This window comes from Triturus cristatus, chromosome 10, assembly GCF_964204655.1.
Source record: "Triturus cristatus chromosome 10, aTriCri1.1, whole genome shotgun sequence".
Classification (NCBI taxonomy): Eukaryota; Metazoa; Chordata; class Amphibia; order Caudata; family Salamandridae; genus Triturus; species Triturus cristatus.
The window spans coordinates 1,047,905,681-1,048,023,539 of NC_140593.1; the positions used below are offsets into that span (position 1 = coordinate 1,047,905,681).

At 45.7% G+C, this 117,859-nt stretch overlaps 1 protein-coding gene across 2 annotated transcripts; it reads left to right on the forward strand.

Moving 5' to 3' along the window:
• The first annotated feature begins 4,701 nt into the window (after positions 1-4,701).
• On the forward strand, positions 4,702-99,703 carry LOC146796529 (actin, cytoplasmic 1-like). 2 transcript variants are annotated; one of them, XM_085629145.1, is made up of 6 exons: positions 4,702-4,948; positions 45,869-45,997; positions 58,615-58,830; positions 77,666-78,104; positions 78,218-78,399; positions 97,152-99,703. In XM_085629145.1, the coding sequence occupies exons 2-6, from the start codon at positions 45,875-45,877 to the stop codon at positions 97,161-97,163; spliced, it is 972 nt and encodes a 323-aa protein (XP_085485271.1). In that variant the 5' UTR covers positions 4,702-4,948; positions 45,869-45,874; the 3' UTR covers positions 97,164-99,703. The 2 variants fall into 2 exon arrangements, with proteins under 2 accessions (XP_085485271.1, XP_085485270.1); XM_085629144.1 differs by lacking the exon at positions 97,152-99,703 and adding an exon at positions 94,728-95,202.
• The last annotated feature ends 18,156 nt before the right edge of the window (positions 99,704-117,859 follow it).

The window sequence follows — 117,859 nt, forward strand, 5'->3', positions numbered from 1 at the left end:
TGCAAAGTGGATTTGGAGGATATGGCATGAAAAACACGGCTTTATGGTGCATACATCATGACACACTGAGCGATCTCTATTGCAGCTCACAGTAGGATAAAATGGCCGATGCCTTTGGGCATACAGAGGAAGCGTTTAACTCATACCCCCTCTCCTATATCCTCTGTCCCTAAGCAGCAAGCGCTTCCAACCAACACAAAAGATCACGTCACTGGAAACTATCATTATTGTGTCCAACTGTGCAGCACAACCGAGTGCGGTTGATGAATTGCAGAGGATTTTATCGACATTGGGAGGTTGATGGTGGGCCAAGTGAACCCACACAGATCCGAGCCTGTGACCTGGGGGTCAAACAGATCCCTGCAGTGGCTACATGCATTAGTTCGCTGAGCCATCAAACCCACAGGAAGTGGAAGGAAGCAAAACGGTTGACAGGAGGAAGGGTGGATCGAGTAAGAAGGGAGTGAAGCAGCAGAAAAAGATGGGGCTACCAACAGCAGACGGTTGTGCAGAGGAACGAGAGACGGAAGGGAGGGCCTGACCTTCGGCCACTAGTCCCACATGCAGTAGAAATGATGACACAGACCCATAATTGTAGTGACTGGAACTGGCCCAGGGCACTTGCGCCCGGACCCTTTTATTAGCAGGGTCACCTGACTGGTGACACCTGTGATGGGTGGGTGTAAAGTGTATTACATCACACTCCGCAACACTAGAACGTGTCCAGCAGGACTCTTCAGGGAGGAGAGGTGAAAGAGGCGCTGCATTGGAAGGAAGCAAGATGAGGGATAGTTATTAGCCAGGGTGGGAATGATGGGGCACAAGAGAGGTTGGAGGGGGAGGGAGTTATATTAAGGTTTGAAGGTGAGGAGTGGCTGCCCTGGCATGAGAGGAGTAGTTTTAAACCCAGATCACAAATATAGCTCCCAGGTTGGCCGGTATTCATTTAGTCCATGCGTCTTGCACTGTGCCGCGTGCCACCTCACGACCACTTCACAGTACTTCATTTCTGTTTGTTTTGCTGGATGAAAATTTATGGCGCGCAGAGGTACCACTTCTTAAAAGCATAGCAACAGCAGCTTCTATGAGATATAAAAGTTCAGCGGGAGGTTTTCAAAAGAGTAACACAGAGGAGGGGGAAGTGGTAGGAAGAGGTTCAAGACTTAGCAGCCGCATCCACTTCTGAAAATGCATCACATCCTTCTTTTCTCGTATCATGCAGCTTTTCTGGTGGTGTTTGTAACTCCTCCCTGCACCATCCTGTGTATTTCTCCCTCAATGTGCCATCCTGTAACTTTCACCCAGTGGTCGAAGTGGGCGGGATCGGAAGGGCATGGCGTGCCCCTACTTCTTTAATTCCAAGGATTCCGTTCCCCTACTTGTTTATTTTGAAGATGCGTCCCAGGACGCAAGAAATCACCATCACCTATAAATAAAGCTTGGCGTTCCTGGCGTTCGTGTCGGGCGGGCGGCAGAGAAGTAAGAGGAATCTGTCTTTTCCTTCTTGTTCAGAGAAGACAAAGACAGTGTCCACTTCTGCTCTGCCGTTTCAGCTCCCCCCCCCACACTCTTTCCTTCTTCCCTCTCTGTCTGTCTAGCAGTTCTTCTCTTACTGAAAACTGTGACTTCAAGACGGAGTTCTCACTCGCTTTCCTCTCCTTTCTTTTATTTGTTCCCCTGTGAAATGGATCCAAAAAAGAAAACTTTTTTTGCAGGAAATGTATTTTTCTGACATTTTAATTCCAAAGTGCAGCATCGGTAATAAAAGATTAAAAATATGAAAAATAACTAAATAAAGTAAGACCAAGTGGTAGCAAACTGGCCAGATTGATTTTATTCACACCCAAACATTTTTACAGAGTTTGCCAGTGAAGCCTATTTTTGTTTTCTTGTCTTTGTTTACACTGGGCTTGGAAGTAGTGCACCAATCCTGGAGGTACTGCAATGCATGGATTGGAAAACAAAATGTGTACTGCGGCTCTGGGTTCAGGGATGTGGACTTTTTACCATACGATTTGTAAGGATATAAGCAATAGACATTGAAATGCATCCATTCAGGGCCCTGTAGTCATGTCTTTAACTTTTCAGGCAAAAGCACTCACTGATTTCTGAATAGTGAGTGTAAAAGAGTTAAGGTAACCATGTTGTTCCTGCTTACATTTCACATGGTTTGCTAAATTTTGCATTCCCTAGGAGTGTTTGCTTTCTCCAGGATGTTGTTACTTTTTTTTTGTAGGCCACAAATTGCTCTTGTCTAGTGCGTAATTTAAATTGAACCGCATCCAGGTGTTTATAGCTGGCAACAATTGGGTTGTAGTTGAAGGCAGTGTGAGTGGGGCAGTATGGTGTTCAGTGGGGGAGAGGATGTGGCACTATGCCCAGAGCTGCCGAATTTGGAACTGTGGAACCAGGTTCAGCCTTAATGACCAGTCCACCAACCACTCTCCTAAGTGAACACAATCCCATGCTAGACCTAAGAAGGCTTCGTAAGACCTTAAAAGCCCTGGTGTCCTAGCACCAGCAGGTGGACCCTAGCAGTAGCAAGTGTGGGTTAACTTTCAAGGCTTGTTCACCACAATCCATATTGAAGTTCACCTCCAGTCTTGCGGGCAGGCCTATGAAGCAGCACACACTAGAACAGCAGTGACTCTGTCACTGAGGTCACAGGACACTTGAGAAGGGCCAGCTGTAGGGCGGTGCAAATGGTGTGACCGCACCGGGTGCTGACTTTGGGTGGAGGCATTATGTTTGCAAGTATATTATGGTTAAAAGCGCTTGCTGCCTCCTTCCTGGCCTCCAGCAATTTTCTGCAACAATAAAAATGTTATGATGACTCTGGTGATTAATGTTCTTCCTAGAGAGAGATCGAAATTTTGTCTAGTGGAAGTTTTGACTCATGGAAAGGTAACTCAGAGGGTTAATGTGCCTGCTGCAAAGAACATGTACCATGCATATCACAAAGTGCACATAATGTAAATAGGTCAGTGTGTTACTGCTTCTTTCAGAGAGATCCTTTTGTTACTTGCAGTTTATAAGTTAAAATACTAACATAGAACAGTGAGCTATTAACTGTCATCTAAGAGCTGCATACAAACTGCAAGGTATAAATGAGTGTGTTATGTTTTTCCCCCCAGTTTTTGATTATCCTAATGTTGCAAAAAGTGTTCTTTTGGACAGCAATCAAAGCTGATTATTAAAGAGAACCCCCAACCATGGTATTACGTTTTAAATTCTGAGTTTGTGTTTCTCAAGACCAGTCACTATTAAACTACACGGCCTACTAGTATGCGTGTCATGTGACTCCTACACCTTGTAGTCCTTATTCCTATGTAACATTTTCTATACAGTGATTTACACACATATTGATTGTCTCTGAGTAATGTGTGTGATGTAAAGTGTTGTGACACCCCACACTGGAATGAGTGGCGCTGTAAATCAAATTAAATGCATCTGAGAGAGAGTGTGGTTATGGAGACTTGAGGGGCACTGTTAAAGGGTGGTAGTGAGGGAATCCATGGCAGAGGTGGTCACTGGGGGGCACTAACAAACATTAATGCACAGGGCACCACTAGTGCTAAGGCCGTAAACTTCACAGTCCCTCTGCTTCATTAATTAATTATGCAGCAAAGGAGGACACAATTATGCAGCAGTGTTGACTAAATTATGCATTAAAAAAAGGCTGCAGCGTAATGCAGTATATTTTCTGATATTTTATTATTTTGACATGTGTACACATACTAACAGTCTCTGGAAAGATGTTGCCTTATTAGTACCAGTGTAAAATACAAATGCAGCAGTGAGAAAGGGGATCAGTCAACCTTTGCAATAGGCCATCCACTCTGCAGCAACACAAGTCAAATTTTTTATTAACTTTTAATACGTTTGAGCTACAAACAATTTATTAGTTTAAAAGGTCAGATCATGCTGCAGATCTTGCATTATGAGGCAAATGTGGCAGAGCCATAATTATATAGAATACATTTGCAAACTAGGATATTTTGCCATTCATGTTTGAACTGCTGTTGTGAAAAAAGGGAGAAGTGCTGATGACAAACTCCATGGCTCGGCGACAAATGGCTTGTGCTTCCTCATTTTATCCTATTTGGGACATTCTGTGCTTAGAAGCATATCCCACTTTGTGAATGTATTTTAATGTTGATAACTCATTATAACCTTAAATAATGATGTGCAATTCATTGGTTGATTAAACTGGGCAGTGAAATGCCAAACAGATACTAAAAATTGGGATGTTTGCGCATTCTGGCCACACCTCCGGCTCCGCCCACTGAGCCAATCCTTGGATTATTCCAGCCCTCTGATACTCCGCCCACAGTTCGCCTACTTTTCTCCCCCCACTTCGACCACTACTTTCACCCCAGTGCCCCCTTCTATCGCACAATTTCTTTCTACTAGACCTGTAGCGATGCTGTATAATGTCCCTAGCCTTCCATACCCTGTTTGTTGGTATATTTTGAAACATGTTGAAAGCACACAACATGGCACAAAAGGAGTGTTCTTTTAAAACAGTAGTGCATACAAATTTAGAATGAATGAATAAAACAAATACATATGTCTGTGGTGTTTCCAATCAATAGCTGGCAGTGTCTGCTTTAATTCCCAAAGATAAACCCCTAAACATAATAAACCTTGGCTTAGGCAATTTTGTGCACTGTGTTGTTGGTAGAGACCGAGTTGCGAAACAGGAAGCAGTGTGAAAATTGAAGCAGGAAGATGAGGTAATGAACTGTGGTGAAAACTCAAAATAGAGAAGATGAGCCTCCATGGCACTGTTGGACGGCAGTGGGGTTGTGATCGCTGGTAAGGTGCCACCGAGCTGAACTTCACAACCCCCGGGGTCTCCACCGGCTGCATTCTCTGCACAGCAGCAGCGGGACGGCCCCTGGCTCCATGCTCCGCCCCTCGGCTCTGCTCAGCCTCCTCTCCCGAGGTATGGGGTCATCGGGTCTACCTGTCCTCGCTCCCCTGGGGTCCTTAATGTGTCGAGGGGCGGGGCAAGCTGTATTTTATGTTACACAGCCAATGTCAGTCGTATTTTAGAGTGCCCAAAAGGGCGCTCAGTAAAATCAGAGGTATAACTTCGAAAACCCCAACTGGAATCCGCTGCATCACTAGTAGGGGAGTCTATGAATTTAGGGCCGAATTTATAAGATTGCATGACGTCATTCACCCAAAAACACGTACTTGTTCCTTTGACCTCTCCTTCATTTTGCCTCCCTGCGCCCACGCACATAATAGGAGTCCAACCTGGTCTCTGTGACGAGCACATTAATACAGAGGTGGGTGGGGCTGGTGCCCTCCACGGGACAGGAATGCGGATGGCGTGAGGCAGCACGAATAGTTGGGGGGAGGGGGATGTCTAGTTTGTGTCAAAAAATAAACTTTATTAAAAGCCAAACAGACATATATAAAAACTAAGTGTAGGACGCAAAAACTGAATAAATTGTTCAGCCAGCTCCCTCAAGGGATGGTCAACATGTTTCTGCCTATGTGTTAATTTAAAACTGGCATTCGCCAGGACCAAAGAAGGGCGTGAGAACCTCGGCGGTATGGGCGCGCTAAGGTCCACCCTAACCTGAGGCTATAAGTGGGAAAAAAAGAAAACATTTTCATATTTAAAAATTATTAAGGTGACTCCCACAATGAAGAGGAACCGAGTTTATTCTGGGTGAGAGTATCAAGTACACAGACAAACAAAGAGAGAGACAAACAAGGGATGATTAGATATAGTCATGTGGGTTTGTCATCATAGGACATACAAATGATTGTGCTCTGCGTGGTGCACTTAAGCAGTAACGCTGACCATCTGTGCTGCTGTGAGGACAGAAGAAATGCAAACCACACAACAAATGCGATCCCTAAACACAAAAATAGATAAAGGTTATAGAAGGCCCCGGACGGTCATTAGTGTTAACCACTAGCCTATGTGGTGAAAACACTATACGCTGTAAAAACATAGTGTTGCGGGCACTGAATACATAAATGAAAATAGGGTCTCACATGGGGTGTAGTCAGGATCTACACCATGGGTCACGGGAGGGGGGTGGAAGCTACTTTGCCACACCCTAGAGATAGAAAAAGCAGAAGGAACAAGCATTTACAATGCAACGGTCTCGGCATTGTTAAAGTTAGAGCTATTGGCATTGCTCATGACATTATTTTTGTTTATGTTTTTGTTTTTAAAACATTTAAAGAAACGGCATTGTTATTTACAATGTCAATAGCTTAATCACTCTCAAATGCGAGACCTATTGCATTTGCACCCACACACACAAAGCCACCCACACACACAAAGCCACCCACACACAGAGCCACCCACAAAGCCACTCACATAGAGCAACCCACACACAAATAGAGCCACCTACACACACACACGCAGTTGCCCACTGACCTATTTACATTATGTGCACTTTGTGATCTGCATGGTACATGTTCTTTGCTGCAGGCACATTAACCCTATGTGCTACCTTTCCAGGAGTCAAAACTTCCACTAGACAAAACTCCGATCTCTCTCTAGAAAGAACATTAAACATCAATCATAAGTATACAGTTTTAGAAAAATACACTTAGTGATCCTCCTAGGTAATAAAGGCCACGCGAAAACAACTGAAACATTGTGCACAAGTCTGTTGTGAGAGACGCTGCAATGTTTATTCTGCCAGAGGCAAAACATGCCTCTTGGATTTTACAAAAATATAGTAATATCGGAATGTGGACCACGAAGAATAAAGCCATACTATCTTCTCCTGAGACTACAGGGTTTGTAACTGGCAAGTTCAGGTTTTGCTGAAGGCAAAGTAGTTGTATTTTGCTGGGAGAGAGGATGCAAGCACAAGTGTAAAAGTTGGGAGAGAGACATATCGATAACAAATTTCAGCAGCACTATTTATGAGATGACAGCTTAGCCGGCTCCAGCCTCAGCAGGGCGTGGACTAGTACACGTAAAATAGTTGGCTTTTAACCCAGCCGCTCACCTGTGGAATGGTACGCGGGTGACCCCAGGAGGTTGGGTGCATGTACAGGACCACAGGCACCCTCTCACCACCCCCTGAAACCCGGCTCTGGCGCACACTGAACAAGCAAGCAATACCTTCCGCCATGATGGGTCCGGGCTGATCTCGCGAGAGCTGTGCGGGCAGCGACAGGAAGAGCGGTTCTCGCGAGATGCGTTGACGGGTTGCAGTGTAAACTCGCATCCGGACCAGGGCTGCTATGGGTGGCACGAGTGCAACAACAGCTCCACGACACAAGCTAGTGAGTGCTCTTCGATTCAGGATTAAATATTTTGCAAACTGGAACATGAAATGTGCCAGACTCACAAATGTGTGTATTGCACCACCCGGTGGCCGAGCAGAAATTAGCATCTTATTTCCCACCTTATTAAGTAATGCTGACAGCATCTCATTCAGCCAATATGTTATTCGCAGGCTGACGTTTGCATGTTATTTGGCGAGCATCTTTTTCGCATTCAACATTCTAGAACAACTTTCATGATCTAAATATTAATTAAATACAACTGCAGTTAACTGGACTTTGAATCGGGCAAGACGACGCACTATTATAGCGGTAAAAGGCCGCGTTAATAGAATAGGCATGGAAAAACCCGAAACATCACAAATTCCCTAAGCTAAGCCATGAACACTGCTGCCTTTCTCCGAGATCAAGCAGAAATGCCTCGGAGAAACGCAGCGGCGTTTTCGGATTCGGGGTGTGTTTTTCTTTCTCTCCTCTTGCCATTGGCTGGAATGTTTACATTCCAGAGGACCGAAAGAATCGAAAAAACACGCCCCGAATCTGAAAAAGGCGGGGCTTGTTTGGAGAGACAAAGCTCTTCCCCAATGGCTGACCAGCATTTAAGAGGCCAGCCAATGGAGAAGAGGGAAAAAAAAGGGGCGGGTTAAAGCCCCGCTCCTAAAACATTAAATCTCGCGAGCGAGACTGCGCAAGCGCAGCCTTCGCTAGCCGAGACCTAAAAAGGGGGGGGGAAGGGGTAAGAGGGAAGAAATCGAAAATTGAAAGGAACAGCGAAATTAGCCAAACAACTTATCTTTAGTGTGTGGGCATCGGACTCACGCCCGCTCAGCTAGGCACCCGCTCGGCACCTATATGATCCCTCGGTAACCGGACCCGATGGTGAGTGAGAGAGGGGAGCCGGCATGTTTATAAAGGAAAGTAAAGAAAAAAACGCGAGCGAGGCAGAAGGGGGCGTTGCCTCACGTGATGCGCGATGACGTTCCAGGACACCCCCAATCGGTTATCCGGAATCGCGCTGTCTGACCAAACACGCTTGGGCGCTCTATTCTCAATCAGGGATAGGGACCCAAAAGGGCTCGTTGTCATGGATACGGAATGCTTAGCACAGAGAGCCAAATACTACGTAAACCCCTATCTGTAGAAAAAGGGGTTCGCCCGTTAAAATGAAGGAGCGCATGGAGCCGATGAAAGTGCCAATCTGAGCTGATTGGTGGAAAGGCTCCACTAAGTGGTTGCACAAAAGGAATGGGTGAGGCTAATATTCTGAACACGGACGAGGGTTACGTGTTCGAACTGGGGGCAGCAAAGTGCACTTCACACCAGTGAAAATATCAGGTGCGAGGGAAACTAAAGAAACAGGGCTGCTGAAGCAGCCTGAGCGCCCCTCAATAAAATGAAACATTCGGAACCTCTGCAGTCACTAATACGAAGTGTGAACCCTTAACCCCAAGTAGGGGGAATGGTGGAGTCTAACCCAAAAATAGGGATAAAAACTACGAAAGATTCCGGAAGGGTCTTATAGTGCAAGGGAAAAAGGGTCACAGTCCTAGTATAGAGACTGAAGGGACAAGGAGAGGGAAACTAGTTAGAAGAAAAAGGGGACCAAGGATAAGTGTCCATATAGTTAAGTTGGCATTGAATGCTAGGCATCGCTTGATGGTATTAAGGAGAGGTAGAGGGGAGACAAACTGAAGGAACGCATTCCCAGTCAGTAATTAGTGTTGCAAGACTGATGCCCAGGGGATATTATCATTTAGACCAAAGTGGTGGGTGTCCAGCCGGTACACCCACCTTGGTTCTTTCTCAAAGAGGATTCCCTGAGTGTTACATTCTAATTGTACATGCTCAATTATTGTCCACCTGAGGTCATTTGGGGTGTGATTGTGTTGTTTGAAGTGGTCACTTAGCTTGATAGTGACCCGACCACAGCGGATATTGCTCCGGTGCTCACCTACACGCAGTTTCACTTTGCGTGTGGTCATGCCCACATAGCGTAGTCCACTCGGACAAGTAATCAAGTAAACAACGTTTGTAGAATTGCAATTGGTGTGGACCCGCTGAGTCCAAATCTTTCCTTGTTCAAGGTTGAGGGTTTTCGTGTGTTTGGTTAGATGGCAGACACTGCAGGCAGCGCAGGGGTAATGACCTGTAACCTTGGCTAAACCCCACGCTTCGGTGATCGTAAGATCTCTCACCGGATTGTTTAATGGACGTGTATGTACTAGGTTGTCTTTGAGACTCCGTCCCCTTTTGAAAGAAAACAGGGGTTTCTCCCACTTGTGGTTGTTACTGGTCAGAATGTTCCAATGTTTGTTAACAATTTTCTTAACAGAGTTAGACGCACTGCTTAAGGTTGTTACACATGTCAGTGGTAGTTCTTGTTTTTCTTTTGGGTATTCCTCTAGTAGGGCTTCTCTGGGTTGGTTCCGCGCTCTTTTGTAGCCTTTGTTGAGGATGTTATCCGGATAACCCCTATGTTTCAGTTTGGTGGTTAAATCGGATGCTTGTTTGCGGAAATCAACCAGGTTGCTGCAATTTCTTCTTACCATGTTGACCATAAGGTAGATTTTCTTTTAGGGACCTCGGGTGAAAGCTTGAAAACTCTAAGAGGTTGTTCCTAGCTGTAGGTTTGTAGTGAGTCTTAGTGGTAAGACAACCATTAGATAGCGAGATAACCACATCCAGAAACACTACTGATTGTGGACTACAGGTGTAGGTGAATTTCAAGTTTAGGTCCAAAGTATTGATCCATTCCAGGAAGGCCATGAGGTCATTTTCAGTGCCCTGCCATATAAGGAGAACGTCATCTATATACCTCTTCCAAAAACTAATGGAAGAGGAAAAAGGGTTGTTAGCGCCTAGGATATGTCTATGTTCAAAGTCATGGACGTAGAGGCCCGCCACACTAGGGGCAAAGGTGCTGCCCATCGAAGTACCCGTTGTTTGTAAGAAGATGTTCCCTTGGTATTCGAAAAAATTGCATTTTAATGCTACAGTGGCACATTCAAGGATAAAGGATTTGGGTGTTTGGTAATCCCAGTTGATGTGGTCCAAGGCCTCACCCAGAACTCTGATGGTGTCATCCTGGGGTATACTCGTATACAGACTTTCTATCTCTAGAGTCACGAGTATAGTAGAATCAGTATCCAGGTGTAGTTCTTGTAGTAGATTGAGAAGGTGTTTGGTGTCCCTGAGATAGGTAGGGGTTTGTTGGATCAGGGGTTTTAAGAAGTGGTCGCAAAAACGCGACAGGGGTTCCAGTAGGGAACCAATGCCAGACACGATGGGTCGTCCAGGCGGGGGAGTTCTGTCTTTATGGATTTTGGGCAGCGGGTAAAAATAGGGCACCACACACTCCCCTGTAGTCAGAAAATTTGCCTCGTGTCTCGTGATATGACCATTGGTCTCTGCCTCTCTCACAAGGTTGTGAATGTGAGTTTTGAGCTCTCCTGAAGGATCCATGGTGAGCAGTTGGTAGTTTTTCCTATTGCTCAGGAGCCGTTTGCATTCACTGTCATAATCCACTGTGTTTAGTATCACAACACCCCCGCCTTTGTCGGCGGGTTTTATAGTGATAGAGGAATTAGGTCTGAGATTGTCAAGAGCCTTGAACTCCAAGGCACTTAGATTTTTAAATTGTTTCAGTTCACCCAGGTTCTCTATTTCTCGAGAGACCGCCTGCTCAAAGGCAGTGATTTCTGCCGGTATGTCATGCGGAGGAGGTGTGAACGTAGATTTGTTCCTAAAGTCAGTGTCTTCTTTGTTTATGCTTAGCGCAGTTTCTTCTTTTCCTTCAAAAAAAGCCTTTAGTTTTAGTTTTCTGAAGAAGCTTGCAAGCTCGCAATGGAGACGGAATTTGTCCAGACGGGCAGTGGGTACAAAAATCAGACCTTTTTCCAGGACTTGGGTCTCAAGGGGGGATAGTGGGACATTGGAGAGATTAATAATTAGACTCCCTGGGCGCTCGTGCTCGCTTGTTGTGACTTGCTGCGAGTATTGTTGCCCACTCGGTCGTCCTGTTCCCAACAAACTTGATTCTGCTCTCTCCTTCTTCCCCTTCCTCTCCAGCCCCTTTCTAAAAAAGGTGGGCGGTAGGAGTTGTGTTGGTAATGGGGTGCTTGCATAAGACCTGGGTTCCATCCCATCATGGGGAACTGGGGGTGTTGGAAGTTCATTGGGTGTATCCCTCCTCCTGGCATTGAGTAGGGATGCCACATTGGTGGTGGGAACAGTGGTCGTGCTGTACCTCTAGTTCCCCCTCTTTGTCTCTGTTTAAAACTACTATTACTGGAGCCACTTGACGTGGAAGAATTGTCGTCGGACAAGTCTGTGTTGGAAATATTTGTATTGGGTGGAATGTAAGTGGGGTCTGCGTAAGCGTAGGCTTTATTGAAAGAGAACTTCTTAGGTCTTTCTGGAACTTTGTTATTTTGGCCTGTGTCAGGTTGTCTTTGTACTCAGTGATGTCTTTATTAATTTCGTCGAGTTTCTTTTTGTATCCTGTTAAAGTTGTTTTGAATTGATTTTCTGTCTGTTTGATCTCAATCATAAGTGTTTCTGAAAGTCTTACTGCTGTTTTAATTATTAGCACCAGCCAGTCGCGTGTGCAGTGCCAGGCATTCATCGCCCAGCCTTTCCTAAAGGTAGCGTCCTCTAGGAAGATACGTGGGGTATTTGTTACTAGCAAGACCTTTGGCGCGGTGTTAGTGCGCAGATATTCCGTCAAAATTGTCCCATGCAAAATCGTTCTTATTCTATTCCTCTTCAAATCAGATAGTTTTTCCCATTCGCTAGTATGGGTGATAGCCTGTGAAATGGCAGGATCTGCAAAGAGGGAAGGACGTGCCAAAATTGCGTCCACCTTGGAATCAGAGTAGATGAGACCCAAATTGTCCATGATAAAAAGAGGTGAAGTCACTTAATCTCAAGGGAAGATAGAAACTGTTAGGTAAACATCCAACAGTTGGGAAAAGAGAGCGAGATAGGACTCTCACAGCTGTGCGCTGCTAAATATGCTGAAAACAACGAGAGAGTGAGGGAAAAAACAGCGATATGGGCCACTCTTAGTCCCCCAAAATCATTATAATCAAAACAACGAAAGAGTGTGCCTCGAAATCATTGGTAGAGCACAAAAGCAGAAACCAAATAGGTTTCTAAGTAAAGCCGTCACTCACCAACCTGGTTGGTGACATGCTTCATCATTGGGCCCCACCGGGAGAGGCCGAGTGCCACCCCGGTGTGCTTCGACGCCAGAATTACTGTGTAGCTGGTTGTGTATATAGTGAAAGGTGGAAGTGATTGTTAAAAATGTCTAGTTTGTGTCAAAAAATTAACTTTATTAAAAGCCAAACAGACATATATAAAAACAAAGTGTAGGACGCAAAAACTGAATAATTTGTTCAGCCAGGTCCCTCAAGGGATGGTTAACATGTTTCTGCCTATGTGTTAATTTAAAACTGGCATTCGTCAGGACCAAAGAAGGGCATGAGAACCTCGGAGGCATGGGCGCGCTAAGGCCCACCCTAACCTAAGGCTATAAGTGTGAAAAAAACAAAACAATTATATTTAAAAATTATTAAGGTGACTCCCACAATGGAGAGGAACCGAGTTTATTCTGGGTGAGAGTATCAAAAACACAGACAAACAAAGAGAGAGACAAACAAGGGATGATTAGATATAGTCATGTGGGTTTGTCATCATAGGACATACAAATGATTGTGCTCTGCGTGGTGCACTTAAGCGGTAATGGTAAAAAAGGGGGAAGAGGGAAGAAATCGAAAATAAAAATTGAAAGGAACAGCGAAATTAGCCAAACAACTTATCTTTAGTGTGTGGGCGTCGGACTCACGCCCGCTCAGCTAGGCACCCGCTCGGCACCTATATGATCCCTCGGTAACCGGACCCCGATGGTGAGTGAGAGAGGGGAGCAGGTGTGTTTATAAAGGAAAGTAAAGAAAAAAACACGCACGAGGAGCGAGGCAGAAGGGGGTAGAGTTGCCTCACATGATGCGCGATGACGTTCCAGGACACCTCCAATTGGTGATCCGGAATCGCGCTGTCTGACCAAACACGCTTGGGCGTTCTATTCCCAATCATGGATAGGGACCCAAAAGGGCTCGTTGTCATGGATACAGAATGCTTAGCACCGAGCGCCACATACTACGCAAACCCCTATCTGTAGAAAAAGGGATTCGCCCGTTAAAATGAAGGAGCGCATGGAGCCGATAAAAGTGCCAATCTGAGCTGATTGGTGGAAAGGCTCCACTAAGTGGTTGCGCAAAAGAAATGGGTGAGGCTAATATTCTGAACATGGACGAGGGTTACGTGTTCGAGGCTGGGGGCAGCAAAGTGCACTTCACACCAGTGAAAATATCAGGTGCGAGGGAAACTAAAGAAACAGTGCTGCTGAAGCAGCCTGAACGCCCCTCAATAAAATGAAACATTCGGAACCTCTGCAGTCACTAATACGAAGTGTGAACCCTTAACCCCAAGTAGGGGGAAGGGTGGAGTCTAACCCCAAAATAGGGATAAAAACTATGAAAGATTCGGGAAGGGTCTTATAGTGCAAGGGAAAAAGGGTCACAGTCCTAGTATCGAGACTGAAGGGACAAGGAGAGGGAAACTAGTTAGAAGAAAAAGGGGACCAAGGATAAGTGTCCATATAGTTAAGTTGGCATTGAATGCTAGGCATCGCTTGATGGTATTAAGGAGGGGTAGAGGGGAGACAAACTGAAGGAACGCACTCCCAGTCAGGGATTTGGGCTGATGGTAATTAGTGTTGCAAGACTGATGCCCAGGGGATATTATCATTTAGACCAAAGTGGTGGGTGTCCAGCCGGTACACCCACCTCTGTTCTTTCTCAAAGAGGATTCTCTGAGTGTTACGTTCTGATTTTACATGCTCAATTATTGTCCACCTGAGGTCATTTGGGGTGTGATTGTGTTGTTTGAAGTGGTCACTTAGTTTGGTAGTGACCCGACCATAGTGGATATTGCTCCGGTGCTCACCTACACGCAGTTTCACTTTGCGTGTGGTCATGCCCACATAGCGTAGTCCACACGGACAAGTAATCAAGTAAACTACATTTGTAGAATTGCAATTGGTGTGGGCCCGCTGAGTTCAAAGCTTTCCTTGTTCAAGGTTGAGGGTTTTCGTGTGTTTGGTTAGATGGCAGACACTGCAGGCAGCGCAGGGGTAATGACCTGTAACCTTGGGTAAACCCCACGCTTCGGTGATCGTAAGATCTCTCACCAGATTGTTTAATGGACGTGTATGTACTAGGTTGTCATTGAGACTCCGTCCCCTTTTGAAAGAAAACAGGGGTTTCTCCCACTTGTGGTTGTTACTGGTCAGAATGTTCCAATGTTTGTTAACAATTTTCTTAACAGAGTTAGACGCACTGCTGAAGGCTGTTACACATGTCAGTGGTAGTTCTTGTTTTTCTTTTGGGTACTCCTCTAGTAGGGCTTCTCTGGGTTGGTTCCGCGCTCTTTTGTAGCCTTTGTTGAGGATGTTATCCGGATAACCCCTATGTTTCAGTTTGGTGGTTAAATTGGATGCTTGTTTGCGGAAATCAACCAAGTTGCTGCAATTTCTTCTCACTCGGAGACATTGACCGTAAGGTAGATTTTCTTTTAGGGACCTCGGGTGAAAGCTTGAAAACTCTAAGAGGTTGTTCCTAGCTGTAGGTTTGTAGTGAGTCTTAGTGGTAAGACAACCATTAGATATCGAGATAACCACATCCAGAAACACTACTGATTGTGGACTACAGGTGTAGGTGAATTTCAAGTTTAGGTCCAAAGTATTGATCCATTCCAGGAAGGCCATGAGGTCATTTTCAGTGCCCTGCCATATAAGGAGAACGTCATCTATATACCTCTTCCAAAAACTAATGGAAGAGGAAAAAGGGTTGTTAGCGCCTAGGATATGTCTATGTTCAAAGTCATGGACGTAGAGGCCCGCCACACTAGGGGCAAAGGTGCTGCCCATCGAAGTACCCGTTGTTTGTAAGAAGATGTTCCCTTGGTATTCGAAAAAATTGCATTTTAATGCTACAGTGGCACATTCAAGGATAAAGGATTTGGGTGTTTGGTAATCCCAGTTGATGTGGTCCAAGGCCTCACCCAGAACTCTGATGGTGTCATCCTGGGGTATACTCGTATACAGACTTTCTATCTCTAGAGTCACGAGTATAGTAGAATCAGTATCCAGGTGTAGTTCTTGTAGTAGATTGAGAAGGTGTTTGGTGTCCCTGAGATAGGTAGGGGTTTGTTGGATCAGGGGTTTTAAGAAGTGGTCGCAAAAACGCGACATGGGTTCCAGTAGGGAACCAATGCCAGACACGATGGGTCGTCCAGGCGGGGGAGTTCTGTCTTTATGGATTTTGGGCAGCGGGTAAAAATAGGGCACCACACACTCCCCTGTAGTCAGAAAATTTGCCTCGTGTCTCGTGATATGACCATTGGTCTCTGCCTCTCTCACAAGGTTGTGAATGTGAGTTTTGAGCTCTCCTGAAGGATCCATGGTGAGCAGTTGGTAGTTTTTCCTATTGCTCAGGAGCCGTTTGCATTCACTGTCATAATCCACTGTGTTTAGTATCACAACACCCCCGCCTTTGTCGGCGGGTTTTATAGTGATAGAGGAATTAGGTCTGAGATTGTCAAGAGCCTTGAACTCCAAGGCACTTAGATTTTTAAATTGTTTCAGTTCACCCAGGTTCTCTATTTCTCGAGAGACCGCCTGCTCAAAGGCAGTGATTTCTGCCGGTATGGCATGCGGAGGAGGTGTGAAAGTATATTTGTTCCTAAAGTCAGTGTCTCCTTTGTTTATGCTTAGCGCAGTTTCTTCTTTTCCTTCAAAAAAAGCCTTTAGTTTTAGTTTTCTGAAGAAGCTCGCAATGGAGACGGAATTTGTCCAGACAGGCAGTGGGTACAAAACCCAGACCTTTTTCCAGGACTTGGGTCTCAAGGGGGGATAGTGGGACATCAGAGAGATTAATAATTAGACTCCCTGGGCGCTCGTGCTCGCTTGTTGTGACTTGCTGCGAGTATTGTTGCCCACTCGGTCGTCCTGTTCCCAACGAACTTGATTCTGCCCTCTCCTTCTTCCCCTTCCTCTCCAGCCTCTTTCTAAAAAATGCGGGCGGTAGGAGTTGTGTTGATATTGGGGTGCTTGCATAAGACCTGGGTTCCATCCCATCATGGGGAACTGGGTGTGTTGGAAGTTCATTGGTGTATCCCTCCTCCTGGCATTGAGTAGGGATGCCACATTGATGGTGGGAACAGTGGTCGTGCTGTACCTCTAGTTCCCCCTCTTTGTCTCTGTTTAAAACTACTATTACTGGAGCCACTTGACGTGGAAGAATTGTCGTCGGACAAGTCTGTGTTGGAAATATTTTTATTGGGTGGAATGTAAGTGGGGTCAGCGTAAGCGTAGGCTTTATTGAAAGAGAACTTCTGTGTCAGGTTGTCTTTGTACTCAGTGATGTCTTTATTAATTTCGTCGAGTTTCTTTTTGTATCCTGTTAAAAGTGTTTTGAATTGATTTTCTGTCTGTTTGATCTCAATCATAAGTGTTTCTGAAAGTCTTACTGCTGTTTTAATTATTAGCACCAGCCAGTCGAGTGTGCAGTGCCAGGCAATCATCGCCCACTCTTTCCTAAAGGTAGCGTCCTCTAGGAAGATACGTGGGGCAGTTGTTACTAGCAAGCCCTTTGGCGCGGTGTTAGTGCGCAGATATTCCGTCAAAATTGTCCCATGCAAAATCGTTCTTATTCTATTCCTCTTCAAATCAGATAGTTTTTCCCATTCGCTAGTATGGGTGATAGCCTGTGAAATGGCAGGATCTGCAAAGAGGGAAGGACGTGCCAAAATTGCGTCCACCTCTGAATCAGAGTAGATGAGACCCAAATTGTCCATGATAAAAGAGGTGAAGTCACTTAATCTCAAGGGAAGATGGAAACTGTTAGGTAAACATCCAACAGTTGGGAAAAGAGAGCGAGATAGGACTCTCACAGCTGTGCGCCGCTAAATATGCTGAAAACAACGAGAGCGTGAGGGAAAAAACTGTGATATGGGCCACTCTTAGTCCCCCAAAATCATTATAATCAAAACAACGAAAGAGTGTGCCTCGAAATCATTGGTAGAGCACAAAAGCAGAAACCAAATAGGTTTCTAAATAAAGCCGTCACTCACCAACCTGGTTGGTGACATGCTTCATCATTGGGCCCCACCGGGAGAGGCCGAGTGCCACCCCGGTGTGCTTCGACGCCAGAATTACTGTGTAGCTGGTTGTGTATATAGTGAAAGGTGGAAGTGACTGTTAAAAATGTCTAGTTTGTGTCAAAAAATAAACTTTATTAAAAGCCAAACAGACATATATAAAAACAAAGTGTAGGATGCAAAAACTGAATAATTTGTTCAGCCAGGTCCCTCAAGGGATGGTCAACATGTTTCTGCCTATGTGTCAATTTAAAACTGGCATTCGTCAGGACCAAAGAAGGGCATGAGAACCTCGGAGGTATGGGCGCGCTAAGGCCCACCCTAACCTAAGGCTATAAGTGTGAAAAAAAAACAATTATATTTAAAAATTATTAAAGTGACTCCCACAATGGAGAGGAACCGAGTTTATTCTGGGTGAGAGTATCAAAAACACAGACAAACAAAGAGAGAGACAATCAAGGGATGATTAGATATAGTCATGTGGGTTTGTCATCATAGGACATACAAATGATTGTGCTCTGCGTGGTGCACTTAAGCGGTAACGGTAAAAAAGGGGGAAGAGGGAAGAAATCGAAAATTAAAAATTGAAAGGAACAGCGAAATTAGCCAAACAATTTATCTTTAGTGTGTGGGCGTCGGACTCACGCCCTCTCAGCTAGGCACCCGCTCGGCACCTATATGATCCCTCGGTAACCGGACCCCGATGGTGAGTGAGAGACGGGAGCCGGCGTGTTTATAAAGGAAAGTAAAGAAAAAAACGCGCTCGAGGAGCGAGGCAGAAGGGGGCGTTGCCTCAAGAGATGCACGATGACGTTCCAGGATACCTCCAATCGGTGATCCGGAATGGAGACGGAATTTGTCCAGACGGGCAGTGGGTACAAAACCCAGACCTTTTTCCAGGACTTGGGTCTCAAGGGGGGATAGTGGGACATCGGAGAGAGTAATAATTAGACTCGTGCGTGTATATGCATCTGTCCATCTATTTTTCTGTCTGCGTGTATGCCCCTCTATCTCTCTGTATCTTCACCTGTCTTTGTGCGTATCTATTTATCTTTCTGTCTCTCGGTTTATGTGTATGTGCCGCTGTTAATGTTTCTACCTGTCTGTCCGAGTGTACGCGCACGTGTCTGTCTGTCCGGCCACCGGTGCCCTCTCCCCCGAGGGCACATAGAGCTGCCCCCTCTGGTCGGTAATGTCTCTTCCACCACGAAGCTGCCTCCCAAGGATCTTCGTGGTTTTACTCCTTCCAAATACACATTTGTTGGTCAATGACAGATAAATACGGAGCATTGTAAATGTCACGTGTGGTTCTCCAAAGGACTTGCTTTCCCCGTCCTCTCATGCGAGACGGGATGCTGTCTTTCTTTGCCATAAATTAACATTTTTATAATCCCAAAAAGAGTAATGAACTTTTCCAGGAATTCATGGTCGGATTTCAGGACCTGAGTAGGTTAAGGGCGATCTCTCTACGTCCAAGGAGCATAAACCCAGGGGTGCCCTGCTGATGCCAGCTCTAGTGGCGTTGCTGGATAGGGGGAAGGGGGTATGGGTCTGGTGGTCCACCTGTAAATGTCCTCCCCCCACTTCTGCCCCACACAGGGACAGCTGCGGCCATCTACAACAGACCCTGCCCCCTCAGCGGGGACAGCCATGTGGTCCCTATTTACAGATGACGCTTTACTCACTCTTGCATCCCTGAAAGCATGTTCTTTTCAGAGGGCCATAGAAGTCAGAGTCTCTTTCGGTCTCACAGACACCCAAAGAGTTGTAATGAGGAACATTGGGAAGGTTTGGCATTGGTAAAAATAGCATTGGGCGGGATAGATTGTGTACAGTGATCAGTCCAGCGCCATTTCTGCACGCATCCCTTCTGTGCAGGACACCGTAGAAACCATAGTTATCCCACAGGGAAAGATGTACAACTCTGTGACGCACTGGAGAAAAACTCCCAGAAAGTCAGAGGCATTATGTATGTTAATGTGAATTCATGGAAAAAAAAGCAAACAGTACCTTCATGAGTACAAAAAATATCGAGGCATCGTCTGTACTGACTCATGTCGTCTCAGCGAAGAACATTCGCCCGGCGTCACAGGGAAGAACACTGTTCGTGACGTCCTGCCTTCGGGAGTGCAGCTCACCTCCCTCAGGTGCGGTCCCACCCTCGCAATTCTAGCAGCGCAAGGATTGGATGAGAGTTGGGGGCTGCAGCAGCATTTCCCGGGTCTCCTACACTGCAGAGCCTGGCAGGGTTCATGTGCGCATGTCGGGCTGGTCGGAACACGGCACCTGTCCAACCCGACATGGACACTTAACCCCTAAGGAGGCCCAGCACCTGCCAATCAACAAACAGGCTCGGTGCAGGGGCTCCGTCTCCCTCTTGTAAAACTTCTTTACCCAGGTCATGACGTGGCGCGCACTGCGGAAAACAAAAAAGTTGGTATCAAAAGTGTTAATTTAACATTTTTAATATGGCAAACAAACGGGGGCGACGCAAGCTCCCCCCATAAAGAAACCGGCACGGTGCTCGCGCATGCCATGTGTGCCTCCGACAAAGTACAGAATTGACGCTTGGCATATGTGGAGTCAAAGTGCAACTCCAGCCAGTGTGAAGTATTTGAAGAGTATGAGAGCTTTGCAAAAAAGTCTACACATCGCTGGCCAAGAACCTTTTGGTAAGGCTGTAAAGATGTACTGCATTACTAAGCAATATAGAGCTATACATCATACGGAGTGATCGCGCCGAAGGCGGATACAACCAGGTTTTGAAAGAGCAGCAAATAGCGACAGCAAATTGCAAGATTTCGCTGCGATCAGAAGTGCTGCAAGGCAGAGATCAACTAGGTATGGAACGTGCAACGAGTGGTAGCAGCCAGGTGCAAGAAAACATTGTGGTTAGGAGCAGATAGACGCAGATAAACCAGGTGTATGCTTGTGCAAAGAGGCATCCTAAAGCAAAGCGATTCAGATTCTACAAATGGTCATCTGCTTACCAGAACCATCTAACATCAGCATCAGACTTTGCAACCCAAGAAGAAGCACAGGGAATGTACATACAAGGCTGGTGAATTCTGTTGGACCGACTGAAATGCCATGAGAGGCGGTTGGTATAGTGATAGTCTGATTCTCCAATGGCTACCATGAAAGAGGCCACAAGTTCGCAAACTGTCCAGAATGATCCAGAGGCCAGCACATCACAAGGCCTTAGAGATGGCATGTGTGTAGCAGATCCTAACGAACAACAAACAATATCGGAGAGAACTCCACTCTCAGTGTCAGCAAATTGCATGAATGGTTACAAAGCCATTGCCTTCCTGAAACCACCACCATTCGAAACCGCCAAAAAGCAGAATATTGGTGACAGAGGAACTGCTTGGATAAAGACATCTGATGAATTAATTGATGCACTAGAAGAAACAGATAACAAGAAGATTCTAAAATACCTTAAATATCTTGCTGGTGAAGGTGTAAATCAAGTTATAAACAAATGCAGCGAGCTGAAGAAGTTACATACTGTCAGATCACAGATGCCTTGAAACTCAAGTTTAATCTAATGCTGAATGTAGATTGCCTAAGGTACATTTTCAGTCAACGCGAGCAGAAAGTTGGTGAAACCTCCAACAAATTTGTTGAGAAATTGGATACACTCATCAAACACTGTAAGTTCAATGGATTTAATGATAAGGACGCAATATGTCTCATAGTTATTGATGGATGCCTGTCAGATTCATCCAGACGACGAATGCTGAGAGAAACTCTTAGTCTGGAGTGAGTTCTCGTGGCTGCTCGAGCTGAGGAGGTTGCCAATCGACAAGCTGCTGACGTGGAAGCCAGGGGACAACACTAGTTGAGACAAATTGACACCAAACGAAGTCGATCATCATCTAAGTCATCATCAACACGTTTGTCAGTATCACTATTAAATGAAAACAAAGAAGATGGTTATGCAATGTCGATGTTTACCTCAGAAAAATGTGTGCATGTTGGACTGGCCACATGTAAAGAAAAACACCAGTCAAAGAAAAAATGACATGAAAAATGCACCAAAGTCATTTACACATTGTCCGAAGATTACACATAAAGTAAACGGTTGTTCAATACCTTTCATTATTGATAATGTTGGGTGGATAAACATTATGCCAGAAGAAAAATACAATGAACTGTCTCCATTGTCATGACTTACACCCTCGAAAACTAAAATGTATACATGGGCTGCATCGACTCCATTAAAAAGTCAAGGTTTATTCGTAGTGATGATAAAACACAAGAAAACAAAAGTACACGCAATCATTCATGTGCTTCAAGGTACAGCGTCAAGTGCCTGTTTACACTGTTTCCACACATCTGCTGATATGGGACTGATATCTGTGAACTACAACATGAATGCTCACCATGAAGTAGTCAGTCAGTTCCCTTTGTTGTTTTTTGGGTTAAGAGAACTTAGACTATGAAAGTAGAATTGCATATAAATGAGGACGTCCGTCATGTTGCTCAAAGACACAGACAAATTGCATTTCATTTACAATAAGCTGTTGAAAAGGACCTTGAATCATTACTAAAACATTATATCATTGAGCGTTCTACTGGTCCAACGCCATGGTTTCTCCCATAGTGGTAGTACCAAAAAAGGACAGTGAATGAGCTGTACGCATCTGTGTTAATATGCGCCAAGCGAACAAGGCAACTGAACGAGAACGACATCCAGGTCCGCACATTACTGACATGATAACCCAACTGAACGGTGCGAAGGTCTTCTCTCACCTTAATTTAAATAAAGGATATCATCAGGTGGAACTCGAGGAGAATTGCAAGTACATTTCAACCTTTTCTACACATATTGGTCTGTTCCAACACAAAAGACTACGTTTTGGTATGTCATCAGCCGCAGAGCTTTTTTAAGATGTCATTCAACTTATCATACAGCCTATCATGAATGCTTTCAATGATAGTGGTTACATATTGGTTTTCAGAGCTACACGGAAGGAGCATGATAAAGCTCTCAAGCAAGTGTGTTGTTTACTTGCTGGTGCAGGTTTAACTTTGAATGCTAAGAAATGTGAATTCCTTAAGAGCAAACGCAAATTCTTTGCCTATATCTTTTCTGATGGGGAAATGGCATACTTTGATCCAAAGCTTCATACAGAGCTTGTTGAAACTAGCCCAGTCGGGTTAGGCGCAATCCTAGCACAGCACAGCGGACACCAAGATGCTTGAAGTCATGTTGTGGCCCATACAAGCAGAATTTTGTCCCAAATAGAACATGCTTATTCACAATCTGAGAAAGAGAGTTTAGCAGTGATGTTGGCTTGTGAACATTTTCATGTATTCTTATATGAAAAGCCATTTACGCTTGTAACAGCTCATCAAGCATTATTGACCATCTTTGGCAATCCACAGGCCAAGATGCCTCCTCACATTGAACTTTGGGGACTATGACTGCAAGAATACAATTACACAATCGTGCACCGTCCGGTGAAAGATCAAAACCCTGCCAACTACTTCTCAAGAGTGCTGATACAAGGTCATGGTACCCCTTCCAAGATGGATGAAGCCTACATACATTTTATTGTGAAATCAAATACACCAGCTACCATGTCATTAAAACAAATAGTCACTGCTAGGGGTCAAGATAGTGACATGTTACATTTAAGGGATATTATCACACATCAGTCTTGGAACTATTATGCTCGACCTCTTGCCAGTGACAGTGACTACCAGGAGTTTAAAAATGTCAAAGATTGTTGGAAGGCGGACCCCGAGGAGTCGGTGCGACCACCAAGGGGGGGCCCTCACACTGTGACAGTTGGGGGTCCCATCGATACTGTCCTCCGCCGGGGGCGATGAATGGTTCCTACGGCACCCCCTGGCTAGTTCGTGGTGCCTCGACGTCGGGGCTTCGCTGGGGTCGAGGCCGGGTTGAGCGGGGTCGCGCCGGCTGGTGCACGGTGTGACGTGGATGCCAACAAGATGGCGGAGCCACGAGGAGTATGCGTCCACGTGCAGCTCCGGGTGAAGGGCCTTGGTGCAGTTCAGACGGGTGGCCCGTGACGGCCGGGGCGGGGAACGGGCACAATCCAGGGGGTTAAGGACCACGCCACGAGGCCGGGTCCAACAGGCGTCCCCCCCAGCCGAAGGCATGGAGAGTCACCCATCTCCTTGGGGATTCTCCTCGTCAAGGCGGAAGAAGCGGGACAGGCCGTCGGCGTTGGCGTGGTCATTGCCGGGCCGGTGTTCGACGTCAAAGTCCATCCCTTGTAGCGAGATGGACCACCGCAGCAGCTTGGGGTTCTCGCCCCGCATTTGCATTAGCCATTGCAAGGGCCGGTGGTCGGTCTGGACCCGGAAGTGGGTGCCAAAGAGGTAGGGCCGGAGCTTCTTGAGGGCCCACACCACAGCGAAGGCCTCACGCTCAATAGTGCTCCAGCGTTGCTCTCGGGGCAGTAGTCGTCGGCTGATGAAGGCCACTGGTCGGTCGAGCCCCTTTTCGTCGGCTTGGGATAGGACGGCCCCGATCCCATACTCGGAGGCGTCCGTCTGTACCACGAACTCCTTCTGGTAGTCCGGGGCCTGCAGCACCGGAGCAGTACACATGGCTGTCTTTAGGGTGTCGAAGGCTGTTTGGCAGCGGGGTGTCCAGTGTACCTTCTTGGGCTGCTTTTTGGACGTTAACTCTGTGAGGGGGCCAACAATGCTCCCATAGTCCCGGATAAACCGCCGGTAGTATCCGGTGAGGCCCAGGAAGGCCCGGACAGCGGTCTGGGTAGTGGGGGGTTCCCAGGTCTGGATGGCATCTATCTTTGCTTGGAGGGGGGCCACCTGCCCGCTCCCCACTTGATGGCCCAGGTAGGTCACGGATCCGTGGCCGATTTGGCATTTGCTGGCCTTGATTGTGAGCCCGGCCCGCTGAAGGGCGGCCAGGACGGCCTTCAGGTGGAGAAGGTGCTCGGCCCAGTGGTTGCTGTACACGGCAATGTCATCTAAGTAGGCCGCGCTGAAGGCCTCAAGCCCGGCCAAAACCTTGTTCACCAGTCTTTGGAAGGTGGCCGGGGCGTTCTTCATTCCGAAGGGCATCACCCGAAAGTGGTAATGCCCATCCGGGGTCGAAAAGGCGGATCTTTCTTGGGCGCCGGGGGTGAGCTGGATCTGCCAGTACCCGGCGGTGAGGTCCAGCGTGCTCAAGTAGCGAGCGGCCCCTAGGCGGTCGATGAGTTCGTCGGCCCGGGGTATCGGGTGTGCGTCTGTCTTGGTTACTGCATTCAGGGCTCGGTAGTCCACGCAGAATCGCAACTCCGGGGGGTGACCGGGAGCTGCGGCCTTGGGCACCAGGACGACAGGGCTGGCCCACGGGCTGTCGGAAGGCTCGATGACCCCCAGGGCCAGCATCTTCGCTACTTCGGCCTGGATGCAGGCCCGCACTCGGTCAGGCACCCGGTAGGCTCTGTGTCGTGTGGGGGGGCTCTCCCCGGTGTCGACATCGTGGACGCACCAGTGGGTCACCCCCGGGGTGAGAGAGAAGAGGGCTGCGTAGTCCCGCAGTAATTGCTGGCAGTCGTTGCGCTGTTCCGGGGTCAGGGACGAGGCGAGTTGGACCCCTTCGATCGATCCATCGTGAATGTCGGATTGCAAGAGGTCGGGCAAGGGCTCGGAGTCGTCCTCGCCCCCTTCGTCAGTCGCCAGCAGCAGGCTCAGTTCGGTCCGGGCGAAGTGGGGTTTTAGCCTGTTAGCATGTAGGACCCGGAGGGGGTTCCGGGGGGACTCCAGATCGACCAGGTAGGTGACGGGACTTTTCTTCTCCACCACCTTGAAGGGCCCGGTCCACTTGTCCTGGAGGGCGCCGGGTTCGACCGGGGCCATGACCCATACTTTCTGTCCTGGCTCGAATTCTATAGTAGAGGTGTTGCGATCGTACCACCGCTTCATGTCCTCCTGGCTGGCCTCGAGGTTGGCTTCGGCCATGGCTCGGAACCTGCGGGTCTGGTTTCGGAGGGTCAGGAGGTATCGGTAGACGTCAGGAGGGGCTCCTCGGGGCTTCATCTCCCAGCCCTCCTTGACCAGGCTGAGCGGTCCGCGGACCGGGTGTCCATACAATAGTTCAAACGGGCTGAACCCCAGGGACTTCTGCGGGACCTCCCGATAGGCAAACAGGAGGCAGGGCAGCAGGACATCCCATTTCCGCCTGAGGGGTTCTTCCAGGCCCTGGATCATCCCTTTTAATGTTCGGTTGAACCGCTCAACCAGTCCGTTCCCCTGAGGGTGATAGGGGGTCGTGAACTTGTATGTGACCCCGCACTGTTGCCACAGAGACCGCATGTACCTGGAGATAAAGTTCGTGCCGCGGTCGCTCACCACTTCGCTGGGGAATCCCACTCGGGAGAAGATCCCCATCAAGGCCCGGCCTACCACAGGGGCCGTTATAGTTCTTAGCGGGACCGCCTCCGGGTACCTGGTGGCGTGGTCCACGAGGACCAGGATGAAGCGGTGGCCCAGGGCGGTTTGGGGGTCCAGGGGTCCCACAATATCGATTCCGACCCGTTCGAACGGGGTGCTGACGGCTGGAAAGGGCTGGAGGGGGGCCTTGACCCGACCCCCCGTCTTTCCGCTGGCTTGGCAGGTCTGGCAGGACCGGCAGTGGTTGTCCACATCTCTCCGCATCCGGGGCCAGTAGAAGTGGGTCACCAGACGACTGTACGTTTTGTCTTGCCCCAAGTGTCCGGCGAGGGGCACATCATGGGCCAGGTGGAGGAGGAACTCCCGGAAGCGGAGGGGGACCACCAACACGCGGCTGGCCCCGAGTTCTGCTACTTTCTGTTCACTGTACAACAGGCCCTCGGTCCAGTAGATCCAGTGGGTGCCGGTCTGGTCACCGTTGGCTTGCGTGGTCGCCTGTTGTCGGACCCCTTCGAGAGAGGGACAGGACTGTTGTTCTTGCTGGAACTGCTCTCGGGTGGGGCCCCCTTCGTGTCGCCATTGTGTCAGCTCTGGGAGGGCGCTCGGAGAAGCCATCTCTTCGGGGGAGGATTCGCTGGGTCCAGGGTCGGTGTCCGCCTCCTCCTCGCTGCTGGTGGGAGGGGGTGTGAGCCCCTCGGGCTGGGCGGTCCCGGAGGTCGAGGATGAGCGGGGGGCCTGGGCGGTCATGGACCGGGTGATGGCGCAGGCCCAATCAGCCAGTCCCAACATTCGGAGGTGCTCTCGTCGCTCTACTTGAGCCCAGGGGGAACTTTCCAAGTCGTTCCCCAGGAGGCAGTCGACCGGGGCGTCGTCGCGCACTGTCACCTTCAGCAGGCCCGTCACCCCTCCCCACTCGAAGGGGACCAGGGCCATCTGGCATAGGCTTTCACTGTTGTCGGCCGTCCGTACGGGGCACAGCACATTCGGTAGAATCTGCCCAGGGGTCACCAGGTGGCAGCGGACAGCGGTGATACTGGCGCCTGTGTCACGAAGGGCTTCGGCCCGTTGTCCATTGACCGTGACCTGCTGCCGGTACTTCTGGGTGTTGGTTGGGATGGGGGTGCAGGGTACCATCTCTCGGCTACCCAGGCAGACCAGGGACATGGCTGCCGGCTCCCACTCAGTGTTCTCTCGGTCGAGGGCCTCCTCTTCCTCTTCTCCTCCCCCCAAGGCGGCGGCTGTCAGCTGCCGGGGCGGGTGCCCGCCGGCCCCGTTTCTTCGGTTCAGAGGGCAGGCCGGATCGCTGGCAAAGTGTCCTGTTTGTTGGCAGCCGTAGCAGGTCACTGGCGGCCGTGGTCCGGGTCGGGCCGGGCCCACCTTTCGGGCTAGGCTCGGGGAGAGATGTGGCTGCGGTGGCCCTCGAGGGGGGCTCCTGGGGGCCCCGGCGGGAGGGTCTCGGTTCCTGTTCGGCCCTCCCCCCCCACCGCGCTGGCGGGGGGGTCCGTTGGGGTTCCTCTGGTACTCCCCCATTGAGTTCCGGGGGACCCGGGAGTTGACCCATCGATCGGCCTCGACGGCAAGTTTTCGCGGGTCGGTCATTTTGCTGTCGAGGAGGTGCTGTCTCAGTTCCACGAAGCAATTGTTGGAAAGGTGTTCTCACACGATGAGGTCGACCAGCTGCCCGTAGGTGGTGACTTTGCTCCCTTTGATCCACCCTTCTAGGGCCCGACTGAAAAAGTCCACATATTCCACCCATGTGGTACCCGGGATTTTCTTGCAGTCTCTGAACCGCTGGCGGTACATTTCCGCTGTTAGCCCGTAGCGGGTGAGCAGGGCCTCCTTCATGTGATCGTAGGAGGTCATCACCTCCTCCGGTAGCTGGAGCAGCGTGTCCCGCCCCTCACTCAGGAACCGCCCCCACAGGCCCGCGCCCCAGTCCTTTCGGGGCACCCGATGAGAGGTCATGGCCACCTCGTAGGCCTTGAACCATTGTTGGATGTCGTCATTCTTGTAATACTCCTTGACGACTTCTTTCGGGATATGTACCTTGGCCTCGGAAGGCGGTAGAGTGTCTCTAGTACTGGGGGTGTCAGTCCCTCCGTTCTTGGCCTTGATCTCGAGCTCCTTGAGACTGCGCTCGTGCTCAAGAGTTAGTTTCTTTTCCTCCAACTCCCGGTGTCGTCTCTTCTCCTCTATCTCTTCTTGAAGGCGCAGCTGCTCTAGGGCCAGTTTCTTTTCTGCCAGCTGGAGTTCACCGTCCAGCCGCAGTCGGGCGAGCTCTAGCTCGTGGCTCCGGACCTTTTCCCGCTCTCGTATTTCTTCTTCGGAGAGGCCGGTTTCTAGGCTCTTTCTTCCTCCGGTTGCCGGAGTCCGTGCGGTTGCTGCGGTCTCAGTCAGGGGCAAGGGCCCTTCTTCCTGGGAGGGGCCTGCCCCGGCCTCCAACCATGCCCTCAGAGCTTTCTGCATCTCCTCTTTGGTACCTAGGCTGGTGGTTGCAATGCCTTTGTCTTTGCAGAACTGTTTCAATTCTTTGTGCGTATATTCTTCCAGCCGTTCGGGCTGGAACTCCATTGTCGCGTTGTTTTCCTGGCTGCTCATGATGCTGTTCGTTTGGATGGGTAGCTAGTGGGTACTGGCTGGTACGTACTGCGTTCGGCTCGGATCCCGTCGCTGGCCACCAAATGTTGGAAGGCGGACCCCGAGGAGTCGGTGCGACCACCAAGGGGGGGCCCTCACACTGCACGAAGTAGCCGAGCGCTGCCGAGAAGTCTCCTGAGAGATCCTTCTCCTATCACGTACTAGCACAGTAACACCACCACACAGGACTCAAGGAGGTTGTCTTGTGACAAGCAATTCTTTATCAGCAATAAAAAGGTTACGAGGTCAATATTTACACGAAGGGATCGAGGGATCCACCAAAAGTCTCAGTGTCTCTTTGGAAGGGTCGGGGTAGCGGGACAGTCTTTGGCAGGAATGCGGTACGAGGGTACCTGGGGCCCAGTGCTTATCCTCAAGCTGGAGGACCTCCGGATCTCGGAGGGGTTGAGCCGCGACGGCGTCAGCAGGGCTCTGGTGTACAGTTCGTGGAGAGCCGCGATCCAATCAGCAGGGCTCTCAAGATGGTTTCTGCTCAGCTCGAGCCGCGACGTCGTCAGCAGGGCTCCGAGGGAGGTTTCAGCGAGGTTGGGCCGCGACGGCGTCAGCAGGGCTCCGATGTTCCAGGTGGTTCAGAAAGGGTTCACAGGAAGGAGCCGCGACGCAGTCAGCAGGGCTCGTGATGGTTCCGACAAGAGTTCTTCTCCGTAGGGTCAGCCGCGATTCAATCAGCAGGGCTCTCGACTCCGGGATACAACTGCCGAGCTGTGGTGGGGTCGCCCCAGATATAGGTCTGGAGCCCTTTGATGTCCGGACCTATGCGCCCGAGGGGGCGGAGTGGCCGGGTGGAGGTGGCCAGACGCCCAGCAGGAGAGGCGCCAGGCCCATGGGAGTTGCAGGGCGATCACACCTCGAGAGGGGAGGACAGTTGGGGGTCCCATCGATACTGTCCTCCGCCGGGGGCGATGAATGGTTCCTGCGGCACCCCCTGGCTAGTTCGTGGTGCCTCGACGTCGGGGCTTCGCTGGGGTCGAGGCCGGGTTGAGCGGGGTCGCGCCGGCTGGTGCACGGTGTGACGTGGATGCCAACAAGATGGCGGAGCCACGAGGAGTATGCGTCCACGTGCAGCTCCGGGTGAAGGGCCTTGGTGCAGTTCAGACGGGTGGCCCGTGACGGCCGGGGCGGGGAACGGGCACAATCCAGGGGGTTAAGGACCACGCCACGAGGCCGGGTCCAACAAAGATTAACTGACTTACTAAAGAAGGCATTATCTAGAGATGTTCAAGAATTGTCATTCCGGAAAGCTTACGACAACAGATAATGGAAGTGGCCCATTAGGAACCTCGTGGAATAGTTGCCACAAAACAAGCTCTCCAAGATAGGCTCTGGTTCCTCATCTGGATGAGGGAGTTGAAAGAGAGTTGAAGGTCTGTCACCCATGCAACTGCCTTTAAACAAAAACGACTCAACACACCTTGAACATGTCAGAGATACCAAAGTACGCATGGGAAAGAATTGCCATTGGCTTCTTCTGTCCTCTTGACAATGGACATCACCTGATGGTGATTGTTGATGAATATTCCCATTTTACTTTGATAGAAGATCTCTCGTCTGTCACTCACAAAAGAATCATTGAGAGATTAGATGGAATGCAAAAAGGGGTGCTCCTGTGATTTAAAATCTGACAATGGCCCACCTTTCAACAGTCGAGAATTCAGAGACTTTATCAATCATCTTATTGTGAAGCATCAGCAAAGCCCACCTCTGTGGCCAAAGGCCTTGTCAAACATTTCATGTGTAGATTAAAAAATAGGTGTTCAGCGTGCTATGTTAGAAAAGCTCAAGCTTAAACCTGTGTTGAATTCTACCTTGCAAGCTTACCATTCGACCCCTCACTTGACCACAGGGGAAGGTCTTGCAACCTTGATGTTCGGGAAAGCAATGACGACCAAGTTACCTCAATGGGGCAACAGAATAGCAAATACTGAGGAGGAAACCCCTACAAAAGACTTAGTTCATAAAAAGAAAATGATGGCCTATGCAGACAAGTGATGTCATGCAAAAGACATTGTTTTCAATAGAGGAGATCGAGTGCTTGTTCAGCAGTCGAGAAAACGAATGTCTGATGCTTGATGCTGAGTCATTCCACGTCGTGTCCACCAAAGGACACATGGTGACTGGCCATAGTCCTGGGAAGGCAATTACGTAAGATTCCTCGCATTTCCAACATGTGGCTCTTCAGATTCTACTGTCAAAGTAGAGACTGGTTATGAAAGGACAACTGAAGACTCCCTGACTGCTGTTGCTCCTGCATCGCCAAAGCAGATCATAGACAATTCTACTGTCAAATCCCAGTTTCTGAAGGCCCGATCAGGATGAGTCATCAGAGTGCCACAAAGGCTAGTTGAAGAGCTCTTATTGTGTAAATATTTGTAAAAGATTGCAATATTTTATATTTAACAGAAGTGAGATGTAGTGGCATGTAAGTTAGCAATGATGGAACCCATTGGCACCTGATAGACTTTGTAGAACTGTAACGTGAGTGTTAGAGCTTAGTTAAGTGAATGCAGGGTTAGAAGGTTGAGTTCACAGTTACGCACAGATGAATAAAGATGTGTAATACAAAGCTCCGTGTGTGCATAATAATTGGCAGGTACCCAGTCTGAAAAGGACTCTACACCTTGTCTCTGTAAGGACATTGCCTCATGAAATTGAGGTTAGCACTGTCCCCGGTCCACCCAACTCCTGGAAGTTCTATTGAGCTGTAAGATCTTAAAGGTACAGCACACCCACACTGTCATCCACGTTGCTTTTGTTAATGCAGTCAAGGTCTCAGTTAATGTTAAGTTCGAGGCAGGGTGCAAGAAACAGACTCAAAGACAAGGTCAGCTAACGCTAGGGAGTTGACTAGAAAAGATTTAAATCTACTCCATGCATTTAATGCCATGTAAACAAGTATCATCTCTTGTAGGAAGAAATAAAACCCAGAAAATAAAAGGCATAAATGATCCCTCTCACCCAGGCGTTTTCACGAAAACGAAATCCTTAAAAGGAGGTACCACAGTTTCCCTCCAGCAGTGTTCCACACCCCCATACCCTCCAAGGCCTAACCAAACCATTAGTTAGAGCATCATTTACACCAGTGGGGGTAATAACTGATGCACTAACTGATGCGCCACCGCTGCCTCCTGGGAGATGTAGTGCCGGAGGTACTGCAGCAGGACGAATGTCCCTCAGTGAGTGAATCCGAGCACCTGCTCGATCTTAACTCACCCTTGTTGTACTGTGTCTTTTACTTGTCTGGTGTCATGCCGCTCTTGTGCTTCTAGATGTTATTACGTATTTTTTTGGAGTAAAAAGTTCCCAGAAGTTTTCAGTAACTCTGTTGGTTGTGTGAAGTATTACGTTCAATCTATTGTTTTAAAAAAAAACTCCATACCGGTGTCTCACAAGGCTCGTCCTGTTCCTTTGAATATTAGAGATGAACTTAAATCTCTGCTTGATCAGATGATCTCTGAGGGTATAGTTAAGAAAACTGAGGCATCTGAATGGGTCCAATTGCAGTTACGGCTGGCATGATTCACGGGTTGGAGGGTGGGGGATCACGCAGGGGGGGCAAATGGGGAGGGGGTCGCGCGGGGGATGTTTAATTTAATTTAAAATAAAATAGAAGTTAACTTTCCTTTGCCAGTCCGGTCCTGCGTCCTCGGTCCTGCGTCGTCTTCTCTGCAACAGGAAGCAGCCGCAGGCAGCTTCCCTCCCCTAAGCCAATCACATCGCTGCAATGGCAGCGTTGTGTTTGGTCGGGACGCCGACCACACAGGCGTCTATGGAGAGGCCATTTTCTCCATGTAGGCTGCATGCGACTCTCAATTAATGCAGGCTGGTGCTAGGTTGGTGACAAGATAGTGAGATCTTAGAAATCTCCCTTGACTTGAATTGAACTTAGCTGTTGCACACACTCCAACTTAGATCGGTACCAATCAGTAGGCACTAGGAGTTTTGCAGAAACTCTCTGGCTGCAATGGTGTGGGTCTGACTTTTGAGACTGGTGTGACTCTGTTCTAAGGCCAGGCTATATGTGTACCACCCCGCCCCCACCTCCCCCGAGTAGTTCATGCAGTTCTAATTACGTCATTGCATTATTGTACCTCAAGTCAGAGCACATCACATTTGTGCACGTCCCCACTGCTTTAATGGGGAGACCATGATGGTTGGTCATTTAATGTCATCTGTAGATGATGGATCTCCGATTAGTGTCATGTATGTGCATGTTTGCATTGTGCTGAGGGAATTACCAGGTAATCGTTCACGCAGCTCTCTGATGGATGTCACATGTGGTTTTTCTGAGTCTCCAGATAGATCATGCAGTCTGTGTGTTCTCCTTTGTACTGCCGATCAGCGGCGTATTCAACTGTGCACCCTTGGACCGTGTCATGTATGTGCATGTAACTTGCATGATCGAGATAACTATTAGTGGCGATACTACGTGTCTCTTGGACCTGTGTCAAGTGCTCGCCGTCCTTTTTCCCCAGCACCCCTCTCCTCCCCCCCCCTGCCCCCCCAGGGGCGGCAACCTGAGGGATAGCCCCGGGCGCTACAAGCTCTAGCCACGCCTCTGGTAATTCTTGTCTTTCAGGTTCTTTTGCCACCCCGGGGGATCATGAGTTCACTTCTGAGGTAGAGAACTCTGTTCCCTATGTTCCTGATGTAAGTAGTAATGGTACTATCACTGGTTCCAAAGCACAGTGAAAAGAACATCGCAATGTGGGAATGCCATCAAAGTACAAAGACTTTTATATGAACTGACAATTTACAATATACATGCACTTTTTGGTATGACATCCTTCCTCTTCATTCTGTTTGTTTGGGAAGGGGAAGGTGTTGTACTGTACCTTTTACTTGTCTGGTGTCATGCCGCTCTTGTGCTTCTAGATGTTATTTGGCGCAAGCGCGGCATTCTATGAACGCTTCCTTGTTTTGCCTTAAGAATGCAGGTGCGCGCAGATTGTTATTGTTCATTGGGATTTCTAGAGCGCGTAATCACCAACTGGTCTCTAAGCGCTATGAGAGAGAGCCCCACCTCAGCACATCTACAGGAGTGTGCGTCCAACATTGCCTAATATGTGCCCCAGGCTTCAGTAAAAAGGAGTGTTTTTAGTTTTTTCCTAAATGGGAGGAGGACAGGTTCTTTACGCAGGTCTGGGGGCAGCTTATTTCAAAGTTGCGGAATGGTTGTAGAGAAGGCTCTGCCGCCTTTGGAGGTGATGTTGAAGTGGGGGCAGGCCAGCAAGCCCGAATCCGAGGACCGAAGGGAGCGCCCTGGCACGTAATTTACCAGGCGTTCCTTAATATATGCTGGGGCCAGACCGTGGATGGCTTTGTGAGCAATGCATAGCCCTTTAAATCTGGTTCTCTGCTTGAACGGGAGCCAGTGAAGCTGCTGCAGTAGGGGGGTGGCATGAGCTTGCCTTGGGAGCCTGAAAATCAGTCGTGCAGCATCATTCATGATTACCTGGAGCTTTATTAGCAAGTTCTCCGGGAGGCCACAATATTTTACCCAAGTCCAACACGTGGTCGGCCAGTTGGATCCTTTGAGATCGGCCTGATAGGAAGGATGCAAGCCATTGTAATGCTAGCCCCTGGATGCCTAGCTCCCTGATCCGCGACAGGAGTTGGTCATAGCAGACTGTTGAATGCCGCGGACAGGTCTAGCAGGACCAGGGCGCATGACTTCTTGTTGTCGGCCATCAGCCGCACTCTACGCACAGATTCATGTTTGCCTTTGAAATATTTAGGATTTTTATAATATATATCAGAGTGCACAGCAGTTGGGTCAGTTGATATTCCTGCCGCGAGTTGTGCGTCATGCTGGCGTGGACTCCGTGTAATGTATGTACTTCAAAATATGTACATACCAATGTACCTGCTATCTTCTTGGTTCATGTTCTTCGGTGAATTACAATTTAGTGTAAAAGAACCCACCACATCCCTGTCTAACAATCACCAGGCAAATGAATAGAGCTAACCAGTGCTTAATTTGTAAAAAATTAAGGGGCTTATTTACAAGCCCTTTGCGCCGCCCGTGCGTCACTTTTAATATGGGAAAAAGTGTGACGCACTGATTGTAAATGAGCCCCCAAGTTCCAGGGGCCTCATCAGGAGGCCACTGCAGCCTACATCACCCATTGCCCTGCCAGCACTCTCAATGGCAGTACCAAACCAGCTACTAACCATCACACTCCCACAAGTGTGACAACTCAGACAATATTCCAGGCCCCCAAACCTATAAGATTACGCTGGGCAGCAGGTAATAGTCATTTTTAATGTATATTGAATTAGTAATCAACTGTTGTTGTACTCACTCTAAATCAGAAATGCAGCCCACCATGTGGCAGACTGTCAATAAGTGCCGGTGCTGCCAATTAAGTGCGGTGTCAATCACCGGAAACCACCGGCTCAAATTAAGCTCTGGAGCTAGCAAAAGAAACCGATAAAAGAATGTAGCGCTAGAGTTCCGGTTAAACCTTTGGCGCCTTCCTGATATATTTTTTTTTTTTTATGCAAAAGACATTTTAATACACAGAGAAAAAAAAATCCAAATACAATTTAATACAACTAATCCAAGAGAGACTGCGGCCTCAAACCCGCAAGTTCAGAGTGTAGGTTCGAAATGGGGCCCTAGAATTTGGGCCTAATGCAAACGCATGTGCGCAGGGACGGGAATGTAACCCTTAACTTGCAATGAGGCCCTACAATTAGAGTTTCTGTCGGCTTTCATGTTTACTTGCACTGACGCTTGGCTTGATAATATTGACATACGTTGAGGAATTCTTTAGTCTGACAGCAAAAAATTATATAAATATACACAAGAAGATATTGGCCTTATTTGACACAGAGCAAGTCAAGAGTGACGTTGCCAGTGTGACACGGTGTGGGTGGGCAGTTTAGAGCATTCACCAGCTGAGGAATGCAGGTGTCGTCATCACATCACAGGTTTCTAAACTAACACATACGATGTAAATATATTTTATTTACTATAGGTAGGGCAGCAATAAACGCGTTAAGCTGGTGTACCCAAAAAAAGTCGCGCCATAAACATGGGACCTCGTAAAGCGTCTACGGAAGGGACCCATCCCCGGAGACGATGATCAGTCAACTCCAGCACCCGCCACACTTTAAACCGCAGAGCTGCAGCTGGTCGGTCGTCTGTCAGTCTGAGGTAAACTCCCCGAGGTGTGCAGCCTCTCTACAGCGCCTGCCGCTCCCCTTCGCTCACGTCAGACGTGAAGTACTCAGCGCACGTGGAGGGATTTCATAAGGAGGTGAGAACAAAACCCCTAACACTGCTACACCGGGGTCAGGCAAATAGGCCTGGGCACCAGTATAAAAGTGGCACCTTTACTCGAACAGGTGGTAAACAAGCATTGGCAAAGCCAATAGGTCTCGCCTATGGGCGTGCTATTGGCTATGGCAATCGGGTGGGGGCGGGTGACAGTGGATAACTGGGTGGTTGGGAGAAGCAGAAACAGGTACGGGTGGGGAGAAGGTAAATAAGTGCTGTGGTGGGCTAGCATTGACTGTGTCAGAGTGCTTTAAAAAATATATATATATTACCTGAATCACAGTGTGAGCAGCGGATTGCCAGCGGAGGGACACTAATCAAATTTAATTAATCTGCGCTTGGTCCCTGCGCCACAGAAAGAAAAGAAAGTGACACACGACATGTGCTGCCCAATTAAAAGACAACAAATTAGAGTCACAATGATGCCAACGAATGAAGTAAAGGGAGGGTTCCAAGCCCATTATTAAATACACAAGTCTATCAAGCAAGAGCGCAAGCTCAAGCAGGCTCGGCCTAAAAAGGGGCCCTCATTTGCAAATTGTGGCAGCTTGGAACACTGGGCCAGATGTACAAAAATGGGCAATAGCGATTTCCTGCTTATCGAATAACATAACTGAAACTGAAACTGAAATTCCTAATGTTCCAAAGAATTTATTTTAAAATAGAGATTCCTACTTTGGTCGCAAATTGACTTACCTCTTTAATATTAATGAGGTGGTCGAAATTTGTGAACAACTATGAAGCACACCAATCACAGAGATGGTGGCCAGCAGGGGTCAGCAGACCACCATGTCTGTGATCACTTTTTAATAAAGCACACTTTTTTTCCTTTGGAAGGCAGCCCATTTTCCTTAAAGGAAGACAAGATGCTTTTTAAAAGATAAATTAGACTTTTACATTTAATTTTTTAAGAGAAGGCAATAGTTCTTGGGACCCTGCTTTCTCTCTTGACCACTCCCTGCTCATAAAAAATATATATTTTGAATTCTCAAAGGAGTCCTCCATATGACTCCTCATTTGAAAATGGTGACCCTTATCTTACAGCAGTCAGTAAAAAATGAATGCTTTGCAACTGTAATTCGGCTGCAAAACATTAATACACACCACTATGAATTGGGATTTGAAAGGGATGCCTTAAACATGCCCCTTTCAAATACTGAATTGCAATTTGGCTTTTGTACATTTTAATAAATGTTTTTTTGCCATCGTAAATGGCCCAATTTCTGCGAATTGGGCTGTTTGCATCTTTCAAAAAAGCTTGTACATATGGGATCAGCTGTACGACTGTTTTTTGCAGTTGCAAAAAAGAAATCAACTTCAAGTAGGTGGTAAACCACTCGCAAACAGGAAGAGTCCCAAGGGGACCCCCTCCCCTTTGTGAATGAGTGCGAAAATATTATTTTAGAGCAAGCAGTGGTCCCAGGGACTTACTGCCTGCCCTTAAAAAAATGAAACTGAAAAGTTTCATTTTTCTTTTTTAAATGCATGCCACGGGCTGCATTAAAAAAACACACAGCTTTATTGAAAAAGCAGTCACATAGATTGTGGTCTCATGACCCCAGCAGGCCACCATCCCTGTGAGTGCTAGCCCTTCCCAATGGGGTCGCAAATTGAGCTTGCCTCAAGAAAATTGATGAGGCATGCAATTTGCGACCCCATTGTGAATCGCAAACAGTGTCTGAGACACTGTTGTACATTCAGTTTAGCGAGTTGCAATTCTGCACAATTTGCAACTCGCAAAACTGATTGGCCATACATCTGGCTCATGGTCTTTTGTGACATGCAGTATGGATCTCCCCTGAGGATTGTGCGACCACTGACATTTATGATTCCTGCTGGCAGTAATTGTGGCAATATTGGGAAATGCTATAGTGGAATTTATTATCCTCCCTACTTCTTTCTACATCACGTTGTTGCTCGGTCATCGCCGACTATGATGAGATACTCACATCCGCCAATCACCTTCCTGATTCCTTCAATCTTCACTCCTCCTTTTCTCCCTCTTAGTCCCACATTTAAACCACAGTTGTTGGGGTCACCTATCTGAGGGGGCTTGGCGAAGGTGACTCAAAACGAATACAGAATTGTTTTAAAAACATTTGTTATCTTTGGGGAATTACAAGTAAATCATGTTCAGAAAAAATATAAAAATCTGCACTCGTAAGGTGCATAAAAATACAAGCTATATTTGTTTTTGTAGGGACCTTGGGAGTCTGGCCTGACTAATTTGGTACTTTTACTTTGCATTAAGCCGAATTTAGAACTTTGTTTAGAATCTATTACAAATTAAAAACAATAAAAAGCAATTGGACTGTGATTGGGAATAGAAAACGAGACAGTCAGAAAGAGAAGAGAGGTAAACTTAAGTCTCTTCTTGGGTTGATGGTGTTGGCATTAGTGTGAATAGGGTAGTAAATGAAACGGAGTGAGGACTTTGGGCGGAAGGTACCATACAAGGGGAATCCAAATTGTTGGTAGCGTCCTTTATCCTTGCACTGGGCTATGGAGTTGTTTTCTCCATAAATTCCTTGCCAACCGAAAAGTATTTGGTGCACCTTTCTTACAAGTGCCCAAAGCAAATGGCATGTTTCCTGTGGCTTCTGATTCATTGGTCAGCAATGAGATATCTTGGTGGCCATGCCCCTGCCCTTGAAGACAGACAGGGAAACATGGAAAGTGATTGGGAAGAAAGAAAGAAACATGTTCAAGATTTACTTTCTTGAATGGGTGTGCGCTTTTATGTGCTTTTCGGTAGGGCTTCTGGTGGGGGAGGGGAGGGGTCTTCTTTCTCTGGAAGTCACTATCTCCTGGTCCACTCTGCTCTTTCCGAAGTACAATCCAGAGCCCACTTTTCTGTGAGTATTTGTAGTTAGGGATTTTAGTTTTGCTTATTTCTCATCATAGTTCCCGATTTTTTGTTTGCCGAGCCGTCGTTTCCTTTCTTTTTTGCTAGACTGAAGACTTCGGTACCTTTGGCTGTTACTGCACTGGAAACATTTCTGACCTGAGAGGCGGCTATATATAGCTTTTGATCCCTGACATTATGTGAGTTTGGAAGAGGATGTTGTCTGGACCACTGGCAGAAGAAGGTAACATGGTAGTGGTTTTCTCAGCCACATAGATCAGGGGTGCTGCTATCAACAGTGCAGCAGGTGCAGTGGCACTGGCGCCCAGGGGTGTGAAGGAACTCTATACTACAATTATGGCTGTATTTTACTACCTAACCATGAGGAAGGGGGCTCAATTTTCTTTCTTGTATTAGTGCCTTTGCTACGAAATTGGCTTAGACTTTACTAAGCCCCCCATACGCTTCTGCCACCCTTAGCTCAAGCTGATTTCTTCTTTCTGGGTAGAATAATCAGCATTGCCCCTAATTGTTTAGAACCTATATTTGTGATTGGGCATGAAAGGATGGTATGTTTATTGCCTTCCATGGCAGTTGCTGTAATCTCTCTGTCTTTGTTTCCCAGGTTTTTTCTGCCATTCACTATATGTCTGCTTCCATATTTTTAGTCTTGGAAGGAATCTCTGTCCAGTTTTAGTTCCTACAAAGAGCTCTTTTAGAATTGTCCACTTGTAGCATTTCTTTGCAATCCTTTTCTTACGCGGGGATCAGCCAGAACCAGTTCGAACTGGCATTCGTCATATACCTGGTTTGTTCCAAGTCAGCTTCTGGCTGCACATCTCATTGGTGTATTCCAGCATGTGGGATCCAGAGATAGAATACCACAATCCGCTTCTAAAGGAGTGCTTTTCACTGCCCACGGGAACCTCTAGAGCGGTTTTCCAAAACTTCCCAGGCGACGCACCCCCTCTTCCAACTCGTGTTTGGGGGGGGGGGGTTGTTGTAAATCATACACTTGGCTCCATTGGGCAATGCAATCCACGCCTTGGATTCTATGATCTCCGGGATATGGTGTAGGGACTCATGCTTCATACACTTTCCCAAATCTTGCCACGGCCGGTGCTGTTCTTACTCCTCTCTGGGGCGCAAAAGCCCATATGAACATGTGTCAGTTCTATGCAGGCACTAGTCTATCATTGCACTAACACTGGCTCTTTATGTACCACACACAGCCAATTGAATTACTTTTGGAACATGATTATGTGTTAATTCCTCTGCAACCTAATGATACTTTTTATCCATCTCAAAAAATGAACTTTTCAATCAGCCTGGTAAGGATTCAAATGTTTTCCTTGCTGGTTCAACACAACTGTTGTGGCACCCATCTAGCCCAGAGAACGAACACCACAAGGGGGAGAACTTGTAGCTTGTTTCATTGCACAAGGATCCCTGCAAAATATTGAACTGTTCTGCTCTGTCTAATTAGAATTCAAACCTCTTGGTTATACACAAGCCTTTGCAGCAGGCACATTAACCTTAAAATATATTTCATGATTATTCAAACCTGCGACCAGTATATTATATGTAGATCACACCAGCAAGTGCATTTTCACCCCTAGCCCCTTTGACAGGATTATATCGAGAGTTCTAAATGCACACAGATCTCTGCAGTAGGTGAAACACATCGGTGATCAATGTCTCTATTGGGTAAACCAAGAACTGATTGATACTTCTAACCGCAGATTCTTGACCCTTAGAATATCCCCAGGTGCCAGACTGGATATGGAAGATTTTCCAGCAAAGCACCTGCGTACCAGTAGTTGGGGTGATGCAGCTCCACGTCGACTCTGCCCCTCCCTGGCAGTAACATTTAGAGCCGCATGTAGGTGCCACCCAGCATGCTCATATCAGTTCCTTTTTAGGTTTCGCCTGCACAGCGCTTGCGCTGTGCTTGAGAAATCTATTGTTTTTAATATAAACCTAAAAGGGATTTACATCCTGCTTCCTCTCTTTCCTGAAGTCTTATTGGTTCCTGTGTGTGTCACTTACCTTTCCTCCATTTCTATTGTTTGTAGCATATTTTCCTGCATTTACCAATGCTTGTTCCTCTCTGCTTCTCCTATCAGTTTCCCAGCCGCCGAAATACTGTTAACATCCACTTTGGTGGAAGTACATTTTCAGAAAGTTTTGCCTTTTTCTCTTGCAGCATATTTATATAACAATTTATCACCCTGAGAGATTAAGTGATTTGCATAGAATCACAGGATGTTGCACGACGGCGCCACCGAGAGTCTAACCAGGATCCCAAGCTCTGCAGCTCTGCCTGCTGCGCCACATCCTCTCCACTCCCGTGTTATCTGTCAGGGAGCTTAATTAAAAATTGTAGGTGGAATAGCCTTTACCAGTTCATAAAAACCAATTAATAGAATTCCTTCTTTTTCTCTAGAATTCCCTTTTGCATTTTGTAAGTTCTAAAAGCAATGGTTGCTGGTCTTACTTTCAGAAACGTTTTTGTAAGAGGTAAACATTTCAGTTTTTTACTTCAGGAGGAAATATTTTGGATTTATGCCTTACATTGTCAAACATTTACTACCAGTGCTTTTAATTTGCTGATCTCTCACAGTTCCTAAACAGCATCCATTCCTGACGCTGACACAACCTCTAAACACAATCCACCCCTGGCCCCTAGAAACCCCTCACCAAACCTATACTACACCCATCCCTGAACCCTAAAAGACCTTTCTACTCCTAAATTCCACCAATCCCTGTGCCCAAAAAATGTCTCAGGACACCTAAACTACACCCATCCTGACGCTAAATTCATCCCATTCCTGAATCCCAAAAGACCTTTCTCCGCCTACACCCCAAGCATCCCTGACCCCTTAAAACCACTTACCACCCTTAAACTCCACCCATCCCTGAACCGTAAAATCCCCCTCACTGCCCTGAACTCCACCCATTCCTGAACCATACACTCTTTCTGCCTGTAAACTTCCCCCATTTCTCTCTCCTTAAGCCCCTCACCGCCCCAAAACTCGACCCATTTCTGAGGCCTAAAACACTTCACTACCCTTAAACTCTACCCATCACTGAACCTTAAAAACCCTTATCAGCCCTACACTTTAGCCATCTGTGAACCCAAACAAATCTTCGAGACCCCTACACTCCACCCACCCCTAGACCCTAAAACCCCCTCACCAGCCCTCAATTCCACTCATCGGTGAACCACTAAATACCACCCATTCTTAATTCCTAATAAACCTCTCCATTCCTGAACTCTAAAACTTCCTTTCTATGACTAAACTCCACCCATCCCTGACACCTACAGACCCTTCATCTCTTCCTAAACATCACCCAGACCGAACTCCCCCTAAATCTACCAAATTTTATTATAATATTTTACTTTTCCTTAAAATGATCTTTCCTTCAAATTGTAATCTTTAATTTTCAATTTATTAGTATTTGCTTAAAATTGGTTTCTCAAAATTTGGTTTCCTGCAATGTGCTTTCTCAGTTTTCATTAAGTCACATACATCACCCTGTCCACCCACCTGCGCTATAAATACCGTGCTGCTGTAGACAGTGCATCCTCATGAAACTAAGGGATCACATTTACAATATAAGTCCATCCACAACCACAAAACAGGTCCACGCACAGCCACAAAACTGTCTCAAGCACTGCCACTCAAAAGCTATGCCACTGCATCATCTTCTGTATCTCAGTAAGGGTAACCATCTCTAGGGGCCAAACACTGGGTCCGAGATACTACAACATTAACCTACTCTCTATCTCGGCTCTTAGCGGCGGTATCCCACTCCCGCCCACCACTATGAATAACACTCTTGACCTCAACGAGCACTATATAAATTCCATGTTCAAAATCATGGACACCCTTGCACCTACACAACTAAAAGGAATCCTGACCAAACAAACCAACCCCTGGTTCAACTGTGACCTTAACGAGGAACGTCGTCACCTCAGACTTGCAGAAAGAGCTTGAAGACATTTCCCCTCCTTGTCCAACCTCAAACTCCTATGACAAAAATAGCATTTACAATAGGCACATCAGGAACTCTAAAGCAACCTACTTCCAAAATCAAATCGACCAAAAAAGCTGTTCCAAATTATCCAAAACCAGACGAAACGTAAGAGCGAACCCCCCCTTCCTCAGCCAACAAAACACTACCTAACTGTGCACCCTTTGCGACCTTCTTTTTTTAGAAAACCACGCTACTCTCCAGCGAAATACAGAATGCTATGCACCTCATACCCCACATGATTAGGAAGGCTGCTCGAGAAACCCCTCCATGCTCACCCAAAAATAATGCCAGCTGGTCTAGCTTCAAAACCTTCGAAGAAAATTACATCCTAAACATTTTGTCATCTCTTAAATACTTCAACCACTTCAACCACTTTAATGTCCCTCTCCCCTCTAAATTCCTCAACTAGTCCATCCACCTCCTACTCCCATTAGGGACCACGATAATCAATGCCTCACTCACTCAAAGCAACCTACCTGATTGCCTCAAAAAGCAGGTAGGTCACTTGTATGCTAAAAAAAACAACTCCGACCAGTCTGATCCCAATTATTACCGCCCTTTCTCCAACATCCCTACTTTAGCCAAACTCTTAGAATAATGTGTACACTTACAGCTTTGTGATCACATTGAGCATTTCCAACTGCTCGACCAATGTCAGTCTGGCTTCCGACAGGGTCATAGGACCAAAATGGCCTTGGTCCACATTATCGATCATGCCCTCTTCTCTCTCGACCAGAATGAATCTTGCTTACTTATTCTTCTAGACCTGTCAATCATGATAACCATTTGAACCTTCTAGAACACAGGATAGGTCTCTCCGGCACTGTACTAAAATGGTTCTCTTCTTTTCTCCACAACAGATCTCAGTGCATCCTAATGAACTATGCTCTCTCTGGCCGGTCACCAGTGTCGTTGGGCATAGCCCACGGCTCTACTCTCTCCCCGACACTGTTTAGCTTGTATATGGAGCCCCTAACTGAAATCCTCAAACTCGAACACATTTCCTACCACATGTACGCAGACGATACCCAACTGTATCTGAAAATCTCTTCTCATCAATATCCTCAAAAACACCCTGACACAAACACAATATTGGCTGACCCATCATCACCCCAAACTCAATGCCCTCAATACAGAATTCGTACTGATCTCACAAACCACCATTGCCCCCATTATCAAAGACTGGCTCCCTCATTTTACTGCCTTGAATTGTATCCCACATATCATTGATTTTGCTAAGTCCCTAGGTATAACCTTAGACAAAGCTCTCTCCATGCAATACATTATTTATGCCACAAGAGGAGCTAACCATCAATTACATATCCTAAGGAAACGTAAACCTCTCCTCCCCTTGGCAGACATACAAACAGCGGTTCAAGCTCTTGTGCTATCGAGATTAGACTATGGTAGTGCCACCCTTGTGGGCCTTCCGGAAATTGAGCCTGCACCCCTAAAAGCTACCCTAAATGCAGCTGCTAGGATCATCACTGGCTCAAAAAACGTGATCACATCACTCTCGACCTGCAATCCCTGAAATTGCTACCCTATGGGGCCAGGCTCTACCTCAAAATTGCTTGTATGACACACAAAGTGCTGCACCACAATACTCCCTCCTATCTGACACAGATATTGACATTATTGGGTGGGAACAGAACCTCTAGAAGCACAAGCTCCTTACTACTCAAACCACAAAAAATCAAAAAACAAAACCTACAAGCAAATGAAATTGCCCCCACAATTTGAAACTAGTCTCCTCCCGAGCTCAGATGCAGCCCATTAACCTCCATCTTCAGGAAAGTAGTAAAAACACTACTTTCCAACAAATTCCTATCAAAATGAGGTTCTTACCTCCTTATCCTCATGAGCGACCAATTTTTTGCTACTCCTATCATTTATATTTATATTTGTAAATATTGTTCTTTGTGATCAATATCATGTCTGTACATTATCACCATTTGTAGCACATTGTACCCATGTTCCTACTTGTAAAGTGCTCTGTCACCCGTAAGGGTCTTATTAGCGCTACATAAAACTCAATAAATAAAATAAAATAAATAAGTCTGGCTTTGAGAGGACCTTAATGCACCTGACTGAAAGGCAGAGCATGTGGTATTTTACCTTTTTCATGCATTAAATTCTCTTCCTGAAACACTTTCCTATGGCTAATGGCATTTCCTATTACTGTTGAGTGGCTGTGCTCCACTGCACTCAGCAAAATATTGACACCTTTCTGTTAGGTTTACACTATGTAGTCAAATAGGTTTGTAAATGAATGGATAAATAATTACCTTGGGGTGACTTTGGCCATTCACCTCGGTCCCTTCCCTCGTGCGTTCTTGGACAAGGCTTTACTGAATATCTCAGTAGCCTTTCAGGATGGAAAAGGAAGGGAGGAAGTGGAGAACTGCAACAGAAGTAACTTTGGAAAATTATAAATGATGATGCAGGTGGAGGTACACGTACGCCCAAGATAAGTATTCATGAGAGTCACAAACAAGCGTCTATGAAGTGAACTCACTACCAGGATCAAGCACGCCTAAGAAACCACAAAGGGGCTGGTGGTGCAAGGACAGTGAGTTATCCAGAAACTGAGATGAGTCCATAATGTTGCCTTGATGTTGTGATGGGAGCCTCTGTCAGGCAGATACCACCCTAGGGGGCAGCAGAGCTTGGGCACACGTGGCAAGGACATTTGAGGGAGGAAGGCAGCAAGATTGCTTCATGCAGCTAAATACTGCCAAAGTCTTCTATTAGATCAATAGTTTCAGAGTTCAGAATACTTTTGGGTTTTCTGTTTCACTTCTTTACAGACACCACTTAGTCTGTCCCAATTGTATATCACATTATCATTGAAGATATAGATATGGATCTGGCGACACAGAAAGAAGGAATACAAGCAAATGTACCTAAATCAAAAGTTTTAATTTAGACTAGAAAGCCTCATCCCAAGGAGCAAAATAGTTTCTCCTAATATTGAACACACTGGAAGAATCGTATATTTTAGCATCTGTACTTGCTTTTGATTCCAATGACAATATTTCTGTAGGTAATATGGGGCAGAATGAGTGACACATGTTTGAACATTACATTGCACGCCCCAGTTTCCCATGTCCATTATATGTGCATGCTGCTAACAATACCAGTGACTTTTGGCCCATCCACAGATCACTATGAAGGATGATATTGGCACACTGGTCATTGACAATGGAACCCACATGTGCAAAGCCGGATTCGCAGGAGATGATGCTCCAAGTGTTGCCTTTCCAACCATTGTCGGACGCCCAAAACAGCAAGTATGTGCTCTTCATTTGCATTGAGCGAATGGTCTAGGTTGGCTGTTTGTTTTATTTTCTGAGTGCACTGGTTAACAAATATGACAAACTACAGCAGCACTAGGCCATAGCGTTTCTCTATCACATAAATGATGATAAAATGCATCTCTGGCCCCATTGAAACATTTCCCCAAAAATTGACTGGTACAGGCAAATTCTTTATAGGCAGTCAAAATTAGGGAGATTGGCTTTTATCTTTGAAGATTTATGTATCATTTGTTATTTTATTTATTCTAACTTATGAACCTCAATTCGTCTGTGCTCCATGCTTGAGCTGAACGCCATATTCATTGTGAAAAGGATCCATACCCCACCAGTCTGAAGTGGTTCAAACTCTGAGCCAGTTTCCCATCAGTCCCTAATTTTGCCGTTAATTATGAAGGCACGGGGTGAGTTGCAATAGGTGTTACGATGAATTTGTACTTAATGTTATGCTCCTCAACGGAACTCGTTCTCTGCTGAAGGGGGAGGGAATGGTAGTTGTTGGTATTCCATTTCTGCTATGAAAACATTACATTTCATATCTTTCTGAACTCCTGGTAGTTCACTTGAAAACTTAAACTCTGGTTGTATTGCTTCCCTGTGCTCAGACCAGTTCTGCTTTTTTCCTTTTCTCCTCGTGCTGATCACTTTGTGCAGAATAATTAGATCTAAGGGTTCAGCTGGGTAAGTATATATTTTTTTTTTTGTCTTTTTTTTTTTGTCCTCATCTCACCTTTAAACCTAGGCAGATTTTACAAGCCGAGAATTGAAAAACTGGGCGCCCTTTGACTCACTGCCTTAGTCGCTGCCCCCTTGGGCTTCCCCACGCTGTTGAGGATAGGTGTAATCATTGGACCAGGATTCAGCCTTCATGGCACTAGCGATTAATCAGTTGCAAACGACCTCCCCACACTAATAGGGGGGACCAGATGTTTCCGTCTACTTCTGTCTTGTCTTCCTGGTTCAAACATGCCATATTCAGCGCGGCTTTTACCCAGTCTTCTCTATTGGGAGGAGTCGGGTCCTTCCACCTTAGACATATCTCTCTCCTAGCCAAAATAATTAGATATAATAGTAATCCCTTTTCTAATTGGGACAATGCTTCCTTTATAGAGTCGTTTGAACCAAAGAATACAAGGTTTACATCAACTTCCAATTCTATATCAAAAATAAGAGTCAAGATATCCCCCACATTCCTCCAAAATGAACACAGTTCTATACAATCAAAAAACATATGTATATCATCCGCTTTGTCATATTTACATCTGGGGCATTGTGGAGTCGGGACCGGGGCAAACCTAGCAATTCTGGCAGGAGTATAATAAAGCCTATTCAGCACAAAGAAATGGTTTTTTTCAGCCTAGCAGGCCTTATATATCTATAGAGTAACTTAAAGGAAGATTCATAACCTGCTTCGATGGGGTGGGCTTGAGGGAGAGGGCTCCACACCGATGCTTGAGGCGGGATCTCTCTATCCTCCGCCTCGAGCAGATTTGTATACCATAGGGATATTTCTTTTTTCCTTACGTGTGGATCCTGAAATAGATGCTCCATGTCCCAATTCCCTTTGATTTCACTCACTTCTGCCTCATGCCATGATCTTAACTGAAGGTATTTGAACCTCGAAAGGGTGGGGCCAATCTTGGCCTCTAACAGCTCCCATGGGAGTACCCCCTCTGAGTCTACCAGGTCGGACCATCTCCCCAAACCCGCCTTTCTTATAGGGATAGCAAGGCCGTCCTTCAGACACTCTGGGGTCCCTGGTGAATCCCATATTGGAGCAAAGTGGGAGTAATAGCCTATACCCAGAGTTCGCCTTATTTTGTACCAGTTTAATAAAGCAGTTTTCAGAACTTTGAGGCGTACACGTTTAAAGAATCTGGGGGCCCCAAATTTATACAGAAACCCACTTTGTCCAAAATCCACCTCTGCTGAAATCATTTCCCCCAACAGCCTGCCCCATCTAGATTCTACCAGAGTTGTTAATAGCATCCTGGTGCCCTTGAACTGGAATGCCATTAGATACCAATTAATATCTGGTAGGGCCAGGCCGCCCTTCAGAAGCTTTCTTCTTAGTTTTTTCCATGAAAGTCTTGCACTCTTCTGCGCCCATATAAAACTTCCTATTTTGCCCTGAATTTTACTAATAATTTTTGGTGGAGAAGTGAGGGGGATCGTATTGAAGAGGTATGTCAATTTTGGAAGAACCGACATCTTTACTAGGTTTACTCTTCCATATATCGTCATAGGAAGGTTCTTCCACCTAGCAAAGAGATAATCTATGTCCTTTTCGATTTTGGCTATATTTAGGAGAGGTATTTTCTTCAGGTCATTCACTATTTTTATTCCGAGATATTTAAACTCCCCACTCTCAGAACCTAAGCTATATGTAGTGTTCCAACACATAATTTCTGTTTTATCCGGGTTTGCTAGGTATCCTGACAATGCACCGAACTCTTGCAGCAATATCTCAATCCGGGGAATCGCTGTATTGGGGTCACTGGTGTAGATAATAATATCATCGGCGTAAAGTGCAATTTTACTATCATAGTCCTGTGATACAAATGGACTTATATCTTTATCCAGCCTAATCATTTGCGCCAAAGGTTCAATATATATATTGAACAAGAGAGGGGACAAAGGACATCCCTGCCTTGTTCCTCTCCTTATTTCAAAGCTGGGGATCAGAGAACCATTTAGTAGAATTTTCGCCGATGCCCCAGCATAGCAATTTTTTAGGGTCTGAATAAATATCGGGCCTATACCTGCTGTCTCTAACGCTTCCCATAGGAAGCTCCAACATACTCGATCAAAGGCCTTAGCGGCATCTAAGGCCACTAAAGCCAAGTGGTCACCTCTGATCTCTGCCAAGTCAATATTCCCAATCAAGATTTGGGTTTGTTCCTGGATAGATCTCCCGACCATGAAACCCTTCTGATCTATATTTATTAGATTTGGTGCCAGTTTTGCCAATCTCTCTGCTAAAATGCCCACAAAGATTTTATAGTCCGCATTTAGCAGAGAGATTGGACGATAAGAGTCTGCCACCAGAGGATTCTTTCCTGGTTTCAATATTAAAACTATTATGGCTTCTTTCCATGATCTGGGGACCACCCCGGAGGTACTGTAAACTGCGTTAAAGAGTGTATGGAGAATTGGCAGGAGTTCTTCTACTAACAATTTATAGACCTCATTAGGGAGAGAATCAAGACCTGCCGCTTTCTTATTTTTTGCCCTCTTAATTTGGGCTCTTATCTCCTCAATAGAGATAGGTGCTTCTAACTGACCTTTGGCGGCTTCAGTTAACAGGGGGAGGGAATGGAAACTTTGTGTAGTTGTTGGTACTCCATTTCTGGTATGAATACAGTGAATTTCATATTTTTCGAAACTCCTGGTAGATCACTTGAAAACTTAAACTCTGGTTGTATTGCTTTCCTGTGCTCAGACCAGTTCTGCTTTTTTTCCTTTTCTCCTCGTGCTGGTCAATTTGTGCAGAATACTTAGATCTAAGGGTTCAGCTGGGTAAGTATTGGTTGGACAGTCTCTGTAGAAAGGTTAAAATGCTCTGCAAGCACTAAGTCAAGACTAACTATTACCAAACTTATTAGAGGGGCGTTGACAAACTCATGAAACCTTAGTATTTTGTGGGCAGAGGGGAGGTTACTGTGCAGGGTACCACTCATGGGAGGCTCTTGGCCACCGTTGACTGGTTTGCCAGGGGATGGTGGTATCTAATCCTATATGTGTGTAAGGAGATCCCGAAGCTGCTTGAGTGAGGTCTGAATATGATTTGGCGCCTTGCTTTTCACCTAGTCTCACAATTGACTTTGTTACCTTAACTCACGATGCTTATGGGACACTGGGCAGCTGTGCATGGAGTCCTCCTTACGGGCATTATCATTTCAATGGGAAATGTGAACCTTGATAGGAGTGTGATATCTTGAGTGTCCATTTCCCCTATTTGTTTGTGTTGGCTAGAATAGGAGATTAATTAGTAAAATACCTGACTCTATAGTGAATACTTGACTCGGGATTATCTGTGAGGACCTCTATTTAAATGTCTTTGTGCTATTATTTGACAAGTCATTTAAAAAGAATAATAACAAATCCCTGGCACAACAATATAAACCCCAAAGACCAAATGTGAATATTAAAATAAGATCAGTAAATAAATAATTACCCCAGGCGCTTGTCTTTGATGTCAGCAGGCAGCGCCGGGGGAGCATAAAAACGCTCCTGGTGCCCCGCAGCGCGGGACGCGCGCGGGCAAAGCCCGGGACAAGGGCGGGGCCGTTTGTGGCCGGAGGAAGCTGGGCTGGGCCACCTTATTTACCTCGTCTCTTCTGTGATCTGTTGGCACATGAGGTAGGAGTGGTTCAGATCTGTATTTATTCTGTCCTATCCCCTGCTGCACTAGGTGCACTGTGGGTTGCATAGCACCTTATAATGAATAAATGAAAAACGGGCGACAGGGTGGTTGGCACCTTGGACACTTTTTTAAAAAGAGCGGAATCTGTTTTAATCCACGAAATAGAGGCTACCGAACGATGACTTTCATTAGACCCTAGGATATTAGGGGGGGTGCTACGTCATGTCCACTTTTACATACTACCCGGTCATCACCTGAAGTAGTTGCTTCGACCACTTGTCCTCGGTCTAGGCTGCCTAGTCCATCTATTACGAACTTTGAGCACCACTCGTCACCTTCACCCAGTCTCTCGTGCCTCCCCGCTGGAGTAACAACAAGAGGGATGAAAGTGGTGGGTAGATCTAATAAAGCGCCACAGAAAAAAGCAAGGAAGGGGCGTTGTACCACAAAACCTAAACCTCTTTTTCCTCCTACTGCCACGAACGTGGTATTTGTTTTTGGTGGCTCAAGTACTGTATCCACTGACATTTCTTCTAAAGTTTTTACAGACCATAACCACCTCACGAGTGGTAATGACTTTCCTTCTGTTCTTAAGGAGCAATTAGCCATTTTATTTGAGCCACTCATCAAAAGACTGGATTCTGTCGACCATAGGCTAGCTAGGATTGAGGATGCCTTGGCACGTCTACCTCAAGAGGACCAGGGCCTGTATTCCAGGGTAGTCACTACTGGTAACATTTTGGCTTCAGTGGGGGATATTCATAAGGACCTGAGTGGTGCTAAGGTACAAGCCAAAATACATGTGGCTGGGGTAGATATAGCCGGTAGTGAAAGGATCATCCAGCCAACTGGGCCAAGTATTGTCGAGACAATCTGTAACCAAGTTCCATCTGTGCCAATGAGCCCTCGGGGGTCGAATAATATCAGTGATGTTGGTCGTAAATCGAGGCATCCCCACCTTCACTTGCCCCCTGAAGCGATCCCCTATACGATTATCCTGGTGAATGTTCCCCCCCTTCCTCTGGGCACACAAGAACACTGGTCCTCTCTTAAAAATAAGGCCCTACATCACCTGAATAAAGTGACAGACATTGGGGTTGGTTTATTCGAGGAATTTAAAATGGCTAGACGGATTGAATGGGTTGGCCAATCTGCTAAAACCTTGAAAGAGGATTGTGTAGTTTTGAGTTTCAGGCCCCCGGGTTTGGTCCGTCATATTTTAGAGACGGCCGGTCATGCGCCAGTTGTAGGGGCCTCTATTGGCATACTCCCCCTTTGTTTATTTTACCGACAGTACTCGCTCCAGAGAAACAGGGATGCCCGTCCAGTCAAACGTAATCACCTTAGGCCAGTCACCTCTTTTCAGTTTAATAATCGTTTTGATGCCATCTCTTCACTTGAAGAAATAGATTGACAGTGGGTGGGTGCCTTCGGGGGAGCAGTGATAGGAGGTCCTGAGATAGGAGGAGTATTACCCACTACCAGTCATTTTAACCCAGTAGACCTTAGGGACCAAACCTTGGCTCCCACCACTGCCCTAATGACTCCGGTTAGTCGCTCTTTGGCCCCTGATGTTGCCACTGGGTGCCAGCTCCCTATCCCGCAGAAAGAAATTATGATTATTTCTTCGTGGAATATAGCGGGTCTGGAATCAAAAATTGGGTCAGTAGATTGGTCATTCTTTATTAATGGAGTGGACATATGGGCGTTTCAAGAAACCTGGTCAGTGGACAATGTGTTTCATGCTGGTTACCTAACTTTTTCGAAACCGGCAAATAAGGGTTTGAGGGGGAGGCCTAACATGTTGGGTTAGGCAATACGAGGGGATAACTGTGGACGAGATTCCCTTTGACAATCCCGATATTCTCGCTATAAGAGTAAGATCTTCAGGAGGCCTTGATCTACTCCTGTTTAACGTTTACGCTAGAGGTCAACCGGGGGGCAGGAGTTCTCCGGTTATTGCAGCCCTTGAGACCCTCTTAGCGGAGGGTGTTTATAAAATCAACTTGATCATCACTGGAGATTTTAACACATGCTTCGAGCCGTTGGATTTTGATGATGGTAGGCTTAGTGAGGAGGTGGATTGTCTTTGGGGGGTGCCACAGCTGGACCTCCAACCTATTAAAAAATGGACCGAGGCTGCACTCCAGGTTAAAGGGTTGTGCCTGGAATGGGGTTTTAGGGCAGCCAATGGTAGGACTAAGTCTGACGCACTGGGAGGGGCAACCTTTGACAACGGCCGCCACAAAAGCAGGATAGACTATAGCCTAGTAAAAGTGGAATTTTGGCACCATGTCTTAGACATGGAAATACAACCCCGCCCTGAAAGCGACCATGATCCCTTGGTACTCACACTAAAAAGTTTGAGCTTTGGCCCTACAGCCACTCTGGAGTTTGACAGCAGCTCTAACCACGTAATACTGGGAAACGATCTGAGAAGGGTCCTTTGGGACAAGGTGGCCCTTGATGAAAAAAGTGTGTTAGAAGTTAGGGCATTAGTGACAGGATCATTGGGGAAAATGAATGACTGTGGCTCACAGGAGACACTTAAAGCTAACTTGCCAACAATCCATAACGAGCTTTTTAGTAGTCTGAAAAAGTACTTTGTAAACACCAAGCCATTAAGAGCGAATCGTAAGCTGGAACCCACCTCTTGGTATAATGATCTTTGCAGGTCCACCCACAAAGTTCTTGTTAATGCCATTAAATCTAGGAACCACGCTTCCATCCAACAATCTAGGGCACTTTATAAATCCACCTTAAGAATTGCAAAAAGAGACTGGGATAAGGAGCGATGGAAGTAGCTGCTGCAGGCATGTAAAGGGAGGAATATGACCCAGTTCTGGGATTTAATAAAATGGGGGAATGGGCAAAGGCTGATCACTCCTAACAATAACGTGGATCCACACCATTGGGTTGCCTTTTTTGAAGCTCAATATCGCCAGGGTACGGAGAGGGAAAGCACCTCTCCATCTATAAGTATAGATACCCCCTTGACGTTCAGCACCAAGGAGGTTGAGGTGGTATTAAAGAACATTCCAAGCGGCAAGGCACCTGGGCCCGACTGCATTCCCCCAGACTTATTTAAACAGAATAGTGATCTTTGGGTTCCCTATATCACAACCTTGATTAATTCTTTGGCGGGGGGAATTCCATTTCCACCCTCTTGGTCCGGGGCGGAAATTATCCCGATTTACAAGAAGGGGGACCGTTCCGCTCCGGCCAACTATAGGCCCATTAGCCTTATCGATGCCCTACAAAAAGCCACAGCTCGGGTCCTTCTGGGCAGGATCCAAAGCTGGATGACTAATGAAAACATTTTATCTCCCTTACAAGTAGGGTTTCGGGCTCACATGGGGACATTAGATCAAGTCTTCAGATTTGTTATGCTCTATTGGAAGGAGGTCCTTTTGGGTAAAGGCCTGATTTTTGCAGCATTCATAGATTTAAAATCTGCGTTCTAAATTGTGGGCAGTTTTGTTGGGACTAGGGATGCCCAAGGAATTGGTGGATTTTGTGGTTAAACTCCACAATTCTAATTATGCACAGGTTCGGTAGGGGGAAACCAGGTGAGGTCACTGAGAAATTTAGTGTGGGGAAGGGCGTTCGTCAGGGGTGCGTCCTGGCCCCAACACTTTTCTCACTATTTATTAATGGGGTGGTACAGTACTTTGATAACTTTCCCACAGATGCGCCCATGTTGGATAGACAAAGGGTACCTTTGCTCATGTTCGCCGACGACACTCTGATTCTATCGAAAACAAGGCAGGGCCTTCAGCTGGCACTGTCCCGTTTTGAGGAGTTCTGTAGCGATCATGAGCTAGTGATTAATGTGGGAAAGACCAAATTTATGGTACTCCATTGGGGAAAGGTCTGTTTCTGCAAGAGTCTACATGAGTGGGAAGCCCCTGGAACAGGCCAACGTATTCACCTATCTGGGTATCACCATAGGAGAAAAATTGAGTTGGTCCCCCCAGGTGAAGTTACTTGCATTGAAACATTCCCAGTTAGCTGGGGCGTTGTTAAAGGAACATAGGCTCTCCCAGACCAAGCCAATAGCTCCAGTTGTAAAATTGTACACCCTGAAAATCATACCACCCATACTCTATGGCGCTGAGATTTGGGGTTGTAGCAATTTAACTGACTTAACATTGGCCCAAAACAAGTTTTTAAGATCTATTTTGGGCCTCCCCAGATCGACCCCCCGTATTCCCCTCCTTCTTGACCTGGGATGCAATGCAATCGAGGACATTGTTCATTTTAGAATGCTGGCTTTTTGGAGAAGGCTCTGGACTGTCCCAGAATTACTTCCATTTGCTAATGCTTTATTTGAAATAAGGGGTCTGGATCGTTCAAATAAGATTTTATGGCTCTCTAGAATTAAAACTCTACTTATTGAGATGGGGATGAGGGACTTATGGGTGTCCCCTGAATCGGCTGTATTCCCAATGAAAGTATCATATAAAGCAGCATTTTTGGACTTAATTAAAAACTGGAGGCATTCCTTCATGGGTGGTTCCTCACTGACAAGAGCTTTTTTGGACTTCAAAGATGACCCCCGGATGGAAGGCTACTGGGATTTAATTACGAAACCTAGAGATCGCAGGTTGTTTCACCAGTTTCAAGTAGAAACTCTCCCCCTTAGGAAATTCACCCGCAACTAGACAATTGGCAAGGGAGACAAGTGTCCATTTTGCCCAGATTTAGTTGAAAATATTGACCATCATTTATATGTTGTCCCTGCTTACCGTTTACCCAGAAGCGAGTGGCTTAAACCCCTGTGCAGAAATTTGGGGTACGAACTCTGCAATGATAGCTAAAAGTCTTCTGAAAAATGGCGGCGACTCCATCACCATAATAGGGGTCGCCAAGTTTCTGAGTTGGTCCTGGGCAATCCGCGAAAGAGAAGGAGGGTGATGATTGTCAGTCAAGGACGCTTTTACGATTGTTTTATCATGAGCCAAAAACTAGATGTATGTATACATGTAAAGTCCCTGTGATTGTTATATTTAATACTGTTCTTAAAGGCTTTCTTTTCGCTAAAGTAAGGCCGCCCTTACTGTATTTCATCGTACTCTCAATTTTTTTTAATTTTTTTTTTTTTATTAGTTGGAGCCATCAGGTGTAGGAAAAAGTTGGCTTCCAATTATTCATTATGTTTTGATTTTTACTTCTCTATGTTTTTATCTTTAGGCCCATTATGATTTATAATGTGGGATTACAATACCTGTATGAGTTCACTTTCTTTAACTTTGCATTTTATACATTGTCATGCACTATATGCACTTTAGATCGTGGCCTTCTGGCCCGATATTGGGAATGTTATCATTAGGGATTCTTTGAATCCGTCTCAGTTGCTTATCGTGCCTTATACTTCATAAAAAGGTTGGCACCTTATTTTATATCAGGTCTTGGCTTCCGGTTTGACATTAGACATATTCATACCGGAACCCTCTAGGAATTTGTCTGTGCAGGCTTTCTTGTACTTGATTTTTATATAATACTTATGGTGGATTTTAGGAAAAAATAAGGACCATTTGTATTTGAATGAACTTGCTCATTTGCACATTGTATTTCATAATGTTCCGTTTATATTGTATTTTTAGGTCACGGTTATAGCGCTTGATATCAGGAATACTTTAGTTTTTTTTTACTGTGTAAATGAAATGTATTGTTGTACGATCTGTTCACTTTCAAGGCATTAAGTTGTCAAATAAAGTATTCTGATGATGATACATAATTAGGCAGAAAGTAAAGGGCAGAACTATCATTCACAAATTTAATAATTTTTTAAAGAAGAAAAAGGCAAATAAAATAAAAAAAGTGTTTTAGAGTCTGACCATGGGTGAGTATGTTATTACAAAGATAACACGTTCCCCTAGCAAGAATTTTAGAACTGAAGAGGAGATTGTGAAACAAACAAGTGGTTTGAAAACGTAATTTTTGTAACTTGGGGAAGTCCAAATATAAAAGCTCCTCGCAATAGTTTACGGCAGAGCCCCCCCCCCCCCCCCCCTTTCACCCATGTACATGTTTTTGCGCTAGCAAGAAGATAAGGAAGTTAAATTTCATCCCAGAACTGCATACACACTGCAAAGTATACATTATTAGAACATTGATTAATGTTGCAAAAAGGGTTAATTTGGCTAGAAATCGATTCTTATTATTAAAGAAAACTCCCAACTATGCTGTTTCTTTTTCCACTCCGAGTTTGTGCTTCTCCACACCAAGCACTCTTAAACTATAATGCCTACCAGTATGGATGACATGTGAATCCTACACTTTCAGTCCTTTGGCTTATGTAACATTTCCTACACACTGATTTACACACGTATGATTGATTGTCTCTGTGTAATGTGTGTGTGATGCAAAGTGCTCGGACACCCTACACTGGTATGAGTGGCGCTATATAACTAATTCAATGCATCTGAGAGTGTGGTTATGGAGACTTGGTCACTGTTAAAGGGTGCTAGTGAGAGAACCCGTGGTGGAGATGGTCATTGGGGGGGCCCAACAAACATTGTCACACAGGGCGCCACCAGCACTAAAGCCGGCCCTGTAAATAGCTTTGTGTGCAATGCAATTTGAACGGAATCCTAGATTCTAGTTAGCAAGTACAAAGACAGGGATGAAAATAGGACATGTATACGTAGAAAATCCTAAAGCTTGCCTGTGCTTGCTTAGCTATTCACTAGTTTTATATAGCTATAGGCAGAAGGCTAGTTTAAAAATTCAGTGTTAATTAGCAAGGCATTCATCTGGCAAGAAGTCCTACTAAACCTAGACTGTGTGTTATACGATTTTTATCTTATTTCACTTTTTAATGCGGTTTGGACTCAACAAAGGAGACGGGCACTTTAATTATTCATTTTTAAAAACAGAAAGTTCCTCTGGGGAAAATGTTCAGTGGGGTTGTGTAGAGGGCCAAATGTAGCCATTCACCAGCCATGGTTTAAGATCTTAAGTTGTCTTTAGGGTAATAACTATTAACCGCAAAAATGTTCATAGCTTTGTGGGAATTAGAGTAGACAATTTAAGCTTACTCTAAATGTTCACCTCAATTCAGACACGTCTCAGAAGAGGAACCCTGTTTCTTAAGGTTGTGTGTGTTTGTTCTTCAATTCAAACAGTGGTTAGTTTGTAAAAAAGAAACATAAGTGCCAGGACCCTCGTTAGGAGGTCACTGCCGCTTGCACCACCCATTGCCAATGACAGCACAAACACAACTACTAACCATCACACACCTACTATTGTGACTATTCATCCTATGCCAGGCCCCCAAAGATGTAAGAATAGCCTGGGCGGCAGGTGGTAGTCATTTTTTTAATGTATATTGAATTAATAAACAACTGTTGTTGTGCTGATCTCTAAATTAAAGGCAAGCGGACTGTGAACGTGGGAGCCACTGCAGCTTGAATTCATTCCATAGACGATTCACTCGTAATTCGCATTCTATGAATTAGTCACTGTAGATATCGAGGCGTGCTCAAAGAGACTGGATTATTGGATAAAAAGAGAAGTGTTGGAAACTAAGCAACGCTGTGTCCTGAGGATGGTCTTATGGATCGGACTGACCAACTAAAGACCGAAACGTCGACTTTCTTACACCCGTCTTGTAAATGTTTGTCAGATTTTGCGTGACATGCACATCTATATAATTGTCATACCTATGCTAAGGTGTTGAGTGACAAATACTTGCAAATTGTGACTCAGCTATGGTTGCAAGAGGGTGTCGCACTGCTAATGGAAATGTAAAAGAATTTTAGTAGTGACAGTGTTGCTAGGTAGTTGTTTTGATTGAAATTCATTCTACAAATACAACATTTATGAATTTGTCCCTGTGTTGATATGTTTCATTGTTCATTTCTATGACTTATTAAAACATTGAATGTTAGGTTGAATAAACCCTTAAGGTACATATGCATAGATGATATTAATCATACCCAGTCCCTTGAGGTATATTGGGTTGCCCTGTAGTTTGTTAGATCTCTAAATTAGAAAAACAGTGCCACCATGTGGCAGAATGTCATAAGTGCCAGTGCTGGTAATTAAGTGCTGGTGCCGAGCACAGGAAACCACAGCTCAAACTAAGCACTGAATTCAAATGAGACGTATTGTGCACATTTTTCAAACGTTTTTAACTATTTATGAAAATTTGAGTAATGATTCCTTTCTGCGCATTTCTCCTGTCCATTTTTCTTCGGGCATGATGGTTGACATGGGGTAGAAAGACAGCTACGTTGGTGATGAAGCTCAGAGCAAGCGTGGTATCCTGACCCTTAGGTACCCAATTCAACACGGCATTGTCACTCACTGGGATGATATGGAGAAGGTCTGGCACCACACCTTCTACAATGAGCTCTGTGTTGCCCCGGAAGAACATCCTGTACTTCTAACAGAGGCCCCCCTGAACCCCAAGGCCAACAGAGAGAAGATGACACAGGTGCTTGCTCCAACCTGCTTTGAAGATTTTACTATTCTGTCTGTTTTCCAACATGTTTTGCTTTCCATTTACTCTAGTTTGCTGTTCACAGGTTTCCTTTCCATGACCTGAGTCTTCCTTGCAGGAATTCTGACAGGTTGTCTTTATTGAAATGTCTTTTCTGGACTTACTAACTGCTTCAATAATTCACCTTTCTCTAGTTAGCAAAAATAGTTACAGAATGGTATGTGCACTTTTGTTGTTTGGTTGGGTGTAGTTAGCCACCCTATCCAGAGTTCGCTTTCCCTGACTGGCATTTTGGGAGTACTTCTTAGGAGCCCACATTGTCAGATTAAGCACCAAACCTTTTACAACGAGCTGCATCTTGCCCCTGAGGAATACCCTGCTCTCAGAAGTACTAATGAACCCCAGACCCAAAAGAGAAAATATGAAGCATGTGTTAACCGACAACCATACCTTAAGAGATCACAACCTTTTGAAAATGTATATTTCCTCCTTAGCTTCATTTATTTTCTTTATCTAGTTTTCACAAAAATATTCTTTCAGTTGTCTACACTCCCTTGCAAATGTATTTTCATACAGAAAATCACTTTCTGACCTTAAATTCGACTGATTGAAGGAGTGGTTCAAGAAGTTAGGAAATCTACTTCTTCCATAAGTAGCTTCCTAGAGAAACAAGCACTAGCAAAGTCAATAGTTCTCGCCTTTGGGGCCTATTGGCTTTGTCAGTGATTTTTAGGTATGTTGTACAGCATCCATAATGCTATGCAGCATCACTATATAAAAAAAGCCTATCATGTCTTTTTCTAGACTCATGCACCACGCATGTGCACGCCTACAAAATGATATAGCTGAGTTTTTTTTTATTTGCTGACCCAAATCAGATTAGCAAATAAAAAGAAAACAATCAGTGAAATTGGGTTTGTTTGTTGTGGGAAAGTAGGTGGGCGGGGTAGCGGAAGCAACATGGATGTAAATTGGGTGGAGGAACAACAAAAGCGAGGGCGCATGTGTTGTGAAGCATCATGGGGGTTTCAAAGCAACACGGAGGAAGTGGGTGGGAGGAAGCAATACATAGGGTTCAGGAGGGTGCAAATGAACAAGAAGGAGCGCAATGTAGAGTGCAAAGGCCCCGGGGAGCAAAGCAAATGCGCGTGAATACAGAGCAAGCAAGAGAGGCACACTAGGGAGAAAGATGGAAAATACTTGTACTCTCATAGAGTGCTTAAACAAAAAGTAAAAAGTAGTGTCTGAAAAAGCAAGCAGTGTAAGGACACAGTATTGTGTTCATGTTCCAGGTGAGGGACAAACACAGAAGATGAAGGAAGGCCCACATACGCCATGAATAAGAAGGAACTAAATGAGAGAAACATTAAAGCCATCCAATGGTAAGCAATGAGTTGGATCTGAGCCCACTGTAAGCTGACAATACATCTCGCAACAGACATAGCATGTGGTATCTAATAGGCGAGACCTAGTAAAGGACCATCTTATTCACGTTGTAAGGAGTTTTGATGAACACCGTGATACGGCCTCCAACTCTTAGTCTGAATTTCAGTAAAATGCATGAATTGTTGCACAGAAAAGATTAGACTTGCAAAAGCTTTGGTTTGGCTATCTGGTAATTGTATAAATACATTTGCACACTAAAACTATTACTTTATTGATTCATTGGCAAAAATTACTAGGAGGAAATCAAAATAGTTAACAACTTAATCTTAATATTGCTCAAGAGTTCTAAATTTGCTACCATCCCTCTTTCCAGTAAAACAATGTTTTATCATTATTCACCATACTTTATCAGATTTGACAATAGCACAAAACTGTCATTTCTTCTAATGCTGCAAATCAAGCCAGAGCAATCTTTGAGCAAAAAAAAAAAACACATGCATCTACGAATTGCATTGACTTTCCAAGTGGCGTCGATCGAAGCACAGCGATAGCAGCATCAAAGCGAACTGCTCATCCAAATACTGTCACAATATGTTTAATAGTCCCACAACTCAAAAGATCTAACAATCACTTTACATCTATTGAAAAGTTTGATCTTCTCAGGGGCAACCCTATGAAATCTCATTGACTAACTGACAAATGGGACAAAATCCAATCCAATTGAAATTTGTTCCACGGGGTAAACTGCACATTAGTCGACACAAAAGTATCCCTTTTCCAGCATCATATTGATTTTCTGATCTTACCTTTTTACAAACACATATTTGCCATACTAATGTATTTTTAAAAGTAGACACACAAACAGAGCTTTACAAAGCAAAGCATATTGATTAACCCAATGGGAAAGTAGTACTGCTGGCCCTATATCATAATATACGACCCTGGTCACAAGTGTCCTGCTACATACTTGTGATAGTAATTGTATTTGTAATTCCATTTATATAGCGCTTACTACATCTGACGAGGGGTCGATGCGCTTTTCGTGAGTAGCACGCTACTCCTGAACCCAAAAAGGATTAGTGGGGAATAACTATAGGGAGATATGACATTATTATGAGCGGTGGACATGTGACTTTGTTATGTGGAGTGAAACAATATTGGAGGTATATATGAGGGAGGGTTTGCATTTATATAGTGCTTGGTACCTCTTATGAGGTGTCGAAGTGCTTTTTGGCAGGTTACACGCTACTCCGGAACACAAACAAGATTAGTGGGGAATAAGTATAGGTAAATATGAAATTAATTTGAGGTGTGGACATGTGAGTCTGTTAGTTGGATTGGAAAGGATAGTGGAGTGATAGAAGAGGGAAGGGTCTAGAAAGTGTTTTTTGGAGATCATATCAGTTGGAGGAGGTTTAGGATGAGTAAAGGGGAGGTGGTGGGGGGAAGAGTCAGAGGGAAGGGTTTTGAAAGTCTTGTTTGGGAGATCTGAATAGTAAAAGAGGTTTGAGATGATGAAAGGAGGGGTAGAAAGGGGAAGAGTCTAGAAAGGGTTATTTTGGGGTTTATAGTAGTAGAATGGTGTTTGGGATGAGTCAGAGAGTGGAGGTAGAGGATATATTGAGAAAGATATAGGGTGAGATGTAGGGTAGTGCATTGGAAATGCTGAATTAGAAGTAAAGTAATAAATATATAGATACATAAGTACATGGAAGGTACATATGTATAAGGAAGGTCATATATATAGATTTAAGTTGCATTTAATAAACTTAGACTTTTCAAGTGGTGCTGTACTTTAAGCTAATTTTTTTAAAAAATAATTTATAAAAAAAATGCGTAATTCAGTAGTGAAGCAATTGAAGATAAATAGCTATGATAAAAAATCCACTAATTTATGCAGTGACCTATATACTTGTTAAACATAGAATACTTTAACCCTAAGTAATATGTACATTTGTTAAGAACTAACAAATATCTATATATTTAAAAACATAATTATTATACATGTTTATACAAAGGAATACACATATGTAGGTACACATATATAGTCCAAATAAATACTTATATACACAGGGATATGCTATATATGTATGTTTGAGGTTTCGTGGTGATGTGGGGAAGAGCCAACTCTTGAGAAGTCTTTTGAAGATCAGGTAGTTATCCGTGGATCTTATGTTTGGGGGTAAAGACTTACATAGTTTGGCTGCTTGAACAGAGAAGGATGTGCCACCTGTGTTTTCTTTTCTTGTATGGTAGGATTTTGAGGCGAAGTGTCAATCTAGAGTGAAGGTTCCTTTGTTTATTGTATTTGATGATTTTATTCCTGATGAAGAGCATTCCTGTTCCATGTATCACATTGTGGGTGATAGAAAGCAGCTTGAATGTGGATCCTCTTGCAACTGGTAACTAATGTAGGGCCTTCAAGGCAGGGGAGATGTGGGCTTGTGGATTTATATGTAAGAGTAGTCTTGCAGCAGAGTTCTAAATCCATTGTGGTCTTTTCATAGTTGTTAAAGATGATCCGTGGTAGAGGCTATTGGCGTAATCGAGTTTAGACAGAATGAGATGTAGGAAGGTGGAATCTGACTGCATGGTTGCCCCCACTTTTTTCCTGGTGTTTTGCTGGTTTTTGACTTAGTTTGGCTGCGATCCTGCTATTCAGGACCCCAGCCTATCTGTTTTCCCCTTTAAATTGATTACCAGTACTTTAGGTACACTCCAGATTGGATTCTGGGGTACCCTTATGAGTCCCTAGTATATGGTATACTATGTACCCAGGGCATAGGTACCCCAGAGGCCTACCAGGAGCTATAGCATGTATTATGCCACCCCTGGGAAGCCTTCCAAAATGACACCACAGGACTGCTACTGCAGCCTGGGTAAGGTGGTGCATGCACCCCTTACTGAGATATAGGTTCACTATAACTCTCCATATCACTGCACATATAAACCTATCAGTCACCCCTATGGCAGGCCTTACTAATCCTGAAGGCAGGGTGCTGGGTTTTATGTGAGATGGTGCCCATGCATGAGCAGAGCCCCTCTGCAGCCTTCGGAACCTTTATTCCGGGGTTGTTTGTAATGCAGCCAAACCATATACTCTTAAGTGCATTATAACCAAACGGTAAATGCTAACTTTGGGATGGCTGCACAGAAACATGTCGTGTTTGGTGTCAAACACCTTGGAATCATACACCCACACCAGTAACTGGTGTGGGAGTATGATCCCACCCTTCTAGAGGGAGGGACATGACAGCACCGGTATACCCGGTACCAGTTAACAGAACCCTGGCATCACAAAATAGATGCTGCCAGCCACAGACACAAGTCTGCCCTCCTGCTGCTGGACAAAACTCCGGCAGGGGAGGCCTGGACAATAGGTTTCCTGTCACAGGGAGGTGTCACCACCTCCCAGACAGGCTTTAGTATATTGGGGCTGGGTGGGTGCACTCCAAGAGTGCTTTGAAGTTCAGCACTGGGGGCACATTTGGTGTCTCTGTGCATAGCCCAGTTCAAACCGGTTGCAGGGGCTACCAGCTCCTGCTCTGGCGCAGGACAAAGGAAATGGGTGTAGCCACCCCTCTTTCCTGACCCTCCAATAGGTGGGTCCCCAGAGTATGTCCAACCCCTTCCTTGGGTATAAAGAGGGAACCCCTGACTACAGGACTTTAGATTACACCTGGATGAAACTCTGATATGGAATCCTGGAACTTCGACGATCTACATTGAACTAGATGACTGAAGATTCCCTTGGAGTAAAGGAGTTACTCTCCTGCAAGGCAGGCACCAAAGACGCATCTGTCCGGTTTGCATCTCTGAAGCACCCGCCGGACTCCGAAGAATTTTGCAACACAAGAGGTAGGTTTCCGTGATCTCTGAGGTCGATCTGTGCACTCAGCAATTCTGAGGCCTGTATCCCTCGTGGAAGACCCGTGCAACCCGAACCCCTGGACACCGCGACCATTTTCAGAAGCATCAGCTTTCCAGCAACTCCTGCAGCTGAGCTTTGGGTTACTTGTAGCCCTGACCCCGAGCAGTATTTGCACGGAAGATTGCCCCCTTACACTCCACGAGTGTTCCGTGAGCTGGCCCTTTGTGTTTTCTCTCGAGATCCGTATCACATTCCCTGGTCCGTCGACTGGTGGGTCTCTGTGAAGGCAACTTTACTTCTGATTGGGCTTACCTGGTTGCTCTAGATGTGCCCTGACTCTCCATTGCTTGGGGAGTCCCCAGGACCTTGCTGGTCCGCACCGAAGCATCTTTTCTCTTCCTGTGTGGGTTACTGTTGCCAAGGCTTGTTGGGTCCAATCCAGGCACCGACACCGCAGCACTCGACATCCTTCGTGGGAGAGCTGGAATTCAGCTCCTGGTTGTCGTCGAGGCCTCCTGGTCCTCGTGGCTGCAGAGTCAAGCTTCACCTCTTCACACCTTAAACACCCGACATCGGTGGGCATTCGTCTATCATGCCCCTGGTAACTGGCGAGTGACCCAGACTCTGTCCCCTCTGCTTTCAGGTTCTTCTGATCTTCGATCCAGGCTTGGATCACACCGCAAACTTCTCTCCTTCCCGGCAGCAGCACTTTGCAGCAGATCGCCATTGAAATCAACGACGAATCCCGACACCATTTGACACATATCCTTAGACACTTTAGTTGGCTTTCCCAGATCATCAACCAGGCAACGAGTGGTTCATAATTTTTCCAATGGCCACATGTGAGTATTTCCATTTTGGAAGCATTCAGTTTCAGATATCTCCATGTCACCCACTGATCAACGGCTCTGAGGCAACTGAAAATATGTGAGGTTCCAATGTCTTTGGGGCTTTCCAGTTTAAGGAGTATTTGTATGTCATCTGCATAGTTATAGCACCTGAGGTGAAATTAATTGACACTGTCCGGTAATGACTTCATGTAGATGTTGAAAAGCATGGGTGAGATAATAGAGCCTTGAAGGACCCCTACTTTTGTGAAGTACGGTTTAGATGAAAAATGAATGACATTTGTTCTTGTTTGAAAGATGAATGCAATCCAGTCGGGAGTAGTCCCTCTATGCCGGCTTCGTAGAGGCTTTTTATTAGATTGTCATGATCACCCATGTGAAAGGCAGCTAAGAAGCCCAAGAGAAGTAGTGAAGTAACCCCGTTCCGGTCAACTGTGTTCTTAAGGTCATCCCAGATGGCAATGAGGGCAGATTCTGTGCCTCTTCCTAGACAGATTCCTGTTTGGAAGTCTGAAAGTATGGAATTATGTTCAATGAATCGTGACATCTGGGTGGATGCTGCTCTTTCTATCAATTTGCCCAGGAAAGATCCATTTGTAATTGTCTGTAGTTGTCAGGGTTAAGTGGGACCTGGTTTGTTTTCTTTAGTAATGGGCATATATATGACCTTTTTAGTTCTTCTGGAAATATTCCAGTAGTTAAGGAATTGTTGATGATTCTTCTTACTGGTGTGGCAGCAGAGGTAGTTAGAAGAATTTTCTTGAAGGTTTGTGGTGGACATGGGTAAGAAGGGCTGCTGACAGGCCTGCTCGCTTTGATCAGGTCCATAAATTCATTGTGCAATATTTGTTGGAAGGAATGCAGAGGAGGGTTTTTTGGAAAAGGTTTGGTGCTGGTGCCTTTTCTTTGTTTTAAATAGGAGTCCAACGAGTCGGCTTTGGTCGTGTAATGAATTGCCAGTTTGTCTGAATTCTTGAGTGATGGAATGAGCTCCTTCTAGGCAATTTGGTTTACGAAATTCAGTGAGAATTTTACAGAATTGTTTATTTACACATTTAGCATTTTGAATTCTGTCTGAATAGTATTTTGTCATAGCTTTTTAAATTGCTGACTTTACAATCTGTTTATTTTCTGTAGGCGAAGTTTGCTTTGATTGGATTTTGGTTTGAGCCAGATGCTTTGCAGCTTTCTAATTTGCTGTTTTATCTCTTTCAGCTCTGTTTTTGTCCAAGGTGCCTATTTTCTTTTGTTCTGTTGTGTTGTTCTTAGTGGTATTAGGATATAAATACTTCCTGTAGCCCCTCATATACTTTTCTAACGGAATTTATTTTGTCTAGAAGTACTGGATTTTAGTTGTGTTTCTGAGTGTTTAAAACTGAGTTTGTTCCACGGTTGATAGGTGGAGGCGTGTAAGGTGGTTTTAGGTGTGTTGCTTTATGTTGTTTTATGTTGGAAAGCAACCAAATGGTGGCCTACATGTGACTGGAGTAATTATTTGAAATTTAACTAGTTCTGGATTTGGGAAAATGATAGCTAGGATGTGTCCAGCGATGTTTGTGGGTTTGTGGCTGACCTGATGTAAGATCAGTGAGTCTAGGCCAGTGATTATTGGTTTTGGATGGGGCATATTGGGTTTGTCAAACCAAATGTTTAGGCCACCAAGAATGCATAGGTTGAAGTTTAGTGTTATATGGTTTGAAACTGTGTCTAGAAGTGTGTCTGGGAATGTTACATTGCTAGGTGGAGGTCTGTAATGGAGTCGCAAATTACAGGAGAAAGTTAGTGTAGGGTTGCATCTAGGGGAGATGGCCTCACAACCTTGTATGGAGATGTTGGCAGCTTTAGTGATATTTAATGTTTGCTTGAATCCAACAGCTAGGTGAACACCTCTTTTGTCTATACAATGTTGTGTGATTGTTTGATGGCCTAGAGGAACAGCTTCATGCAACACTGGAGCCATGTAATCTCCCTACCATGATTCAGTTGTGAAGAGTAAGTCAGGTTATGTGTCAGTGAGAAGGTCGTAGATGTGATGCTTGTGTTTTTTACAGTGATCAAGCATTTATTAGTAGGCAGTTTAGAGAACATGTTTTGGTGATGGTGTGACTTTGTTTTGTACAAGAATGAGCAGTGTTTTGTGGACTTATAGCAGGTGTGTCCTTAGTGCTGGTATTAGCTGTATGAGGATAGTAATAGTGTAGCTGTTCTATACCGTATTCCTCATCCAGCAGGCTAAGAAGGCATTTTGATGGGTCAACGTCTGCAGGTGGTGGATTTGTAGAGTAGCCTTGTTGTGCTGTAGACATGGAGATGCAAAGTTGTGAAGAGGGGCATGTTCCTTATTTTGTTTGCGTCTGTTCAGGGTGGAAGGTGTATGAGTTAGGGGTGGTGGTGCAGCATGTGGGTTATGTTATGAGGTTCTAAATTGCCCAATGGATTAGATGCGGTTAAAAGACAGTTGCTGTGTTCCTGTATATGTGTTAGGTGTGGGAGAAGATAGAAAGGTTGTCAGTGGAGTTGGTTTAGGGTGTGTATTATTTGTGTAGTCAGGAGGGTGGGAATGGGTGAATGTTTCTAGTTTTTTGACAGAAAGTATTATGAGGTAGTGTGTGTGAGACTTTTATGTGCTGTTGCGTGTTATGTTTTGTTTTTGAGGAGCAGTGAGAGGAGGCGACGATGTATTTGTTTTCTGAGAAATATTTGTATGTAAAGTATTGTTGGCGAGTGGAAGTTGTAAGGTAAAGGGGGTGGTGAAAGTAGTACAATGTCAAAATTCTCCACACTCTTTATGCTGCTTTTAACAATCTTGATTTTACCAGATATTGGGAGAATGGATTTACAGCACAGAAGGGCAAGAGGATGTCTGTGATCAATGTTATATTTTAAAAAATAATGCTCCGTCCATCATCCCCTTTGGTATCGCTTTGTTCACCATAAGTTGGCTGGGTATGCCCAGACGTGGGTCCCTTGCTCACTTTGCCACTGGATTTAAGATAGCCTGGCTGATGAGGGTTATGAACCCGAAACCGGTCCCAGGATACTTGTTTCCGGTCCAGGTAAGACATGGCTTGGCAGTTCGGGCTGGACTGTTCCTATGAGGCACAGGGTCAGACTGATTTGCATATGGCCATGTCTGAACTGGGGTGGTGGAGTGAGCTAAAGAATGATGATGGATTAAACCAAGATCAGTTGACTGGGGGTGAGTGTTTGATTTGCTCAAACGCTCCGCCCATCACTGCCCATCATCCCCTTTGGTATCGCTATATTTAAAAAAAAAATGCATACTCAGAACTGGGTACTATGTAAATTTGAGTTTGGCCTCTCTGGTGAGAAACTGGTTCTGCTGTTCTCAGGCTTGGAGCTGTGCAATGAATGCTGATGTCCAGATGCGAAGTGTAAGACCACTCCCAAACTGTGAAGTTTACCTCAAGAAAGCACAGAGGGTGGCCACCTAATTCTTTCTCTTTATAAAATCTAATGAGCCACTAGCCCTGAAGAGCTCTGGAAATATCACCAGGGTTTGGCCAAGGAGTTGCCAATACAAAAGAAGAGATCATTATATACCTATTATGCTGAGGAAATTGAAGAGGAAAAATTCCAAAGTTCGAAAGCTTTGGATTCGATGTCCCAGTTATTGCCGCTACTGAGAAATAGGGCAGACTTGTGGAAACAGAAGATTAATCAGCATTGCTTCAATTGTTCTTGTGTGGTGAAATATAAAATTATTTTCACTGAAAGGTTGCCCCCAAAGAATGAACAGCACACAGCGCTGGAACAGGGAAAATTCAGACTCCCTTTTAAAATACTGATGACATGCATTTATTAAGAACATAACACCAATAATATTAGTAATATAATGTGAACCCACCCGGAGTAGGGACTCTCCTGAGTGATATCTATTTACTTATATTTCACTGACGTATTTTGCACCATAAAGGATTTCGATCAGTACCTGTAAATAAAAAGCAACACCACAGAATAGAAAGTGAGACAAAAGGGGAACTGGTGAGTAGGTTCTAGTCGACTGCAGATCTTATATAATGGTTGAACTTAATGATTTGGTTGTAACCTACTGTTAGCTCATGAATAGTGTTAAATTCCTCTGCCACTCATTCTCTCTCTCTGGTCAGTGGCAAAGGGCATTTGCCCGCATTACAGTAGTTAGCCTGAGCACTAGCGATCAAAGCCATCTTTTAAATGGTTTCGGGTACATGTTGTAAGGATTCACCTTAAGATGTCTCTTTCATAGTGGATGCATAAAATGGTCCAGGTGTTTTTGCAACATGTTAGCTCCATGGCTGGTTCAGTTTAACCCGTAGTCTCAGAACTTTGTCTTTTTTTGCTACAAGTGGAGGGAGAAAAAAAAGAGTGGTGATTGTAGTAACTAATGTACTGCTGGTAAAGACGGCTTTGTCTCAGTACCAATGATTACCCTACATCCCTAAGTAAGTTTTGGCTACCGATTCGCTAACTGGCCAACTAAAGTCAAAAAGCATTGGTAAAGCCAATAGGTGTCGGCATCCAACCTTATTTATTTGTTAAGAATGTTTTTGTTTTGTCATGGTTTTTACAAAGCTTTATTATGAGGGAAACGGCCAGACCCTTGTCAAACCCAAAAAAACCTTGGGTTAAAAGCACAAATATGTTTTCAGTCTCAAGAAGCAAAAATTGCAAGAGAGCTATTTTATGTGGATGTGCTCCTTATTAAAGGGAAAAATGCCGCCTCACAGTGAAGTTAGTCAATTGCTGAAGTTGGCTGACCCCTACCCCATGCTGTATGCTGTAGTAGATGGAAGAAAAATGTGAATACTGGGATAACAGACCATGGATGAATAGGGATGGCTTAAAGCCTTTATAAGTAAGTATATTATACATAGAATGTTAGTAAAAATCAAACGGTCTTGCCTAATGCCAGACCTAACTAGCATTTGCAATGCAATAGGTCTCGCATTTGCGAGAGTTTGAGCTATTGCCATTGCAAATGAAAATGCCTTTTATTTATGTTTTAAAAACCAACACATAAATAAAAGCCATTGTCATTTACAATGCCAATAGCTGAAACTCTTGCAAATGTAAAACCTATTGCATTGCAAATGCTTGTTTTTTGAATCAGGCAGCTACAGAAGGGAGTGGGACTCAGAAAGTGCATGTACGCACAGCTATTCAAACAAGCAAAAGCAAAAGTAAACAAGCAGGAGAGAGGCTGTGGTATAACTGCCACAGCTGCCGACTTCGGACCTGGGTAATCTGGTTCGATTTCCGGCTAGATAGTGCCTTTAAAAATAAAATGTAAAATACATTAATACAGTTGCTAGAATGTCAATATACTATATTACTATATATATATATATATATATATATATATTCACTTAAAAAACCATAGGTTTCACACATGTTATAGTTAGCTGGACATTTCCCTCGTAAAAAACCAATGAAATTCCCCCGTTATAGTTAGTGCAGGCAACTATAACTCACGCGACCGCAATCCTCTGCTGATGACGTCAGATATTACATCACTGTATTTAGACACCTATTTACCCATGTCTTCTTCCATTAATCTTTAGCTATACATATATTACAAATATTTATTTTTCAGAAAGACACATATGTAATCAGTGATGTAATATCTGACGTCATCAGCAGAGGATTGCGGTCGCGTGAGTTATAGTTGCCTGCACTAACTATAACGGGGGAATTTCATTGTTTTTTTACGAGGGAAATGTCCAGCTAACTATAACATGTGTGAAACCTATGGTTTTTTAAGTGAATTTGCAAGGTTTTTTAAATGCTAATTCCTAACTATAACGTGTGTGAAACCTATGGTTTTTTAAGTGAATTTGTACGGTTTCTTAAATGCTAAGTTATGTATTTATTAATATTTTTTTTTTTCAGGTTCTTCACCGTGCGCGCACCGTGCGCGCGCTGTGGGCACTAGGTGCGCTTCGCGCACCGAGCGCCCACGAAGCGATGTGCGTGTCGTGCGCGTGCCGTGCGCGCACCGTGCGCGCACCCCGCGCATTTTCGAAAAAAAAAAAAATGTTTTTTTCACCCTTGGGGGTCCTTCAGTGACCCCCTGACAAAGGCTAGGGGGTCAGGAGCTGTCCACCCTGCCCCTTTTCACGTTCTCCACCTTTGTTTTTCACTGCCTCAGACTGCGAGAGACAAAATGGCGGCCGCCACTTCCTGATTTCGACCGATTGGAATGTTTACTGACATCTAACAACCAATCAGAATTGCGCTGGCGCACGGCAGGGTGCGCGCACAGTGCGCGCACGGTGCGCGCGTATAGATATTGATATGGTTTTAAATGCTATTTTCTCAGGAAATACTGAACAGATTTACACGAGACCTTCAAAAGGCACTTCCTTGACCTTATGGCTACCTCTCTGCCAAATTTCACGAAATTCTGTTCAGCCGTTCGGGCTGTACCTTCGACTAAAGGTCCTATGGAAAAATGCATGGGGAAAACGCGTTTGGGACCCCCCTTTTTTCTCGGCCCCTGCTTGACTAATCACCCCGAGACTTTCAGGGTAGGAGTATTTACAAAATATCAATTGTTTTTTTCTCCCTTGGTGGTCCTTAGATTTATATATTAAATGTGATTCCTAATTCTTTTTATTTTTTTTTACCGTACGCGTACGGTAACCTTACCATACGCGCACTCCGCGATTTTTTTGAAAAAATTATTAAATTTATTTTTCGTACTTTTTGGTCCTTCGTGGACCCCCTGACAAACGCTAGGGGGTCTGCAACTCTCTTCGTTGCCCTCTTTTCACGTTATCCACCTTTGTTTTTCAGAGCAAGAGACAGAAAATGGCGGCCGACACTTTCTGATTTCGACCGATTCGAATGTTTACAGTCATGTAACCACCAATCAGAATTGAGCTCGCGCACGGCACCGTACGCGTACGGTAAGCTTACCGTAAGCGCACGGAGCGCGCTTACAGATATATATATTGATTTAAATGCTATTTTCTCAGGACCTACTGAACAGATTTACACCAGACCTGCAAAAGGCACATCCCTGACCTGAGGACTACCTCTCTGCCCAATTTCAAGTAATTCTGTTCAGCCGTTCGGGCTGTAGCTCGGACTAAAGGTCCTATGGGAAAATGCATGTGGAAAACGCGTTTTGGGACCCCCCTTTTTTCTCAGCCCCCGCTTGATGAATCCCCCCGAGACTTTCAGGGTAGGAGCGGAGCATAGCGCCCCACCTATTTTGAAAAATTCGCGAGGATTCGTCAACCGGCGCCAAAGTTATTCCAAATAGAATGTTGGGGATTTCCTATGGAAACACGGTCCTAACTATAACTATCTACTGGCGACCGCCAGTAGATAATATATATATATATATATATATATATATATATATATATTCACTGAAAAAACCATAGGTTTCACACACGTTATAGTTAGGAATTAGCATTTAAAAAACCTTGCAAATTCACTGAAAAAACCATAGGTTTCACACATGTTATAGTTAGCGGAAATTTTACTGATAAAAAACCAATGAAATTCCCCCGTTATAGTTAGTGCAGGCAACTATAACTCACGCGACCGCAATCCTCTGCTGATGCTAATACTGTATTTAGACACTTATTTGCCCATGTCTTCTTCCATACATTTTTAGCTATACATATATTACAAATATTTTTTTTTCATAAAGGCACATATGTCATCAGCAGAAGATTGCGGTCGCGTGAGTTATAGTTGCCTGCACTAACTATAACGGGGGAATTTCATTGGTTTTTTATCAGTAAAATTTCCGCTAACTATAACATGTGTGAAACCTATGGTTTTTTCAGTGAATTTGCAAGGTTTTTTAAATGCTAATTCCTAACTATAACGTGTGTGAAACCTATGGTTTTTTCAGTGAATTTGTACGGTTTTTTAAATGCTAAGTTACTTTACGCCATTCGTGGCGTGCGCGCCCACTTAACGCAGTTCGTTCCGTGCGCGCACGGTGCGCTTCGCGCACCGTGCGCGCACAGTGAGCACGCGGTGCGCTTCGCGCACCGCGTGCCCACTTTACGCAGTTAGTGCCGTGCACGCACGGTGGGCACGAGGTGCGATGACAAAGCAAGAAAGCACGTCAACAAATCTGTACTTACTTGTAGGTACCACTAAAAAATCATTTCATAAACACAATGGCTCTTTTTAGAGCCCCCTAATATCTAAACACTTAAATCTGATTTTCATTTTTTTTTTTTTTTTTGTTTCTACCGTACGCTTACCGTAAGCTTACCGTACGCGTACCCCGTGATTTTTTTTAAAATCAATAAATGTTTTCTTTGTACTTTACAGTCCTTCTTTGACCCCCTCACAAATGTAAGGGGGTCTGTAACTCTCCTCATTGCCCCCTTTCCTTGTTTTCACTCTTTTTTTTCAGAGTGAAATACACAAAATGGCGGCCGCCGCTTCCTGGTTTCGGCCGATTCGAATGTTTACTAAGATCTAACAGCCAATCAGAATCGCGCTCGCGCACGCCGCCGTACGCTTACCGTAAGCGTACGGTAAGCGTACCGTAAGCGGGCTCAGATATATATATTGATTTAAAGGCTATTTTCTCAGAATCTACTGAACAGATTTACACCAAACCTACAAAAGGCACTTCCTTGACCTAGGGACTACCTCTCTGCCAAATTTTGAGTAATTCTGTTCAGCCGTTCGGGCTGTAGCTCGTTCTAAAGGTCCTATGGAAAAATGCATGGGAAAAACGCGTTTTGGGACCCCCCTTTTATCTCAGCCCCCGCTTGACGGATCCCCCCGAGACTTTCAGGGTAGGAGCGGAGCGTAGCGCCCCACCTATTTTGAGAAATTCGCGAGGATTCGTCGACCGGCGCCAAAGTTATTCAAAATAGAATGTTGAGGTTTTCCTATGGAAACGTGGTCCTAACTATAACTACCTACTGGCGACCGCCAGTAGGTAATATATATATATATATATATATATATATATATCCAGCAGGAGCAGCTGGAAACTGCACCGTCGGGACGACCAGGAGGAACTGTGAACGTGAAGGGGGAGTGGCGAGGAGTGACGACAACCCCAAAACAAAATTAAATTACTTAGAGCAAAGCCTGTAAAAGTTTAAATAAACAAAAAATAACCACACAAAGCATGTGCAGAACGAGCATCCACCAAGAAGCACTGGATAATGATTCTGGTAGGAACCTTCTGCTGGAAGTAAAGATAACACACACGAGTAGAGGCAGGAAAACAAAAAAGAAAAATACTTATAAGGTCCCAAAAGCGAGAACTATTGTTTATGCCAATGCTTGTTTCTTCTCACAGCAGGCAGGCCTGCAGCCTGCTCATAGCTGCAGCGTGTTTACTTCAGAGCAGGCAGGCCTTCAGCCTCCTCATCGCTGCAGTTACTTCACAGCAGACTGACCAGCTCTGACTGCAGTCTCTTCGGCTGTACAGCACAGGCAGATTGTAGTAGACTGGATCAGAGTCGGCCCATAAGTTATAGCCTCATTGCCTGCACACCACAGCCGGCTGAGGCAGGTTCGCCCCGATGAGAGCAGGCAGGCCTCACCCCGTCAGCAGTGCAGTCTGTGGTATTCGTGGGATGGGGTGATGAGAGGAGAAATGCGGTGCCGCAGTTTTCTCTATTAATAATTCAGAATGCCTGTGCGGTGCCTGCAGAGCGGCTCGCTGCCTCTCGGTCACTGCCTGCTGTCCTGCAGCCCCTGCCGGAGAGCGTGCGCCCTGCTCCTAACGGCTGCAAGGAATGCGTGAACACGCTTTTATTTTTAGTGTGCCGAGCTGCCTTCGGCTGGTCTGCGCTGGGAAAGTCTCAGTGGAGTGCACGCAGGAAGGGAGGGGAGCGACACGCAGGGAATTCTTATTTTAAAGCTGAGCGCAGGAGCTGTAAGGCTGCTCTTAACTTTACCCCGATGATAGTAGTAAGTGCAGCCGTTGCATTACAGACGTAAGCCCTGCAAGAGAACTGCAATACGGCGTTCACGCCAATTTTGCAGGTAAGTTCAAATAGGCAACTTCTGCGCTTAGTAGTGGTCTAGGTGATGTGCAGGTGCAGCGCCTTTTCAAAAACCTGTAAGTAGCACGAGGATTCGCTGAAGTAGCACATAAGGATGCTGACGCACGACTGTAATAACCTGATTGCATAGAGCAGGGGTGTTGACTGAGAGGCAGCAGTACGGTGCACTCGGCACAGAAGGATACTGATGCACGACTGTAATAACCTGATTACATAGAGCACGGGTGTTAGTGAGAGGCATCGGTACAGTGCACTCATTTTGAATGCCTGTTAAAGTGTCTTAGAATCCTGAGTTTTCAAGCGGTGCCACGTGCTGGTTGGAAAATGCTTTTACCTGGCTGAGGCTTCTTTGAGGCACGTGTTAAGAAGATGATGGAAGCGGTGGCAGCGGGGCAGGGTGTGTTGTGACGCTGCATAAGGCGTGCAATGTCTGAGTTTGGGACAAGGCCCAAGAACCTGGTTGTTGGAGAGCCGGTTGGGTCTTGGGAGCAGGGTGTGGGGCAACAGTGTTGCATGCGAGGATTGCACAAGGTAACGAGGTGGTCAATTGATAATATCTTCAGCAGACAAATTCAGGTACGATATATAGCGGGGGAGAGTTACAGCAGCAACCTGGTTAGCCCAGGCTGCTGTGACCACCGACTTTGGACAAGATAAATGTGTGACACCAAGCTTAATAAAAACGTCATCACAACAGATACGACACAAGGCTGACCTCAAGACTAAAACTCTTTTGCCTAATGTCACATTTGTCACCTAATATCATTTGCAATTGTGTCAAAGAAAATGTAAGGCTATTACTGTTTGGGCAATGAATAGGAAATATTCCTTTTATTGTGTGATGCAGAAATCAGCTTCTATATTTGACTTAGTCACATACTATAACAAATGCAAATGTTCTGTAATATAAATTTACATGTCCGTCTTATGGGTCCATCCTATTCCGTTGTCGGGAGTAGAGGGGTGGGTGGAGCATCTACAAGATTCCTGGTCTTCTCCGTATCTGTATTCAAGTATTTCAATAGCTGTGTTCTTTCACATTCCAGAATAGGTGGCCAGAAGCAACAAACCCGCACGTGAGTGGTGCGTGTGCGCACGCCACAGCTAGACATCTGGTTTCAATTATCGCGCCGTGTCTGGGCACGATAATTGAAACCACATGGCGGCCGTGCGGGTAACCGACACCAATAGGCCATGGGCGGAGCAATGCGGCCGCCTTTGGCCAGTTGCGTGCTGTCTTTGTTAAAAAGACGCACACAAAGGCCAATAGCGTGGGCCAAAACAAAAAGCACACGCACGAGCGTGTGCGATTCTTAGGTTAGTTTTCGAGAGCCCCTACATGAAGTCTTCGCCAGAACAGAACATGTGCGCTGTTACAGGCTCGACCTAAAAAGGTAGAAATGCTGTGGAGTGACGCGACTATACATAAGTTGTTATGTCATCTAAGGGCAAGGTAATGTGTGATCATCTGGTCTTCGTTTGAAAAAAGTTTTAGAGCGGTTCTCATCATCACAATCAAGTGGTGTCAGCTATTATAAATAATACGGAGTATTAGGAAATAAAGCAAAATGTACTAATAAAGTATCCATTTCAGAGTTTTGATTTCTGCTGATACTTACTACAGTGTATAGAATGAGGTTAATGTTATTGCCATGTTCTCATATCTGTCCTTAATGTTTTTAAAACAGGTTTTTACAAAGTCTTTTCAAAATGTGATATCTAGATTGCCTGAGCTACAAACATGTTTCATTTTTGCTAGAAGCATAATAGCCTGTGCCAAATGATAGATGTTACTGAAAATAGGGGCTCATTAGGATGATGGCGGGAGGATCACCACTGCCGGCCCGGCGGTGGTGATCCTCCCGCCATCACAATGAGATTTACTCACCGCCATATTAGGATGGCGGTGGGTATCGCGGCGGACGCATAGTCCGTCCGCCGCTTTTCCGCCGGTGGCAATCGTTATGATTGCCTGCCGGGCGGAGCAGGGCCACTTATATGGTGGTGGTGCCTAGCAGGCACCGTCTGCCATATTAGGATCAGGGTATTGGACAGGCCTTTCCATGGCGGTGTTGCCGCCATTAAAAGGCTGGCGGGGATTGGCTTTGGGGGCACGTTGCGAGCCCCCTCTCTGGGGGGGTGGGGGGTGCACTGTAGTTCCATGCACCAAGTGGCAGGCACCGCGTGGTGCCTGCCACGTGGTGCAGGGAAATGCTGTTTTACCATTGCGAACGTTGCTGCAGTCAGCAGCACCGTCCGCAATGGTAAAAGGCCAGGATGCACCCGCCATTATTGCGGGTGCATCCTAATTGCACTGGTAGGACCGCTGCACGTCTGGCGGGTGGTCCCATCACCGTTATGATGGCGGGCGGATCATAATTTGCCTTATAGTTATTTGCATGGACTTCTTCAGATTTGTGTCATTTGACAAAAGCCTATAAATTACTCTATAGCCATCATTACCACATACCAGCCCCATTAATATTACCACCTTTGTTCAATTGCATTTGGATTTCATTTTAACTTCTCCTAAGTCATCAATTTCTTACATTTATTTTTATGATGTTTCTGGTAACTCTAGCAATTGTGTTAAAATTACTGTTGATATTAATTGAAAATTAAAGCATTTATTTATACTATCTAAAAGCTTTATCTGACGACCAACGTTCACATCCTTTTTGTTTCTCTATTTGCATTGTACATCATTTCTTCTTCAGATCATGTTTGAGACCTTCAACATCCCGGCCATGTATGTGGCTATCCAGGCTGTGCTGTCCCTGTATGCCTCTGGCCGTGTCACTGGGATTGTGGTGGACTGTGGTGATGGCACCGCCCACACTGTGCCCATCTATAATGGATATGCCCTGCCACATGCCATCCCTCATTTTAATTTCGCTGGTCATGACTTGACAGACTACCTCATGAAGATCCTGACCGAGAGAGGCTACAGCTTCACAACCACAGCCGAAAGAGAAATTGTGCGTGACATCAAGGAGAAGCTCTGCTATGTCGCCTTGGACTTTGAGCAAGAAATGGCCACTGCTGCCTCCTCGTCCTCATTGGAGAAGAGCTATGAATTACCCGACGGTCAGGTGATCACCATTGGCAATGAGAGGTTCAGGTGTCCAGAGGCGTTTTTCCAGCCATATTTCCTTGGTAATAATTTTCTTAAAAGATGCATATAAAAAGCTAAATCTTCCAGTATTTGGTGTGGTTCGGCTACTGATGTATAATGTGTGTTTTTAAGCTGCCACTTTAATTCTCCCCAGGCATGGAGGTCAGTGGTATTCATGAAGCTACTTACTACTCCATCATGAAGAGTGATGTTGATATTCGAAAGGATTTGTATGCAAATACTGTGATGTCTGGTGGGTCCAGCATGTACCCAGGCCTTGCAGACAGGATGCAGAAGGAAATCACTACCCTGGCACCAAGCACAATGAAAGTCAAGGTGAGATGGTTGTTTTTTTGTTAAGAGTTGCTACATTTTCTGTATCTGGATGTCTTCTGGCCTGACCCGGTGACCAGCTATGTGCAGGTGTGCCCATGTGTGCAGGGGGGAAGAAAGGGTTTGAATGTTTTCTTCCCATATTGGATTAGGGGTGGTAAACCTGTTCTTTTCAGTATAGACGAAAAGCTTACTTTTAAATGTTAATCAGTAACTTTAATAGCTGCTTTTTACTTTCTAGATTTCAAACTAATCTACCAAATTTAATGAGTGTTTTCTACTCCCTGTTAGTCTAAAAACGATGTTAACATTTCCAGGTTTATTCATAATCACTCCAGTTAATACTAGCTCAATTACTCTTAATAATAATAATAATCCTGTATTTGTAAAGCTACCCATAGGTTTCCCGGCGCTGGGGGCCGTCAGGAAGATTAAGCAAGCTATTGCCCAGAGTCACATGGTGCTGGGCAGACCCTTGCCGCCGGTGCCGGGGATCGAACCGTGATCCCCAGCATCTGGCGTCCGTCGCCCTGGCCGCTGCGCCACACCTCTTCCACACCGTTTTGCACCAACAATGTTGCAATTAGTACTACTGGGCTCAATGCTGCTTGCATGAAACTAAATTCTTCTGGTAGTTGAGGTTGTATCAGTACTTTCCCCTTTATTACAACTACTGAGATTGATACAACCTTTGCTAGTTTACCCTTTAGTGGTCTAGTTAATGGTACCTTTAAGTATTTATTTTACTGCAAGTAGAAACCTATCTAACATTGGTACCATGTATAGCACTAGTGCCATAGCTCATGATACTAATACTGGCACCACTAAGGGCGTAATTATGAGTGGCGCAATTCCACCCAGAGCAATAACTCTGGATGGAATTACCACGCCTTCAACTACAGGTAGTTCTGAGCCGGTGACACAACACTTTTCTTCACTGCAGGAGAGACAGGAGTTAAGGCAGCACTACAGCCCAGAACTTACCTGTAGGACTTGGCCTTTTTGGTTAAAGTTCCCTAAACTCTTTGCTTTTCCCGTGACAGTTTTCCTGACTTAGAGATGCCAATTTAGATGCTTTGGGTACTTTGCCACGGCTGATCAGTATCAAAGTACAGGAGTTCCCTATGTAAAATATATAGTGATTGGTTGGCCATGATTGGTATGTTTGCCTTACTAGTAGAAGTCCCTAGTGATGTGCACTGTGTGTGCAAGGGCTAGTAATGCAGGGCGCGCAGAGAAGGGAACTTAGGTCTTCAGTGTAGGGCCTGCGCGCAGAATGCTAAATTAGCATGTTGTCCTGACAAGTGCAACCACTTGTCAGGCCTGACTTTCCCTTTTACATACACATAGGGCACCCCTGTGGTAGGCCTCAGGTAACCCCTGGGCATGGTGCAGTGCAGGTAACAGGCAGAACATAAACTGAGGTGTGTGTAATGTTCTGCCAGTGAAAAACTCTCCATTTTGTTTTTCACTGCTGAAAGGCCATTCTAGGACAGAATGGGGGAGGCTGGGTGTTGTGTTTGGTAGCCTAGTTTCCTGTCAGTTTATAATGGAGAGGTGAAGTTTGGTATGTGTGAACTTACAGTGTCATAATGCATCTTTCTGTAAAGGTGGTTTTGTCACTGTGTGTTCATAAACCACTCTTTTAGAAAGTGGCTGAGTTTTGTGCTCTGAGCATTTCTGTGTGTTTCTGAAATGTGGATTATCTGTCTGGAATTAAAAGGTGAGAGGAGCTGGGAGAGGTCTTGACCCGGGAGGGGTTGAGATGGCAACAGGCTGCCCTGCATCTGGAGAGTATGGGGAGGAGAAGCCGGGGAGGTGAAAAGGCCTGGGCTGGTGCTATAAACCAATTGACCCATCTCCTGCTGAGTGATTACGTATCCAGGCCCCCAGTATCAATGGGAGAGAGGTGACACTGGGAGGGAGACACCCAGGACTGATTTAGAGAGGGGTCAGGGACTCCTGAGCACATACAAACTTCAAAGACATTAAGGGGTATAACTATGAGAGCTGAAACCCCTGAACATTGGAATAAAACAGATATGGATTGAGACTGAAAAGACTTGGAACCATTATGTGGTCAAGAGGAACCTCTGCAAAAGAAGGAACAACTGAAGAGACTGTGGTGGATAGACCAATCCTTGCTTCGTGATCTGGGGCTGGTCTGCGGTTTGCTGTTCTAACAAAAAATTTGGCTGTTGGGACTGTGCTCGGAGGCGCTGGGTCCCCCTGCTTGAAGAAGACTGTGCTTTGTGCTGTGTCTTGTAACCTCAAGGGCCCGAGGTGAGCTGGCTCCCTGTTTGGAAATACAGGATCATAAACGTTTCTGGAGAAGTCCCAAGCAACGCGGTGTGTGCGTGCTTTGTGCCGCTTGAGACCCTCAGAAGTTGTGCCTTGTGATCGTGGGCACGGAGGAGATGTCAGGTTTGAGCTCCTCAGGGTCCGGTTGATGTTAAGTAGGTCCACCTCCCGATATCCCCGGACTCCAACCAAAGGTTACGGAGCCCAGAGGCGATCAGGTGAGGGAAGGATAGGGGAAGGGTCAGCAGGGAAAGGGTTCTGAAACGACAAAAACAAACATATACAAACCATACGCAATACAGTCTACTCTCAGTAGGTCTCACTATCGATTGGTGTTTTACTACTCCCCACACCTTCAGTCTAATCAACCAAGAAATCAGCCTAACCAGGCCATCAACAACCACAGTGAGTTCTAACTCCCAATTCCTGTCTCAATCTAAAGCAACCTCCAGTTAGCGGAGTTCAGGCAATACCGGCTTCCACGGTGAAAGCACCGACGCCAATGAGTCCGGCGTTGTAGCGCTCCTTCACCCAGTGAATATCAACACGCTAGGGTTTTCTAGTTCTATGCTTCACACATAGGTATTATTACCCTAGTTAGTCCCAATGTCTCGTTCTCACTATGGTACAAGCTCCTCCGAGCTATGAAATCCTGTTGCGCCCTTCCGACGCTGCCAAATCGCATGTAAGCTCCTCCGAGCTCTGTAATATTGTTGCGCCCTTAGGACGCTGCCAACACTGCAAGTAAGCTCCTCCGAGCTCTGAATTCCTGTCGCGCGTCTTTGGACGCTGCAAAATCGCAAGTAAGCTCCTCCGAGCTATTTGTTTTGGGTGCTCACCAAGCTCTGACAGCAACGACTAAGCCAAGCCGCTGTCTGCCTTGGTGTGTCATAAATGCGGGAGTGCCGCGGTAACGGTATTGGGCGGAGGGTATGAGAGCTCAGCCGTGCTCGGTCCACCGCGCTCACCTGCTACCCCTGGCTTCGCTCCGACTCCTCCTCCAACTCCCGCCGGGACGCCTTGCTCCGAACGACGGGGGCTGGAAAAGGTCTTCGCGTCTCTCGCCTTTTTCCTTCCTGTTTCTTCGGTATGCAACTCCCGCCGGGACGCCAAGCTCCGATGGACGGGGGTTGTAATCTTGGATTCAAAATAACGCACGCCTTCTGTCGTGCTCGACGTCCTCTATATAGACGCCTACTTCCTGGTGCTAGGGCTGCCGGGATTCGTAGTTTTTTAGACGCTAGGTAGGCGCCTAGACCCGCGATTCCTCACAGTATGTCCCCTCCCCAAGCGCCTCCTAGATCCAGGCTTCGTCGGATTCCTCTCGTAGAACCTCCTCACCGCAGCCGGGGCATGAACCGCGTCCGAAGGTTCCCACGAGTCTTCCTCCGCGGAATAACCCTTCCAGGATATCAGGAACCACAACTTGCCACCACGATATCGAGCGTCGCGGATGCTCCATACCTCATATTCCAAACCACCATCCACCCAAACCGGAGGCGGGACTCTACTGGCGGCAGATACCGCGGGTTTCAGCAAACTGCAGTGAAAAACTGGGTAGATCCGCAGGGAACTCGGCAACCTGAGTTTGTACGCCACGGGATTAATCCTTCGTACGATCCGGTACGGCCCAATGAACCTAGGGTGGAAGACACTACGCCACTTAAAAAGTATGTACCTGGTGGATAACCACACTCTATCACCCACCGCATATGATGGACCATCGATTCTCCTACGGTCCTCCCATCTTTTATATTTGCGCTTTGCAGCCTGTGATGCACGTTGCGTTTTCCTGTGAAGAGAACGCAAGGTCCTCAACCGGGACTGCACGGCAGGTTGATTGCCCACTCCCTCTGGTACGGCCACCGGTAGTGTTTTCGCTTCATACCCGAAGTTGGCCCTGAACGGTGACACCCCAATCGAACTATGCCATGCTCCGTTGTAGGCTAGTTCGGCCATCCACAGCATGGACACCCACGATTCTTGTGACTGTGACACGTAACACCTCAGATATTGTTTTAATGTTTGGTTGAGGCGCTCAGTTTGTCCATCGGATTGAGGATGAAAGCTGGTGGAAGTCGCGGACTCAATCTGTAACGCCTTACACCACGTTTTCCAGAAGCTGGCTACGAATTGGGGGCCCCTATCTGACACAATTACCGCAGGCAATCCGTGCAGTCGTACCACGTGTGTTAACAACAGCTGTGCCGTCTGTCCCGCCGTCGGGAGATTGTGACACGGAATAAAGTGCCCCATCTTGGTCAGGCTGTCCACCACCACTAGGATTGCCGAATATCCATCTTCAGCTGGTAATCCGGTGATGAAATCCAGGCTTATATTCCGCCACGGTTGCTGCGGCGTGGGTAACGGGAGCAGCTTCCCTTTTCTTTTACCTCGCTCGCTCTTGTTTCGTGCGCACACCTCGCAAGCGTTGACCCATAGACGGACGTCTTTGTTCATCCTCTCCCACCAGAAATGTCTGGTCAGTGCCTCAGTTGTCTTGCGAATCCCTGGATGACCCGCCAAAGGTGAGCCATGGCACCATTGAAAAGCCTTCTTTCTAAGTTCCTTTGTGGGAACGAACAACCTCTGTCTGTACAGGGGGAGCCCTTCATGGATGGACCGTACACCCTCCTTGGCGCACCATCTTTTCCACTCGTCCACAGAGCGACTGCGTCGTATCTCTTCCAAGAACTCGTCCGCTCTCACGATACAGATCACCTTGGCTGGATCGATGATCGCCAGGGGAGCCGGGATTCCGCCCCCGTCCTTCAGCGCCTGTCGAGATAAGGCGTCGGCTTTCCTATTGTCGATGCCAGGCCGGAATGTAATGCTGAAATCGAATTCCGCAAAAAAAAGAGTCCATCTCATTTGGCGCGGGGTTAAGTGCCGCGCGGTCTTCATATACAGCAGATTACGATGGTCCGAATATACCACTACCGGATGTTGAGCCCTCCACAGGTAATGTCGCCATTCCTGAAAGGCCTTCTTTATTGCCAGGAGCTCTTTTTCGGCAATGGTGTAATTCACCTCTGCTTTGTCTAATTTTTTCGACAAATAGGCCACGGGGTGCAGCCGTCCGGTATGTTTGTCTCTTTGAGACAGCACTGCCCCTATTGCCTCCTCTGACGCATCCGCCTCCACTATAAACGGGACGTCGGTCTGTGGATGTCGCAGTATTGGTGCTGTGGTGAACGTAATTTTCAAGTGTTCGAAAGCTGCTGTTGCTTCCGTTGTCCATTGGAAGGACACTCCTTTCCGTAGTAATCTAGTTATGGGTACCGCAATGTGTGAAAAATCCTGGATGAACCTGCAATAGTAATTCGCGAAGCCTAAAAAGCATTGCACATCCCGCACTGACTTAGGAGTGGGCCACTCACGTATTGCCAGTACCTTTCTGTCGGACATGCTCAACCCTTCTGGCTTCAGGATCACCCCCAAGAACTCTACAGTGGTTACCCCAAACTCACATTTACTGAGTTTACAGTATAACTGATTGGCTCTTAACTTTTCCAACACCAGCCTGACCTGCCAAGTGTGATCTTCCCCTGCCGCCGAGTAGATTAAAATATCATCTATGTATACCACTACAAAGATGTCCATGTACTCGCGCAGCACCTCATTTAAAAAGAACTGGAAAGCCGCCGGGGCGTTACATAGCCCGAACGGCATTACCAAGTACTCGTATAGGCCAAACCTGGTTTTAAAAGCGGTTTTCCACTCGTCCCCTCGTTTAACCCTCACCAAATGGTACGCCCCACGAAGGTCCAACCTGGTATAGATCACGGCCTCTCGCACTTGATCCAACAGGACGCTGATCAGGGGTAATGGGTACCGGTTCCTTACCGTGTTTTTGTTCAACATCCTATAATCACAACAGGCCCTCAATTCCCCGTTGGCCTTAACTATAAAAAAGAGAGGCGAAGCCGCAGGGGAGCGAGAAGGCCTAATGAATCCCAGTGCCAGGTACCGATCAAGATATTCTCGTAGGTGACGGGTTTCGGGATCTGATAAAGCATACACCCTACATGAGGGGACCACCGCCTCGTCCACCAAATCAATTCTACAATCAAAAGGCCTATGCGGGGGAAGCCCTTCAGTCTGTTGTTTATTGAATACCTCAGCGTAATCTGCAAGTGCCTCTGGTAACTCCACGTCTTTTTCGGCTGCCGTAGCCAGGCAGAAGGGAAAGGCTAGTGCAAGGGCGCGTGAGCGAGGGACCTGCATACACTGTTCTGCACAACCCTCCGACAAGAACCGTACTGTACGTTCCTGCCAATTCACTGTTGGATTATGTAGTACAAACCAAGGCATCCCCAGTATTATTTCATATTGGGGTGCAGCTATAATGTTGAATTCGATCTCCTCCTGGTGCTGTCTGTTACCTTCTAGTAAGGTCATCTTTAGAGTTTCGGTGTGGAGAGTGATTCGTCCCGATTTCAACGGTTCACCATCCACCGCTAAGACTTCCTCTGGGGATTCCCGAGGCACTACGTCGATGGACAGCGAGCTTACCAGCCCACTGTCGATGAAGTTGCCTGTTGCTCCTGAGTCCAACATGGCTCGCACCTGATGCTCATGGGCCCCTACTTCCAAGCTGGCCTGCAAGACAATATGTGCTGCGGTGTCCGTAGACTTGGTATGAGTGAGGGAAGGTATCTGCCATACCGTATCCTCCGGTCGTGTGGGTGCGCGCAACTCAGGGTTACTCGTGTCAGTCGCCATGGCGGATACTGCGGCCTTCTTGCCTCTATACGGCATTGCGGGGTTCTTGGGCTTAGAAGGGCATTCACGTACGAAATGCCCTTTTTTCCCACAATACATACAGAGCCCCAAGGCGCGGCGACTCTCTCTTTCAGACCGAGATAGAGGGGGTCTTACGGCCCCGACCTCCATGGGTTCATGAGCTACGGGAACAGGGTTCTGTTCTTTCCGGTGGAATCTACCAGTAGTACCGCTTCCCTGGTATCTGTCTACTCCTCTTTCGGCCATGCGGCCGTCCATTCTCAAAACCAAATTCATTAAGGCAGCGCAGGTTGTCGGCTGCGGATCTATCTGTGCCACCACGTCTTTTAGGTCTTCACTTAGTCCTTGATAGAACAAGGACATTCTTTTTTCCTCCGGCCAGGAGGCCTCGGCTACTAACCGGGTGAAGGACGTGAGGTAGGTCACCAAGTCACTCTTTCCTTGCCTCAAGGATAGCAACTCTTTGTCAGTACTAAACGTGGTTGTTCTTCTATCGAACACACCTTCTAAAGCGGCTCTGAAGGCGTCCCAGTCCGATAGGATGGTATCGTTATTCCGAACCAGAGGGACCGCCCACGACGCCGCATCTCCCACTAGATAAGATATAGCGAAAGCCACTCTAGACTGGTTGGAGGGAAAGGACGAAGGTTTGCACGAAAAATGCAACATTATTTGAGTCAGGAAGATCTGGATCTTCTGCGGGTCTCCCGCATATCTCTCTGGACTAGCCAAAGGGATAGGTGGGGGTACCGTCACATGTACCTGTTGTCCGCTAGAGGACGCTACATCAAAAGGGTTACGGGACATCCTATCCACTCTGTCTCGCAGCTCTGTGGTTTCTAAACGTGAAGCCACCAGTTCCTGCTGCACTAAGGCTAGAGCCTGCACTATGTCCTCTAAGGACGTCATACCCAACACCCCCCCCCGGACCGGGAGGAGCACCTAACTTGGGTGCGTTATTCTGTCAGGTTTGAGCTCCTCAGGGTCCGGTTGATGTTAAGTAGGTCCACCTCCCGATATCCCCGGACTCCAACCAAAGGTTACGGAGCCCAGAGGCGATCAGGCGAGGGAAGGATAGGGGAAGGGTCAGCAGGGAAAGAGTTCTGAAACGACAAAAACAAACATATACAAACCATACGCAATACAGTCTACTCTCAGTAGGTCTCACTATCGATTGGTGTTTTACTACTCCCCACACCTTCAGTCTAATCAACCAAGAAATCAGCCTAACCAGGCCATCAACAACCACAGTGAGTTCTAACTCCCAATTCCTGTCTCAATCTAAAGCAACCTCCAGTTAGCGGAGTTCAGGCAATACCGGCTTCCACGGTGAAAGCACCGACGCCAATGAGTCCGGCGTTGTAGCGCTCCTTCACCCAGTGAATATCAACACGCTAGGGTTTTCTAGTTCTATGCTTCACACATAGGTATTATTACCCTAGTTAGTCCCAATGTCTCGTTCTCACTATGGTACAAGCTCCTCCGAGCTATGAAATCCTGTTGCGCCCTTCCGACGCTGCCAAATCGCATGTAAGCTCCTCCGAGCTCTGTAATATTGTTGCGCCCTTAGGACGCTGCCAACACTGCAAGTAAGCTCCTCCGAGCTCTGAATTCCTGTCGCGCCTCTTTGGACGCTGCAAAATCGCAAGTAAGCTCCTCCGAGCTATTTGTTTTGGGTGCTCACCAAGCTCTGACAGCAACGACTAAGCCAAGCCGCTGTCTGCCTTGGTGTGTCATAAATGCGGGAGTGCCGCGGTAACGGTATTGGGCAGAGGGTATGAGAGCTCAGCCGAGCTCGGTCCACCGCGCTCACCTGCTACCCCTGGCTTCGCTCCGACTCCTCCTCCAACTCCCGCCGGGACGCCTTGCTCCGAACGACGGGGGCTGGAAAAGGTCTTCGCGTCTCTCGCCTTTTTCCTTCCTGTGTCTTCGGTATGCAACTCCCGCCGGGACGCCAAGCTCCGATGGACGGGGGTTGTAATCTTGGATTCAAAATAACGCACGCCTTCTGTCGTGCTCGACGTCCTCTATATAGACGCCTACTTCCTGGTGCTAGGGCTGCCGGGATTCGTAGTTTTTAGACGCTAGGTAGGCGCCTAGACCCTCGATTCCTCACAGGAGAAAGCTAAGTCTGAGACACGCAGAGTGCGTCTCGTGGTGCAGTTCTGTGAGAAAAGGGGTAAAAAGGTCCCGATCCATTACTGGCCGTATAATGAGCGCAGAATTTGTTTTTGATACTTGCCCTTAACAGGGGGAAAGCTCCTAACCCCTTAATTTATGGACAAGGTTCAAAGTGGTTGTAAGGGCAAGATTCTTTATGATTCTTACAGGAAAAATATTCCAGTCAGACTAAAGATAATTTTGTTGGAAGTTTCTTTAAAGTATATTCACTCTATTCATGAGAGTGAGTGTTATAACCTGTTGTGTTGTGTGCATCTTCCTTATTACTATTCTGTCCCTTGCTGCTCAGCCATGTGTGATGTCACTTAGAATGTTGGGTGTGAGGGACTGGAGGAGTTGGCAGTTGGAAGAGATGGGCTGAGCAGCAGGGAGGCTGCTCCTGGTGGGGCTCTTATATATGGGTTTCACAGAGGGCTTTTACTTGAGGCTTTACTAGAGATCTTACCATCATATTTGATCCTGTAACCTGCCTAATAAATATACAACCTGTTCTACGTTACCTGGCTACCTGATTGATGCTTCATTATTACAGTGAGTGAGAGACAGCCAACACGTGTTTCACCCCTTTACATGGCCATCCAGCCTGGGGCTTCCTCAAGGCGTTAAGTTTCTGGATATATCGATAGTATTGTACAGGTTCCTGTGATATCTATTCAAAATCACGGGCGTAAATGCCGGTATCGTCGGGTCAGTCCGGAAAAGAGATATCACGTCTCGTGGTGCAGGCCAAGACGTTGGTGAGGAGCGTATGGTCGTGGTGTGCACAGGGAGACGAAGCGACGCTAGGACCCGCAAGGGTGCGTGTCGTGGTGCAGCCTGAACATCGTGTGCACCAGCAGAAGAAGTGAGTCTCGGACGCGCTGGGTACATGTCGTGGTGCAGCCCGGGTGTTGGTGAGGAGTGCCTGGGCCTCGTAGGCACCAAAAGAAGAAGTGAGTCTCCGACGTGCAAGGGTGCGTGTCGTGGTGCAGCCAGGGTGTTAGGGAAGAGTGCCTGGACATCGTATGCACCGGGAGAAGAGGTGAGACTGAGACGTACAAGAGTGTGTGTCGTGGTGCAGCCAGGGCGTTAGTGAAGAGCGCCTGGACATCGTGTGCACCGGGAGAAGAGGCGAGGCTCGAACACGCAGGGTGCATGTTGAGGTGCAAGCGGAGCGCTAGTGAAGAGCTAGTGACGAGCGCCGGATCAACGTGAGCACCAGAAAAGAGGCAAGTCTCGGATGCGTGGTGTGCGTGTTGAAGTGCAACCTGAGGTGCTGGTGAGGAGTGCCGGGTTAGCTTGTGCACCGAACTGAAGTAAAGTCTCCACAGTGCTGAGGGCGGGTCTCGGTATGGACTGAGATCGCCGGAGCGAGGGCCAAGTCATTGGGGCCCTCGGAGTCCATCAGTAGTGGCCCGGACCGGCAGCCACGGAAGAGCTGAGCCGCTGGCCCGAGTCCACTAAAGCCCGTGATGGAGTTCTGGATCAAGGCCCAAGTCGCGGGAGAGAGTGGGATCGCCCCCCTAGGTAAAGTGGATCAACACCTGGGGTGGGGTGCAGGCCCGGAGGGACACTCTCTCGGCCTCCTGCTCAGTCAGCTGCGCGAGCCATTGCTTCGGCTCGGATCCCGGCCCGTGCTGACCCAGGACGTGGCAGTACTGGGGCCGGAGTGGGAAGCAGTACTTTGTGTGTCATCATTTGATCCATAACTGGTGCACTGTTATTGGAGCACGTAAAACTGTCGTATTACACTTTGCATTATTGCTGCTATCTAACTGTCGTATGACGCCTGACCTCATTTGTGACTAACAAACTTTATGCTTGGTGCGCTACGCACTGCGTTATTTCTCCCTTGCATATTATTTGATTGTAACGTGGCGGATTGTATGATTTGCACAGTATCTGAGTGTATTAATTCTTAATTGCACCGTACAGGATTGTAGCGTGACGCATTGCTTTGTTTCTTCCTGGTACAGGGCATGCTGGTGGTGATACGCATTGCATTATTCCTTCAATTGCAAAGTACATGAGTGTGGCGCTACGTATGGCATTATTTCTCTGTTGCACAGTATAAGAGAATATCAGTACGCATTGCAGTATTGTTTCCTTTTGCAACGTGTGTGTTTCTAGCAATATGACTGGTCTAACCTTTTGTGAAACGGTTAAAAAAGAGCTTAACTGTTGGTTAGACGTGGTGGTTGGTATTAGAACCTACTAACCCACCGGAAAGAATACTACCCATTCTTATATGTTGATTTTGTATTGTGTGGTCGTATCGTATAATTTGTTATATAAAGATTATACTCATTTTATCAATACCCGTGTGGAGTCTATTTGTGATGACATCATGGGGTTATTGTGAGTGTGGTTGCACATACTGAACACTCGTGCCTTGGAGATAAGCCTGGCTGCTTGTGCCAAGCTACTAAGGGGGTGAGCAGGGCTATCTCAGACGGTGTCCTTACTTAGCCTTACGTTGAAGCGAGGGGTCGAGGACGCACGCCTCCAGCATTTGGTGGCGGCGGTAAGCGACAGGGTCCTCCACTTCCAACATTACACAACTATTGCAGCTTATTAGGGGAGCAGAAAACGTCCTCTAGACAAGAAAAAAAGCTGCTCTGAGTACATGCACAGAAAATACCTCCGTCTTTCGCAGTATTGTGGAAAGCCGCATAGTAAAATAGGCCCCATCTCCTTGGTCTGTGAGGTTATTCCCCATTCTGTGGATAAAACTTATAATTAATAGATTTTTGTACACAAATTTTGGCACAGACTGCACCAACCTCCACTGAGCATTAAAAATTAATACAGATAATAATGCTATAAGTGAATTTAAAATCAGGTTTCAGTAGAAGGTACTCTTGAAGGCGTGTTCTAAAACATTTTATGGAGTTTGTGAAATTTGACTAAATGACCACCTTGATATTTTTGAAAACTATTTGAGTTTGAACTTATCGCAAACAGTGCACTTGTAGTGATTGTGACACTCACAAAGGATAATTTTAGAGGAATCTGTGCAAGCACATTCAGTGTATTCTCAGATGTGGATTTAAACTGACGTGCTTAAAATTGGGACTCCGTTATGCTCCCTAATCCCATGTTTCTCTAGATAGAAGATATCTGTTGAAGGGTGTTCTTTTAGAAAAAGGATGTAAGCTATAACCATCTTCCACAAGGCCAAGTGGAACTGAATGTAGTTGGAGTCTACCATCTCAAGAGCCTAGTATAAAATGGTATGAAATTGCCATCAAAAGCAGCTGGACAAAGTAACGTTTTTTTTCTGGCCAGCTGTAAAAGTAAACTAGTGTTTAGGCTACCCGGTTGCAGGCCTTTGGTTCTGAACACATCCGTTTTATATAAATAACGACCTTGGTATTCAAAGGGTCTAACTTCCAGTTTGTAAAGCTAGGGGGGTATTCACAAGGAAGTGGCAGAGAGAGGCGTTAGCCCTCTTGGCTTAACACCTCTCTCGCAAGGCTGCACCCTATTCTCAAGGATAAGGTGCAGCCTTGCTTTTCCCACTGTGATGGTGCTAAATTTCACAAACTTAGCGCCAACGCAGGCACCCTTGCACCAGGGTGCAAGAGTGTCTGCAAGCAGGGAGGTTTGTTTATGTACAGGAAGGTGTCCCTTCCTGTACATAAACAAACCTAAATTGCCAGTTTGTAACTTACATGTGTGCTGCTTCATGCAGCACACATGTAAGTTACAAAACGGAATTTGAAACAAGCATTGGCATAGCCAGTAGGTCTCGCCTTTGGGATCTTATAAGTGTTTAGTTATCCAGCACAATATCCTTGGTGCAACAACATCAAGTGTTGCATGGCTAAATACTTATAAGGTCCCAAAGGTGAGACCTATGCCAATGCTTGTTTTGAGTGAGTGGCTCGTGCAGGTATACCACTGTGAGGTAGAGAAGCTGTGAGTGCTTTTACAGGAGCCCCTGTGACATTGCGCCTCTTCAAAATGTATCTTGGGTCTGGTGTAATACTTCTAGTCCCTATTCCCGTCTTCTTGCATCCAATGCATACTTAAATGTCCCATGCACAGGCGGGGTTGACACTCCTATTACCTCTGCCTTCCAGTGACACTTTACCCATCACAGGTGGTGGTGGTGGTGGACGTGGTGGTGGTGGTGGTGGTGGTGGATGTGGTGGTGGTGGATGTGGTGGTGGTGGTGGACGTGGTGGTGGTGGACGTGGTGGTGGTGGACGTGGTAGTGGTGGTAGTGGTGGTGGTGGTGGACGTGGTGGTGGTGGATGTGAGGTGGTGGTGGATGTGGTGGTGGTGGTGGTGGACATGGTGGTGGTGGACATGGTGGTGGTGGTGGATGTGGTGTTGGACATGGTGGATGTGGTGGTGGTGGTGGATGTGGTGGTGGTGGACGTGGTGGTGGTGGGTGACATGGTGGTGGTGGTGGTGATGGATTTGGTGGTGGATTTGGTGGTGGTGGTGGTTGATGTGGTGGTGGTGGTGGTGGATGTGTTGGTGGTGCTGGATGTGTTGGTGGTGGTGGACATGGTATTGGTGGTGGTGGAGGTGGTGGTGGTGGACATGGTGGTGGAGGTGGTGGAGGTGGTGGTGGATGTGGTGGTGGTGGTGGATGTGGTGGTTGATGTGGTGGTGTTGGTGGATGTGGTGGTGTTGGTGGACGTGGTGGTGGACGTGGTGGACATGGTGGTGGTGGACGTGGTGGTGGTGGTGGACGTGGTGGTGTTGGTGGTGGACGTGGTGTTGGTGGTGGATGTGGTGGTGGTGGTGGACATGGTGGACGTGGTTGTGGTGGTGGACATGGTGGATGTGGTTGTGGTGGGTGGTGATGGACGTGGTGGTAGTGGATGTGTTGGTGGTGGTGGTGGACATGGTGGTGGACATGGTGGTGGTGGTGGACGTGGTGGTGGAGGACTTGGTGGTGGTGGTGGTGGACATGATGGTGGTGGATGTGATGGTGGTGGTGGACATGGTGGTGGTGGTGCATGTGGTGGTGGTGGACCTGTTGGACCTAGTGGACATGGTGGTGGTGGACATGGTGGTGGTGGTGGTGGAAAAGATGGTGGTGGATGTGGTGGTGGACATGGTGGATGTGGTGGTGGTGGTGTATGTGGTGGTGGTGGACCTGGTGGACATGGTGGTGGCGGTGGACGTGGTGGTGGATGTGGTGGTGGATGTGGTAGTGGTCATGGTGGTGGACTTGGTGGATGTGTTGGTGTTGGTGTTGGTGGTGGTGGTGGATGTGGTGGTGGTGGACGTGTATGTGGTGGTGGTGGACATGGTGGTGGACGTGGTGGAAGTGGAGGTGGTGGTGGTTGATGTGGTGGTGGTGGTGGTGGATGTGGTGGTGGACGTGGTGGTGGTGGTGGACGTGGTGGTGGTGGTGGATGTGGTGGTGGTGGACGTGGTGGTGGTGGTGGACGTGGTGGTGGTGGTGGATGTGGTGGTGGATGTGGTGGACGTGGTGGACGTGGTGGATGTGGTGGACGTGGTGGTGGTGGTGGATGTGGTGGACGTGGTGGTGGACGTGGTGGTGGACGTGGTGGTGGACGTGGTGGTAGACATGGTGGTACACATGATGGTAGACGTGGTGGTGGATGTGGTGGTGGACGTGGTGGTGGACATGGTGGTGGACGTGGTGGTGGACGTGGTGGTGGTAGTGGTGGTGGTAGTGGACATGGTGGACGTGGTGGTGGTGGTGGACGTGGTGGTGGTGGTGGACGTGGTGGTGGACGTGGTGGTGGATGTGGTGGTGGTGGATGTGGTGGTGGTGGATGTGGTGGTGGTGGACGTGGTGGTGGTGGACGTGAAGGTTGCTTGCCTCGCCTGGTGACGTACATATTTCCTTACTAGACTAGATTTAATAAAATTATGTGCAATGCTTAATTAATAGTTGATTTGTTAAACAGATGGAGTTAAAGCTCTGCACGTGGCAGACGCACTCAGAAGAAATTATTCCCCGTGTGCTTTTACAATGCACCACGTATGAGGGAGCACAAAATAAGTTTTTTGTGTGTCAATTATATAAAAACCTTTAATCAATCGCTTCACCCTTCCATTGGCTGTGATAACATCACCGATGTAATGCAAGTTATAATGCAGATATTTCTATGACCAGTGCAAGTTTAATGTGAGGTAACAATAAAAAAAGAGTTTCATGTAAATGTGTATTTTCAAAGTAATGTCCATCAAATGTGTTTGCTTTCCTAAGAAATATTGTTATTTATACAGTAAACTTGTTAGTCCTAGTATTACTTTCTCGGATGAAATACATCACAAATTGTCTTGTGAGGCTTTATTTCGGTAATTGAGAATAACTGGCAATGATAACGAACACAATACATTTCGCACAATGGATGTCAGTGGTACATGAAGTGAGAAGAGTGCACCAGCAAGCTACGGTACTGATATCTTAAGGATGACATTGTGGCATTGGAAACATTATGCAATATGCCGGACCCGCAGAAAAGCTGCATTTAATTAAATGAACGGCAGTTGGCTGTTTAGCTTGAACTAAGGACAAGAAACTTTCTTTCTGTCCGAGATGACGTAAATAAATTTGAGTATTCTGCCCTCGTCAGATTTGTTTCGGCCACACAGCTGAAAAGCTATCGGTTTCAGCCATGTCCTCGGCCTCCCTGCGCATAACAACAAGCACGAGATAAGGGTAAGGGACACCTTCCTGTACATAAACAAACCATGTGCACAAGGCAGTCCACATGGAAAAAGCAAAAACAAGGAGAAATAAAGCATTTCTCCTCGTTTCGCCAACTTAAGACCAGGGTTTCCTGGTCTTAATTTTGGCGCTACCTCCTATTCATGCTGCCCTTGTGAATAGGGGGGCAGCGTCAAAATCAATGGGTGTTGCAGTGGAACGCCCACCACAATACCTACTGCACGCCCCTTTCACGCTAAACACAGCGTGAAAGGGAGCCTTATTCACAAGGCAGCGTTAAGCCACGTTAAGGTGCTTAACGCTGCCTTGTGAATAAGGCAAGACCCCTATCGCCACCATAACGTCACTGAAAGTGACGTTGTGGTGGCGATAGGGGCTTGTGAATATACCCCCTAGTGTGCTCTTGCTCTGAGTAAGTGACTTTTAGTGGTATAAAACTTTGCTCTTTATCTTTTAGATCATTGCTCCACCAGTGCGTAAATACTCTGTCTGGATTGGTGGCTCCATCCTGGCCTCCCTGTCCACCTTTGAGCACATGTGGATCAGCAAGCAGGAGTATGATGATTTTGGGCCATCCATTGTTCACCGTAGATGCTTCTAAACATAATAGTACCATGCTGCATCAGGCCAAACAACTACACAGAGAAATCTGAGGAGGCATGGTATTTTCGTAGTTTGCATATGGTACTTGACTGCGGATTGGAAAACTGGAAGACCAAAAGGGACCCCAGTATTGTAGAGACAACATTCAAAAGTTCTGCAATGCATACAACTACTTTTTTGAGCTGTATCATTCATTCCGAATATTCTGTAATGTATTGTTACAAGTATTACTTGCATCCATGAAGGCTTGTGAAAGCACAAAGGAAAAATTGCAAGGTAATAACATTTGCACACTTGTCCAGTTCAAATAAAGTCCACGCGCTGAAAGTGAATTTCTAGACTTTTCTGTGTTATCTGCTTTACCTCTACAACACTTGCTTCGAGGGTTGATCATCTCTCAAAGTCCACTGTAGTTTGGAGTTGTCTTTGAAAATTTCCATATATGGGGAAAAATGCATTAATGGCGTTTGTGTGTTTGACAGGCTTCATTGCGGGGTGAGCTTTTTGCTTATGGAATCGATTAAAACCAGCTTGTTGGCCATGAATCCTAGTGTTGGGAGCATTGACAATGTCAATCATTGATAGTGGTCCGTCTTTAGTGTGTGTGTGGCGAGAGGCCCATTTGAGCCAGATTTCTGCATACATAGCTGGCCTAAACAACACATTTTTGTCTACCAATCCAAGAAAGGAACAGGAACCTGTTAGGTTAATCACAGCTATCAAAGTTAGTTGGGAAAATGCTTATTTCACCAGTTGACCAAGTGTAGTGCTAGTGCCTAGTGTCAAAACTTAATGTAACAAGTCACTCAGGAATCCTGGGTATTTACAAGTAGCTACTTTGTTGTGCCTGATTGCACTGTGCTTGGTATCAGTTTCCATAGATTCATGCAGGTCAAATCTGCTGGAGTGGTATGGTCTACCGCCAGCATACTTACTGTGCTTGGTGATGCAGGCCTCAACTTGCAGCGTTATTGTTCATGCGCCCATCAAGGATTAGCCTGGCTACTGGACAGGTAACAAACATAGAAGGGCATACAATATATGAATACATTAATTTTCAGAAGTGAGTGTTTCATTAGACTAGACCAATATCTAATTAGCCTCACATTTCCACATATGTTGGAACACTTCCACCCTGTAGATTGTAAGCCCACGTGTGCATTCTTTCTGTGCAAATAGTTTCTTTGAGCACCCTTCTATGTCTTCCATGGACCATGATAGAACTGTGCTATCTGTGTTCGGGAGGGCAACCATTTCCCAACTGAATATCAGTCATTATAACTGCTATGGCTCAGACAAAAGACTCTTCATCAATCCAGCCATACCACCATCATCAGTAACCTCTACGTCTCAGACAAATCAAGCAATAAAAAATAAGAGACATTAATTTCATCAACACACTCAATGTGGTACAACATGTTACTGAACCAATAAACCCTAAATGCCGGATCATCAACCTGAACTTCTCACACTCACCAATGATTCAGTGCAAATCTCCCATAATCCTGGACTGGGCCGATCACCATGCCATTCACATCACACTACTCATCATTCAATCCTCACACAGTCCAAAACAGAACAATACTTCATACCCTTCTAATATTTCTTCATCGACAATCTAAAGCTCAAACTCATCTCTCACTCCACCAACTCCACATGTCATGTTATCAAACTTCAAAACAACTTAAATGCATTTCTCTAAAAGCATATGTATATCCAAGCTCCAAGTATCTTGGTACTCAACAGTGTCAAAGATAGCAAATGCTCCACCCGGAGAACGTAGAAACTGACCGCATACTACGGAAGTCTCTCTGAGCAACATGCATAAAACTCATTACATCACCCTCATACAAATGTTATATGAATACCATCTATGAATTTGCAAACAGAAGCAGAATACTTATGAAGACAATCAGGTACTGCATCAGCCACGGCCCTTTCCTTCTAGTCCCACTCTCCACGAGCAAGTCTAATGCCATCAGAGAAAAAATTTAACTGAGAGTGCATTGACCACATCAAGCCTGCATAGCTAGCCCAAAGGTAGGAGAGTTCTGTACATAGTGAAATACAAGCATAAAATCAATTAATAATATCAGAGAAAACCTGTTTGTGGGCGGTTAAAGCATCGTGATGTAGAATCTTCAACTCTTTCCTCCTTTGAAGAAGAGTTGGCGCAGTGACGGTGCAGTCCTGATGGATGAGATGTTGTTTCAGATCCTTGGTGCACAGATGGAAACATCCTGATGTCGTGTTTTTTTTTCTTTTTTACACTTCTTAGGCTGCAGTTTGATGGAGTTCTGGCTGTAAGTATGCTGAGAGCCACCAGAGATGATGAACTTATTGGCAAAGTAAACAAGATACTGGTAATTGTGAGGATTTGGGAGTATAATATGGTATGGTTGTGCAGGCATTCAGTGGACTACACTTGCAAAACCTGTCTTAGGTTCAGTCAGGCTTGTTTGTACCACCTCAAGCTCAATCCTGGGTAGCTATAGCTTCAAGCAACAAGGCTTGAATAAAGGAATTAGTGTAAAGCATTTAACAGTACCAAACAATGAAATAAGAAAGCCACCCAACACGAAAGAAACACAACACTAATTTATAAATTAGATTATATTTTTATGAATTTTTAGAGTCCAAGATGAGGAAATCCACCAGAGCATTCCGGGGATACCAATATTTTTTTTTAACGTAACCTTTAAACTAACTGCAAACAATTATTGGTAACCATAATGTTTGTAAACTTTTGAAAAAGTTTGTAAAAGTTATTTTGACTACAGTGGCCCAACTTGGGCGACCAATTCCAACAGGAAGAAGGTCAGGGGGGGCTAATGAGATAGATTAGGACATTACACGCTGACTTTCGAGTTAGAGGTTCTGATTGTGGACCTCGGCCATACAGTACAAGGATATTTGGCTGCTACTTACTATTTTATACTAAAGAAATCTAAAACTTGCAACTTAATAATTACCGTACAAAAGGAGCTTATCAACACTACTTTCAAGGGTATAGAAGACTGCATTTCATTTCCTCCTTGATATTGACTTTTGTATTTTGCCCTGATGAAGTCCTGGGCTGATAGCCTTGGGGACGAAACATGTGTTGGCTTGGCTTGAAGGCATTAGCTTGAAGAATATGTACAGAAACAGGAAATATATGTGACAAGATTGAATTAAAGAAGAAGAAACGAACATAGAACGGACATTTGGACCTTATTTGACCCCCTGATATAAGAGCTGTTTTGCTTGGTTTACCTCTTTCCAATTAACTGTGAAGTGGGCTTTGCCCATATTTTACGATGTGGGGTGGTCGTCGTATGGTTGACCTTGAAGCAGTAGTTCTAATAGGATATTTACTTTTACTACGAATGTCACTTCCCTGCGCAGAGACTCCCTACCACCTTTCCTTTGTTAGATTAGGACATTTACCTGACCACCACAGTGTTTTCCAGCCCAGTTCCAAACTTCACCGCACAACAGCCGTAGACTTCCATGGAGTGGCCCTGATGCTGTGGATGCAGGAGATGAGGATGCTCAAGGATACTCCAGATGCTGTGTGGTCAACAGGGGTGCCTTTATGATTATTCTTCAGTCCATGAGTAGGGTCGGGCAACTTTGGCCACAGAAGTAGGGGTCCTTAGAAGTCCCCTCTGAGTCATAAGAAAGGCCAGCGACGGTTAGATTACTGATATCCATACACAGTGATCCCAGTGGTATCCTTTGGTGAAGGCTGGAGCCCCTCTCAGGTGACCAATCTGGACACTCCTGGGTCTGGTTGGCTTGGGTGACACTTTTGACCGTCGAGGATTGGTCTCTTGGGGCACCCAGCAGCAGTCAGTTGGGATCTCTTCCGGAGTGGCTAATGACTTGCCGAGTTGAGCTACTTCAGCTTTGACGGCTCTGGTACTGGTTCCAGGGTGTCAGTCGACTGCCCCTTGGAGTTAATTCTTTAGTCTGGGGCTTGACTTTTCCCTGAAGCAGGAGTCACAGGCACAGTCCTCTCTTCACTATCCCAAGGTGTGGCAGGTGAAGTCCAGCAGACGGTGCAGCCTCTCTTTGCACAGTCAAGAGGTCAGCAGGGCAGTACTTCTTTGGTCTTTTTTCCAGTTCAGACATGATCTGAGGTTTAGGGTGCTAGGGGTGCCAAATATATTCTCAGAAAGTGCCCTGAGGGGGCAATGTGGTCACTAGCCAATGGGCTACCAGGTCCCCTCCCTCTTGGTGACGACTTTCTGGCTATGTGTGACATATAGCAATCCCAGAGTGCACGTTTCTGCCCACTCCCAAGATGTTGAGACCATTCCTCATATGTTAGGAGCTTGGTAGCTCACACAAGAGCTGTAGCTACTGGTGGGCTACACGCCCATGGGAAAGCCGGTTAGGGCATTGGTCTCCCCTGTCTGTCCCCATTGCCAGCCTGTCACCCTGCACAAAGGGCAGCCTCTCAGGTGTGTGATCGTTATTTGCCCACCAAAAGCGACTTGGCCTTTGAAGCTCGTCTTTTGGGGTAACACCCTGAGTGGCTTCGTGCAAAGGAGATGTAATACCTTGCCTTGTAGCAGGCTGCTATTGTTCCTAAGCCTTGGAATCATTCACACTACTACCCAGGCAGGCAGAAAGCTGTCTCATAGCCAGTGGCCATGTGAGGCCCCTAGACAAACAGGTTCACAGAGTGGCAACTTTCTAAAAGATGCATTTCTTTAATAGTGACATTAAATTTGAATTGGGTAGGGTGGGCAGAGGCTGATGTTGTGTGACTAAATGTATGTTTCTTATAATCTTGTAAAAAGAAGAAGACTTGTAACTTGTATTATGCTGCAATGTATCATAATTGAATTAATGAATGCTGAGCAAGTTAATAAAAAGAGTTTTTAAAATAAAAAAGAAATATGACTTGTGTTTCAAGTCGGGTTTAATACAATGATTAATTTGATACTTTATAGTACCCAGCCAGGTTGTCCCCTTCAGAAGTTAGCCGGGCTGAAGGGTTAGCCAGTAACCCTGTGTTAGCCAATCAGGCTACTAGCCTTTCCATAGAAAATCAACAACTTAGAGGTGTTGCTGTTAAGATATGTTATGTTCCCAAGTTAGGCCCATGTAGTGAAGCTGCTTATTTCTTACATTGCCCTCTTTTACACACTGTGAACTTTGGCACATATTTGCATGCACGACAATGTTGGATTAGTTTCTCTGAATCTACTCTATTTACACATCTAACTTCGCACGACATTATCATGATGCCTCGAACATCATGTACAAGGCCTCTTTTCGCACTGTCTACAAATGTTGTTCTATCTTCATCCATGGGGCGACAGAGCTATCTACATATCCATAACATCGGTAATCTACAACGTACATCGCAAGGCTGTTTTCTGTTATAAATAATGAGCATCCCAATAGCTTAGCAGAGGAGGCACTTAAGCTGACACCAAAGGTCCCTGCATGCTGAGACTTCTCCATGCAGCAGTCTGACATCTCCGTGAGGGGTGTCCAGTTTGTGATCAAGACGGGGTCCTTCATTCTCTCCCTTCATGTTGTGGGGTGGGATCATCCCTTGGGGAGATTCTTGGCTCTACACCTACATACAATCTAGGTACACTTAGTGTAGTGTGCATAGTATGAGTATGCCTGACTACTGCCTTGTTTATATTCCTGCATATTTACACTGTTTTAGCACAATGGTCGAGTTGTACCCGCTATTTATTCTTTTATTGCTAGTAATTGCAGCACATGTATTCTAAACAAAAATAACATTGGTTCAATAAAGATATTGAAAATGTCCCTCTGTGTAATTCTCTGAGCACACGTAATCACGAGTGACTGAGCAAAAGGTTCTGATCTGTTTCCACAATCCCTGAGGGGCCAGGGTTGTCATGTTCAGTGGTTGCCAGAATCTATTTGCTCCCTGGTAAGGTTAGGGTGGCTTATGGTGGCACTGTGAGCTAGCTGGTCTCTAGGCCAAATATATCCAGCGGGGGTGCCCAAAATCAGTCTTGGCACCTCGCCCAAAGTTCATGTTGTCCAACAAACATGCCGGTCCATGGATTAGTGGGAACTACACAACATGGCTCCCAACATTGGTCGGGCTCTTATTTAACAGTCTTTTCTGAGTAGTTCAGTTGTACTTTTCTCAGAGACTCCTACTCACCTCCAAACCGGAGACATCCGTGGTGGGAAGGAAAAATCTGCCTCAGCTGAGTAGGTATACTCTATGTATTGGCTGTACGTTATTCAAGTTTGCAGGATAACATTTTCCCACATTTCTGCTAACTGTATCTCCATAAATTCATTTACTTAACTCCTACTACATTCACAATGTCCATAAACAGAGAGGAAGTTGAAGAACAAGCAGTTAGACTAAATGTTACAGAAAATTTCAGGCATACAGTTAATCTGAAATTATTACACTATGGCCTCCCGGCAACGGGTGGTGACATTACCTTCATGGATGAGGCACACAAAGCATTCAGAACAGAGGAATTCTACTCTTGGGTTAAATCCCTGCCTGCGGATTCTCGCACAAATGTGTTTCACACTTACATTGAAGATGAAACACCAGAGGAATATTTTCCATGTGTGGACATAAAAATTCCATTAACTTACCAAAAACATATAAAATGGCCCTCCCCCATACCATAGAACATGTGATACTCAGTCCACTAAGTAAAGAAGGAGCATTTTGGCCAGTCCTAGCTGCTTATACACCAAATCTTAATCTTAATGATTTAGATGCAGTAGAAATAGCAATACTATACAAAGATCTAATAAAACATAACATGATATGGAATATGTGAATGTACTGAAATTACATGAGCAATGTTGAATTCAAACGGCAATAAAATATGAAATAAAAAACTTCTCGGACAACTCAAGCTGCACAACCTCAATTGGCTGCTTTGGGTATCAGACCTAAAACACTGAATGTCGATATTGGAAAAGTTTCCACCAGTCAGGAGCAAATTCCGTTCTGCATACCAGAAAACAAGCCAGCTTGAAGCAGTTTTTTCCCATACGGGACCGGAGGACAAACACAGAATATTAACAATTTGCTTGCCAATGGGAATGGCTCCCTCTTCGCTGCAGTCTACTGCAGAACTCATGGTACACCTTCAATAGCAGTTTTACCTGATGTGCTGAAACAAGTACGGAATGAGTACAGGGTAGGACCTGCCCTGGACTTGGGGATGATACTGATGGTCAATTTTGCTGCGGTATCAACCATTATGCTAAGTAACATAAAAGGGGAAGCAGCAGCATTGGCTATACACCAATACCTAAGGGAGTTCAATCCTGCCCAGCAGGAGTGGTAGTTACCTAGAATTATCGAAGAAACCTATGCCACGCTAGACAGATAATTTGGGAGCCAGACCTGGCAAACCACAGGTTAAAAGTAATTCTGAAAAGGATAACTCTAAGCAAGCATCTGATTCTTCTAAAAAGAAACGGGACAATAAACAAAACAATAATAAACAAAATAAAACACAATCACGGGATGGGTCTCCTCAGCAGGCATCCACTGACAAAAAATGTAATTTAAGAAACCATGATTTAGGATACTGATACACATCCCTCTTGTTCCTTTCAGGATTCACCCGATATTTGTTCGGAGAGAGGTGGATGGTCAGAGTGCAGATGAGAAGAGCGCGTGAAGCCGAAAAAGAAAACACATCACACTTTATACCACATCCTTAAAGAGGACAAACAAAAGACTCCGAAACTCAATTAAAAAAAAAGAAAGTAGCTGGAATTAAAATAAAACATGCCCAGGCTACTGAGGACTCTGCTTCAGAGTGGGGAGTGTGCAGTGACGATGCTGGACAGCGCAGCAGAAGCCACAATAGCTCGCGGGAACCTGATGGATTATCTGATGGTAGTAGCACTGAATGAGCATATCACGGTGGAAATCCCTGATACAAGGGTAAGTATCCCACATCGTTCATACAAAATAAGGCTCCAAATGGACGGGACATACCCAGGGACATTAAGGCTCCCTTTTGGGAGAATCTGACATATGGTTACGACATTCTTTCGGTTGAAAAGGATTGGCCACCTGAGTTCATAATGGAATGCTCACTGGGAGAAACTGTAATTTTACCTGCTTTCTCTGACCTCTTCCCAGAATCAGTTAAACATTCATAGGCTCAGGAGTGGGCGTTAGCGCTAGCTCCTGCACTTTACTGCAATCATGTTGGGTGAGATGATGAGTCACCTCATCACGAGATCCCATTAAAATCGAATCCTCAAACCCAGAGAAGTACCCAATGAAACATGAAGCTAAAAACAAGTTAGGGAAATCCTAGAACAACTTGTGTAATAGAAAATGTCAGCTCATCCATCAATAACCCCCTGTTTCCTGTAATTAAACTCTATAATTCATACCGTCTAGTTTTAGAATATAGACATTTGAACACTTCCACACGATCATTTGCAGTACAAAATGCACATAGTGCCGCACTGATGAATAACATTGTGCGGCAGAAATACAAAATAACACTAGATATCTCAAATTGATTTTTCTGCCAGAATATAGCTCTTGCAAGCAGATATTGACAGCATTTCCAGTGCTAGGTTCACAGCGTCAATTTTGCCCTTTACCTGAAAGGTATAAGGTTAGCCCTGGGCTGTTCTCAGCCAGGGTAACAGTTACTTCAAAATTTTTATGAGGAGTCATTGTCCTATGTGGATGACATCTATCTGATGGACGGTTAATTGATGGAACACTTGGCTAGAGTGAACCACATAATACTTAGGTTCGCTCATCTGGGTTCCAAATTTAATTTCAAGTAATCAAAAAATGCCCACCTCAATGCCCTGTTTCTGGGATATGAGTTGTCAAGTGAAGGCAAAAGTCTGGCGGCACATTTTTTATAAAAATGTGCACTGCTCCAACCTCCATCGACATCCATTTTAGGATTTTTAAATTTTGGCAGTACATACATTTTGGATTATGCAGAACATGTAATACCATTCTACGACTTAATCAGACCTGATTTTTCAATCAACAATATGACACAGGAACACACAAACATTTTACATTCCGTAAAAGCTATGACAGCTTCCAAACATTTGCACACACGTCTAAGCACACCTAGCGTGGTGATCCGTGTAGTCTCTGGACCTACCGGGTACATCTATATCACTTTGAATGAAGGTGATACTGTACCCATTGCATACAAATCCCATTTGTACACAAACGCTGAAATGCCTTCTGCACCAACTGAGAACATTCTCATAGCGGTACAGACTGCTGTTGTGAGAGAGAGAGCACTCGCTCAGGGTAAGCGAATCATTGTAGTTACCCCAGTACCGACTTTAGAGGCCGTTACTAAAGCAAGTGTTCTAAATGCCAAATCATTACATCCACGTTGGATGATTCAATGGGCTAACTCTCTCATTGCAACAGATGTAGATTACAGATTCGATTCTACATTACAAACACAAGCATTTCTGCAGTACGAACAAGAATATCCTCTGCTGAATGAAATAATGCCTCTAGATCGATATGAATACATTCTTTACACAGATGGATCTGCGCAGCCTGCCGTAGGGACACAACACTAATATTCCGCGGCATGCACAATCGTAAAGGGGCACATGCATGACGGAAAGTTCCATCCTGAAAAAACAGATACTCAGTCAATAGGGGACTGTACATCACTGCTGGCAGAACTCAAAGCTCTAATCATGGCACTACAAAGTACGGATCCTAAATTCCCCACACTCATAGTGTGCGATTCATACTATTATGTTCAGTCCTATAATGAATATCTTCACTGTTGGGGACAAACTGGATTTCAAGATTCCAAGTGTTGCAAACTCAAGCACAAGCTGCTTTGAGAACAAGAGGAAAGGGTGAAATAATGCTTGCAACTGACTCATGTTATTCACACATTGAGTCATCAGCGTGTTGACGTTCACGTTGAAGAGAATTCCATGGCCGATGAGGGCGTTTAGGCAACGGGCCACACTGCTGCCATTGCTGCAAGCACTCATTCAAGTATTAGAATAGACATAGACATCATGTTGGCTGTCAATGTTGCTCACAACAACACCCACCTACCTAAAGGTTTTCCACTCAAGTACTCCTACAAGTTAAATGTACAAAACATTCTGAATGCTCAGATTCCAGGAGTGGGGGATAGAGGAATAACAAACAATGATCATAGATTGGGGTTTTTACTGGCTGCATATGAGGGTCTGGGGGTCAGCACACACAAGGGTCACTGCTACAGTTTCATTACTGAAGCATCGCTATTGGTGGCCTGGTCTTACAAAACAGACCAAGGACTTTGTCCTCAAATGTGGCATCTGCCAGCCGATGAAGGGTTCCATCATAGCACGTCGTCCACAGACAACTCTATTGATCTAAGACAAGCCTCTAACAGTTGTTTATTTGGATCAATGTGGCCCCTAACACTCAGATGGGGCTTTCAATTACATCTTGGTGGCAATAGATTCATGATTCAGTTTCCTGTGGGTTCGGCCACAGCGCTCGGCTGATGCACAAACTGTTTTTGTCAGGAACGCATCAGCATGCAATTGTGTTTTTTTCAAAAAGACTTTTCTGAGTCAAAAATGTACTCAATCCAGTAAATACCTATTTTGGTGCAATGTAAGCCTGCTGTGGAAACGAGCTTTAAAGTTAAAATCGCAAAATCTGAACCTACCATTTTGCGATCTTTCTAATATGGCTGTCACCATTCTGCACCTGGGAGCGCATTCTATTAGTTGTGGCAGAGAGATCAATGCCTCCCGTTAATGCGCATGTGCGAGGTCCGTGCTGCGCACTTCAATTGAATTCTTATCCTGAGAGAAAGCATCTCTTTTCCGCGCCTCCTCACAAAGGCTTCTTTAGGGAAAAAGTGACTTTGTCAGCAGCGACGCAGTCAGGAGTTTGTGCAGTTACTCACAGAGGTAACTACGTTAATGGAGAAGTGTTCTGGAATACAAGTAAGAATTCTCCATGGAGATTAGTGTTTCGGAAGCTCTTCTACTTTGTTAAGAGTAGTGCTTTCAAGCAGTAAGAAGGCTTCTATAACGATTAGTGCTTCTGTGAGAACTTTGGCTGAGCCCCGCAGACACTAAAGGATATTTCTCTGATGAACAAAAACAGGAATTAATCTGAGTCATAGACATTGTTAAAAAGAGACTTAATTGAATAAGTATGGAAGAGCAAAAATCTCTTTAGCCCAAAAGTGCATTCCCCACATAAATAAGGAACTGACAGAGACTAGTTTTGGTTTGCAGTATCCAACAGTCATCTCCTGCGAATCACTTCAAGTGCAATTAAAAACAAAATACTTATTACTAAAGACCAAACTAATTCTATAATATGAAATAGAGAGAAGCTTCACCTCAGATAAGTACAGGTAAAAGGAGGGTTATAGCACAGTTAAATTAAAGTACACATACAAATTGCGATCGAGGTTTTAGTTGTAAATGTGCTTTATCTTAGGTGCCAGTGAGAAAAAGAGTGTTTCCCCAATGCACCAGCAAATCGAGGACGAGCACCGGGCTTCCTAGGCTATTTCTCTTTCTCTATCTACTTCCTTTTTCCCATCTGCTGATGCATGTAATAGACCCATTTGGGCTGTTGCAGGTAACAGTGGAGAGGACTGAGGACTAGTCATCTGCTACTGAGGAAATCGACCCACAGGTACTCTGGCAGATTGATGTGCCACACTCCCTTTTATTAGGGACATTTTGATTTCCTCCTGAGCTTTATGGCTGAGGGTATTGAATTAAAGGCCCTAGCAACCATTTTAGAGGGTATGCAAAAACAACTGAATGATAATGTTGAAGAGAACAAAATTCTGAGAGAGGAGATCAGAAGGGGGCGGATCAAGAATCATTACTGAATAAAAGTTGGATGAGTTAGTTTCGGGGCTTGCTTCTGGTTCAGGGATTAGAGGGTCATAGAATATACCAACGAGTGCCTCCCCTTCAGAAATTTCTACACAAGTGATTCATGCTGTTCCCCCGATAATTCCGTTAGCCCCTCCAGAATGGCAAAGAACCATTTGGTAAGGCTGTATAGAGAGGTACTGCGCTACTACGCAACATAGACCTGCAAATCATACCGAGTGATCTCGCCGAAGGCGGATACAACCAGGTTTTGAAAGAGCAGCAAATAGTAACAGAAAGTTGCAAGATAATGCTGCAATCAGAAGTGCTGCGAGGCACTTCTACCAGGTATAGAACGTGCAATGAGTGGTGGCAGCCAGATGCAGGAGAATGCTGTGGTTAGAAGCAGATAGATGCAGATAAACCAGATGTAAGCCTGTGCAAACAGGCGCCCTAAAGCAAAGCGATTCAGATACTACAAATGTTCATATGCTTACCAGAACCATCCACCATCAGCCCCAGGCTTTGCTACCCAAGAAGAAGCACAGAGGTTATACATATATGGCTGGTGAATTCTGTGGGACTGCCTGAAAGGCCATGAGAGGCGGTTGGAATATTGACACTCTGATTCTCCAGTGGCTACCAAGAAAGAGGCCACAAGTCCACAAACTGTCCAGAATGATCCAGAGGCCTGCACGTCACAAGGCCTTAGAAATGGCAATTGTCAAGCAGATCCCAACGAACATCAAACAGTAACAGATAGAACTTCACTCTCAGTATCAGCAAGTTCCATAAATGTTTACAATGCCACAGCCCTCCTGAAAACACCACCAACATTCGAAACCGCCAAAAAGCAGAATATTGGTGACAGATGGACTGCTTGGATAGAGACATTTGATGATTTTGTTGATGCACTAGAAGAAACAGATAGCAAGAAGATTATAAAATACCTTAAACATCTTGCTGGTGAAGGTGTAAATCAGGTCATAAAGAAAATGCAGCAAGCTGACGAAGTTGCATACTGTCAGCTCATAGACACCTGGAATATCAAGTTCAATCTAATGTTGAATGTAGATTTTCAGTCAAGAACAGCAGAAAGTTGGTGAAGCCATCAACAAATTTGTTGAGAGATTTGATGCGCTCATCAAACACTGTAAGATCAATAAATTTAATGATGAGGAAGCAATTAGTCTCAGAGTTATTAACTGATGCATGTTAGATTCATTCAGACGATGAATGCTGAGAGAAACTCTTAGTCAGGAGTGAGTTCTCATGGCTGCCAGAGCTGAAGAAGGTGCAGATCGACAAGCTGCTGACATGGAGGCCTGGGCTGCCAGGAGTGAGTCAGTCATGAACATGAAAAGTAAGCAGAAGCACAAGGCTGAAGGACATAAAGTGATGTCTCCACAGAAAAATAAGTTATGCTTCGGTTGTGGATTTTTGTTTCCACACAAAGGTAAATGTCCGACCATTGGACAGGTATGCAAAGGCTGTGGGAAGGAGAACCATTTTGTAACGCTTTGCAAGGCAAAGGAAAAAGTAAGTGCATCCCAGCCTGCAGACAAAATGGCTGCCAAGATGTTCCAAAAGCAACGTTTGACGCACGCCCACAAGGCCAAGCGACAACACTAGTTGAGACAAATTGACACAAAACGAAGATGACATGAAAATGCACCAAAGTCATTTAAACATTGTCCGAAGATCACACTAAAAGTAAATGATTTTTCAATACCTTTCATTTTTTATAGTGGCACGTGAATAAACATTATGCCAGGCAATAAATACAATGAACTGTCTCCATTGCTATGACTTACACCCTCAAGAACTAAAGTGTATACATCGGCTGCATTGACTCCTTTAAAAAGTCAAGGTTTTATTTGTAGCGACGATAAAACACAAGAAAACAAAAGTATAAGCACCCAATCATTTGCTTTAAGGTACAGCTTTAAGTGCCTGTTTACTCAGTTTCTGCACAACTGCTGATATGTTACTGATATCAGTGAACTACAATATGAATGCTCACCAACAAATAGTAAGTCAGTTCCCGTCGTTGTTTCATGGGTTAGGAGAACTTAGATTATGAAAGTACAATTGCATATAAATGAGGACGTCCATCAAATGCACAGATGAATTGCATTTTATTAAAAGAAGCTGTTGAAAAGGAACTTGAATCATTACTCAAACGTGAAATCATTGAGCGTTCTACTGGTTTCTCCCAAAGAGGTAGTACCCAAAAAGGATAGTGAAGGAGCTGTATGCATCGGTTTTAATATGCGTCAAGCAAACAAGGCAACTGAATGAGAATGACATCCAGGTCCGCACATTGCTGACATGATAACCCAATTGGATGGTACGAAAGTCTTCTTTCCCCTTGATTTAAATAAAGGATATCATCAGTTGGAAATCGAGGAGAATTGCAGGTACATTACAACCTTTTCTAAACATATTGGTCTGTTCGATATAAAAGACTAAGTTTTGGTGTGTCATCAGTCTCAGAGCTTTTTTAATATGTCATTCAACTTATCATACAGCCTCTCATGAAGGCTTTCAATTATAGTGATGAATAGTGAAGATACCTAGAAACTGTGGTCTAGACACAGTGTGCACTACTGTTTCCCTTGCCGGGATTATTGCAAATTATAACTTTGGTGAATACTCGTCAACAATGTAAACAAAACAATTAAGTTAACAATGGTATTACACAAACAAAAATGGTACACATTTGAAAACTGTGAAACAAAAACTCTTGATCAAGTCGATTTATTTCAAGGACATGATTCTTGTACATGAGTCTTCCAAACGAATGCTAGTGTTGACATTTTCTTGAGACTAATAATATAATTCATCCCAATGCATTTCAGGCTAAAACAGAAGCCCTTCATCAGGGGTATCCTCAATCAAAGAATATAGAATTTTTTTTAGCATTAAGACGTATTGTTTGGTGTACATAACCTCATGGAGGGAGGGACAATTCCCAATTGTATGAGAACAGAAGAAAGACTGCCACCAACCATCATACAAAAACCAGTCATAACTGAAAGAATCCTTCAAATAGTTAATAAGATGTCTCTGTGTGCCTCCTTCTGTACAACAAAATTCTCTATTGATCAGTTTGGTTATTATTAGGTGAAAAAATGGAAAAGAAAAGAAAAAGGTACAAGGTAGAAGAAAGGTAAAGACTCTCCAGTGTGGTTGCAGGTACAATCTTATCTAGACAACCTCGAGAGACACAGAGAGTAACATCACGGGTTAGATCGTGAGTTTCGTGAGAAACATATCACAAGATATCGTCATGAGGTGTAGAGAAAGAAAGTACCATTCCCGACATGCATCCGTAAAATGTGCCGTGAATTCAGTCAAATAGTGACATGCTCATCATCGTAATAAGTGGCTCTGACCTTTTAAAAGTCGATCCCCGCTGCTATAATTGAAATTGAAACCATCTGTAGAAGATGCCGGCTGGCAAAATCTGGAACTCAACTGGTAAAGGGAGAGGTACCGTAAGGTACTGCTCTGTGATGTGCTCAGTGAAATCGTTAACAAATTATCAATGTTGTGTGTCAATACTTGCCCCAAGGTTGAATCTTACCCAATTGCTGTTGAACGTTGATCCTACGAGACGAGGTCTGTGGTGAACCGCGTCATGGCTGGTATTTCAAAGACAAAGCTACAAGCTGCGTGCCAAAGTGAGAAAACGTGCGGTGAAAAGGAAACAAAGACTCCTATGATATGGTGTCAGTGTCCTTTAGAAAACCAAACAATAAAGTTGTGGAAAAAGTGTTACACCAAAGAGGCTCGGGAAACGTGTGTATAAGCAGAGTGAGCGAGAAAGTGAGCATAGGGTTAACCTTACACATAAAAACCATACAAATCATGCTGTTTTTTTTAAAACTCTTTTTATTAACAAAGCTCGAGAGACCATGCCATACATTAGTAATTGCCATAAGTACATCAGGTATCAAATACAGAGAACTGGAGACAACACATTCATATATAGAGCTATCAGGTGTGCTAACCCCCACCACAACGCTAATCCCCCACTCCCAGCTCTCTATACCTCCACCACGGCGACCACACTTTTTTCCATTTTTTGGCACAATCCCTACTTTTATACACTGTTTCCTCGGCTCTCTGACACCAATCAAGATCCCGTTTCCATTCCTCCACCTGAGGGGGCGTGGCGCTGTCAGACTCCCCCACAGAGGTACCTGTGTTTTGCGGAGAGATCTCGCAGAGGCGACATGGGCTATCGTCCCCACACCCACCTCATTCCCAGTTGATGGGTCAACAAACTAAGATAGAAGGTGGAGGGGCAGGGATGGTAGCTAGTGATCTGGGTTATGTCTGGTGGAGTAGCGGGAGTCTTTCTGATAACACGGACCGGGAGACCCCAACTCAGAGTAAATTCCTGAAGGTCGGCGACCATCAAAAGAAAAGGGACTGTAGTCTTGCCAGGAGTTACGCTCTTGCACCTTTCACTATACTTCACTGGTACAGTAAACAAGCACTCCAGCATACATTAACCATGGACAAATCAGCAAGCGCTCCTGCGCGGAAAGGAATAACCATAGACAAAATCAGCAAGCGCTCCTGCGCGGAAAGGAGTAACCAGAAACAAAATCAGCAAGCGCTCCTGCACGGCAATAAAGAACTATAGACAAAATCAGCAAGTGCTCCTGCGTGGAAAGGAATAACCATAGACAAAATCAGCAAGCGCTCCTGCGCGGAAAGGAATAACCAGAAACAAAATCAGCAAGCGCTCCTGCACGGCAATAAAGAACTATAGACAAAATCAGCAAGTGCTCCTGCGCGGAAAGGAATAACCAGAGACAAAATCAGCAAGCGCTCCTGCACGGCAATAAGTAACTATAGACAAAATCAGCCGGCGCTCCTGCGCGTATAGGAATAACTGGGGGTAATTCAGTAAGGGTTCCAGCGCTGGACTAAACAACAGGTGCCTTAAAGGTAAGCAGTAGCGCTCCAGCGCGTGGTTAACAGGTACTCACGGTACTTGCAGCTATTGTTCTCCCGTGCCTGGCAGTGATTGGTGTACCAACGCGGCAGCAAGGCTCCCTGACTCGCAATCCTTCGATACTCCCTCCACTGACGCAATAAGCTCTCCTGCGGCAGTCTGTTGTGCGCTGCAACGTTTTCAGCGCTCGGTGACGGGTACTAGAATCGGGCTTCAAAGGCAGTTTCCCCAGGTAGCCCATCGGAACAGGCGTCAGAACGTTAATCCGAAGCGCCGCACCGGGGGAAGACCGCAGCTGATAAGCGGTTTCCCCCGGAAGCGTTGATGACGTCACGCTCCCTCCGGTGAGAGACTGGACCGCTCATGCAAGTCAGGCACCGGAAGTGAGTATGTTGAGTCTCTCTCGCGCTCCCCTGATGCGCACAGGCACAGGTCAGTCGGACCGGGACAGGCGCCCCCAATTCCTTACTATATTGCGCTTCGCCACGCCCGCCGACAGAGCCTACCATAGTCCCACCTATCTGGACCAGTCTGCCTCACCTCTGATCATTAAAAGAAGCCATTTCGGGTCTAGTGGCACAGGCTTCCTCTGACATAATCTCCGTGATTCCCCTCCAAAACCGGGATACCTCAGGACAGCTCCACAATATGTTTATAAAGGTCCCTTCCTCCCCGCATCCCATTACGCACAGCGCCATGAGTGCCCTGCCCCAGGAGAACAGGTGAGTGCGTGGGTAGTACGTGTGATGGAGGAACTTAAGCTGCACGAGATGAAATCTGGAGCGCATGGCGACCTCTCTAGGGCTCTGGATCGCCTCCTGCCAGTCCTCATCATCTATGTCTCCCAGGTCTTTGACCCATGCTTCCCTGAGAGCCGTCAGGGGATCAGGTATGTTGTTTATCAATTTTCGATAAATCTTGGATGTTGGCTTGCCCTGAATAGGGTCCAAAAGCAACCTGTCTCCTAACGGGGAATAGTCTGGGATGGAAGCCCCATTTTGGATATGTGCACGCAGAGCATGCAGGAGTCGCAGATGCGGGTATCGTTGTGAGCTATGCAAATCATATTCTTTTTGTAGATATTCAAATGTGCGAGGAAAGTCCCCCTTCCAGACATCCCCCAGGTATTCTATCACTATCAATTTAAATCATGCTGTTTTGATCAAGTCTGACTTATTATGCCTGAATAGGGGTCTGACAATTAATGCACATTTTTTTATGAATGATATCTAGTGATGTACCTGCGATGGAAACAATACTCCATCACACGAGATCAAGTAACATGAGAACTACACATTTTTTATGCTTTACTCGGATTCCCACTCTGTGTGATAGTGGAAAGACGGAACAGAATTCAATATGCAAAGCCCTCTTTGGAATTTAGTGTGTGCCGCGAGACCGTAGTGTCAATTGTTTTATAACCTTTTGATTTTTCCAAACATAAACAATCTAAAGTAATACTAATATAGTTATGACATATTTTTTTTCGGAGCTACACGGAAGGAGCATGATAAAGCTTTCAAGCAAGTTTGTTGTTTACTTGCTGATGCAGGTTTAACTTTGAAGGCTGAGAAATGTGAATTCCATAGCAACAAGCTAAAATTCTTTGGCCATAACTTTTCTGTTAGGGGTATGACACCCGATCCAGATAAAATGCAAGTGTTGTCAACTGTCAGTCCTCCACAAGATGTTTCCATGTTACATTCATTCCTTGACATGGCTAGTTACTGTTCAAGATACATACAAGACTTTGCCACTGTAAGTGCTCCATTGAGAGACCTGACGAAAAAGAATGTTTCATTTCATTGGTCACATGAATGTGAACAAAGCTTTATGAGAATCAAACAAGCTATCGAGAACACTACTGAGATGACATACTTTGATCCAAAGCTTCATACAGAGGTTGTTGTTTACGCTAGCCCTGTCGGGCTCCTGGATATTTCAGCCGCTATTGATACGGTGGATCATCTCATATTGGTCCAGCGCCTCTCGGACATTGGGATACAGGGAACTGTCCTGGAGTGGCTAAAATCGTTCCTCCATAAGCGCACGCAGAGGTGGCGCTTCAACCGCATCAGTCCAATCGCAAGCACCTATGGTGTGGGGTTCCGCAAGGGTCGGCCTTGAGCCCTCTACTTTTTAACATTTATCTGGCCCCCCTGTTCTCACTGATTGCCAACTGGGGGATGAAGGCGATTTCCTACTCCGATGATACCCAGTTGGTATATCCTTTTAAAGACCAGTCGAGTGATTCTTTTGATAATTTTAAGAGCTGCATAAAGGATATAGCTCAATGGATGAATAACAGCAAACTCAAGCTGAATGTGGACAAAATGGAGGTGTTGTTTTATTGGTAAAAATCCACCACCCGTTGCAGATCTCTGGTGGCCGGGGGAAATGGACAGCCCTCCCACCCCTGCAAAGTGTGCAAAACATCTGGGAGTTAAATGGCAGACGGATTTATCTTTTTCAGCCCAAATTCAGCAGGTAACAGGAGCGTGCTTCAGCAGGCTGGGAAACCTGTAAAAAGTCTTACATCTTTTGCCTGAAAACTACCGGCGGGTCGTGGTCCATGCCACAGTAACGTCTCGCTTGGACTACGCGAATGGCCTTTATATGGGCCTACCGGCATACCAGATAAAGAAATTGCAAATAGTTCAGAATGCGGCTGCGAGATTGATCAAACGTGTCCCATTCAGACAACATATCTCTCCGCATCTGAAAGAACAGCATTGGCTTCCGGTCGCTAATAGAATCAAATTCAAGGCATTAACCCTAGCCTTTCGTGCATTCCATGGAACTTGCCCCAGCTATTTAAAGTATAGGCTAGGTGCATATAAGCAGGACCGTCAACTTAGGTCTAGCTCGCAGAACCTGCTATGTATCCCTCGAGTCAGGAAAGCACGGATGGGAGGTACATCTTTCATGCTCAGGGCATCCATGATTTGGAATGCCTTGCCCAATGCCCTCCGCCAGATTACCTCGGAAACGCAATTTAGGAAAACAGCTAAAACATGGCTTTTTAATCAAGATTAATCTCCCTGGACTCTTGTTACGTTGCATGCTTTCTTACGCGCCACATGATGCTATAGCGCCGGAACACCTCTTCGGAGGTAGCTGTTCACGCTCTGCAAATGGCAGTATTATCATTATCCTTGCACAGCACAACAGACACCCAAAGGCATGAAGGCATATTGTGGCACATACAAACAGAATGTGCTTACTTATAACCTGAGAAAGAAAGTTTAGCAGTGGTGTGGACTTGTGAACATTTCCAAGTATTCTTAAATAAAAAGCCTTTTACGCTTGTGACAGATCATCAAGCAATACTGACCATCTTTGGCAATCCAAAGGCCAAGATACCTCCTCGCATTGAACATTGGCCACTGTTTTTACAAGAATACAATTACACAATCATGCACCGTCCTGGGAAAGATCAAATCCCTGCTGACTACTTCTCAAGAGTGCCGATACAAGGTCATGGTACCCCTTCCAAGACGGCTGAAGCCTACATAAATTTCATTGCGAAATCAAGTACATCACCTGCCATTTCAATAGAACAAATAGTCACTGTCACAAGTCAAGATAGGGACATGTTAAAGTTAAAGGATATTATCACACATCATTCGTGGAACCATTATACTCGACCTCTTGACAGTGACTACTAGAAGTTAAAAAATGTCAAAGATGAACAGTCTGTTACTCAAAAAGGCATTATCCAGAGAGGTTCAAGAATTGTAATTCCTTACTACCAGGCGTCGCAGCTGGCAGCCATCAACAAACGGGCATTCGGTCCACATGACAACCCTAATTTCCGGACAGACCACTGGCTGATGGGGAAGAGGGGATACAACAGGGCACTCTATACGAACCATCTGCGGTTGACCGGTCCCACGGCTCGCACGGTGGAGGTATGGAACAAAGTCCAGCATAAGCTGGGGTGGCATAACCGCCTTTCTAATGCTACCCCGTTGTGGGAACCAGACATATTCGGTCATCTTAGTGCATGCCCGGGGTTTGACAAGTGGGACTTGATTGGGATTTCCAGGGTTGGGGACCTCTGGGTCAAGGGTAAAAATGCCATGTTTGCAGACCTACAAACGAAATATCACCTCGCCCCCTCGGAGACCTTTAGATATTTACAAATCAGCCACGCAATTGACTCAGTCCTCCCCGAGATGCTCCCCTTCCAGATTCGTCCCCCTTGGAAGATCACCTGTTGTTAGATCCCATGGACCGCAAAGCCATATCCCTTACGTACAAATAATTAGTAAACAACCGGACGGACCCTATGCTGAAATTGAGGGGAAGTTGGGAGAGTGACCTGGGGGAGATGGAAGACGATGACTGGCGGGAGGTGCCTGCTTCCCCTAGGGAGGTGGCGATTCCACTGAGACTCCAACTGGTTCAGCTTAAGGTGCTCCACAGGGTCTACTTTGATGCAACAATGTTGTTTCGGTTGGGTAGAAGACCGGACTCACTTTGTTTACGATGCTGCAAACAGACTGGTGCTGTTACGCACATACTCTGGGACTGCCCCCACAGCCAAACTTATTGGACAAATGTCACTCGGCAGCTGACCAGGGCCTGCGGCAAACCCATCCATCCTTCCCCCAAGGTTTGCCTCCTTAATATTTGGGACGCCACAGACCTCACCCAGACGGAACAATCATGGGCGACTATGGGGTGGACCATAGCCAAACGTAATATTGCCCAGAAGTTGGGATCTAATGTGCTGCCACGGGTGAGAGATTGGGGGACCGGCATGGACTATGCCATGGTAGCTGAAAAGACGGTGTTCAAGGGGCGTGAATGCCCCAAAAAGTGGGATAGTAAGTGGGGAAAGTGGAATAAATATCGGGGTGACATATGCAATTCTCCCACGGTGGAACTGAGAAGGGAGATGCGGACACGGATGGATCTATGGGATGGGGCGGAGGGGTCCTAATCACCGTGTGGCCACTTCTATTACTCCAAAGTGTAAATAATACGCACCTGTTCTCCATTGTTTCTTATCTCTGTAAAGATGTAACCATTGTTATGACTGCCATGGTACCGGGCTAGACACTGTGTTAAGCATCCTCTTAATCTGCATAACTGGTAATGTATCCTATTGTATCATCTGCCTTGCCACTGCTAACTCTGTAATGCTTGACATGTTTGCCGGTAATTATCAACAAAAATTGTTATAAAAAATAAATAAAATGAATTGTAATTCCGGAAATCTTACAACAACATATAATGGAAGTTGCCCATTAAGGACATCATGGAATGGTTGCCACAAAACAAGCTCTCCGAGTTCGAGTCTGGTTTCTTCATCTCGATGAAAGAGAGTTGAATGCCTGTCACCTATGCAACTGCCTCTCATCGAAAACGACTCAACACACTTTGAACATGTCAGAGTTACCAAAGCATCCATGGAAAAGAATTGCCATTGGCTTCTTCTGTCCTCTTGACAATGGACATCACCTGATGGTGATTGTTGATGAATATTCCCATTTTACGTTAATAGAAGAGCTCTCGTCTATCACTCACAAAAGGGTCATCAAGAGATTAGATGTCATCTTTGCGATATTGGGTGTTCCTGCGATTTAAAATCTGACAGTGACCCACCTTTCAGCAGTCGAGAATTCCGAGACTTTCTAAATCATCTTAATGTGAAAGATCAGCAATCCGTGGCCATAGCCAAAGTAAACCCAGATGGGTAACTCTGCTCTGCCAGCGGAGTATACAGAGTTTTGCCTGCTCCTCGTTCCGTTGTGAACGCGGAGTTTAGGCAAAACTCGAACTCCGTGGAGGAGCAGAGTCCGCCAGCCCTCTACCCTCCCCAAGTAATTATAATGTAAAAAAAAGGCACTTACCTGCCGTGGCTTCCTCCTCCTCACCATGGCCGCTCTCCTTCCTCGTCCTCACCGTCTTTCTTCTTTGATAACTCCTACGTTGTACTTCTTGCTCGTGCGCATGCACAAGACGTAGATGTAGCGCTTGAGTTCTGGTTAAACGTTTGGCGACTTCCCAGTGGAAAAAAAAATCCAAATACAACTAATCCAAGAGAGACTGCAGACTCAAACCCACAAGTTCAGAGTGTAGGTTCGAAATGGGGCCCTAGAATTTGGGCCTAATGTAAACGCATTTGCGCAGGGACGGGAATTTAGCCCTTACCTTGCAAT

What these genes read in the sequence shown, in the direction of transcription:
- LOC146796529 (XM_085629144.1), top strand. Translation starts at nt 45,875, where the DNA reads ATGAAGGATGATATTGGCACACTGGTCATTGACAATGGAACCCACATG. An exon ending in TCGGACGCCCAAAACAGCAA is followed by an intron (nt 45,998 to 58,614) that starts GTATGTGCTCTT and finishes GACATGGGGTAG; the next exon opens with AAAGACAGCTACGTTGGTGA. An exon ending in CAAGCACAATGAAAGTCAAG is followed by an intron (nt 78,400 to 94,727) that starts GTGAGATGGTTG and finishes TTTATCTTTTAG; the next exon opens with ATCATTGCTCCACCAGTGCG.